Source organism: Agelaius tricolor, unplaced genomic scaffold, assembly GCF_023055355.1.
Source record: "Agelaius tricolor isolate 1412-34295 unplaced genomic scaffold, bAgeTri1.0.p SCAF_79, whole genome shotgun sequence".
Taxonomy (NCBI): domain Eukaryota; kingdom Metazoa; phylum Chordata; class Aves; order Passeriformes; family Icteridae; genus Agelaius; species Agelaius tricolor.
The window spans coordinates 440,167-584,345 of NW_027269339.1; the positions used below are offsets into that span (position 1 = coordinate 440,167).

The 144,179-nt window shown below is 41.3% G+C and overlaps 3 protein-coding genes across 5 annotated transcripts in view; 2 read left to right on the top strand and 1 right to left on the bottom strand.

Annotated features, from left to right (window-relative positions):
- Positions 1-15,525: 15,525 nt before the first annotated feature.
- Positions 15,526-84,515, top strand: SLC9A7 (solute carrier family 9 member A7). 2 transcript variants are annotated; one of them, XM_071418242.1, is made up of 17 exons: positions 15,526-15,933; positions 47,875-48,074; positions 49,373-49,450; positions 50,114-50,190; positions 50,820-50,932; positions 52,240-52,345; positions 52,633-52,779; positions 56,045-56,145; positions 56,497-56,585; positions 56,698-56,811; positions 59,208-59,319; positions 60,696-60,849; positions 66,483-66,542; positions 71,040-71,103; positions 73,781-73,863; positions 77,033-77,138; positions 82,761-84,515. In XM_071418242.1, the coding sequence occupies exons 1-17, from the start codon at positions 15,666-15,668 to the stop codon at positions 83,007-83,009; spliced, it is 2,121 nt and encodes a 706-aa protein (XP_071274343.1). In that variant the 5' UTR covers positions 15,526-15,665; the 3' UTR covers positions 83,010-84,515. The 2 variants fall into 2 exon arrangements, with proteins under 2 accessions (XP_071274343.1, XP_071274344.1); XM_071418243.1 differs by lacking the exon at positions 66,483-66,542 and having other exon boundaries at positions 15,533-15,933.
- A 13,285-nt stretch (positions 84,516-97,800) lies between these two features.
- Positions 97,801-105,056, bottom strand: CHST7 (carbohydrate sulfotransferase 7). Its single transcript, XM_071418244.1, has one exon. It carries the CDS (start codon positions 104,486-104,488, stop codon positions 103,085-103,087), a length of 1,404 nt encoding a protein of 467 aa, XP_071274345.1. The 5' UTR covers positions 104,489-105,056; the 3' UTR covers positions 97,801-103,084.
- Positions 105,057-133,504: 28,448 nt separating this feature from the next.
- The window catches only part of TUBGCP5 (tubulin gamma complex component 5), a 23,753-nt gene continuing 13,078 nt past the window's right edge, over positions 133,505-144,179 (top strand). The window contains exons 1-9 of one of the 2 annotated variants that reach the window (XM_071418237.1): positions 133,505-133,798; positions 136,290-136,343; positions 136,428-136,536; positions 138,535-138,631; positions 139,222-139,332; positions 139,881-139,960; positions 140,438-140,573; positions 142,133-142,250; positions 143,649-143,738. In XM_071418237.1, the coding sequence (XP_071274338.1) occupies positions 133,638-133,798; positions 136,290-136,343; positions 136,428-136,536; positions 138,535-138,631; positions 139,222-139,332; positions 139,881-139,960; positions 140,438-140,573; positions 142,133-142,250; positions 143,649-143,738 (956 nt within the window). In that variant the 5' untranslated portion in view covers positions 133,505-133,637. The remainder of the gene's footprint in view (positions 133,799-136,289; positions 136,344-136,427; positions 136,537-138,534; positions 138,632-139,221; positions 139,333-139,880; positions 139,961-140,437; positions 140,574-142,132; positions 142,251-143,648; positions 143,739-144,179) is intronic. The other variant, XM_071418239.1, reaches the window with a different exon arrangement.

Genomic DNA, 144,179 nt, shown 5'->3' on the forward strand with positions numbered 1-144,179 from the left:
CCTCTTCTAGCTCACTCTCTGAAAGTCTAACAGCCCTCCCAGACACCTGTATTTCATATAGATTAACAAAGTTCTGCAGCCTGTAGGCAACCAGGCTCCTCTTTCTTTGCATCCATTAAAAAAAAAATTAGAAGGAATAAAAAGCAACATTTGATACCTATTTGTTAAAAACTAAAGTACCATTTAATTAGGCTAAAACCAACAAAACCTAAAACTATGTTACCAGAACATAGTTATCTCACATCAATTATTAGATTACCTGTTGTAACAGAAAACTTTATAGTCTGTGTGTGTAGACAGACTTCTTTCCCTGCTGAGATGCACTATGCTCTCTAATGGAAATATCTCACCACTGCTGTAGTAACGTTTCTAAAAGGTATTCAAAAGCAAGAAAAATAAAGTTACTTTTACATCACTAAGGAGATGATGCAAGGCAAATGCAAGTTTCGGAGTTGAGATTTTCCCATGCTGCTATGATCAATATACTTGTCCTGCAAAATTATCAGTCCAATAAAAATACAGGATTTTTTTTATGGCAGCAGCTGATCAGGAAAGGCTGTAGGTTTTGTTTCTCTGGCATAGCACAACCTCTCAAGCTCTAGGGTGTTTCCTGACACCAAAGCTCCAGAGTACTTATTCCTGATCAAATTAATATGACTTGTGATTTATAAGCTTGTAACTTCTTAAGAAATCCCAAGTGCGTAGCTCAGTTCTTCATTCTCTATACATCTGCCAGCCAGACCCAACCCTCTTGGCTTCTGAGATCTGATACAATCATAGCCTGAAGTGTATACAAGATTGCAATAGTATCATAGTCACTACCAACCATGACTATGCTCACCTTAATTTCAATAAACTGCTGTAATTAGTGATTTTCCTTATGGGGGTGTTGTGAAATATATCTAATTAGAGTCTAATACAGAGTTTTGTGATCTCCAGAAGTGGTATCTAGGTAACTGAAAAGTGAAACATTTTCTTTGTAAAGGTTATATTCTAAGGTGTTTGGGGAAACAGACTTGCTGGATTGGTAACTTCTGGGCACACACAGCTCACAAAGAGCCTTTCAGATCTCTGCTGTCTTTCCCAGGTGGGCAGTGATGCCATTCTCAGGCAGATGGGCAAAGCACCTGCATGGGCTGTGTCTGTATGGACTGGCTCTCATCCCCACACTGCCTGGAAGTGCTTGCATGCCCACAGATAAGATTCTAACAACTCCCTTTCCTCCTTTCATTTGACAGTCTTCTGCATTGCCCCAAGAGCACAGAGAGGGAGTTCTCAGTAAACATCAGGACCTGGAAACCTGCCCAGGTCCTGAGCAGGTATCTTAGGGAAGCAAGAGCTCAGTGTGCACATCTTCACTTCTCCTATCATGGGTTAGAATCTGTTGGTCTTAGTGGTGTTGGAAGCCTGACAAAATGCACAAAGCCAACTCTCACTGCCTTCTCCTTCATGAGATTCATTGTATTCTCTGTGTGTCTCTTAAAGCTCTTGTAATCATACCTTTATGACAAAATTGAAATGTGTTTTGTTTAAAGCAGGTTTTTAATCATGTTGGTTATAGAGAACACCTTGAAAATATAATTTCTAAGACATGAAAATGAAGAAAACAAAAGAGCTTAAATACTTTCTAAAAGCTCCTTTTGTGTTTTCTATCAGGAAAGATTATAAATCCTGTGTTTGTGATCCTAGCAACGTATCTAAAATTGATATAAAGCTTTGGAAAGAATTCCTAGTTAAGATTAGATTAACCTATACTTATACAAAATTGTGAATTACAGATGAATCATTCCACAGTATTGAATTCATTACATAGTATTCAACAGAAAGGAAGGGAAGGATACTTTACTGCTGGGTTCACTCTCTGAGGCTATGTTTTCATATGCATTAGACAGAACTGTCACAGATAACATCCCTTGCCCAGCACAAATATTTGCACAGACTTGGTAAATTATGTTGGGAAACAGACGAATGTGTAAAACAACCATTTCAATCAGACATCTGTGCATTTCAGTCTCATATACTTTTTTCCTTTTTTTTTTCTTTCTTTTCTTTTTTTTTTTTTTCTTTTTCAGAAGCAGATGATGAATATACAGAATAGGATTTTCACATAGAGTCATTACATACCATATTACCCTTCTTTATTCTCTTTAGCAGATTCTCTACTGCTGGAGATTCTTGCCAGACTGAACACCAAGAGAAGCTACTCTGCAACTTGAGAACAAGTAGGGTAGAACAAATAAAATGACTAATTTTGTGACAAGATGTACTAGAATCATTCTTGCATTGCTAATGATGATTTTTGGACTAATGTCCTCCCCATTTTTGAGCAATATATGGCTTTTCAGCATCTCCTTGCATACAGAAATTAGCCCTGGTCACCAGTTACTGTATTAAATCACATTACTGCTGGTCAACAAGGAAATGCACTCTTTGTTTAGGGTAGCTGTCCCTAGCATAAAATCTGTGATACGCAGCTTTAATGCTGGGGTTCTTTAAGTGGGAACAATGGATAGGTGTGCCTGTGCCCCAGGTTACTGTGAACTTAACCTGATAGGACAAGGAAAAGCACAAACAGCCAAACTGAATAGTTAATGTTTGCTAAGCTGCTTGTTCAAAAATTACCTTCCACATACTTCCAACAAAAATTACCTTCCCTGTAAGAAATAACAGTTTGTCTACAGATGTTTTCCTGTTGCTGGTGTTCAGAACCAAAGTGAGCAGTGTTGTATGCAATACATGAGATGCAGACAGACAGCATAGTATTTGAAATCATTATTAAAAGGCACCACATAGAACTACAAGTAATTTTAGAAGTGTTTTTTACTGAAGATCTAAATAGTCAATAATTTTTAAAAGGCATAAATTAAATATCATTGTCCAAAGGAATGAAGGACTATATCCTAATATTAGCATAAAGGACAGCGTAATGCACAATACAAACCCCACACTAATTCTGAATTTTGCTTCAAGCCATCTCTGAGACAGAAATTCTGCAGTTGGAAAGGTCACAATTGGCTTAAGGGCTGCTAATGTAGTGGGTGCAGTTACCCAACAGAGCACAATTAAGTTTTCGGCTATAAAGCATATTCTTATGTAACACTTACAGGTTGATAGATCTCACACAAGAGTCTGTATCCGAGATCCAGTTTTGTGATATGAAGAGAGCTGCCTTAATGAGGGTATTGCCCAACATTCAGGTTGCCAGAAAACCTTGTGTTCCATCTGAGACTCTAGCTGAAGCAGACAGACTTTCAGTTCACTGTTAAATGAAAATGCAATGTAGTTGCATCAAAGTTTATGAATTATAAGTCTTTAATTCATGCTTAATAGGGCAACAATTCAGAAAACAAGCTGCAGTGCTGATTCAGCAAGGCGTGTGTGCACGTGCTAAAGCCTACAGATTTCAGTGGGATTTGAGGGAGTGTGAAGAGTTGGGCTCATAGTTAAAATAAAGATGTGTTTTAACAGCTTGCTGCATCATAGCCCAGCAGCCCTTAAATTTTTCTTTTTGTTATAAAAGTGAGAGGTGCTCTGCTTCCCCATATATCTGAGTTAAAATTGACAAAATTATCTGGCAGCATCTGTCTCCAGCTACTTTGTCCAGGTCTCTAGCATCTGACATTGGGGTGCTCAGTGGAGCATTGTTGCAAAGGTAGGCTCATAGAAAGTTTCCCTCTGTCATAGTCCTAATGCAGAAAGGTCCATAAAACACTTGGGTGAAAGTGGCTTGCTCTTATCACTTGGCATTTTAGAGCCTTTTTGACTGTACATTCTGTTTCTTTGGAGGGCGTTTCTTGCTTAGTGTCTGACATAATACCAATCCTCTTTCGCTGTTGGTTTCAGCTGCTGCTGTGGAAAAAGGATTGCTGAGACCTGGGGTAGAGGCTGTCCTCCTAGTTCTGGTGCAGCAGACCATGAAAAATGGGTAATTGGAAGTGGCAATGTGTTAATTTCCTATTGCACAATTCATCATAATTTGTCTATCTGAAGTTTCATTTTACATTGTTGCAGTTTATTGATGCTCTTCCAGTCTGAAGCTCTTAACATTAGTTTTGTGGGATGTCTTTATCTATGGCACCAACCTGCCATGTGTATTGTTCTTGTGGGTGTGAGCAGTGGCTGCCTGATGCTCCCAGTGAGACTGGAAAAAATGGGATCCTCCACAAAAATGTAGACAAAAATCACTGATCTGAACCTTGCAATCCTGCCAAAATATACTGAAGGGCTGCAGTAAGGCAGTAGTCTGCCTACATTAACTTTAGGGAATTACACAGGAATCTATAAGCCTGAGCAGCTCACACACAGGTTGAGACTTTATAAAATTTCATCAGCATAGTAATGAGCCAGTGAATCAGATCTAAACTGCACATTTAAATATTCAGTGTTAACTGTGAAAAAATCCTCCTGTTAAAGTAAGCAAACACAGGATTCTATTTGTTTTCTATTCTATTTGCCTTTTCTTCCCTTTCTGTCTTTCAGCAGAATGTGCAATTAACATTCTAGATGCTGTTTTTGGAAATAGTGCTATGTCACTGTAAGACTCTGAGGAATAAATTAGTTAAACTGTTGATAATAGAAAATAGCAAGGGATACTGCAGAGACAGCAGATAGAAAGAAAATACTGAAGTAATTATTATTGGGAAGAGATTAAACTCTAGAGCTTGCTTGGCTATTAGGAAGACACACTAGGACTGGTTTTCAAATAATGTGTTTTGCACTGAAGGAGTGAAAATGTTCAGTATAGAAATCAGTAAATAAAATGTACAGACACAGAGGAACAGGAGTGGAATGAAAGATAAGTTCTCTTGCAAAATTCACTAGAGAGAAGTATAAATTCTAATATTGTAAAGTGAAATCCCGAAGGAGTCCTGTGATCATAAACAGGGTTAAGTACACTACACATGACCTGCATGTAGTTAGGCAAATTGGTCCAGAGTTAAAAGTCAAAAGAGGGGAAACACAGCCAAGTCATGAGAAACGGATGCAGAGCTGCCCACTGAAGAATGTGAAAATAGTGAATATCTTTGATTTAAGGAAAATTAAGTAATTTCTCATTCAACCTTCTGCTGTTTTGATGATTCTCAATCCTTCTCTTTCTAGGAGCTCCAGGGTTATTAAAACTGCAGTAACCTCTCTAAAAACTTTCATCCAGAGAGGCATCAAGACAAAGCCAAATTAAAAAAAAAAAAAAAAAAGAACCAAAATCCAATAATGACAGCTGAGTTTGGGACTCACATTTTACTCTGTTTCAGACCTATTGAGCAGGACCTATGTACCCAGAAAAACAATCTAATATTTGTCTCTGGTTTTAATTGTATAAGGAAAAATCTGTCTCTCCTGTACTTCTGTTAGTGGCTGAACATCTTCAGCACAGGCAAGTGATCAAAAAGTGCTTTTTTTTTTATTTTTCAGTTCACAGCTCACTGGAATCCATTGCTGCCAAACAAACTAGAGTCCTGGGTAGACTTCCTCAGCCATAGTTTGGTAGGTCTACTAGTTAGATATAGGGCTCTGAGTTTGTCACCCAAAGCAATCTTTTTGTAGGTTGTGGAAAAGAATGTGGGGGAGGCAATTATCTCTGATAAACACTTTTGGATGGTAGCTTACCAGACCTATCTCAACTTCCAATTTTTTTTTCTTAGTAAAGCAAACAAAGAGTGATGAACATAGACATAGACACCAAAACTTTAGGCAAGGCAGTTTTATGTTAATCACACTTCTTATGTTCAATTGTTTGTCATTGATTATTTCCAGTAGTTCTCTCTAAGTTAGAGGTGCTATACATAAATGAAACCACAGTCCATGCCAGAAATGGCTTACATCTGGAAAGCAGCTAAGTCAAATCAGCTCACACACACAATAAAAGGTCAAATCAATTCACACATTAAAGAGGTGCCTGCTATAACAACTCAGCTTCAAACAACTGGTTAGATTCTACTCACTTGTTATTTATAAAGGTGACATATCTATTGAGATAAATATAGTAAGTAATAACACTGGATCATACCCTGAAAAAAAATCCATTTAAGATCTTATTCAGGCATACAAAAAGATGTTAGAGTTCAAATAACTTATGGTAAACTCAATATTAATTTTCTGGATTAAACTTGCTTGAGGTCAATATTGCATTGCCTATTTATAATTATTTCTTTTTAAAATAATTTACTTTGAAGTCCCTCTCTCTATTTAAACACCAAAGGACTAAAGAGTAAATAATAGAAAGCAACAGGAATATAATTAGAAAACTGTCGGCGATGGGGAGAGACAGGGAGACTGACTTGGTGATCAGAATCTGATTTTATTGTGGGATACAAATGCTTATATACTATTTCAGGGAGACTAGTGATGTGTACTACAATGATTGGGTTAAAATCACATACACAAACCTATGCATATAACAACATCTCCTGCTTGCAGAGTTTAATGGGATTTTCTTTTTCTGGTAAACCTGTTTGATTTAATCTTCTTGTAATCTAGGTCTAATTTTCAACGTTCTGTTTGCTTTGCCAAGGCATCCTGTTATCAAATCTCTTATGTTAACCAGGTCCAAAGTCCATCATCAATCTTGTGTCCTCCAACATTCCAACAGAAAACATCAAAATAGCCTGGTGCCATGAATGTAAAAGAAGCACACTAGAGAAAACCCCAAACACCAGAATGGGAGTGAAACCAAATTTAAGAGCAAATGAAACAAAATATGCCTTCCATAATGAGCACTTTATCAAAATGTGAGTGCATCTCTCTCAGTTGTAGCAGAGCACTGAAATAATTTTGTTGGGGACTGACTCACTGCACGCTCTGCATGTCTCAGGGGCCACAGAATATGATGTTTGAAAAGGGAAACCACAGGAACAGGCTCTATAGCTTTAAAGAACCTAACTTGCCTGTCCCAAGGTGTCCAGTAACCTCCTGTTTTTTGCACCCAGAGGCTGCATCAGCAACTCATGAGAGAAGTCTTCTCCAACCAGTCCTGTGGGAAAGCCTGGCTTCCAAATCACACAGCTGATGAGGTGTTCAGTGTTCAGTGTCTTCTGTTGCCACACTTGTTGCCATTTCCTCCTCATCTTCATGTCAATAGCTTCTTTCTGGCAGACCTGGTCCTGCCTTTCCCTGCTGCCAAAGTTCCCAGGCAGCAGCAGCAGCAGCAGATCATTTTTACCTTCTTTTTCAAGATGTGGGGATTCCAGACCCTCGGAGAGGATGTCAGCAATGACAGCTGCACCTCTTCAACGAAATAGAACCCACAGGTACCAGAACATTATTTTTCTGCTGATGTTAACAGGAATCCTTACTCCTCTTTGACTTTCTGAGTCACTGCACAGAAAGCATGGCCAATTTTACCTTCTGGTTCTCATTGTCATTCCTTCTTGCACTGGTGCTTCCATGTTCCTTATTTCTCTACATGAAGATAATAGCAGGTGGGCTGGTTTTGGCCAGGAAAGAGTTAATTTTCTTTATGGTAGCTCGTGTGGGGCTGTGTTTTGCATTTGTGCTGGAAACAGTGTTGATAGCACAGGGATATTTTCCTTATTGCTCTGCAGTGCTTGCACAGTCAGGGCCTTTTCTGCTCCTCGCCCCACCAGGGAGGAGGCTGGGGGTGCACAGGGAGCTGGGAGGGGTCACAGCTGGGACAGCTGACCCCAGCTGGCCACAGGGATGTGCCACACCATAAGGTTCCATGCTCATGCTGTAAACCTGGGCAGAACTAAAAAAAGGGGGTGGGGGAACACTCAGAGTGGTGGCATTTGTTCTCCCAAGTCACTGTTATGTGTGATGAAGCCCAACTTCCCTGGAAATGACTGAACATCTGTCTCTCGATGGGAAGCAGTGATTTAACTCCTTGTTCTGTTTTGCATAGCTTTTGCTTTCCCTATTAAACTATCTTTGTTTCAACCCAATAGTTTTTTCACTTTTACCCTTTTGATTCTCTCCTCCATTCCTCTGTGGAAGGAGTGAGCAAGTGGCTGGGTCAGGCTGAGCTGCTGGCTGGGGTTAAACCATGACACCAGGAAAGATTAATGACAATGTGTTATTAGTTGACAGTGAAAACATTGCTGCAAAACATTCACTCTGCTGAGTGTTTGGAATTTTTGCTGAATTAAAAACTTTTCTCATTCTTACCCTGGCAATGTGCCAAAACTGGGGCTGGCATAAGCCTGGCAGTAAGGTGGGGTACAGCAGCACAGAACTGTCAGGTATGTGATAGTTCCTCTGTGACCTTGGCTTTTCCCCAGCAGCATGAAACTGCTACGTGTGACTTTGACAGTGCCTTGGGCTTAATGCCACTAGAGGTCATGCGATGTACTTATGATCTAAGCTGCTTTTGGAAAATGCTCTAATACCCACATCTCGTAGATGTATTTGTACTCACGGTATCTGCAGACACTGCTGTGGCCTCTAGATGTCCCAGCTTTGTATGCATGTAGTAACTGCACCACAATAGATCACCCCACCTACTCTAATGCCCAAACCTGGAATTTATCTCGACTGGCACACAACAGGGGAAGCATGAGGAACTGGGAATATGTAAATAATATTAACATGAAAAACCTTCTTTATAGAATGAACTACTCTATTTATTAAAATAAGGAATGAACAGGTAAAGACAGTGCAGTATAACATCAAATCCTTCCTTACAGCACTGTAGGTGGCATCTGTTCCTACAACAGCAATTATGTCTGACCTGACTACTGTGATGCTGATTCCACCAACACATCTGTCTTGGGCATTTCCTATCTTGGGGTTACAGCCTGCAATTGTATTGATTGCACCTCAGAGCAGCTGACAACTACTCTCTGTCTTTTGATTTCAGTCTTTTGTATCTTTCTCCTCTTTGACTTTGGCCAGGAGCCTAGCAATCAAGCAAACAAAAAACACCCCTATCTGCATCATCCATATGAAAGGTCCATGTCCATGGGAGCTGTTAGATGTCTCATTCTGTCACAACTTGGCCCAGAGCCATTATCATAATTTTTCCAATAAGTACAGATCTGTGGTGGATGGTTTCTACTGTTGGAGCCTGCATGTTTCCCCTTAGCAGCTTCCCATTGCTATTAGTCAAAGTCCACCAGAAACTAAAACTTACCCAACAGCACTGCCTGACCAGTCCAAATTTGGTAATTCTTGGAAAGAAACAACCAGCTCTCAGTACTGGCATCATCTGGCCTTGTTTTGGACTTATGTCTAATCCTCGTCTTCCAGCTAGGCAGCCACTTCTGCTTCCCTGACTCAGGTTCTACCCAATTGTGTGGAACTCAAAATGAGCCAGTATCAGTCAATCATAAATAAAGTTTTTAGTTTCCACAGCAATACAAATATACAATTTAAGTTTGGTTTTGAAACACCATTCTCAGACTTTTGCCAGTATGGAAAGCTCTGGAGATGAATATTGTTGCTAAAATAGATATTACATTTACAATCTCATAATTGATAATCTAATCTCATTTTATCATCTATTGATAATTTCATCAATGTCTATAAATATCTGAAGGGAAATTGTAAAGAAGCTGGAGCCAGGCTGTGCTCAGTAGCAGGACCAGAGGAAATGGACAAAAAACTGAAACACAGAAGGTTCCCTGTGACCATCAGAACAGTTTTTACTCTGAAGGTGACTGACCACTGGGACACATTGCCCAGAGAGGTTGTGGAATCTCCATCCTTGGAATTGTTTAGAGGCTGTTTGGACATGGTCCTGGCCAACCAGCTCTAAGTGTCTCTACTTAAGCAGGGGGGGTGGGCAAAATGGACTACAGGGATCTCTTCCAACCTCAGCCATCCTATGCTTTCTGGCCAGTCATCTGACATTCTTTCTCTCCCTTAGTAATTTTTAATCTGTGCAGAAAATTGCTTGGATTATATGAATTGACTGTATTATTACACTGTTAATAATTCAGCTCTTTCAGCAGAATTAGAGCCTATGCCAGCCATTTATATCTCCTTAACTCTAGTTATTCCTCATACCTCTAGGCTTCTTTCTAAACTGCAGAGCAGCTGTTGTCCACCATTATGGGAGTCATTTATCCATGGGTGTTTTAGGATCTCATATTTCTAAGAAAACTTGTTTTCCTGTAGGAGAGACTACAAGTTTCCTGTTTGATCACTTCTTTCCAGAACAAGAGCAAAAATAAGCACCTTCAGACATAACTTCTTGGGACAGACTGAACCTTTTTCTGTCCAATGTCTCACCATGCCTCTGGGCTGCCTAATTCAGCTGAAGCCAGGATACTTAGCATAACTTTACTGACTAAGATTCACTTTCTAGTCTGTGCAATGCCTACAGGCATACATATTGAACATAGTCAAGATTTAATGAAGCATAATTTTGACTTTCTATTTCTCTATCAAGAAGAGAACAGGGGGCTTTGGGGGGGGGGGGAGTTCGTGTTTTGTTGTGGTTTTGTTTTGGTTTGGTTTTTGTGTTGGTTTTTTTTTTGTCTTAAGGTTTTGTATAATTGTGTAAATATGGAATAGAAATATTTTACAACAAATTTGAATGCCCACACTGTACCCACATTTTTTCCCAGTCTCTCCTGCTGTATGTTTCTGAACTGCATTCAGGAAAACCTTTTGCAGACACTGTTTCTGGTAGTGGTCAACTGACAGCTGTCACTAATAGAGCATCTATGTGCATGTTTGCAGTTTCAAATGATGTTTACATAGACCCTTCTTTTGTGCACAAGGTCATATCATAAATCACAAGCCTCAACTGAGGCTCACTTACTCTTTTCCAGAATGTTTTTTCAGACTCTTCTGGCACAGGTTGTGTTGTGGCACTTTTTGAGCTGTGATATTCACTTGTTTTAATATTTATGGGGAGCATGGTGGGAAGTGATGAGTGATGAGAAGAATGATTGTTTAGCTTAGTCTTTGAGTGATTACAACTTTGAAAGTCATAACCCTGATGTGCACCTGCAAAGGGTAATGAACTGCCTTCTTCTGAGAAAAAAGAGACAACTTGCTTTGCTCCTTGTAGAATGACACTTGCTGATATCACATACAGCTAGAAGGGGAAATAAATCTGTTTGGGTACAAGGGAGATGACAGAGCACTCTTACATAGATAAATTTTCTAGTCATATCCCTCTCAGACACCTTGAAAATTTACCATGACTCAAAAGCTGTGAGTTGTGGCTGCATGATGAGTGACTACTGTGTCTTGCAAATAGCACAAAACAGTTTTTACTCTAGCTAGACTTTGTCTACTGGAAAGGCTAATTATGATTTCTGCACTTGCATTGATGGAAAATGGCAGTTCTGACATTTTCTCAGCTATATGACACCTCTACAGAACTGGTACAAGCAGAAAGATGTGTCACAATTCTTAGCTCTTCCAACAAGCTGGAGATTTGAAAAGAAATGGTTTTCAGTAAAAGCATGACAGAATTCAATTGCAGAACACTTAGTTGTCTTTAACCTCACATCTCAATAAGGCATGTTTTATGAGATCCTAGGGTATGTGGATATCTTACACAGACGAGTTGCCCACAAGATGATCCCACTGGTGTCAGAAGTCAGCTATAGGTTCAAAATGGGTTGGCATTTTAAAGCACACTGATGGGAGGGTTTGGCTAAAAAGGGAAGAAAGGAGAAAAAAGGGGGAGAAAGGAGTGTGGCTGACATGGCAGCTGCTCTACAAGGCTGACCTGACAGCTAATCAACTTGCTACTGCATTCTGGATTAATGTGCTAGAAAATGTGAGTGTGCAAAGGCAGTTGCATAAACATGCCGGGAATTAAGATAAGGATTTGTTTCATTTTCCATTTTTCATAAGCCCAAGCAACAGCAAGACCTTTCTCTACCAGGATCAGTCCTACAAGAGCATGTTAGATCAGTGAAAATCTCAAAACTCCTGCTTCCAGCAGCACAAAGGGCCAGTCTCAACAGACTTGCATAATACAGAAAAGGTCTCAATAGAGCACCAGTTCTGCAGTGTGATTGACAAGGAGTGGATGATGTTGCCACCAACAGCTGGAAAGAGAGCGATTGAAAATAGGACCTTGCACTTGCCTTACGTGACATTATTCAGCTCTGGGAATAAGAATAAACCCAAAGTGTGTATCAGTTCATGTGATAACAATGACTTTCTTGACAAACAAAGCTATAAAAATGCTCAATGGACTCTTTGATGGGGCTTCTGGCAGAATGAACATTTTAATTAGACAAAACTGGTGGGCGAAGGGTAGGCTGAACCATATTGGTCTCTGTGGTGTTCTGGCCAGACTCCTGTGACTCAATCCTGCCAATTACCAAGTATGTACAAATGTAAATATTTATTAGCATTTAATCCAAAAATCCTCCTGTATCCATCCAAGTATGGCTGAACTCTGTTGAATGGCTATATTTTGTCCTCTGACCCATTTCATTGCCATCTTATAGTTTAGTTTGAATCTTTTTATACCTCTGTTGTTATCCACTTGGCCTTCCATCTCCTAAAGCATACCTCATTGTTTCTGCCTCAAGATGGGCCTCTCAAACAGCAAGCAGATCAAAGATCTCTGCCTGACTCCAGATCAAAATTAACAAATGGATAGAAAGCAGGAATAGAATCAAATGACAGTTTTGCTAAGCAGGCAGGCTGACTTCTGCAACATATGTGATGGCTGTCAGGCAGAGGTCCCACCTGTAGAGTACATGAAGTTTTAGTGCAAAACAGACTGGCAAGGCGGGTGGAGACCAGCCAAAAACAGTCTGGAATAAAAGGTGTAACTGCAGGGCTATTACAGTGGTGGAGCTACCCCTTGAGGTGAGATTACTGATGTTCTTAATGGACTGAAAAGAGCATGGAGACCTGGGAGTTACAGCACTGTGAGGAGCTGAGCTGTGTCAACACAACCCTCTGACAAGGATGCAGCCTGGTTTACAGAGGTGGATAAAGAAGCTCAACCTGATACCTTTTTTCCTTAGTTGATAGCATACACTCTAGATGATGCTGTTTGAATCAGTTTAAGTATTTATGCACCATGATACCAATCCATGGGTGTAAAGAGACAGCAAGTTCTGGCCTGTACAAATCAAATATGCTCTGCATATCAAGTTCCCTGGCAACAACTTATTAGATGGAACACTGAGTTGAAGAGAAGTCAATTACATCCCTACTAAACTTTGATGCTCTGCACAGACAGAAACAATCATGCTCCCATCACCATTTTGCATACAGGATTTAGTTACACCCACAGAGTCCAGAGAAAGAATAAGCTGTGCTCACTTTTGCGCACAACAGTAGTGAACATTATTTTTTTCATTTGATAAAAATAATTGAAGAAAGATTCCTAGGACAAAGTGATACCTGTACAAGGCTACAGGGGCAGGATAGCAGTGAAAAAAGCCTGGTAAATGTGAATATGGGAGTTCAAGGCTTGAGCTGATGGTAGCACTGACACATCAAACTGATGAATACTTTCCTCCATAAACAACAGAGTTCAGCTAAAAAAAAAAAAAAGAAAAGGAAAATTTGTCTACTATCCTTAAGTATTTAAAAAATGCCTGGATATTTCTCATTATTGCATGGAGAGCAAGAGGCATAGTATATAGTGAACTGTAGAAGGATAAAACACAGGTTATTGGTGGAAGACTTGTCAGGAAGTAACTTAAGACCCTGACTGCAGCTTAGCTGAGAGGTGGATAAAATTACAATATACATGGAAATTGTCTCCTTAAAAAAAGCCATCATGTAGTGACAGACTCTGCCCAGCACTATGCAGCACATAAAAACCAAACCCACAGAGGAGAGCCTGTTATTGCTATCCAGTTTTTTTATTTTACAACTTTATTAGCATTACACATACTTAGCACTGTAGTGCATAACTCTAGTCTGCTAGGAGGCCTGTAGGTTGTTATCCTAAAGATATATCTTACATTGTATGTAGATTGTATATCCTAAAGATACACAGTAAAGATTCAGTGGTATAATACTCTCATTATATCAGAAATGTTAATTTGGAATATGAGATTTAACACAAGTCAGCCTTGAGGCAGTAATTTTTAATGGTTCACATAGGTTTAAGAGCTAGGTCTTCAAGGCAAATTACTTCTTTTCATCTCTAAGAGGTTTACAAATGATGGCACTATCAAAGTAAGCTTTCAGCCCTGCACAATCAAATACTTAAATATAATTGCAACTAATTACACTGGATTTTTAAAGTTGTTAAGGGGAGTTTGCATAAATACTGTCTTTAAAAGGACTACATATAAATAGAAGTGTAGATTTACATAGCTGTCATCTTGAAATATTTATAAAAGGGAATTTCTGAAAAATAGCATATATCACAAAGACAATGCCAGATGCATTAGGAGGAGATAAACGTTTCTTGTGACCAGAGCATCCCAATAAATACCCTCAGAAACACGGCAACAATGTTAAGAAAGAGCACAACACTAAAGGAGATAAGCTCTGGCATGTAACTAATTTAAAATATGGCCAAAGTTATTGTGCTTCCTTTTTATGCAAAACAATGACTAAAAATACATGTTAGATGTTGTGATTGAAAATAGCTCTGGGAGAAAGGCCCCAGGAGCAGAAATGTCATCACTGCTTACACCACTACTGGAAGCTGAGGGTATTCCTCTGGTAGAAAAAGGCAGAGCACTCTCCTGCCAAGGCTGGTAAAACAAAAAACCAAAACCAACCAACCAAAAAAACCCCAAAAGAAAACGCAAACATAGCTTTACAGCTGCTTGTATTTCTTTAAACCCTAACAATTTCACTGCTCAATGTTTCATCTTTTAAAGGGATTATGAATCATTTAAGAAAAAGGGGAAAAAAGCTAAAGGAGAAAGTGCTGATTTTGGGTTGCTTGCAAGAAGTGACTTTTCTTTCCTTCATCTCCCCAACTCGAGATGATTTTCAAACAGTGAACATATTGCTCTTTTTCTTTTCAGAAAAAAAAAAATCAAATTAAAATTGCTGACTAGCTCTCTATTCATTTCCTACAATTGTCTTGTTTCCTAAAAGCAAATGTCCAGTAGGATGTACCTGGATGAAAACCTCCAAGTCAGCAATTTACGTTTTGTAAGTTTTCCTACGTCGTATTGGAGAGAAAGGAGAGAAAGGAGAGAAAGGAGAGAAAGGAGAGAAAGGAGAGAAAGGAGAGAAAGGAGAGAAAGGAGAGAAAGGAAAAGACGAGAGCGCTTATTGCCTGCCAGATCTCACGGGGCCGTGCGCTCCTGGCCCAGTCCGAGCCGGGCCATGGGCAGGGCGGGCTCTGGGGTGATGATTTCCAGCACGGCCCCGGTGTGAGAGCCGCTCACAGGTTTGCCCTGCACCGCGGGGAGGGAGAGCGGCACCGGCACCGCCGCTCTGCCCACGGCACCGGGGCGGCTCCTGGAGCTCCCGGAGCAGAGCCAGCCCCGCGGGGGCGGGGGGAAACCTCGCCCACCCCGACACCTCCGCCGGGCGGGGCTGGCCGGGCCGGGCACGGGGAGAGCAGCGGCACCGCGTCTTCACGGCGGAGCAGCGTTCGCCGCCCGGCGGGGCTGCGCCTTTAAGGGGCCGGGGGAGGCGGTGGCGGCGGGCGGGCTCCTGCGCGCCGGGGCCGCTCCCTCCCGCCCTCCTTCTTTCCCTTCCCCGCTCCCTCCCCCGCCGGCCGGCAGGGCGGGCGGTGGGCAGTGCCCGAGGGCCGCCGCCGCGGGAGGGGGACGGGGCGCCGCGGCATCCCGGCTCCCGCAGCCATGGCCGGGCCCCTGCGCCGCCGGCTCCCGCTGCTCCCGCTGCTCCTGCTGGCGGCCGGGGGGCTGCGAGCGGCGGAGCGGAGCGGCGGCAGCAGCAGCGCCATGGAGGAGCTCGCCACCGAGAAGGAGGCGGAGGAGAGCCACCGGCAGGACAGCGTGAGCCTGCTCACCTTCATCCTGCTCCTCACCCTCACCATCCTCACCATCTGGCTCTTCAAGCACCGGCGCGTCCGCTTTCTTCACGAGACCGGCCTGGCCATGATCTACGGTGAGTCCCGCCGGGGCCGCGGCACCGCCCGCGCCTCAGCGCCGGGGTCAGCCCCGGCAGGTGCCGGGAGAGGCGGGGGGCGGCGGAGGGCCCGGCACCGGCCGCGCCCCTCCGTGCCGCCGGAGCAGCACCGAGCCGCGGCGGCGGGCGGGCGGCAGCGCCCGGTAGGCCAAGCCCCGGGCAGGGGGAGCCCCTCGCCGCAGAGCCCGACCGTCTCCGCCAGTGCTCCTGGATCCTCTCCCCTCACCGGTGCCTTTCCTGGGGTTGGGGACAGAAGGACACTGAGGGGGAGGCGCGGACCGCAGCCTCCCGTGCAGCAGCGGAGCGGTGTCCGGCGGGAAGGTGCGCCCCGCCGCCGTGGCCGTGCTGCCGGGGACGGCGCTCCGGTGGCCCTCCCGCCGCAGAAAGGCAGCTCGCCGGCCGTACTTCCAGCAGCATGGAGTGCCGAGCCGTGCAGGTCGTGGCAGAGATGATTTTGGAAAGCGCCATCGCGCTGCCCTCGCCGCGCTGTGGCCGCACCACGCGGAAAGGAGCGTGTGTAGCCTCCGGGTTTGCTCCCTGGCTGTCGGCGCGCTGCTGTCACCGGCGGTCCGCGTTTGCGGATCCCGACTGACCGCAGTGACACTGAGCAGACACCCTGACACTGGCTGCGGCTCATCCCGAGCCCCCTGGTGGAACGGGGGCTCTACCGAGTTGAGTTCGCCCACTCCGGGCCCCTCTTCTCGGTGGACGTGAGTAAAGGGACGGTAAATCCCTCAGGAGAAGAAGCTGTGTGTCTCCCCTGCGTTTGTGGGGCTGATGGCCCGGAGGAGCTGGGCTTTGCAGGATGGTGTTCATGGTGCCGGTCTGCTCCCCCTGGTGCTGTCAGTGCCTGGCACAGAGCAGAGGTGAGCCTGAGCTGGGGACGCAGAGCCCTTGCTCCGCGGGGAACTCCGCGGCTGTGCTCGGTGCGCAGTTCACCACGCAGAGCACAGTGGGCTGCGGTGAAGAGCAGCCATCCATTTGAAAAATTATTTGTCTGCTGGTGATTGGCTGCTGCCATAAGCTCCGGGGGCACTTCTTCTCCTTCACCAGAGGAATCTGTTCCTGCTGAGCTGTGTGAAGCACCTGCCCGATGTTGGTCGGGATAAGCATATTGAGGGTAACCACACATGAGAAATTCAGCACTCGAGGGGAGGGGGAAAGTGAAGCATTTCCTCCCCGATGAGTACTACTGCTCTTGAGAGCTATGTGATTGCTTGCAAAGCAGTGGAATTTTCCTCTGCTGATGCTTCCCTTAAACCATCCCAATTTGCTCTTAGTCACTGATCTCTTTGCTGCACTGCTGTGTACTTCACGTATGCTCATTGCTGAAAACTGACAAATTAACAGCTGGACACATAAGTAAGTTATGCACTGGCATGATAATGCTTAGCAGCTGAAAAGTGCCCAGGAGACAGTAGATTAACTGTGTGTATTGATCGGAAAAGAGACAGGGTAAGGTGGTATTGAAGATGTTTAGGTATTACCCTAGTGTTGTCACCTTTGGAAAGTTCATTTATTATGTTTTTATGATCACTTTAGTGGCTTAGTTTATGCTGAAAATCTTGTGTATGTGGGTGTGCTAATGCACGCAGTACAAGTGTCAGGGCATCAAGGGCATTTGGGTATGTGTTTTGATGAGCTGCGTGGGAAATGAGAAATTGTTCAGCTGGAGAGATTCTGCCTCTCATTAAACTCAAATTAGTTTGCTCTAACATGCAGTTCATGATCTGTGAAAGGGTTGTCAGGTTCCCATTTGATGTGCAAATGATGAAATTTCGTCTTAGGAAAAGCACTATCTTTTTCAGCCCCACTGGCAGCATCCATAAAAGAATAATTGGCTCAAACTGTTACATTTTCTAGGTGTGCCCTCACTTAAATAATTTTACTTTCATAGATTGTTCCCTAGTATACTTGCCTTCTAAATGAGTCCCCTTATTATATCAAAATACATGCTGTTCTCCCTCCCAAACAAACTGACTCTTGCCTTTTCATGGCAAACATCCTAGGAAGCATGTTTAGTATGTTCAGTTCCTACCTAATGTGGTTAACCTCCATGCTGGTAAAGTTCTGCTGAGACCTGGCTTCACTTTAACGTTTCACAGACTCTCTATGTGTGCTCTAGCACATGGAACATTGCAGCAAGTGCTGAAGTAACTTTGTTATACTTTTGCTAACTGGGCTTAAATCTCCTCTTCCTTCCTTGTTGTTTAAAAGACAGCAGTTAAACTGATAGATGGGTTTCAATTTTGCTGATAACTTGCTATCTGAGAAATGCACTTTTAAAAAAGTTGTATATCTGTTTAAAGTGCATACATTTGATCACTCTGCCTTAAACACAAAATCATAAGGCAACATGTCAAAGAAAGAGTTTGTAGTCCTTAAAGCACACATATCTATTAGTGCTAAATAGAATTGAATTCTAGCATTAAAACTGTAACAAGGGTGCTGCTCTGTGGAAGTTAAATAATAGCGAGTGTCAGCTGCCCCAGCAACAGTATTGCTAACATAGCTAATGCAAGTTATTACAGAACAATTTAAAAAAATCTGACACAACCCAAGCAAACAGCAATCCACAACAGAGAAATAAGGGAATTGAAACTTTGCTGACACATGTGTTTCAGCTAGAGATAGTGATCATGGTGCTTGCTGTTCTTAGTGTTGGTCTGAGCTGGAGGATAAAGTATTCCAACATGTTTTTCCTGAAGAGGTTTGGTAGTGACTTTGTTTTGCAGGCTTCTTGGTTCTCTACCAAGAAACATCACCAAGTAGTAGGAGCAACAGGACATGGACCATGCACCTGGACAGCTCAGGTGGACTTAAGGGTGGGAGGTGATGGTGGGCTCTTGTTATCCTGCTCCTTAGGAAGCAGCCACCTGGATAAGTAGATGTCTCCTGCAGAAGCAGTGGCATCACTGCCACTAGGCAATTACTTTGTCCCTTTTCAGAAGTGGAAATTCAGGCAACAGGCCACCCATGAATCAGCATAGGTGTCAGTCCTATAAGGTACCTTCTTGTCTGTGGGCCACACATGCTAGTGCTGCAGATGAAAGTAAAAGCAAACTGGACTAGGGTACAGTGAAAGAAAAACAGTATATGAAGAGGAACATGGTACTGCTGTTACCTTTTGTGGAAAACAAATGAGACAGAAGCTGTAAATCTTCAGGATAAAAACATTATATCTATTCTGCAATACTCTGTATCAGACTAAGTTTCTGTATCCACAGAGTAGATACAGAAAAGGTCTATTTTTATCTCATCTGGCTGCAGTGCTCTCTGTTAGAATTCTAGTATCTATCTACACATGCTAGAGATGACCTAACTCATCTCCACTGCCAGCAAAATAATGTCAGTCTTGGTTTTTAATAAGCCACTTTGACATAAGCCTCCTAATACTAGATTGAGGATCATAACTGAGCATCCAGTTTTGAGAACATTATCCTTTCTCTGGCAACCTGCTTGTTCTTCCTGAATATTATTTTAAATCACTTTGTTACAGGCTTTTAAAGTGAGTCTTGCTCAGCTTTTTGACTGCTCAGTATGTTTTAATTGTAATTCAAATCTTTTCTCTAAGTTTGCTTTATGGCATGTGGCTGGGTAGAAAAATTATAAATTCTTCTTTTGAGAGAAATTTAGGAGAAACATTATATAGCTTTTATCAACCTGCATGTATTTCAGATCTGGTCTTTAGGCAGGGTGGTTGGATAACTTATAATTGCTGGTGTTTCTGAAATATCTTTGGAGTACAATCTACAGTCCCCAGGGCAGTGATTTTGGGTTTCTTTATTTGTTTCTGTGGGTTGGGGTGTTGTTGTTTCTGTGGGTTTGGGGGTTTTGTTAATTTGTTTCTATAAGGATAGTATATTTAATTAAGATAAATTAGTTCATTTTTGTTTGTTAACTTCATCTTCATAGGAAGTTCTGTCAAATCACCAGCAGAATGCCCTCTGATCATGACATAAGCCAAAGAAGAGAGAAATGGCAACTTGGATTTCTTTTGCTTGAGGAAGCCTTTGGTGACACACCTGGCTGTTAAAGTTGGTACTGCTCTGCAGCACTGTGTGATTGTAGGAACCACACAAAGGCTGAAGGGGGAAGGTTGTCCTCTGCACATCCTGTAATTCTCATCTAACTTAGAAAGTCATCCCAAACAGATGCCAGGTCTGTAGTACTGCAGAGCTTACACACCTGCCTGCCTTCTGCTCCTGTGTGAGTGCTCTGGTTGTGTTGGCTGCAGTGTGCTGAGCTGAGGGGAGGTAACCTGATGTCTGCTGCGCCAGCTTGTTGTCAGAGTGAGGTGGTTCCATGGTTGGTTCATGTTGCACATGTCTGGGCCCTGTAGGAGCTGGAGGTTTTCCTTTGTCCACTTCAGAAAATTTCTTTTGGAACCACTTCCAGCTTTTCTTTGCTGCTTTGCAGTAGAAATATGTCTCTGAACAGGTCTGCCAATGATTCTTCCTGAAAGAACACAAGGACTGAACTGGTCTGTAGATGCAGAGCATCTGCAGCTACTCTAGTAACTTCTGCTCTTGGTGCAGATGAGAAAACAGAAAAGGAGATGGTGAGGGATTCTATAAAAGCTATCAAGTCCAACAGGATGCCCAGAGTTACTTCTCAGGTGTTGATGGTGTCCCCATCTCAGTGTTTCTTTACTTAGTCTTTAGGGGTCTAGGTTTTTGGCAAGAGGTTGATGAGTAAGAGACCTGGGTTCTCAGCTGTCTCCTTTATGTTTGGTAAAGTAGGCCTTTGCTTTAAGGATGGTGAGAGAAAGCTGAAAGGGAAAGTTTCTTTGGCTGTGTTAACAAAAATATGCGTGGCAACTACTGTGTAATCTTATCTGTGGATTTCACAATACTACATTGTAAATTTTATGTAAAGAACTGTAACTGGTCATTCAAACAGAATGAACAATTCAGATATTGTTTTTTTAGAAATTTAATTTTAAAATACTGTGCTGAATAGAAGTGGTTGTAGATGTGTATGTGTGTGTGATTCCTTTGCAGTGCATCTTTAATAACCCTTCTCAATTCCTGTGCTATAGAAAGATTGGAACACCTGAACACTGAAATTGCCTTCACCCAAAGTAATTATCCATACATCAGGAAGTGCTTCTGTGTCACCTGTGCAGGCAGTCCTGGGCACCACTTAGGAGTATATGTGCAACCTGTGAAACACCTTTATGAAGTACTGAGTGTCCTAGGCTCACTAACAGAGTGACGAGAGAGAGCTCTAGACCTCTGCTCTGTGTGCTCCCAGCACACAAGTGGAAGCAGATGTAAGCCTTGCCTCTGATTTACCCAAACTGTCCCTTGTCAAGGCTTTGGCCTGGACTCCAAGCCAGGATGGTTTCCTGCAGTGCATGGAGATAGCTCTGCAAGCAGTGATGGGAAGGCTCAATTCCCTGTGACAGAAAATTGTCATGGTTCAGCTAGCCATGATCCTCTTATATCCTCAGTCTCTTTGTGGGTGCATAGCAGCCCTTTCCCCCACTCCTTCCTTCTGAAAGTTGGGCTCCCCTTACCTATTGGCTCTGCAGAGTAGTTGAAAACATCTTAGAGAGTAGGGTGAAACCTTTTCCTGTTTCTGCTAGGGAGCTATTCCCACCCAACCATGATGTCCATTAGGCAGAGGTGGCAGCTTCACCCTCAACTGATTTAGAAACAAGATATCTGAAGCAGGAACCTCAATTCCACCATTATTAAAAGAAAAAAATGTTAGAGGACACAGTTTGCATTCTAGAACTATGTCTCTTGGCCTGTTAGGGGCCAGAAGTAAAAATATTTTGCAGCTTCTCTCTAGGTCTTTAACAGGTGTTGTGTACCATGGATGTTCTCTCCTTGCCTATGTGCTGATGCTCTGAGTCCAGCACTGGGCTGTGAACTGTTCCTGTGTGTTTGAGACAGCCTCAGTATTTAACTCAAGTCTGTTGTTTCCATGCTGACAGCCAGAAATACCAGCTTGTAGACTTTTTTTTTCCCCCAACACAGAGTACTTATTTGTGACTCAGGATTAAAGCTTTATCCCCGTTAAATACTGAATATAGCCTTTCTTGCCCTGCTTTACACTGAGTGGTGTCTACATTGAAAGAATGTGATACATGCAATTTTTTTAGAGGAGTGTTTTATGTTGAAGGGTTTTTTACTATTGTTGTAAAGAATACACAGTCATTCTCAGCAGTTCAGATCTTTTTGCCTACCAGACATAAGTAATTTAGCTAAAATGCACTGATTTTTTCTCCCCTATTAAAAAGCACTTCAGCCTGCAATTAACCAAGTGTGAAGGGAGAAAAGCAAAATTGTGGGAAACTGTTGGTTTGGGGTTTTTTTCCATGTCCTGAAATCAGACAAATCACTTTTCTTCAGAAGTACTTAAAGAGTTTATGGTGGAAGAAACTGTTGGGGTTTTTTTCTTTTACTGGGGGGAAAGAGTTGAAGGCTCTCTCTGAATTGAAGTTGAGATGAGCTCTGCTTTCAGCCAGAGGAGGTGTGTGGTTTCTTGTGCTTTCTTTAGGCTTTGGTATTCCATGTTGTTTTTCAAAGGAATACCAAAGGAAGCTGACATGGCTGGAAGCTCTTCATTTCTCCAGATGCAGATGTATGTGTGAGTGGTACATGGAGAAAGCTCACACCCTCTCCTGGCAGAGCTCTGGTGGGTCAGCACTGCTGCCAGGGGTGTCTGTGGGCTTGGCTACACTGCTGTGCCTGATGGCTCAGCAATGGGGTGGAGCTGCTGCCACGGAGGGTCCTGGCCCTAATTCCACCCTGGTGGGACTTGTGGGTTCGCTGTAGCCTGGGCGACTTCTCCACAGCAGCCACTTTCTCTGTTTGTAGCTTTTTTCAAAGTGCCCCTTCCTTGTCAAAATAGATATGTAGGAGGTGGTTTTAAAGGCAGCTAAAGCCACCAGAGTACCTGTTGCATATTTTAAGTGTATTTGAATGTGTTACTGATTCGTCTTCTGTTACCCTGTAAGCTCATTGGAGAGGGGAGTTTGAGCAGCAGACCTGTGGGTCTTGGTGTGCTGGATTTGTGGAAATGTTTAAATAAAGTGGTCTGCTTATTCAGAATGCCATGCCTTTCCATAGCTGTCTTCACTTCTTACTTAGACTTAAAAAAATTAAGCTAGGATTGAGGAGATTTTTTTTTTTAACTAAGTTTGACATGTTCACCTGCTATTTTATTATAAAACTGGGGGACTCTTCCTAGCAATAAAAGGGATGGAAACAAAGGAACATGCTATAAAAGGATTCTAAAATGCAATTAACTTGTCTGTGCATAAGATGTCAGTTTTTAATGTGCTGGCTGTTTATGGAAGTGTGGTGTGTGCACCTGCATTTCTTGCCATCAGTACCCAGGTGAAGAGAAAGCTGCTCATGAGGCTTGGTGTCACCTATGTGTGAGAGTCTTCCCTGTGTCAGCAGGGCATGCCATGACCATGAGCAGTGCCAACACACTGGGAATGGAGTTATTGCTTCTGAGACTCAGAGGCTGTTCCATTAATTCCAGAGCTGGATTCAATATGAAAACTGCTGTTAACCTTTGCCATTGCTTTGAATATGAGATACTAACAGAAAGATGTTGTAACTGATGATAGTTTAAAAATAGCGAGTGACCCACATGGACATGACTGGCTTATGGTTTTTACTCAGAATCCATTCAAATGAATGCTATTGCTTCCACACTAATTCTAAGAAATTACTTCCCCCACACATGCACTTCTTAGCACCTGACATCAAGTCCCTCAGTAGTGAAAGGGAACCTGCATTTTAAGTGTCATGTACCTCTCTGCCGTTGTTTTATTGCTGCACAATTCTTCCTATTTCTCATTCCTTTGTGGCAGTCTTCATTGTACTTACTGATTGTGTAATGACCTTTCTCCTGAAAAGATTTTCCTCATCCATGAGAAAACTTGACTGTTCTTCTTAAAATGACTGTTCTTCTTAAAGTGCCTTCTTAGTGAGTGAATTCCAACTTATTTTAATTGGCTTTTGGCCTTGCTGTGTAATTGATGCTTTAGAAGTTAGGCTCCCTAGAAGAGTTCAAAGTGGCAAACACAGAGGGCTCCCTGGCTAGCTGGAGGAAAGGGTATTCACAGGAGAATTGAAGCAGTGACTGGAGTTGGCATCACTGGCTACACTGCAGTTTTGCACTCTGGAAAATACAGGAAAAAATATGGAAAAAGAAAACTGATGTAAAGGTTTATTTCTGTTGGGGAAGTGCCACCCCATTCTTTCTCCTGGGTTATCTTTGATATTTTAGTTGCTTATTATGTAATGTTATATATTAAGAGAAGAGGAGGCTGGCTGTAAGTGACCTTCCACAGACATGCCTGGCAGGTTTGGCTGTAGCATCCTCTCCTGGCTCACAAAATTCAAGCGGGCACTTCTGCTTGTTTGGTTTGTCTTGAAGATTTTTACTTTGAGAGGCATCTTTATACTCTGCACAGCATAAAGGGTGTGGCTTTGTCATACCTATCTGCAGTACTAGTGTCTTACAGGGAATATATTCCCATTAGACATGGGTTACAGTGAATTATTCTTGGAAGAAGATGGGTATTTTGAAGATGTGTTGGTGTGTGTGAAATAACCTTAATGCTGGAATAGAATTTTACACAGACAACTGAGTGTCAGGACACTGTTTCAGGCTAACCTTTATTGCTTTTGATCTCTCACAGCAGTATGTCTGACTTGGCAAAAATTTGCTTATGAAGTTGATTTTTATATCTAGAGACTCTTAACCTTCTTTCAAGCATGTTCACTCATGGTAAAGCAATGTGTGTATACACACACACACAAGCACACACACACAATCTCTTTCTGATTATCTTTTACAGAGATACATAGATATAAAATGCATCTTTTCCTCAGCTCTATGTGACTTGAGAGTTAGTGAGTGATTTCCTAATGATAGTCTGCTTGTTAAGCTGCAGTAATAAAATACAGCGTACTCTCTGATTATATATGTGCCTGCACGAAACAGAGAAATGTCAACATAGATATCTTGGTGATACTTAGTACTTGATTATGTCCCCCATTTCCTCAGGGAGCCATGAAAAGGGGTTATTGCTTTTGCTGGCAAATGCTTGAGTCTACTTGTTTCAACATTTTCATTTTTTGATCCTAATGGTTTTGGGATCTCTTCCAAAGTATAAAAGATGGGACAGTTACTTTTTTTTTTTTGTTCTCTGTACTTCAAACACAAATATCTAACCTCATTGCATCAGGTGCTTATGATGCTAGCTAGTGTTTTGTCAATCCTAATCGCATATAGGGGAACTTTTGCATTATCTTTTCTTCATACATATGATATAGCCCCTCTTTTAAAGGCTGGGGCAGGAGGTGTAGGCATGATCTACTCTGCATTTATGATCACTTTATCCTTAGCCTGTGAAAGCTAAAGCCCCCCATCAGGGTCTCAATCTTCTAGATACGGCTTAAACTTATAGTTATGTTCTTAAAACAAATACCAGACAACCCTAGAGATTGTCTTTACCTCTCTGGTACCAGGCCACAAGTTGTTTTTCTGCATTAGGTGCTCCCACCACAGCCCTAAGAGAAGGTTGAGACTCCCACAGTTTTTGGAGCATAATGTCTATAGAATTTTTTTAGCCTCCTTTTGCTCTTCTTCCTTCATTTGCATGATGATGACACATAAGCCTTGCTCTCCAATGGTTCCTGTGGGTATTACAATTGTCATGTGTTTTAGCTCTCTGAGAAATTTTATGCTGACTGCCTGTTTTTTGTGGGAATCTCCTAACACTCTTCCCTTGTTACTTCATTTCTCTCCATGATGCAATAAAATAGTTTATTTTAAAGCTGACAGCCTCAATTCCTCTCCATACATCAGACCTATTTTTTTTTCCCCTTTCTAAACTAAAAACCTTTGCTCACTTCTCTGCCTCATGGGAATGTGAGGATTGGCTCAATATTAGAATGGCTGAAATACCTTGTCATTTTTGTCTTCCTCCTGCTACCACAGTCTTCCTCACTGAGACTGGTTCCCCTGACCACTAATGAAACTATCTGTGCCTTGTCTTCACCTGTAAGCTGCTTAAGCTGTGGAAGATATTTCAAGGTAACATGTGAGTAAGACATGAATTCCTATGTCTCTCTACATATCTACAGTCCAGGCTTTCACTTCAACATCGGCTCCTTTGATGTTCTGGTTTTCAAGGCACAGGAGAATTTTGTTCAGATTAAACTTTTGCTGTCTGTGTTATAAGAAATTTTTTTCCCTGACCCTCTCTTGCTTTGTTTCTGTGTTCTCAGTTGTCCGCAGTAAAGTGAAAGATCAAGATGCCAGTATCTCTAGGACCATTTAATCATAACAAGAATCAAACTAACGTTTTTTAACTTGCTAATAGACTGTGTCAAGACCAAAACCTAGTTTTTAGCCCTTATACTTTAAAAAAAGGCTTAAAGTTTGCCTCATGAGCAATGTATGGATTTGACAGCTGTGAGAAGAAAGCTTGGACCATTGAGACTATTTACCACCAGGATTATGTTATAGAATTCTTCTTGAACAGTAAGCAAGGAAATTTGAGTTAATTTGTAACATTTATAATAAGTAACATGTTTATAACAAGTTTGTAAAAAAAGCAGTCTTTCAGTAAGTTAAACCTTCCAAGACCCTCAGAAGACTTAAATGCAGGAAAGGGCAATGCATAAGAACAATAATTGGAGCTTTTGTCAATGTGCCAGAATCCCAGTGATGCAACACGTGCATGGCATTTTTGATCCTTGAACAGATCACATTTGACCCATGTGTGTGCACCCACACACAACATGCACACCTCAGAGCTGAATTGCTCACTTTCCAGAATAGCCTGTTCTTGTGTAATACCCTGTCTGAGCACAGAGACAGACTTCTGATGCTGCACTTGATTGGAAACAGTATTTCTTTGTATTTGATTTAGTATAGGAAATATACCATTTTACATGTAGATATGGTGGGGTTTTTTTAATAACACCAGAAAAACATTTCTACTGAAACTTAGATTCATCATTCTGTTGTCCTGATACATAAACTGAGTGTATGTTGTGTGGAGAATATAAAAAGTCTGTGAATCATATACTGAGATAAATATATGCCTGTGGAAAGCTGATACACCTGAAGTTAATAGTTAGGTGCACTCCTAAATTTAACTGCTCTTACTGTAGGTGGTTTTCCTGTTACATTGTATTTGCCTTACTGGTTGAGAGGATTGGGAGAACAGCTTGTTGACAAATGCAGATTTATGGGAAGTTCCTGTTCAAACAGGGGCCTTCTGAGGTTTGGAGGCAGTGAACTGGTGCAAGCAGGAAGGTCTTCTGGAGCTGTTAAAAAGGTTTGGGAAGATATTACTGATTTCTGTTAGCAGCAGTTTGCCAGAGGTCCTTTCCATACTGCTGGGCTTCAAAGCTAAGGAAAATAAATTTGAAAACAGTATTGTATGTTTAAAATGTCTGTAATGTCTGGAACAAAGCTGGTTTTCCTACTGTAACTTGAACTGACCAAGTTTCTTGGACCAGGAGTTACTACTACTGGGATGTCACATTTGCAGGACATGTTCTGTTAGGCAAGTGGTTGTATTGGCCAGGAAAGTTTATCTATGATTTAGGATTTGATGGGCTTGAGAATCAAGCAGCCTTGTTGTAAGCTTCAGTGAGCAGGAGGTCAGCCAGAACTGAAGAAGTCACCTAACCTGGCCAGAAGGAGTTGCAGAACAGATTCCTGCAGCAAAAGGTACCCCAAGGAGAAATACTTGTCTGAATTGTGTCTGCAGAGAGATGAAGGCAGAGGATTCAGACTTATTGAAATGGCCTGAGATGCTGACTATGGAAAGACAGAAATATTGGGGGTGATATGAATTTCTTTTAAGGGTAGCAAATCAATGGTTGAAAAACTAGCCTTCTGCGAAGAAGAAAAATATTCTGATTTACTAGTCTAGTTTTCCTTGCTATATTCCTGTGCTATTTGTTTGACCTTTCTATTTAGTCTGTGGGTCACAGTCCAGTAACCTCAAATCTTTGAGATAATAAATAGGAAGTCCTGAAAAAGAACACTTTCTCTTAGGAACTTAATGAAGGAGGAGAGTCCTGGCTGTGAGTGGGGTTAGGCTGTTGAGGTAAATAGTGACAAAGGTTTTCAGAAGTCAATGTCAGTTGCACCATCTCTGAACCACCACAAGTAAATTGCTCAGCCCTTAAAAAATATTTTTAGTCACCTGTTTATGTTGCTGCTTTTTTTTCTTTGTATTCCTCATTGCTTGGTACACCTACAGGAACAGTATGATAGCAGGGAGTAGGGGAATAGTTGGGCTAATGCTGCTTATCAGCCTGAAGCTGGAACCCAGGTTTTATCACTGCCTGTTTATATGGGATGGAGAAAAAAAAGTATGCATATTTACAGCTCCATGAGAAGTATCCAAGCATTGTAAAACATTTTCATTTTAATTTTTGCCTCTTAAAGATGGAAAATAATACTAGGTCTGAAGTGCAACAGGAAAGGTTTGCTCAAGGTACCTTGGGAAACTGACTGCTGAATCAGACCATGAGCTGTGATTCTGTCCTTGCTCAGAGATTTCCGTCAGTGCTGCCTTCACAGTTCCAGGAAAAGCGGAACCTCTGCTCTGAAGCAGTTGATGCTGTGCATGCTCTTTGCTTTTGCAATGATCACCCAGAGCCCCAGCTAAACATGGTCTGACTCTGTATATCTAACTGTGCCTGCCACACATCCCTGTTCCTCCTGTGTTACAGCAATGCAAAGCGGGCAGGCTGCCACCTCTCTTACAGGAGATGGGTGAATTAGAGACTGGGGGGTGCTGGAGTGCCCATGGATCTTAACCCAGCTCAGAGGAGTGGAGGGACTTCTTGTGGCCTTTTCTTTCTAGTCAACTATTATAAAAAGAGTATTTTTTTTTTTTCCCGAGGGTGTCTGAGTATTGGTAAAACAACGAATGGGGGGTTTCCTGCCTTGTGGGGTTTTGGTGTTTTCCACAAACATATTGGCCATTGTGTGCATTACTCATGTTGCAAGATCCTCTCAGTCCTTTATTTCCATTTGATTTGGTGCAATTTTTAGTTACTGTTGTGGCAGAAGGATTGTGGCACACCTTGTTAACTTTGAGTTGAATTTAATGGCAAGTTTTCCACTTAGACTGCTGGACAATATGATCTTTTACTCAAAGAGTAATTGAAACTAAATCCAGTCCTCAAAGCAAATACTTTAGTAGTGACCAGTCATTATGCAGGATAATGAATATGTGAATTTTATATCTGTAGTGACATTGTCTGCCAATTTTTTTTTTAATTGTTATGTTTGTGGCCTACAATTTGGCGGCCTGACACTGAGTTTTCCCAATGATCTGGCAGTTCAGTCTGTCCAGCATTTAGCACGAGCAATTGGGCACACCTTTTGTCAGTGCTTTGCTATTGTAACAAATATGACAGTTTCTCCTGCACCCATCTGGGTCTCATAGCCTGAAACGTTTTGGTAACAATGATAATGCTGTGCTTATCCCCAAAGTTCTGTTGTTCCTTTTGAAATATTACAGCTATTTATTTCAGAAGAATATGGCAGGCTGAAGAGTCTTACTTGCTTTCTCAGGATAATTAGCTCAAATTAATCCCAAAACTGGTTCTCTATGCCTGAGTCTAACAGCCAGGTAAAACTTCACTGTAAGGAGCAGTTATTCAATTTGATTTCCCATTTATTGTTACTTAACCTGCTCATATTTCATAATAATTCCTCTTTCTTAAACTGATACAGCCTGTTAAAAGAAAAAAAAAATCTTTTTACTGGGTTACATTTTCAATTGTGTAATTTATTTTTAGAAATTGGGAGAGATTTTTTCTTTTTAATTTCTGTTGGGCTCTAGCAAAAGCACTGTGAAGCTGGTTTGCCTGCTGTTGAGGAAAGGGTCACTGAAGCAGTAATTCTCTTGAGGTCCTTGGAATGAATAGGCATTGCAGCAATAATTTTTCTTCTCTCAATAACTATTTTAACTGCTGCAGCTTCAGAACACATCAGGACCTGACATGGACATACTTTTGTACAGAAGCAGCAGAAAGCTTTACAATACCTTTTACAATTGCAACAATGTTTCAGCCTATTTGTAACATCTTTTTATTTTTGTCATTCCTTCTTTCCGTGAGTTACTGATCCCTAAATAAAAAGGAATGGGGAAAGGTAGCCCTTCTGCATATTTGAGAGGGAAGGTACTGTGAAAAACTTATTCATACAGAAGCACATGTGATTTCTGAAATAGAACATTTAAATGATGCAGTGCTTCATAAACCATTTTTACTCAATTCCCACCATTTTCCTGCTTTGTTTGTAGTGTGTATGTTTTCTAGCTGACCATTGTACAGATCAACAAATCTTCAGTGCATGCTCTGAAAGCTTGGATTTTCTTTGGATTGATTTTCATTATGGCCCTATTGCCATTCTTTACAATCTGAAGAAAGCCTGCATTCATAAGGATTACTGCATCTGCAAAGGATGAAGAATAAGTAGGAATGATGAACTCCAGCAGCCATGAATGGGCAGATTGTCCTGGGCATTTATTCAGTTGTCAGTATATTGTGGAGTATTTGGGCTGAAAAAAATGTTAGCATTGGGTAACATACTCTTTTTATTAAAAGCACAGTAGAGTACTCAGAGATGGTGTATAGTCCAAGACACACTAGCACAGCACATGCTGTCTTTCTTCCTAAGTGTGATTGATTTGTTTATTTCTCACTGAAAGCTTGTAATTTTGGATTTTAATTCTACTTTCCATTGCTAGCTGTGCTTATCTTATCAGACAAGTCTTATCAAAAGGTGCTTACAATTCTGAGTGGGATGCTGCACTGTGTTATGCCAGGAGCACTGAACAAGGAACACTCTGCTGTGCTGGCTGAAGATCAGAGTTGATTCTGGAGGCTGAAATGTTCCCTGTGTTTCTCAAATATAAATAGTACTGTGACCAAGAGTGGGTGCCTTCATATTCCAATATGCCCTTGATGGGGTAGGTGTTGGTAAATGCAGATTTTTTTCCATGATGTTTGGATAAAGCACTTTAGCAGTTCTATCCTCAGTGATAACCATCAAGAGATGTTAATCAGGAGTAAATGGCCACTGGGCAGTTGCTGTACCTTCAGGCGGCATACAGCACTTCCCAGTGCTCCATTAGTGGAGCAGCTTAGGAATATCTCATGCTAACAACCTGGTTCAACTACAACCAACACTTCAAACAGATAAAACATGGGAAGCTAGTACAATGTAATTTAAAACAGAGAATTACATTGAAATTGTTTTGTAAGTGTTTTGGAGGGTATGTGTGAGTAGGGTGTCTGGTACAGGCATGTCTTGACTGCCTGAGGCTTCTGATTCCATTGGCAGTAGCTGGTTTAGCAACAGCACAAACCAAATATATGAAATAAAAATACAGCATTTCATTGAGTGTCATTTATGGCAAACAATATTAATATTCTGGTCTGAAGAAGGTTTTCTTGCCTTTGAATCTCTTCTGGTTGAGTCAACAAGCAAATATAGCCAGACTTTGATACAGCTACTGAAGTGGTGAATGCTAGTGCTGCTTTTTGAAGACAATTTTCTCTGAACAGTGTTTTGCTACTGGTAGTTTGTTACTGACAACTCTTGCATGAAGGCCTTTGAACAGCAAACTAAGGGCTTGAAAATAGCAGCTATTTCAGAGAGATGGAGAGGACAGGAAGCAAGCAACGGGAAAAGTTGTTCCCTTGATGAAGACACAGTGCTATAGAAGCCACTTAGGTGCATATTTTGAACACTGTTTTCTTTAGCTTTTCAGTGAAATTATTTTGTCTGTACTTGCCATCTTTAGGATCTTTGCTAGTGTTAGACTTGAGCATGCAGTGGTGTGCTTTTTTGCAGTTCTCTGCTGATGTACGTGTGTTCCCTGATTTGACAGGTAATGGTGTGACTGCATTTCCTGACATCAGGACACCTGTGATTATTGCTCAGAGATGTTGTTAATTGAATATTTGCACTTCTGTAGACATCAGTTGCCCAGCTGTTATCTGTCAGGCTGGATTTATATTACTATAGCCATGTCACTGATAAAATTTTTTTCATGTTCCTACTTGATGATTTTGACAGGTCACACTGAAGGAACTGGACTGTATAGTATGTTTGTGTGAACCAGCTTCCATGTTACTTCTGGCACAGAAAATTGAATAACAATGTCCAATATTACTATATCCCAGATTCATCTGGACTCCTAGGATATTTCACCAGGTCTCTGGATACTGCAAAAAGAATGACTGTCATATTCATACTCTGAAAGTGTACCAGATCAACCTGTCCACTGCTTCTGCCCATTCTAAGGAAATGAACCACTGTGTTCCACTGTGCCTCGCCTGTGCTGTAGCTGCACTAGTCCAACTTGCTCTTTTCTTAGACTGAAGGATATTGTGTTTCCAGCAGCAGTGAGGAACAGCTCCTAGATACTGTTGGAGATAGTGTATCCAAAACAGCAAATCACCTCCAACAGTTGACTTGAAAGGCCTACTTTACTCATGGTGTCTCTGTTTCTTCTAGCAGAGAGCTTGAATGTGGTATATCAAGCTATTATCATGGAACATGTTTCTGTAAAGTTTTCTTCCTTCTATTCTTTGGGAATGTGATGGCTACTCCCAAGGTTCACATGATCACCAAACCCTGAGATGCATTTGCAGAGCAGTGCTATGGCTTCATCTTGCAGGGGAGGAGCTGTGGCAAGGAACAAAACCTAAAGCATTCACTGCAGCTTGCAGCTGCTCCTTTCTGATGCCTGCAATTGGGAATTTCTTTTCTTATGCTCCCACATATGGTCTCATGTATCAGTGAAACATGATATGGTCTCATGTATCAGTGAAACGTGGAAAGCCCCACTACTCTTCTCAACCAAAGCCCTAAATACTTATTTGTTCAAGAATGCCAGGTCATGCCCCTGGTGAAAAGGGACTTGTGGTTGTTGGCATCACTTGGTAACTCTTATAGGCTCAAGACTGGAATCTAACTCAGCAGACAGCATGGCTTTGCTTCAAGGCTTTGTCACTCTTGGAAGAGACCCACCTTGCTGATATCCTGAACAAATTTCAACAAACTGGACGTGATCCTAGGGCTCAGCAGCCTCCTGTGAGGTGTAGCAAGGCTAATCTTAGAGTAAATCCAAGGCATGTGTTGGAATGAGGCTGGGTTTTGTGTTTTAGCTGTCTAACCCAGCACAGTGTTCTCATGTTCTGCCTGCTGATTTCTGGGAGTGGAGAGCAATTTTCTAAAGCAAACTGAAATTAAGTTTATTGTGCTGCTTGTGCAGAGTGGAATGCTTCAGTTTGCTTTAGAAAATTGTGTTCTGCAGAGAAACATAGTGTTGGAGTTAAGATGAAGCAATGATACCAGTGATGGAGGGAAAAGAAAAGCCAGGGGATGCAGCTCCTTGCAGTTTTGGTTACATCTTCTTTGCACTTTGCTTCTTGGGAAGTGTTTTTGTCTTTGCATTGTTAGTCAGTTTGTCATCACCCAGCTCTTTTCCTTGCTCTCTGAGCTATGTCACAGTGGCCTCCCTGCCCCAGCATCTGTGGGTCTTCTGCTGTCCTGGGAATCAGGGCTGTAGTTTTGATCAAGGTAGATGTGGAAGCCTAGCGAAATGTACAGCTAAATATAACTGTTTCTAATCTTTCATAATTTATGGCAGAATTGTTATGGAAGCCTCTTTGGAAATATTCATAACTTTATTTGGATTTTTTTATTCCTAGTGTAGTAAGTGATTCTTTTAACAGCTGAAATAACTGTTCTTACTATTGCTATTTTTTTTTTTGGTTTGTTTTTATTTAAGAAGTCTTGACTTTTTTTTTTGTTTTAATCCCCCTTAAAAATCTTTTATGGAGGTCTCAAGTTAATCTTTTACAGTAAATTTATTTTAAAGCACAGGCATCAGTGAGGATACGGCTTAAATGTAGCAAGATAGAATTATACAAATTTTATTTGATAGAACTTGCCTTGCTTTTATGAGATATTTCCTCAGAAACTGGAACTGTGAAATGTTGATCTAACAGAAATATTTTCTACTCCTTGTCTGGAAAAAACATCAAATTACTTTTTATGTAATTATGTCTTTTGCAAAATCTCCAGCAATATTAGATGAGGATACCACAGTGACTGCTCAGCCTGCCAGTATTGGATTGCAAAGTCTTGACTCTTGTTGACATCTCTGCAATTTGTCTGGCCTTAATATTTAATAAGCCTCATACTCTGCAACCTCAGAGTGAGAGCAGTTCTTTTAAAAACCACCTTTTACTTTTGTCAGAGTTCTTACCAGACTCTTTCAAGTTAGGGGTGTGCTTCCATGTGTGATGGGTAGAGCACCCATCAGTTTTATGCCTCCATGCTCCTGTTGTATGAAATTAAGGAGTTTGCAGAAAGAATACTTTGTATAGCACATCAGGGCCTTGGGTTTGCTCAGTGGGGACTGTGGCAAGGCTCAAGTTGCCTTTTTAGGAGGATGAGTATTAGGAGTGCCCAGGTGGTGCTGCAGCCTGCATGTTCTGGTTGTCCACTTGTTACTGAATGGTTCACTGGGACCCAGATTTTCCACAGGGAACAGAGGAGATGAATGAGAGGGGCAACCCATATCTGTCAGTGAAATGGTAACAGTGAAAGCAGCAGATGTTCCAGAAAGTCTGCTGATGTGCTAGGGAAAAGCAGCTGAGCCTGCTCCATAAAGACAAGTTTTTGTGTGTGTCTCTAGAAAAAGCCATGGAGAATCTTAGAGAAATATAGTCTGAATAAACTTTCATTCCAAACTTCTGATTTGAACTCTGTTTTCATCTTTGTACACACAGGAGTCAGTTTTTAGGATTGCTAATGCTAAAATCCTGCCAGTTGGGCTTGTCATAGTGGAAAGTGTTCATCCCTTGCATTGTGCACTCCAAATTTGCTAGCTTGAGTTGGAGGCTGTCTTTGAAACTACTGCCTCTCCCAGTTTTTGGACAGTCTAAGTGAAGAATCTGACTTCCTTCATTCTGCAAACCCTTAGCCAGTAGAAAGTAATGCACAAATCTAAAAGTATTTGTCAATAAATGGGTGTGTTTCACCAAGGCAATCCATGCTATAGGTGACCACATTTTGAATTACTTTTGTGTAAGAAGCTGTGTAGCTGAAATTGAAAAGATCTATTATGTGATTTGGGAGTTTTCTAAAACTCTTCCAAAACATCTCAGTCTTTAAACCTAGGAAGTGGCTTTTTCTAGGACTCAAAAGTGGTTTTAGCAAGTAACATTCAGCTGACATCTAAGGGGAAAAAAGCAATTTATCTTTTTTTTTTTTTTTTCTTTTCTTTTTTTCCTGGAGGCTTGAGCAAATTTTTGGCCATTTCTTTTTCTCTGTAGTTATGACAGTTTCAAGTTGCAAATGTTTTGTCCTAGTAGGTTTTTAAACTGTGAAGCGGAGCTTGAACTTTTAGATTTGTTTGTCAGACTTAAGTCAGTCCTAACTCTTCAACACTTTAATTTGTTTTGTTTGCAGCTGTGTACTTTTCTTTTTTCCCCACCCATCGTGATGAACAGCATGGAAGATAAATGTGTGGGAGCTGCTGCAAACTGCTAATGGCTTTTAAAAGGCAAATCATTAAATCAGAACTCTCTTCAAGTGCACCAGGGACTTTGTGTCTGAAAAAAATGAACTTCATTTAAAGCACATCTGTAGCTTTTTTAACATGAATTGCACAAAAGACATTCAGTTTCTGCCTATGAGGTGTATATGAACTCAACTCCAATACTTTGAGACATGAAAACGTTTCTTCTGAGGTGTAAAAGGTATCATGTTGTGCTGAAAATGCTGTGTTGGACTCGAAGCCTCAAGCAGTGGGTTGAAAGGAAAAGTTATTTATCTTCTGACTTGGTGCTTTGAGCAGCAATGGGAGATAGGGAAAATCCTGGGCTGGTTTCTCTTTGTTTTAATGCTTGGAAGAGGAAGAGATGAGAGCTGTGTTTCCTGCTGGCTCTGGCCAAGTGCCATTCACCACTTCTGGTGGCTTCCCTAAATGTCAAGGTATACAGAGGGCTGGTACCAAACCAGAGCTTGGTGGAGGCAAAATAGGAGTAGCAATGAGCTGCCCTAGATCCTTTACCTCCACTGGAGTAAATCTGAGGTCTTTATGTGTTAGCTACTGGTCAAGCTTTTGTGCTGTGAGGATATTAATGAGTGCCATACCCTGCCATTTAACCTGCAAATTCACATGGTAGAAAATCTTGGAATAAGTACTTTTAAAAGAGGTTTCAAGAGGAGTTTCTCCAAGTCTCTAATTAGTCATCTGTCTCTTAACCATGCTGTCCAAAAGCAGCAGTACTAGCACATAACTTTTAAAAACAAAAGTCCAGTTGCATGCTTGCCGAGGTAGCTCTTTCCTTGAGCAGTGTTGATGGATATAGATTGTCTCAGCACTTAGGGCAGGGTGGAGCAACCTTTAATCTATAGATACCATTGTTCTTTGGGGTTTTTTGTTGGTTTTTTTTTTCTGTTAGTTTCAACTACTTATCTGATACCAGGGCCCTAGCAGGCACATTGCTATTAAATGAGGTGCTTTTTCTGTGGTTTGGGATGGCTGTTGCAAGCTGGACAAAACGCATTATAAAATATTACATGTTGCTGTCACTGGCACTTGTATTAGTTTGTCATGCAGTTTTCTTAGTCTTTGGATAAGTGAAATTGAATAGAAGCCAGAATTAGCTGATACTGCCCTTGATTTGAAAAATCTAAATGGAAAATGGAAAAAAAAGCCTGTGAAGGTTTCATCTGAACAGTGATGTGGCAGGCTCCTTAAACTCACGTATGCAAAAAGGGTCAAGGATGTGCATGGTGAGCAGCAGTGCTTGGTTTCATGGCCTGCTGCTGTCTGTCCTTCATTGTGAGCATGGCTGTGTGTCCACCCTGTCCTCTAGTTTTATGTCAAGGGGGAGTTGTTCATACTTCTGGTGGCAAATGTATAAATTCCTCAGTTTTTATTAAATAAATGGGTTTTTATAAGTATCATGTGCAGTTAATTATCTAAAGAGCAAGTTGACTCAAGCAATTTTTCAACTGAACTGCTTAGATACAGTTTTATCGATGAAAATGGATATTTTTGAATTCATATAAATCATGTCATGAGAAAAAAAATTAGGGAATTTTGGAGGAGATTCTGGCGATGCTTATCTGAAACAGCCCTGAAAGTGCCGTGGTGTGAAAAAAGTGAAATGAAGATCCTTCTTCTGGCTTGGTATCTTCCTGAGAGGGTACTCCTCTACCTTGGGATGCAAGAATTGCTTTATAGTGACTGTTTTGCAAATGTCCAAACCCACAATTTTAGTGTAGGGCTGGAAGCTGTTGTGTTGAAACTGTGGGAAAACCTGCTGTCTTAACAGAATTTCTGAGTGTTTTTTATGTTTGCTCTTGAGCTTGTTCAAGAAAATATACGGGGAGAAAAATGAATGGCCAAAAGACAGCATAAATAAAAAATAGGGTTTACACACTTAAAATGGGTTGTTTAAGAGGAAGCTCATGGGGTGCATGATGGTTCTGCTCATGTAGGTGGGATCAGCATATGGAAGGGAGTTTTATTCCTTACCTTTTTCTGTCCTGCCACGGGGTCTTGCACCAAAACCCTGTGGTGTCAGTAGCTGCCCTGGAGGTCAGTGGGTCAGATTATTACATGTAGCAGCAATTGGCTGCTCTTCATCTCCGGTAAATCTGATTTAATTAGCCCTCATCTGGCACCTTTTGCCTAGGACGAAACATGAAATGAGAGGTTCCCATCCACTTCTGTGCCACCAATGAGAAATGCTGGTGTTAGAGTTGAGGCATGCAGAGAGGAGATGAAATGGGTGATTGCTCAGGCACCTTGTTGGTACCACTGGGGCTAAAAAAGATGTAAGGGATGGGGATGGCAGAAATGCCAGGCTGCAGCAGCACCTGAGGTCTGCTGGGAGCAGGCAAGGAGGCATCAGTGTGTAGTGGGAGCAGAGCAAGCAGTTAGTGGCTAGGAACTGTAGGGTGAGCTCAGCTGGAAAAAGGTAAAGCTTGTGCCAATTTAGGAGGAAAGAAGGGTGGTAATGAGCTGTGTAGGAGGCTGGGAATTGCAGCTGTGGGACCTCTGGACAATGTGCTTTTTGTAAGCAGGCTGAGCTTTTGGATGGCTTTTTTTTGGTTACAGCTCAAAGTGCATTCTTTCTTCTTCTCCAGTTCATGGGAATCAGTCAGGAAGGCAGAAGTGCTGTGAAACTGTTCATGCACTGCAGGCTGTGGCAGAAGTCATTTGCTGACTTCTGCAGCTGGTACTAAAAAAACTGCTTCAATTTTGAACTACATATGAAAACAAGTAATAGTAGATTCCTTTGCTCATCTGGACACTGTCCATAAGGTCCTAGAAGACGATTTGCCAGCTTTTTTTGGTTAAAGCAGATATAGTGGGATGGATGTTAGAACAGCTGTCCAGTGGGATTGACAGTTGTGGTGTAGTTGTGAGAAGGCCATGGTCAATGAAGTGCCTGTGCTCAGAGCAGTCACCCAGAAAGGAGAAACAGGAAACATGTGGCTTCTTGGTCTGCTTTGGGACATATCTGTAAGGAGCAGGTTGCTTTTATGAGATGGGGTAGATGTTCTGTTGGACTGTGTGTGTTTGGATGCTGTAATAACAAGGCTTCTATGGTCAGACATAATGATCACAGAAAGCCAGAGTTGTCATCTTGCTGCTATTTCTGTCTTCTGGGTCAGTACATTTCTCTGCAAGCCACAAACCATTTTATCTACAAGTGCTGGTTGCTTTTCTGCCCACAGCTACAGAACATGGGGCTTGCCTCAGCAAAAAATTGTTTTCCTGAAAATTCAGCCAACTTGAAACGTTTGTCCCCTCTCCATGTAGAAGGTTGTGTTGTTAGTAATTGGAATGGGCTTGCTGCAAAAAGATCTTTGGGAAGAGAAGTACTGGAATGTTTTCAGTTGTCTCAAGGAGAACTTTTCTGGTACAGGTTTTATTTCATTCACCTTGCTCAAATTTCTTTTTGTCCTTTTCCTCCTAAGACTTTGTTTTGGCCCCTATCCTTATCAGAAGTTCCCAGAAATGGTTTTTAGGATGAAAGCTTCCACACATATCTGTTACTTTCTACAAATGAGTAAAGGCCTGAGGAGGCAATGTCAAAATGTTCCTAGTAAAAAACCAGACCTATCTACACTCCTTGTAGCTATTGTGGGATCTCTGAACCCAAAACTGTAGCAAGAGGGATGCAGTTCCTGCCCCTTCCCTTCCTCCTTGCCCTAAGTCAAACCTTCAAAATTAAATGACAGTGTCAGGAAAGAGATTGTTGCTGCTTAATGAGTTTCAATTGGGTTACAGATTGAAGCCTGACTCCTTGCAATGACAGATTAATAACTCCTTCTGCTGAAGCTTTAGGAGGGGTGATAATTATTTTCTGGGCTTTTTTTTTTTTTTTTTTTTAGAGTGGAAGGCTCATTTCTTGCTAGTGCCTGAGCCAGGTGCTATTACTGTAAATCTTTTCGTAACAAAAGACTTGACATTATTATTTTTCAGATTCTGATGAACTTGCAGCCTCCTGTTTGAGATATGTTGAGTGTTCTAACATGCAAATGGAAGAAAAAGCAGTAACAGAACACAAGGATTAAATAGAAAGCTTTCTGTTATAAACCATAAAACCAGCTGCTGGTCCTGCTGCTCTTCTTGGTGCCTGCCAGCATGGTCACTGATGTGCCTGGGGGGAAGAATCTTGGTGTTTGGGCTTTTACTCATCTGGCTTAGAAGTCTGCATTGAAAGAAATGCTTCAGCTCTGCTGCAGCTGCAGGGGACTGGGACCAGTTGCAGTTGGCACTCTGTTAGGGGGTCACTCCTGCGTGAAGGAAGGAAAGGGGGAGACAGTGAGGCAGAGGTTGGTGTTTTTGTGATGGCTCATTGCTGCTCACACCTCTAGGAATATATGTGGTATTGGTACATGTATGGCTTTCACTATTTGGATTTTATAAATAAGGAGGGAAACTTAAATTTTGAAAAGTATAAAGGAGCTTTTAAGATGTTATTTATGAAGTATTTAACAGAAAATGCTTTAAATGCTTTAATCTGTGTTGCATGACACAATGATCATGCAGTAACTAAACTTGAAAACACCCGAGTTGAAATCTGTTGCAGACTGTAATCTCTGCCTGTGCCCTTTATAACTGTGGTATTTTATTTCTAAGTTGAGATTCTCTTTAAATTGTCTTCTGTAGCTTGTCCAAGGCCCTTCACTGAGTCATTACTAAGGCTGGGGTTGGCTCAGGAGCCTTGACTCATAGTCCCATTCTTGGACCAGAGGCCACATGTGATTACCACAGGACAGCAGCTCCTTCCAGGGCTGCCTGTCAGTTCAGGCTGTTTGACCGATGCTGTTGGGTCAGGGTTTATGTGTTTTATGGGTTTAGGGGTTTTTTAATGCTTCTAAACATTTTTTTGGTCTTTTCTGAATTTTAGATTCTAAGGGAGAATAAAACTTGCATTTTTTTCTTACTGGCTGTCATTTTGCCACATATTTATTGTTATCTTTCTGTGGCTGCCCTCTTGCTAATAGGGTATACTCATCCCTCCAAATTATTTGGAACAAAGTAATTTTTTTGGGGCTATAGTTCTCCTGTGCAAATGTAAAGCTGTATGTGAAACTAAATAGTTGTTCAGAAACTAACTTTTGAAATACTGAAGCAATCTTCTGTTTAAATCTCTTGATAGTTGTGTTTTAAATCAATCTTCTACTTTGAACCTGTTCTTTAACCCCACTGTCAGTAAGAATGTGCATTACAGAATAAAACATACCTGCCTGCCCTTGTAGTTCATAAATTTTTTTAACCATTTTGCTATACATATAAGTATGTAAATCATACAACATAACACAAAATGAAAAAGAACTAGATCCCTACACTCCTGTGAGTTTTTTGGAACCAAAGTCTTGTGAGAAGGCACAAGTGCACAGTGCACATGTGTCTGGCAGCACAAAGCCGGCAAGTTAATTTGATATTTGGCTCTGCACAGTGTGCCAATAACTTTTTTGTGTAATCTGTTTATTTTAATTCAAAACTATGCTTAGTTTGGCTTATTTTAAAAGTGAATCAAATGCTTATTACAAAGATGCCCTTGATAGCATAGTGCTATGTCTGCCTACAAGGAGGAAGAACTACCCGCTTGTTTATTGTCTTTTAACTCCCTTATCTAAAATAGCCCCAAGGCAATGACAAAGCATGACCTTGAACTTGTTATGCAGAATTTTAGAGTTTGGATATCCTCAAAATTTTTTCCAGACTTCAAGAATTGGCATCCTCTGCCTTCCTTCCCTGTTGAAAAAGGCTGGGTTTAAATTTTTTTAAACTGAAATGTAGTGAGGATTTATTATGTGCTCACACTGCTGAACATAAACTGCTTCCCATTTTTCAAAGCTTGCATCTTCTGCAGCGGTGTGACAAGCTGGTGAATGCCACACAGGCAACATTGCACCACTGAGAAAGTAGTTGATGATTAGCCATGCTGAGTGCAAGACAGAATCACAGAATCATAATTAGGTTGGGAAAGACCTCTGAGATCAAATCCAATTCGGGACCTAACACAACCATGTCAATGGACCATGGCACTGGGTGGCACATGCAGCTGTTTCTTAAACATCTCCAGGGATGGTGACTCCACCAGCTCCCTGGGCAGTCTGTTCCAATGTCTAATCAGCCTTTCTGTGAAGAAATTCCTCCTAATGTCCAGCTTCAACCTTTCCTGGCACAGCTTTAGGCCATTTCCTCTTGTCCTGTTGCTGGTTACCTGGGAGAAGAGGCTGACCCCACCTGGCTGCAGCCTCCTTTCAGGGGGTTCTAGGGAGTAATAAGGTCACCCTGAGCCTCCTTTCTCCCAGGTTAGCAATCCCAGCTCCCTCAGCTGCTCCTCACAGGATTTGTGCTCCAGACCCTTCACCAGCTCCACTGCCTTTCTCTGGCCTTGCTCCAGCCCCTCAATGTTCTTGAAGTGAGGTGCCCACAACTTGACACAGCACTCAAAGTGTGGCCTCACCAGTGCTGAGTATATGGAAAATACAGATGTTTTCAGAGGCCTGGGGTTCTGCAGACACTGGCTTAACCCTTCTTGAAGGGGTTGTATAGTGGTGTTCCTCTGCCCTCCCATGCAGGGTAGTAAAATCAATGGCAAGAAAATATAGGTATAGAGAGTGAGTTGCTAGTGCTTCTGGAGATGGTATGTAATATCTGATCTGATTTTTTTTTTTAAATATGCAGTGTTACTGGCTCAGTTCTGGATCAAGAAAATGCTTGAATTATTTTGTTCAAGTGTTGAAACTTTGGCAAAAATCACTGTGAAATTTGAAGGTGTGGATTGTGATGTTCAAAGGATGACTGTAATAGGAAAAATACTTTATTTGTTTAGGCTATTAAAAGTAAAACTTTCCAAGTGTAATGTCTTGATGCACGTAAACATGCAGAAGAAAAGTGATCTATGTGTTAAACACTGTGTATTATTATTAGTGTTTCACCTTGAAAATACATACAGGACTTTCTTTCATCCTTCTTGCCAAGTGTTTTTCAGCTTTGCTTCTTTGCCCTCAAGCTGGTAGAAAGTTCAGTTTGGATGTAGGGAAGAAAAATCTAAACTTCTAAACATAAGAAATCCTTTTTTCCTCCCCACATTCATTGCGTGTATTTTCAAAAGCTAACAGTATTTTATTCTCTATCACTGAAGAAATTGGTGTTCAGGTACGTAAAATGTGCTATTGGCCTCTGTGTGGGCTGCACTCAGGGATGACAAACTCTGCCAAGCCAAGACTGGCTCTCACCATTGACAGTGTTGCCCAGCTTCACAAACCTGTCAGTGGTTTGCTGTAGTGTCACTTCCAAAAGATACTACTATTGTATTAAAAAAAAATCAAAACCAAAAAAACACAAGAGAAGTACTAGTAACAAGTGCTTTATGTGATGTATCACAGTACTTGCTTTCCTGTATTTATGTGGAATTAGCTGAATATCTCCTGGTCACCCCTTTTGGCTGCTTTTGATAGGCTCAGTTGAGGCCCAAGACAGGTGGCAGGTGAGGGTGGACTGGGGCAGTAAAGGCAGCCCCCTCCTGGCCTGCTGGATCTCTTTGGCTTTTATGGTGACACTCATTGCTATTTCTTTTGCTCTGACTTACTGAGTTAGGAGATCAGCCTGTCATTTAAGCAAAATAAAAACCCAGCTCCAAAGCAACAGATAGCCCCAAGACCTGATCCAGAAAGCAATTAAGGTGATTTAAAAGAAATGTTTGCAGTATGAGGTGTCTGTCTGAGGGGTCCAAATGTTCATGGAAAAGACCTTAGGAGGTAGTCTTGTCCAGCCCTTTGCTCACAGCAGGCCCCCTCAGCTTGGGTTGCTCATGGCCATACTCAAGTGAGATTTGGCTATATGCAAGGAAGGAGATGATGCAGCCTTTGTGACAGCCTGTTCTGGTGCTTAGCCACTTCATTGTTTCAAAAAACAAGCCTTGCCTAATTTTTTTCACCTGCATTGCAACAAGATTGTAGCCTTTATTCTTAATCACTGTGTGCTTTCCAGAAGATTCTGTCCCTCTCTTCTCTGTCTCCCCAGAGAGTAGCTGCAAACAGCAGAAAAATCTCTACCAAGTCTCCCTCAGTTTGAAGGTTGGAGGGCAAGGACCCTCAGCTTTCAGCACCTAGCTCTTTACCAGAAGTGTGTGAAAGAAACTGTATCTAGACAGGTTTGAGCTCATGGATTGATCCACTCCACTGATCCTCAGATCAAGTTGAATTCACTGATCAAACTGTGTGATGTGAAGTGTGAATGCCTCTGGTTCCTGCAGTCAGCTGCCAGCTGGCTCTCCCTGAAACCTCAGGGCAGCTTCAGCAGAGAACTGGGCTGGAAATCACACAGACCACAGCTCTTAGCAGATAAAGGCACTCGTGGTTATGTGTGTCTTTCTGAATCCATGTTCTCGCTTCAGTGACTTCTGTACTCAAACAAAACCAAAAGTAAAGATGACATTTTAAATGGTCTATTGTTAGATTGGTGTTGACCAATCCATTTGCATCAAAGGAGGTTTAGATTGGATATTAGGATTATTTTTTCACTGAAAGGGCAGTCAAGGATTGGAATTACCCGGGAAGGTGGATGAGTAACCATCCTGGAGGTGTTTAAAAGTTGTGTAGGTGTGACACTTAGGAACATGGTTTAGTGGTGGACTTGGCACTGCCAGGTTAACAGTTGGACTCTGTGATCTTAGGTGTTTTCCAACCTAAATGATTCTATGACTATGTCTGAAATCTAGTATTTTTCATTATCAATAGTGATTTGTTTCAGAAGGGACAAAATATTCCCAGGATTTAATGCTTCACTTTTAGTAAGATGTTCTTTGTGTACAACCTGCATGATCAGCATTGTATAGGCAAGCTGCTGGCACAAATGCTCTCTATTAAAAGTGAGAATCCAAGTCATGCATACAGGTTATTAGGTATTAGTTTTTGAGATAATACTTCATAAGAGTCTTTGAGCAATGTTGTAAACTTGCCCTTGCAATAGCTACCACAACCCAAAACTTTGAAAGTAAGGCCCTTCTCAAATTTTGAAGTATTTGTACCCATTTATGGCTTTTTCTCTCTTGTTGCAGTCTTTCAATAAAAGGCAGTGCTGGATTTATTTGGCCTAGAGGTTCTCTTTTAGAAGAGGTAGAGTGTTCTTAAGCAGTCAGAAAAATATTTGCTTTTGTTCCAGGTTCTCCATAAGCTCTTCAGCAGTAACCCCTTGGGTAGGAGTGACATAGAGTTTATGTACTGATTCTTCTGTATCTGTTCCTAGGTTCCAGCAGCCATTCCTTGCTTCCAAATAAGCAACAGAGCCATACTGAATTTATGCTTATGTTAACAGTAAGATTTAGTCTAGGCTTGTCCATTGAAAAATTCTGGGTATCTCTCTTTCTGTTCTACTTTTGTCCTTCAGCTGCAACTCTGATGTTTCAGGAATGGTTGAAATCAAGCATCCAGAGAAAATTATGGAGGATACTCTGGTCTCTGTATAACACCTAATGGCAGACAGCTTAGGAGGGCATCCTTCCTGAGGCTATAAATCAGGCTGTTTCTTCCACCTGAAAAGCATTTGGGGTTTTAGTTTTTTGTGATCTTGGAGAGCTGATTGAACTCTCTGAACTTTGTTAATGTTGTATTATCAAGTGAGATGTGATGTAGAAATCACATAACAAGTCCAGTAACTTTTTAGTGTGTAAAAGATGCAATGCTCATTGGAAAACAGAAAATTCTTCCAAATAGTTTTCTGCGAAGACTTCAAATAGTTTTAAGAAAAGAACTAACAACTTTTGTCAAATGTGTGCTTTAATGTTTCACTTCAATATTCAAAACCTGTTGGTTTGGGACCACATTATGTATCTAGTAGTATGCCTGTAACTTTGTAAAGTCAGGGAGCTTTCCATTCTTCTAATTCATCTTTTGAGCTAACAAATATCTAGTATTTTGCTAATAAAACTGGCTGTGGAATTTGTGTGTCTTCCTAGGGCCCCTTTTGTTTTCATATGTTTCCTTTAATGACTGAGCTGTGGGTGGCTTTACCCACTTGACTGCTTCTGACAGCCTTTTGCCTCAGCAAAGGTCCAGGTGCATCCTGCTGCAAGACAGCACCCTGACAGCAGAGACCACGTGCTCCTAAACTGCATGGTGCTCAGTAGAAAAAACTCACCCATTTTGCTGTTTTATCAATAGGAGGTGAATGAAAAGTCCCTGTAGCTGTGCTGCTGGGCCATGGGAGAGTGAGGATATGGGATAGAATGTTTCACTTCAAATGAGAAGTACTAGTTATGAATATAATTGTCATATAACTGGTATATCTCATTATGGAGGAGAATGTACAAGTGGGTTATAGCCAAGTGGGTTATAGTTACATAGTGCAATCGCCTCCTGCTCTCAGGTTTCTCTTCCTAATGCAATAGTAATGGGGTTTCTCATCTGCTTTTGCAATGCATTCAGTAAGGACAGTCTCTGACCCTAAGAAGCTACTCTAAGAAGTGTCCCCCTCTCTATTCTCAGTTGAGTAGCAATATTGAATTGGCTTTATGCCACAGCTATGTATAAGCTCATCTGTACAGTTTTCTTTTTGCATTCTGATTTACTACAGGATTTCTGGCTGATGCTGGTTAGATTGATTTTTACCACAGTCAGTCTTCCTGATGTCTTCTGTGAGTGTAGCCCTTCCTAGCTGTGAGTAGGGTGAGAGCAGCAGAAAGCTTAGGCTGCTTGCTTGGCTGGGTTGATGAAGGGGTCTGTAGCCATAACTGGTAGTGCAAGTGGCTTGGAGGTGACTGGCTGTAAACTCACTTTGTGGAGAGCTGTGTTTCTGCCTCATCCATCATACATAGCTGCAAAATGCTCTGGTGGTGTTAGGAGATGCTCCTGTAAATCTGTGTATTTAAATTATTAGCATTGAAATTTCAGTAAGTAGATTTATCTTGTTTAGGAGATCTCTTCCTGTGTTCTCTCTGAGTATGTACTTCCCTTTTCTAAATAAAATGTCTCTTAATATTCTGGTTACTTTGGAATGATCATGTTGCTGCTCTGTTCTTAGAGAAGGAAGGCTGGAGATATGCTTCCCACTAGTGTCACAGCTGCTACCTGCTGTATCTTCTTGCATTAAAACAGTTTTGTTACTATGGACTTCAGGAGAATGAGATGTGTTTCTTTGGTTGGCTTTTTGGGGGTGCAGCTTGGTTACTCTTTGCACTATGTCATGACAATACGTCTATTTGGGGTTTTTGTTATGTATGGTAGATTTTTTGTTTGTTTTACCTCATTTATTTTTTGGTTACTACCTGTCAGCTTCATTCACTCTCTGGGGAAGCTATGGATGCAGAGGGAGGGTCACAGGGAGCAAACCCAACACTAACTACTGACTCGTCAACAAAAGCACCAAATACCCATCTTCATCTTGCAGTTGCCTGGATTAAATTGCAGATCATCCTAAGGCAACAGGGAGCCTTCAGTAAGTGGGTATCAATTTGTTTACTTACCAGAACAAAACCACTTTGACTACTCTTATATGTTCTCTCTGCAGATGTTCTTTTCTTAGCACATTGTAGCAGGAATAGTGCTCAGTTAGAACTTTGTTCTTCTCCAGACCCTTGGCATTAAGTTAGGAATTATTTTTGTCACTGAGTCTGAAGTATTTGTTATTGGTAGGATTTCCTGGTTGGATTTTCTCTGCTGCCTAAGTGATTTGCCCTATATTCCTGAATCCCAGATCTCTTATGATTGCTCATTTACACCTTATTTTATTTTTGTTTATATGAAATGTGAAAAATGCTTGCAAATGACATATAGTGACTTCTTTGTGCATGTCATCTGTCTTAGTTTTAAAGTTTGTGGAGTACACAGAAGATTGTGCAGCAGGCATTGTTTACTTGCGTAGAATTATAAGACTAAAAACTGTGTTCTTGCTGCAGCATCAGATAATATGGCAAACATCACCATTCCAGATCAGTTATGGTCATGTGTTTCCAGCAGTCGTTGCTTTCTGGCAATAGTGTTTGCTTGGTTCTGTCCTAAGGCAGGAGAAATGTATTTGATGTGTCCTAATGTTCAGCCTCTCATGTGACTGGGGGTTTACACTTTCAAGGCGTGAATGAGGGTGAGGAAGACAAAAACTGAAATGGAGCTCTTTGTTTGTCACTTCAGTCAGGTACCAGATACTTCAGATTCACTGGTAGTTTTGATGTGCTCAGGGCCTCTCTTCCCCTGCAGGAAACTGATAGTACGAATTGACTTCAACGTGTTTATGATGCCCATATGCTTGTAAAGTTCATGCACGATCCCTTGGATGATGTTTGAAACTTGTATAGTGCGGGAGTATCAAATCAGCCTCATGGATTTTTACCTCTCTTCCAGGACTCATAGTTGGGGTGATCCTGAGATATGGGACCCCCTCCACCAGTGGCCATGACAAACCATTCAGCTGCTCCCAGGAGGACAGGCCCTTCACCACCCTGCTGGTCAATGTCAGCGGCAAGTTCTTCGAGTACACGCTCAAAGGGGAAATTAGCCCTGGCAAGATCCACAACGTGGAGCAAAATGACATGTTGAGAAAGGTGAGGCTGTACCATTTCACATGCTTGGCTAAGCTCCTCCTTCATCTATGCTTCCCTCCCTCCTCCACCCTGTTTGCACCTCAGGCAGTGTCAAGTGTCAGTATTCCTGATAGTAACAGCACTTTAATGCTTAATTCAAAAGCACCTTCTGTATTATATCACTGCTGGAGAAAGTGTACTCTGTTACATGTATGTGGTGCTTTCCTAAAGGCCTTGGTTTGAAGACTTAATGTTTCTAACATATGCAGAATTTACAGAGACCAGCTGAACTGAAAATAAAAGCCTTGTGCTGCCTTGTATAAATGGAAAATAAGGAAAATTTTAATTTCTTAATGAGAAGTGATTGTTCCTTTGTTGTTTTGGTCTTTTTTCCCTAGGGTTTTAAAATCTGTTTATTGTCAGGAAATAGTTACTGCTTCCACCCTATAAACCACCAAATGAGGTGGTCTGGTGTTAGAAGTAAAATTCACCTATTAGCAGTTATTCAGATGTGTTATTTGCCTTTTTATTCAGTGTCAGGAATTAATCAGCTTTTGTTTGTATCAAAGCTAGACTTTGAAGCATAGGACTGGGATCTAAAAGTACTTCTTTCTGCAGATTATGAAGAGAGTTTAGCTGTCTCTGTGTATCTGTCTGCTGTGGGCATCTCAAGTTAGCTGAAGTGAGTCCTACCGTGGGAGGGCACAGTTGTAGTGTTTGTCTTCTAACCTGTGCTTAGGCAGCAGGTGAAGAGAGCCTAGTTAGTCCCATAATTGTGAAGGTCTTCTGATTGCATTTTAACTGTTGATTTTTGTTTTTAGTGTAGTGTAGTCCTTCATGGATATCTGGCACTCCTACTGAAATACATGGAAGAGGTGTATGATCCAAATTTCTGAAAACCAGTCTTGTATCTGACTTGATTGGCTTACAATAACTATTTAGTGGCTAAATATGCACAAAACAAGTAAGCTAAAATAGCATTTCATCTGCAGCTATACCAATATCAAGTATCACAACAGGAGAAATCTTCTCCAGCATCATTTCTACTAGAAATTTTTAATCTAAATAGGGGACTGTGTTTGGGACTGCTGCCAGATCACAAGTAACCAATGTAATGCCTATTTTTTCTGGATGCTATTTACGAACAGGAGTTGTAGCTTTTTGCTGCCATGTACAAATAGAGCTGGCCAATGTTTTAGAAGCTCTGCTTATCTATTTCATCAACCAAAAATAGTGGTTGTCAGCAAATTAATGAGGAAAAAGCCCTAACAATTTGTATATGTCTGTTTCTAATTGAAATTTTATATTTTATTTTTTAGGTAACATTTGACCCAGAAGTTTTCTTCAACATTCTATTGCCTCCTATTATTTTTCATGCTGGTTATAGCCTGAAGAAAGTAAGTGCAATAACTTCTGAGGAGAAGAGATCCTTTTTTTTAATGAGAGATTGCTGATTTGTTCAGGATTGTAGTCTCCTTTCAGGCATTTACTTACAGTAAGAAAAATCTAATTTCCTCTAGAGATGGTTAGGTCATATTGTTTTAAGAGAAAATACATATATTTTTGAGTATAAATGTATTAAACCTTACTTAATTTTGCTGATTTGTTTTCCTTTGAACTTAGCCAGACATTCATGTCAGTTTCATTTAAAGTAAATGATGTTCTGTTATGAATTGGTTTGGTCCTTCTCAAATGTCCAAAATGCAGTAAATTATGCTGAGAGGCTGACCTAACCCTGAATCCCAGAGGAGATGTGCCAGACCCTTAATGGTAGAAGGGTTCAGATTCTGATCTTGCTTGAAGACACCATGAATTGGTGCTGGTTTCTGTCAATAAGCCTTCTGTCAGTAAGCTTCATGTAGGGTCTAATGCATGGCACAGATCTGGTTTATTCAATTTATTGAAGTTAGATTGAATTTACTTAGCAGTAATTGAAATGTTTCTCTGAAATAGACATGTGCTTCTGTGTATTGATACAAGTGAAGTAGTGTGCTACATGGTTCTGAATGGGCAATATAACTTTGCTAAAGTAAGTATATAAACCTCTTTTTCTTGTGCAGAGACACTTTTTCAGGAATTTGGGGTCCATTTTGGCTTATGCCTTTTTAGGAACAGCAGTGTCTTGTTTTATTATTGGGTAAGTGAACTCTGATATCAGTTTCTCTCTACACTACAGCTTAAGCTGATAAAGCACACTCTCTGTCTTTGCCTGCATATATATATTTGATGTATGTATATACAGACACATTTAATTTAAGATAGGTGGTCACGTTGGTTTGCTTGCCTACAATCTCTTATCCTGCTCATATTACTCTGTCTTGTATATGGATATTCTGAATAACAGAAATCCTGAACTGTATTTGTGATCTTGACTTGTGTCTCTACGAATTTCACTAGAGAGGTAGTCTATTATTATAGATTGTTCTTACCTCAGAGCTTTTGGCTTATGTATTGTGTTGGGAGAAATAATACTGAAGGGAATTTTGAGCAGAGAAAACTTGGTGGGAAATGAAAGAAACATGTAGACTCTGTGCTAATTGTGTGAAGATTTCAGACTTTACTCATTGGTTTTATATGATGTCTTCTGGATCATATATTGCTTGATTTACTTCATAGGGATAAAAGGAAAGTTCACTTTGAGAGCTTTCTGCTACACTGAGCTGCAGCATAAACAAGCCTGTCTGAAATACTGTTGCTTGTGCTTTCCCTTGGTCTGCCTGAAATGCACCAGATTGACTTGGAATGTTTCATCTTCTTTCTCTTCAGGAATCTCATGTATGGGGTTGTGAAGCTAATGAAGTTGGTGGGTCAGCTGTCTGATAAATTCTATTATACAGACTGCCTCCTCTTTGGAGCGATAATATCTGCCACTGATCCAGGTACCTTGATGAACATTTTTAATAACCTTCCAAAATAAACTTATTGTTAGGATTTTCAGCTGCATATTAACAGGACTCTATTTTCAGTTATCTCATATTAGTATCTCTGAACCTCTTCTCTGAAATACATGCAAATTCTGAGCATTGTGAAAGCTGTTCTCTGCTGATTTGTGACTGAACTGGCGTGACATCATGGTATATTTGGAGAAAAGCCTAGCCCTCCTGTTCAAATACTTAAATGTTTTTTGTTAAATGGCTTCTTGTTAAGTGTGCATCAAGTTTAGGATGGCAAATAGATGAAATTATTGTTTTTTCTGGATAGCAGGACTTCCTTCTTCAGCTACATTGCTTGGGACTGGGCAGTTTAAGAGCAGTACTTGAAGCTTTTAGCTTCTTTAGGTGGGGGATTTCCTGTTCCTCTTTCAAATAGACTTCATGTTTTAGAAGTTAAGGCAGAAGAATGCTTCTCTAGCCACGTAATTTCAGCTTTTGCCCAAATAATGTAGACATCCTTCAGAGTCAAGCAGGCTCACATGGAAGTCTCCACTTGTCAGATCAGTTTGTAGGGCTGGCAAAGATCAGGGGCCAGGGTGGGGAGTGCTGAATATGCAGCTTGACATTTAAAGCAGTTTATTTGAGGTGATTAGTGTGAAAATGGGAAGTAGCTCCTGTGATTGAGCTGAGCTCTGAACAGCTGGTGGCTGCATACAATTTATGCAAAAAATCACCATGTGATTTTTGAAGTGCGTATATGGGAACATCTTCAAGATCATGGTCTTTCATCTCAGAATTTTCTTGAAAGAATGATTATAAATATTTAGTACTCTTGTCCTTTTTAAATTATGTGGAAATTCACACCTGTGGCATAATGGATACTTAGGGGAACACTTAGGATTATTTGTGCTGTTTTACAGTGGCTGAGATGATAAACTTGTGTCAACAATCCATACAGCTTTTAAAAGCAGGAAGAGCTGTGCAACATTTTGCTTACTGTTTTATATGGAATATGTTCTAAAATAATATCAGGGCTTGTGTAGAAGGACTTTGTCTGCCCCATGCCCCTTGCTCATGGGGGCCTTGCTATGAACACTGTGCAGATAGGGGGACAAAAGAGCCACCCCTTAATGGAGCTGCCCCAAAACTGATGGAGGAATCGCTTACTTGTAGGAAAACATGACTATGGTTTCCCATTTTAGTTTTGATGCTGTTACTTCAGTTCCTGGGTTTTCTTGCTTAGCCAAACTGGAAAGTCTGTTCCACAGCTCATGCAGTGGTTGCAGTGTTGTTTTCCACTTTTCTGTCTGTAGTTACCGTGCTGGCAATATTTAATGAGCTGCATGCTGATGTGGATCTCTATGCCCTTCTGTTTGGAGAGAGCGTGTTGAATGATGCTGTTGCCATTGTATTATCCTCGTAAGTAACTATGGGATTTTCTACTCTGAAATCACTAAATTGCTTTTGGCATTTGTCTAAAATAAATGCTTTTTCTGAGAAACATTATTTTAAGCTTAAATGGATTGCCTTTAACTGGATTGATAACCATTGCAAACATTTTCCAAGGCCCCTAATGCATGCACAGGCCAGAATGACACATATGCCTTCAGCATGGGATTGTCTCCCTGTAGCTCAGGTAGTGCTGCTACAGAAAAAAATCTTTCCTGATGCCACTTCTAACTTGCCATTATGTTCTCTCTTTCTAGATCTATAGTTGCCTACCAGCCAACAGGTGAAAATACCCATGCTTTTGATGCTGCAGCATTTTTCAAGTCTGTTGGTGTTTTCCTGGGAATATTCAGTGGTTCTTTCATGATGGGAGCGGTGACAGGGGTTGTGACAGCTCTGATATCCTTTTTCATATTTGGTATTCCAGCTGAGATGGCACATGTGGATATTATGAGGGCTTTCCTGTTTCCCATTATAGCAGAATTGACTATAGCTTGTTTAATTCAAAGTGTGAAGACATGATGAGTATACATTTGACTTCTTTTCTATAGAAAGACATTATAGGTACTCACAGAAATCAACCCTTTCCAATAAAACTGAGGCCATAGTAGAAGTTTTAGTGATTTTGCTGCAGCAAACCAAGGCATGTCCTAATAATGTCCAGTTTCTTTTTATGGAGTTATAAAACCTAGTGTTTATTATTAGCCTTGAAAAACATCTCCTATGATAATTGGTATTTGATTCTGTCTTCAGCAAAATCTCTCAGCTATTTCTGACCCCCACAGCATTCTTTGAGTCCTGTATTTGAACTTTTTGCCAGAAATCTGATGTCATACATCTTGGATAAGATTTTATCTCTGTGAGAGTTTTACTCAATAACATGATGTGCCTTGCATAATCTATTCCATTCTCTTGATGCTTGTTGCTGTTGTTTGTTTAGATCTCTGAGGTGCTTAGCAAGCAATTTGTGTGGGTCTTGTTTTAGGCTCAGGCAGTAGACCTTCAGCCTGACCTAGTCCAGGAGTCATGATGCTTCTTCAGGAGCAAAATGAAGTCTCTGCTTTCTGACAGGCTAGTATAGCCATATCTGTACATATCCCAGGCTGCTCTGACGTGCCCAGGCTTCTGAACACTGACTTGAAAGGGGTAAAATGTGATGTTCTGCACCATGATCATGAACCTGTGACTCTGAAGCTGTACTGTCTGAACTGTATCTTACATACACACTGTACAGATTTTCCTGACATGCCTGCATGATGGAAACCCTTTAAGTATAATGGGGAAGAAGTGCTATTGATGCTCTAATGCTCGGTCTCAGTTCCACTGATCTGCAATCTATGTGACCAAGAACCACCATTCCTCCTCTGGCTTTTAGGCTACCAGCCATGCATAGCTCTCACTGCTCAAATGCAGTTGTTGTGGGTTTTGGCTGAAATGCCTTCAGATCCACTTTGTAAAATTATGCTTCTGACGCAGCAGCCAGTCCTTGCTTTTTCTAATGATTGTGCTCAGGAGGGTGATGTGAGGCTGTATAGAACAAAGCCTCTGTGGTGGCATTTTGTATATGTGGTGGGGATATTTTTATTTTTGTTCTGTTTCAGTTTTGTGTTCTTTTTCTTAGGTTGTTTAATTATACAACTATTTTCTTTTGGAAACATCCTTAATGTCATGTAATGATGTATAAGCAAAAAAAAATTACATTTTACTATTCATAGCTGATTAAAACCCATAAATTAAGTATTAATTTAATATTTCTATAGCGTGAAGTACCTATACCCATACCTCTCTGAGTAAGGGAGTCATGCACTGTCCTTTGAGAATAGATAGAATGCTCAGTTTCCAAATTATGCAGATAATATACAAGGACTTATTCTGGCTCTCAGCAAGCTGTCTCTGGTTTTTTTTTAATAGTTAAGTTATAGTACCACATTCTATATTTTTACTAAATTGCAGCATCTGACTGCTTGAAGAGATGTGGAATACAAGGCCATGTCTACCAAGTAAAGAAAATAATTAAGAAAAATAAAGAATAATTTAGTTTCAGCTAACATTTCAGTTTGATCAATTATATGAAATAATAAAATATTTTTCTTTTCTTGCCTTTCTCTCGCCTTGAACTTCCTCCAAAACGATGAGCACAGGTTTTCATTTCAGATTTAATGAAATATTTTGGTGTGGTTACTGACAATAACAGCAAGTTAAACAGTTTGAGTCATAAAACTGCCAGAAAAGACTGGAAATAAGGAACTGGTTCTGACAAGGCCCTTTGCCTAACTTTGGGGGAGCAAGGTTTAACCTTTTCCTCTCCCATGGAGTGACTGCTGTTATCCAGTTTCCTTAGGCATCTATGAATGTCCCTTGAGCCAGGCACTGGGATTATCTGAGTACTCTGTGGGGAAATGGGTTCCAGTTTTGGTTATGGTGGATGTTGCTGCTTCAGAAGCATGATCTAAGAAAATAGATTTGTTTGGGGGAAGTGGTGGGGAGGAATTCAGCTGAGCTCAGAAGTTTTAGATGTGGTTTCTGTGCAGAATTAACAGCTGTTTAAGAAGTATGCTGTGCTTTATACTTGGTGTAATGCCAACATGGAGGTTAATTTGTGTTTTTTAATGGTGCTCTGGCTTTGTTTTGAGAGCAAACTTCTGACAAAGCAAGGTTATGGCTGAAGGTGTATCTGGAGTAAATGTTTGCCCTAGTCCAAGTTAGCAGAGAATGTCAGCAGGAAGTAGGTGTGAGTGGAGAGTTGGCACTGATTGCCTTCATATGAGCTGTGCATAGCTGTTTGCACCTCAGATACAGCGTGCTGTTCAGTGTGTACCTGCTGCCAGAGTAGTGCTCAGGAAAAAAACCAACACAGAAAGGATTCTATAAATAGGTGAACAACCTATGTGTGAAGAGCTAAATTTAACACTACTAAAGTCTGTTCCGCTTCTTCAGTAACTATATGAATTGCTAATTCAGGGTGTGCTTTGTTGTTCCTCAGGTTTTGCTCCCCTCTGCAAGATGAACTTGTTTTTCCTTTCCTTTGAAAGACTGAGCTGCTCTGAGTTGGCCTTTTCTCTAAAACACATCAGCACAAGGAGAGGAAATACATTTTGTAGGCAACAATTGTTTTGCCCTAAAAGTACTGAAGTAGCCAGGCTTGCTGGAAAAGACTTACTAACAAATCCGAGAAGAAAAATTCTTGTTGATCTTAGGGTTGCTGCAGTCAAGAACAGCTCTGTAAATTAAATGCTTTTGAATGCATTTTATGCTTTATTTGGAGATGGGAGTGGGACTCATAATTGAGGTTGGCAGGGTGAACTAAACATCATTCCCCCACCAATCCCCTGAAAAGCCAAGGCACACACAGTCTAAAAGGAACAGCAGGTCTATGTCCCTTCCTTTCTAGCACTTCAAAGGGAACCATGGAATAAGATAATATTACTTCTAAGACGTGGAGCCACACTTTATGCTATGGATGTGCAACAAAAATAACCAAAACTGATTGTTGCAAGTTGAGTCTGATGTTTGCCTTGATGTGTTGGAATTTGCATTTTTCAGCATCAAAAGTGTTTTGTTTTCCAACAAGCATGGGCTGTTAGTACATAAAAGTGTTTTTCAGAAGTACTGGGAACAGAGAAGCCAAAGGATTTCCTTTTGATCCCTTAACAAGTGACTTAACGTGACAAAGTTTACCAAGTTGCACTGCTTCCCCCTGCTGGAAACGGCTCTCTTCTTCTTGATGTCCTGGAGCACTTTCTTGCTTGCAGAAGCATGTGGATTTACTGGTGAGTTGCTTGGATTTAAGCACAGAAGTCCATCTCAGCAGCTATTTTTCCACTTTCTCACTAAAGCTTTTCAATGAGAAATATGTTTGTGCCTAAATTTGTGTTGTTGGGTTTTTTTTGCCTTCTGTTCAATGTTGAAGCTGCAGCTCACTGTGTAAAAAAGGCAATGATTTGGTTCAGACACATCTCCCTAACCTGGTATCTCACTCACTTGAATCATAAGAGTCAAGAGAAGAAGAGTCATAAATCTCAAGGTTAAGAATGATGTATGGATTAAATGGAGCTGGTGAAGGGAAAGTGTGGTGAGCTGGCAGTAAACAGGCTGATTTTTACATGTGGTTCTGTTCACAGGTGTGGTGGCTGTCCTGTTCTGTGGAATTACCCAGGCACATTATACATACAATAACTTGTCAGTTGAATCAAGAAGCCGCACTAAGCAGGCAAGGATGTCTTTTACCTTTTTTACAGTGCATTGCTGTAGTAGTTCAAGTATTTTTGTTTTTACAGCATCTTTTTTACTTGCCCTTTAACATGTGATGGTTTTCTCTCTAGCTCTTTGAGGTGTTGCACTTCCTGGCGGAGAACTTCATATTTTCTTATATGGGCTTGGCACTATTTACTTTCCAGAAGCACATATTCAGCCCAGTTTTCATTATTGGAGCTTTTGTATCCTTTTTCACATTGTGTGAGGTTTCTCTATTTTCTTATGGGCCCAAAAACTTGTGATATCTGTTGGTTTTATCAAACAGAGAATGGTGGCTGCCCTAAGTTTTCCTAATGTCTTGCAGGTGCAATAATTTGGAGAAAAATGTTTGGTTACCCCTTACATCAAAGCCCTAAGCCTCTGTGCCACATAGTTGTTGGCTCTGTACCTGAATGTTAGAAGCCATATAATTTCACTAGATAAAGAAATGAATATGCTTTACTGCATGCTTTGGCTATTCACAGCCAACATTGCTAATGTTGTTCTTGTATTTGAACTTTGGAGACCTAGAAAGGGATCAATTCTTCTCTCTACTTCCAGTGGCCCCTTGAGAAGGTAAGGGGCAAACTTCAAATACATAAAAAGGAATGTGGGTGAATAGATCATCTTTGAGCAACTCCCCAGAGGTCAGCATCTCGGGTGATGGGAGGAGAAAGGAACTCAGCTGGGGTGCAGACCATTAAATGAAGGGTACACAATTAAAGGTTCTGCCATTGTCTCTGGTTCACTTGGTACCTGACTCTCAAACTCCCCAGAACTGAACACTTTGTAGTAGTCACACTCATGTAAGCTCTGCATCCTGCCCCTGTTGAATGGATTGTGTAACTCTCTCCTCACTATATTCCTGGCTGCTTGAAAATTCAGCTGAATTCTAAGTGTGCATGAAGAAATGGGAACCAGTCTTCCAGTCTTCATTTCCCTCTGCCTGCTGTAGGAGTAGGGCTGTTGGCAATGGAGGTAAAACCCTGTAAAAGGACATATAAGGATGGCCATGTATGAGATGTACTTATTTTCTCTTCTTTCTAGTGTTTTCTGTACTACTTCTCAGGATTTACCACATCTGTTTTTATTTTCCTTTGGCCATTTACATTTTTCTGGAACAGTGATAAATTTTCTCCTGTGTCGCTTCACGTGCACATTTCTAAGAAATGCTCCAGAGCCTGGCAGACATTGGATAAAGATTAGAACAAAATAGTCACACCTGGTATACTAAACAATGCAATTTTTCATGCTTAGTGTAGACAATGCTTAGTGTAGACTTCCATCTTCTCTCAAGTTGTGCTGTCTGCCCTGGGTTTGTTTTCAGTAGATGTTTCTCTACCTACTTGCCTTTTAATGCATTTTCCACATCTTTTTCTACCACTACACTTAACGTCTGTTACCTCTTGAGTGCTTTTCTACCTTTGTGAGGAGGGCAACTAGTACTAGCACCCGTGTTTTACTCAACACCTGTGGTCCCCATTGAGTTAACAACTTGCAGGGGTGAAATGTAGAGACATCACAGAGTTCTTGAAAGGCTGGACTGTAAAGACAGAGCTAGAGCCTCAGCATCCTTGGCAAAATCTTAGCTATTATTCCTACATTAATTGTCTTGATAGCTTCTGACGTCTGATTTCTGCAGTCCTCAAAAGGACTGGTATAAAAGTTGCTTGGAATAGTTATGTGAGAGTTATTGTACAAAGTAATAATCAAAATCTGATTTTCCTAGATATATTCCCTGCTGACAGTATTGCTTACTTTAGTTATGGCAACAACCCAGTGGTGTCTAGAGCTCTTATATTCTCTTTATTTCTTTTCCATGGGAGATGTATTATTCTTCTAATGTTCCCATCCCAGCAGCAAATGATCAGCGTTTCTTTGGCTTCTGGCCGTGTTGGCACTTTACAGGATTTCAGCCCATTACTCTAGTTTTTCCCAAAATGTTCCTTATACAGTGGAGAGTGTTTTCAGCTTTCTGCTTCTTCCCTGGATGTTTTGCACCACAGTGGGGATGCTTACCACCTACTGTCATGAATTTCTGCAATACTCTTTCATTATTCTTTTTCAGCTTCATTCTAGTGCTGACAAATGGCTTTTGGATTTATATTCTTAGTAACTCTGTACCAGTGTTTGCTAGCCATTAGGATATTTTGCCTCTGCAGGAGTCATAATGGGGTGGCCACTTGCTGGTCTTGAGTTGGTTTCCCCTCTGTATACAGGGCTGCATTTCTGTTGTTCCAAAACTCAAAATTGCATGGTGCTGGTGATCATTGTTTAAAGTGTGAATTTTCAAAGTAAAGTCTTCATTTGTACAATTGGTCATTTTAATACTTTTAATATATTTTAATAGGTATAATTTCACTGCTCATCTAAAATCTTAGTTATATTAGTAAAAATGTGCGTTTTGTGCAATCACTTGTGAATGCACAAGTTGAGTAAAATTGGGGAAAGACTGCTTTAGATACACAGCTATAGGAAGAACATTTGATATCATGATCTCACTAAATCTCTCACTAAAACAAAAGCTTCATGTTAAAGCCAGGTACCAAAAACTGCATACCTCAGGAAAAAGAAATCCTTAACCCTCAGCTGCAAACAGGTTGCAATCTTTTTGGGCAGAGCTGCACATATCTACCCTCTCTCCTTCTTGTTGAATTTGGGCAGAAGGCATAAGATCAGCTGGAGCTTTCAGCACATGATGATGTTTTCAGGTAAGAGCAAAAATTCTGGGCAATGCGAAAAGCCTTAATTTTAACTCATAAGCAATTGACTCTGCTACCTTCTCTTTTTGTGATCCACATTCATGCATCCTGAAGGGAAGGCTTACTGATTGATTGTTGCAGCATGCCATCCTGTGTCTTTCAGCCTTTACAGAAAGTGTGCCATGCCTGGGGTGGGTGAAATGCTACCTGCTCACAGCAGGCAGGCAGCACCTGCTGTTGGGAAATAGAGCATTTTCATTTGAAGTGCTTGTGAAGGACATGGGAGAATTGGGATGTATCTCTTCCAAAAGGTTATTTCTAGCTGAGAGGATGTTCACATTGTGCAGAAACAGATACCTGCTGAGAAAATTGAGGTGTATTTATGGGTACCCTTTCTCATTTAATTGGACAAAGGTATTTGACTTAAATTGCCTTATAATTTCTGTCACACAGATAACTGTTCAAGTTTGTAATTTAAGGCAAATTATGCATTGTGTGTCTAAACATGTGCATCCTCAAGAAGTTCCAGGGAATCCTCTGTACAAAAGAGGATATAAAGAGGATGGAGCCAGGCTATTTCCAGTGATGCCCTGTGCCAGGCCCAGAGGTAATAATGGGCACAAACAGGAACATATGAGGTTTTCTTTTTGAACATCAGGAAAACTTTTTTACTATGTCCAAGCATTGTACAAATTGTCCAGAGAGGTTGTGGCATCTCCATCCCTGGAGATATTCAAAAGCCACGTGGACGTGGTCCTGTGCAACTTACTGCAGGTAGAGCAGGGGTTGTTCAAACAGGGGAATTGGACCAGATGAACTCCAGGGGTTCCTTAAAACCTTAACCATCCTGTAATTCCTCTGCATAAGAAGTCTGCAGGTGGTCCAATGCCATGGCTTGTTCTTGCTAGTGAAGTTTCATAACTGGGAGCAGAGGAGGAAAGATATAGTTTGCCTGTGACCATGTAATTAATTAGACTATTTTTATAGCTGATAAAAATGTCAGGTCAAGAACTCACATTTCAATTATGGATTCAACTGGAAAAGTCTGAACTTTTATCTGATTCAGGGAGCTGCTTAACTTATGTAATGGTTTGTTGTTCACAACTTGTTTGTTTCTGTCTTTCTTTCCTGTTAGTTTCTGGAAGCATTTACACCTTTTCACAGCACTTGTGGATTCTATAAGTTACAGGAAACCAGGAGAATTACAACATTCTCTTGTAAATTATCCCAGGGCATAATTTATCAGGGAATCTAAGGAAGTTAAAAGTTGCTGTAGCCCAGTGCTTTCTGCTTGACACTTTGTGGGAGGGAGTAAGGAAAGGTGCTGTGCTATCCACAGTCATGCTTGCACTTCTAAAGCTGCACTGTTTCATTCTTTCTGATAGGTCTCAGGGGAGCCATGGCATTTGCCCTGGCTATACGAGATACTGCCACCTACTCCCACCAAATGATGTTCTCAACAACTCTGCTCATCGTGTTTTTCACTGTGTGGATTGTTGGTGGAGGCACAACCCCCATGTTGTCCTGGCTGAACATCAGGTTGGTATGCAGCTCTGTGCTGGGGAAACTTCACTTTTCAACAGGCAGCTGTGCTAATTTGGCATAGCTCTACAGAACTTGTTTGATGCTTGCTAGAAGAATTTAGAACGTGGTATTTATACAGATATATATAAATATATATATATATATGTATGTATGTAGGTATTTAGGACATGATGCTTTATAGAGGACGGTGCTAGTGCAGTCTGGTGAAGAAAATGTTCTGATGCTGCTGGGATTCAGCCTGAAGGTGCTCTGGTGCTCTGCAAGAAGGTATCTAGGTCTATGTCAGTCCAGCAGGATATGGAATAGTGTTGCCTGATAAAGCAGCTCTACATTGAAAAGAAAGAATTAATCTAATCCCATATAAACTTCCTATTATACTAGGACTGCTCCCTTTCTTTTGGCTCTTCATAATGGGCCTGTTAAGGTTTTTAAGTTTAGTAGATTCTTTATTGGGTGGTGCTAAGGTGAATGTACTTTAAACAAAACCTGATGTTATCTAAGCAACTGGGATAAATGGGATTCTGCTAATAGTTGGGATATGTTTCCTCCTGTTTCGAGGAGATCTGTGAAAATGGTAAGTTGCATGATTATAGATGTCTGACTATAAATCCTGGCTAATACTTAGTACTTTTGACTGCATGTCCTTTCATATTTGAGACTATTTATCAAGAGATGTGCTAGAGAATCACAAATCAATCATTGTTAAAGACATATATAACATAATTTTGGAAGTTTTGGCAGTTTGGGACACAAAGATAAATAGAGAGGAATTACAACAATACAAGCTGTACAAGCCCTGAGTGCAACCAACCATTACCTCTGCCACAGGGCTCCTTCAGTCATCAGCAGTAGGACAGGACTGAAATCCTGCATGTGGCCCAGCCCTTGGCCAGCTGCAAAAATGTTCTGAGGTAGCAGCTTTTTTTCCTCCCACCCTCCTCCATCAAAACCAGGAAGCATCCTAGATTATGCACTTCTTCTTTTGGCTAATCTAGCTCAGTAGTGAGACTCTGTAAGCCTGCCTGATGGGCTGGTCCTGCAGGCAGAGAGGACTAACCCCATATCCATTCCAGGCTTATCCCCCAAGGTGGCTAGACTTGCAAAAGTCATTAGTGTGACCAACAAGGCACAACAGCTGTAAAGGCTATGGTACCATTCCTAGCTGTAAAGGCTATGGTACCATTCTTCCTAGAGAAGTAACTACCAAAAGGTAGCTGACTGAAGCATAGTTTTGAGTGTTTAGCTGTAGGTTTAGGGGGAAGTTTACCCATCCTTGAGAGTAAGCAGCAGTCATTTTAGCTGTCACTTTTTTGGCATGGCTGACAGAAAATAAAGGCTTTAACTTTCCGGTCAAAGGAAGGATTTTCTTTAATAAGGAAGCTCTACATAGGAAGCATTTTACAGCTGGCTCGGTAGGCACTGGCCTGCCAGAGGAGCAGTCTGCATCTTCTGAGACCACAAGAAATCGTATTTGTGCCAGGAGGTGGCGGCCGTGTGCAGCTGATCGAGAGTTAGAAACTCGGTGCTCAGTGGTCTGAACACTTTCTGCTGGAGAAATAAAAAAAGAAGTAGTTCTGACTTCACAGATTTTTTTTAAAAAGAGGGATTATTATTTTCCAGCTGAATTTTTCAATTATGCCAGTTATCTCTTTTCTATCCCCTTCTACTCAGTGGAAGGGGTAAACAGGAGGAGATGAAGCTGTCCCAGCACTGCCCCAGTGCTTCACTCAGCAGCAGGGCATAGTGCTGATGCAGTCCCGAGGCTGGGCAGTGGGAAACTTGTCCCTAGGATGCTTGCTGAGCCTTGGAACTTGCACAATAAATTCGATTGCCAGAGGCTGGAAATCAGTAGTGGGCACATGCAGGATTATTTAGCAGAAAAGAGGTTATAAGATGAAAGGTGGTTTGCTTCCTAGATGAAGTGAAGGGATGTAGAAATTAATGCCATGTGTATATTGGACTTAAATGTCAGGATTTGTGGGGACTCCTAAGAGTCCAGTTCTGATGTGAAGGTCATACCCATTGTATCAGGAAGGAAGGGAGGCAGGCTAGTCAGCCATTACCAAGCCCTCATGAAGTAGTTGGCCTTTCTTCAGTGTGGAGGTCAATAGAAGGCCCATGTCTGGGCAAGTCAGGGGAGCCAAGACAGACATGAAAACCAAAGGGGATTATTTCAGGTGGTGGCTTCATGATTTAAGTAGAACTGTACCAGGGCACTGATTCCAGCCAGGAGTGTCAGCCTGGCCTGATACTCTGAGCTCATGGGGAAGCAGCTGTGGGCATGCAAGGGGAAATGCAAGGCCTGCACAGGGATCCAGAATTGCCTTGCTGTGGCTTAGAGGAAGAGGCACTGGCCTTCTGGCCACACTGTTAGCTGTGTAGTGTTTGGGATGGGTGCTTGGTTCTTTACTTACTGTTGGTCCCTTCCCTCCCATGATACTAAATATTAAAAGTAGGTAAAGGATAGAGAAGTGAACATGAAAATTAAGCTTTGGTATAGTAAAAAGCAGTATAAGGAGGAAAATAGGCAAAAAATACCCTCTGCCTCCTCTTGCTGTTCTGAAAATTTCAGGTATTTGATGAGCAGCATTCTTAGTAGTAGATTTTTTTTCAGATGGGGTAGGTTACCAGGGACCACTGACCAAGCTTTCATATACAGCTAAGCAAAGGACCTTTGGTTTGTAGCAGAGGCTTAACTTCAGTTTACTGCTTAGCTGGTTGGAAATGTGAGGTCACAACTTCAAAATCTGAGTAGAGAAATAACAGGATCTTGAGATGCTTTTGATTTTGCCACTTGATGCTGAGGAAATTTAAAACCAACACCAGAAACTGGAGTTAAAGCCATGATATCATGAGTTAGAGTTCTTTGGCTGACTATCAGTGAGACACATCCAACATCTGAGTGGTAAACAGTTACATTTTCTTAGTAGTAGATTTTTTTTTCCTTAGAAACTAAAGCATGACCTGGATATTAAAAATATAGTCTCATTCTTTAAGACCCAAACAAAGAAACAATTTCCTGGCTGAAGCTTTAACAGTTTCAGCAAACTTGAAAGCTGTGTAAATCAAAACCACTGGCAAAATTCCTCTTTTCAAAAAAATAGCTGACTTCTTGTTTCATTTATCTGTCACAGGAAAAAAGGGAACTCCTAGCATTTGTATTGCAAAACAATGTGTTTTCCACTTTTGATCAGAGGTTAGTGACCTGGTTCTTTTCATGTTCAATGAAGCAACACATAGATTAGTGCCTTCCTTTTCTTCATAACCTGCTGCAAATGCAGAAGTTATTGCTTATTTTAATGAAGTAATTTCAATTATACTTAGAAACCTTTTTATAAACCTCAAAGCATCGTACCTCGCACTTTAATTTAGATTTCTTTTTACCATAAAAGCTAAAGCCTGCACAGACAATGCCAACTTAGATATTTAGTGTCTTATGTCTGACTTTGCTTATACAATCTTTAATGAACTTCTATTTAGTGATTTTTTTTTTTTGGTGAAAGAGGAAACTTAAAAAGAAATATGGAAACATTAACTCTCATCCAGCTGCTATGTGAACTACCTAACTAACTGGGATGGTGGTAAAAGTGTTGGCTTGGTGTTTATTCTCCACTCCCTTACCAGGTGGTGCAGTGATAAAATGTGTATCACACACCACACCCTGGTGTGCTGGGGTGGCAGGAGGAGGGTGCTGCTGCTGCTGGGATCCAGCCTCATGCTGTGCTCCAGGCTGGGCTGGGGGATGTCTGAGAGGAGGTTCCATCCTCCTGTTTTGCAGCCTGTTTCCATTACTGTATTACTTGGATCCTTCACTGCCCTCAGCTACTCTCTGCTGCCCTTGAAGGCAGATGCAGTCACAGGGGCTGTCCTCTGCCCTCTGTTGTGAGCTTTTTCCTTGCCCATCTCTTTCTGTACTGTTTCTTCCAGTTGTCTTTCCCTAGTTTTTCTGTTCTTCCTCCTTTCCCAATCTCTAGTTTTTCATCATCAGTCTTGAATCCCCCTAATAGTGGGGCAGTGCAGCTTCCAAGCCTCCAGCTTCATCCCTCTGGGCTTTTCCCTTAGTAGGAAAGAGATCACCTATTCCTCTGGAAGTTTGGAAGTGAGCATGGGAGATGTTTCCTTTTCTCTCTTCTCATTCTCTGAAACACAGCAATTCACACTGCAGAGAAAAAGTGTAGGGAAGACACTGTGGGAGTTGGGTGAGACACATCTAGAGCACATAGCTGACATCAGTTGAACTGCCAAGCTCTGGCAAGCCTTGGCCAGACAATGACTGCAGTCATTGTCTTGGTTAGGTGAAGTATACAAATACCCTAAGGCATCCTAAAACAACTCAACACAACTTTTCCTAATTCCAGAGGTTTTTAGGAATTAGGTTTTAATTTTTTTTAAAAAACATGGTGGTGGGAGTTCTCTTCTTCCTCAGCCATCTTCTGAGAAACTGTTGAACTCTTCAAAAATAGCTAAAATTTTCCAAAAATGCTGTACTCATTACAGACATCTGGGAAAACTTTAGTATACTGGCTTGGCAAACATACAGGAAAGAGAAAGAAGTCATAGAAGGGAAGTTATTGGGCAGTTTTTAATTTTAGTTTTTGCTGTACATGCAGAACCATCTCTGTGACGGCCTTGGGGAGCAGAGTACTCTGACCTGGAGTGTGTGTTGGTCTGGGAAAAGAGCTATTGAACCTGGAATCCAAATCAAAGCTATCTCAAGTCTGGTATTTGCCTCAGTATTCAAGGATTAGAATAGTACATGCTTTTTGTATCACAAGCTATGGCCTTAAAAATTTGGTTAGTCAAGATGTCAGGCTGCAACCAGGGTGTGTACACCTGCTTTTTCTAAAGTGAGGTCTCTGTGGATTTCTGATCATCTGGGCTTTTATTTCACAGAAGCAATATATAGTTCATGACACATGCCCTCGTGGAAAAATATGGGGAAGAAAAAACCCCACAGGCTGCTAAGGAATGTATGTGAAAAATACTGGAAACCAAACTTGCTTTCATTTGCGCCTAAAATAACCCCCAGAAACAGAACTGAAAATGGCAAAGCAATGAGTAAAACCAGACTCTGCTATGACTGGAGATTAAATCAAAAACTGATAGTCAATTTTTAGTTAAAGCAGTGGAGTGATTTAGGGCTTGTTACCAGTTGATTTGGAGTGCTCTGGAACCAGGCAGTATTGCTGACCCCTCTCACACATGTACAGCTTCCCATGATTACTTCCTGTGATGTCTCTTTCTCTTTCAGACCATGTGCAGGTCTGAAGTGGTAGGAATTGTCTTACATTGGCTCTGTCTGTGTGCAGCACCAAAGAGAGCTACTGAATCTGTTTTTCTGGGGAATGTAGTCTGTCATTAATACAGATTAATACAGTTGCCAGCTGGGATCTGAATGTATGAAGAATATTACTGGATATACATCAATCATAAATTGATGCTGTTGCTAATTTTGGTTTTTGGTCATTTTGTCATTGCTCTGCCATTGTTTTTCATGTATGTTTTGTCTTTTTTTGATTTGGTATGGATTATTTTTTGTTGGTTTGCTTTGTTTTGCTGAAGAGCTCTGTAGAGCCCCCATCTCATGAGCATTTTGTTACTCACATTGCATTCTTGTACTGTACCAGAGTTGGTGACCATGTTCCATCGGTGGAAGAGATGAGTGAAAGCCACTGGCTGTATTTCAGGTGACACTGTGCTTTCCTTGATACCACATTAACCTGGTGCTTGGCTTTTTTCATCTTTGTAACACTGAGTGTGTGCTCTTTTTCTATACTGTGGCATGCTGCTGCTGCTTCTTTTCTGAGAGTACTAAAGATGTTCCTCAACTTTGAGTTCTATTCTCCTATTCTGAGCTGTGAGAGTGTGGGTCACACATCATGTCAAAAATGAAACTATAAAACACATACTTGCACTCTGTGTATAGATATTTAATAAAGCAAAACTTGAATCTCTGACCTTAGAAGACCTGGGAGCTGAAAAAGATTATAAGATCAAATAATGGATTTGATCTTATAATCTTTAATCACAAAGGTATTCTTAAGCATTGCTTGAGGTTATTTTGTATAACTCTTCAGGTTGGAAGGTACTTCATGGGTGATTTAGCCCAGCCTTTTAGGGGATATATTTTTCAAAACAGAGAGATATGAACCAGAGAAGACTAGGATTTTGGTATGGTGTTTTTAGAACAGATAAATAGTTAGAGAGAGAATTTAAAATAAGATAAATCTCTAACTGACATCTATAGGCAATGTATGTGTGTGTGGGTGCACATAAAAACATACAAAATATTTATGTAAAGAAAGTCCTTTGGGATGGAGCAATGAAGGGTTTTCATGTACCTTGTCTCACTTGAAGGTTTCCAGCAAACCCCTAGGTTTGCCAGAGATGCAGTGTGTTAGTTTGTACAGACAATCTGAGAACTATAATCTATTACAGTCATTCTTGGCTGTAGTGACTACACATGCTAAATCTAATAATGCCTGCTATTTCAGTAGCTTGTCATCCATGTGTTGTAGGGCCCTGGAAAAGTTTCTGAAGTATCAGAAGAAATCATTCCCCCCATTTAAAAATGATGCAGCAGAGAAGTTGATGTAGTTCTACATGCCTTTTTACCATTCATTTCCATCCACTTAGCTCAGCTTTGTGAGTGAACCACTTTCTCCCACACTGTTTAAATTACTGAATTATACATAAGCTTAATGTTTTGAGAGATCAAATCTGAGTAGCTCCTCTCCTACACAAGGTGCTGGAGTTGTAGCTGTAGGATAAAGACCAAGAAGTCCAGGAGTCAGTTAAGGGCAGAAATGCTGTGTTTTGATGTTGGACATTAGGAGCTCAAGATTAGTCCCTTTGCTGTTACAGAGATCTTAAAGCACAAAAAGACTCTTTTGCCTTAAAAAGAAGTTTTCATTAGGGAGGAGTGAAGAAATACACTTAAATTGGAATAATTTTACTATAGCATACTCTTGTCTACAGATTCTAATGGCCTTCCCAAGCCTGAAATAAAGGTGTCTGAATTTTACTTACTAGTAATTATCTGTACTGAAGGAATAAGGTGTCTACCACATACCAAAGTTATTCCAGTCAGGGAAATAAATGGAGTTTTCACTGATTTTGAAACATATATACATTGTTACAGCTGAAAGACTGTTCATATTCTTCACCTGAAATCTTCTTTTTAAGAGTTACTTATCTTGGATACAGCCTTGGGAATCCCCACACGCCTTGAGCAAGGCTGCCCTCCCTGTGTCTCCGACCTCTGGGAAGGGATCTGTGTAAATCCATCCAGGAAAAGTTTAATTTATCAAGCAGGTTAAGTAAATGAGAGCTGATATTGACCTTTGCAGCACTTGTAATTGACAGGAAGCTTTTAAAATATATTAAGCATATGAAATTGATTTTTTTTCTTCAGCATAAGAAGAAAATCAATGTTGAAGACATACATGTATCAGCCTAACTTGTACTTTTAATTATTGAAGTAGTTAAGCAAAGATGAAGTAACTAAGTGTTTTCTGTGCTTCTTTTCACTGTAAAGGAGGTTAGGACAGACTTGACTGGTTTTTGGTATTGTTTTGTTTCAGGTGATAAAAGTGGCACTTCCTTAGAATTCTAGTGGCTGGGCCTGCAAAAAAAAGTGATGCTTGTCATGAGATAAGAGTATTTAGCCTTGAAACTTAAAAAGGCAGGCTTGCTACCAAAAAGTTAAGCTTCCTATACAGTTGATGCTAGAATAGAGGATAAAAGCATCTTGTTTGAAAGATACAAAAAGTAATTGTGAGAATTCAAAATGCAAATGTATTTGGTGTTAATCTCTGAACTGAGGAGCAGACTTTGAGAGTGATTTTTTTTAATGTGATTTATGGAAAATATTTATTTCTAAATATTCAAAATATAAATTCATTTGCAGAATAACTTAGAAAAAAAGTTAAATGGACATGCCTGTGTGGATTTCAGTATTGAAAGGAACACTTGTGGTATGATTTTTTCCCCTAAAATTTGAACCATTTTAATATAGAAAAGGTTTCTTTGCCTCTTCAGCACAAGAGTGAACCCAAATTTTTGGTCTGTGATATACTATGGCTTTTCACTGAACGGTGTTTTTTTCCTGTTTTGGTCTTCCATTAAGCCCCATTCCCCTGCCTAAGGGCAGTTAAAATTCTCAAAACAAATGCACAACCTTGTAAGTCAAGTAAAAGCTGAGACACTGAATTGTTTGGTTTTCTTATGTACTGTGAAGTGAATAGGTAGCCCAGGGAGTAAAAACTATTTGGGGAATGCGAGCTATGTTCATCTTTTGGAGCAAAATTCTTGAACTCCCCATTCACAGTGTCAGCTTTGCAGCCAACCTGAGCCTGGCTGCTTTGCACAGCACATTGAACCTTCCCCCATGTGCAGTTTGGAAAGCCACAAGTATTTTTCTTTTATTTTCATGTGTACTTATGAAGGAATGCATACTCTTGTGTATATACATACATTACTGTACTGAGTGGGTTTCCTGATGTTGTTTGTCAGCTTTCTGCACTAGAACCCAGTTTCCCTGCCAAAGCCTGTTCTTAAGCAGTGATAGCCAAGGCAGTAACACCTCAGCCCTTGTGAGCTCTCTGAGCTCTTGTGTGTGGTGTTTTATTTTAGCATGTGTTACAATCCAGTACTCAATCTGTGTGTCTATCCAGTGTTCTCCTAAACTGATGAAGTTTTCAGTTCTGGTTTTCAGAGGCTGGTCAGTGCCAAGGAATTTGCAGGCTAAATGTGCCTAAAGTTTGAGGTGACTCTATATATGGAAAAAGGAAGTAATGAGGAAAGAACAAGATGCTTAGAAAAAAAGAAAGAAATCCAAGCAAAGGACTGTGTCAGCGCTAGTTTTATATGAGGCTGCTGCAGAGCAGCCTTCTGGATTTTCTCTGAACTACATTAATTCATGTGACACCTTGAGATGGCTGTGAGTCCTCAAGGATGACTTAAAACTTTTCTTCTTCTATAGCTCTATCAAAGATGCTGCCCTGGAATCTGTTTGAAAGTGTTCTCTTTTTATTTGATCTAAGCATGATGTCCCTGGGACCAACCAATGGTATGGTCTGACCAGCAAGGTTCCCTTGGCTTCTGGTGATTCTTAGGGCTGCTGCATAAACACCATGGCTATAAAATGATTAGCTGACAAAAAGTCTCAGAAACAAGGACATTGCACCAAACCAGCTCAGCCCCTTATAAGAGAGTAGAAGTGACAATGTTAACAAAATCTTATTGTCTGAAATGGCTGTCACATGTGTTTCCCCACACTTACTATGTGACATGGTGGCACTGAAACACAACACATTTGAGACTGAGAATCTTATCTGACTTTTGAGGTTGGAGGTTTGTGTTCTACAAGAAATGACAGAGATCAGGGCATGAATAGGATATAAAATAGACAAGTACAGTCTACCCCCAAACCAGACCAGAAAAACCTGAGCATAATTACAATGATTAAATGCCAATCTTGGATAGGAGCCCTATTTGCAAGGATGGTTGAGTAATAAGATGCTTTCTAATTATTCAAAAGTGAGTAGACAGTTTCTTCTCAACATATTATTCTGTCAACCCCCTCATTACACAAATCCTTCCTCACTCAGATGGACTATGGGCCATGTGTTAGTCCACTGTGGCTGTGTTGTGTTAGGTGAATGAAACTTGCAGCAAATTGTGACCCTTTTAAATTTTTTTTTTTTGCTTCCCATATTGCTTTAAAACATGGAGTGTGTGTGTCTTTTAAAAATTGTATATTTCAGCCATTCACAGATTTATCTGGCAGTTATTTGCTGGGGAAATATTTAGGCTGGGTTTTATCCTTAGTTTCTGTTTCCTTCCTGCTGAATATAAGGGATACTCTCCACTGAAGAGGATGCCATCCACTTTTTAAGGCAAAAATAGTATTTTCCATTGTTCTAAAAAAATTGGCAACAAAGGTAAGCAGTAGAAGTTGATGGTGACATAGAGTTACAGTAGTTTCTTGAGTGAAAACGTATCTTGTTTATAGCTGTGTAACTGCAGGGGAGTAATGAACAGCTCTTCCTCAGTCTATTCTTATAACCTCTGATTCAGCTTTGCTGGGTGCCTAAAGTGCTTTTAAAATGCATTCTGCCAAACTTACAGCATTGCCAACCCTCAGTAACACCACTTGCTTTGTTTTCCTAATGTTTCTGTAGGGTTGGGGTTGACCCAGATCAGGATCCTCCACCTACTAATGACAGCTTTCAAGTCTTACAAGGAGTAAGTAATTACATAACTTCTCTATTAGGCTGATCTTATTTTATGACTAAGATAATAGAAAACTGCAGAAGTTGTATGCATGGATAAAACCTTTCTGTCCTAGCTGGCAAGTCAGTAGGGGATTTTGCTTTGTAATTCAAGTAATGCCCACTGAAAAACATTCAGTGATTTTGGGTGTAACACTGTCATGGTCACATTTTTGTGTGTATGTGAGGCATCACAAACCTTCCCAAATCTACTAATACACTGTATAACAATTCACTTTCCTCTTCCCCCAACATGCTTGCTCTTAGCATGCTACTGCACAAATAGTTCTTCTCAGTTCAGAGGTAATACTCTTGGCTCCTCTTCCTTAACTGATACCAAATTTTAGCCCTTGGGCCTGGTTAGAATCCAAGATGAGGTTTGCTAACCTCATCTCAACTCCTGTATACCAAACCACGTGCCAGCTGGATCCTGCCTGGACTACCTATCACCTGGGTGAAGCAGAAGGAGCACAGGCAAATTGCCATTTGTATTCAGCAAACTGTGGCTGTGAATCTTTAGGGAAGCTTTCCATGCATAAGTAACAACCCAAGAGTTGACTTTTTTTTCCCTCTGAAATATGCTATTGGCATAGATCATTGGAAGAATGTTGTTCATAGCAGAATTTTCAGTTTTGCTCATCTATAAACTAGACTTGATTCACAGGAGGAACGAAAGGTCTGGAAAAAACAAAATAACTCAAAAATTCCTCAGGCTTAACTGGGAACTTCCTCTGTCCAGATCTTAGTTTCCACTCTTCCAGAGTTCTGCTTGACACTGATAGATCAGCAGCACAGCTGGTTGCTTATGTAGGAACCTACTTCAGCAAGGCAACTTTGGATCTAGAGGATGCTTAGGGAACAAGTGTTGTATGATGATGCTGGTGTTCAGGCTTGTCAGAGATAGATGAATGTATTTGGGATTAGCTTTTTTCATAGTGGTTTCTCCTGCCTTGGGTTTTGTTTGGGGTTTTTGGGGGGGGGGGGTTTCTGTTTGTTTGGTTGGTTTTTTGGTGAGTTTTGTTGTTGTTGTTGGGATTTGGTTTTTTTTTTTCAGGTTTTTTTGGTGTTTTTTTGTTTGTTTTGGTTTTTTTCTTGTTGGTTGGTTGTGGGGTTTTTGGTGGTTGTTTGTTTTTTTTTTTTTCCCCAATCCTTTCATTTCTTTTCCTGGTACATGTTGTACAGGGAAGGCATACTTGCTCAGGAAGCACCTCTTTCATTTCAGACACTGCACTTGGCATCTCTATGTTCTTTGTAAAAGCCTGTGTCCAGCACACAAAATAGATGCTGAAATAGTGGAGCTGGCTACGAGTAAGGGTGAACTTTGTTTTGTAACTATCTGGAATAACCAGAAGTCCAGGCCTCAAAAGAGCTTTTACAGTGAAGGCCACAATTATCACATATAGCCAAGGTTAGGAAGTGGTATCATGGAAAGATGGCTTTGGCCAGTTCAGACTGAGCTTGTCCTCAGTAACTGAGGAATTGCTGTAATGGGAACAGAGCATGGGTATTCTGTTCTCATTCAGTGTCTGCTGTGGAAAAATCATGTTTGCTTTTTCCCATGCAAACATAAAGAACTTACCCATTTGTTTCCATCTTTAGCTGTGCATTGCATTGCTAATGTAGTTCATTAGTCAGTTCCCTTTGGATTCATCTTTCTCTCACCAAGCCAAGATTAGCAGTATGTCACAGTTAAAGAAAATGTACCATTTGGGAAGGGGAGGGAGTGAAAATGTATTAGGTTTAACTCTTGGTGGATCATGGCTTCTTGCAGGTCAGAAGTACACAGTGTAATCCTGTCTTGTTCTTTTCCAGTAGTTTGGAAGATGACTCATACAAGACATTCATTTGTTTTCCTGTGTTTAACTCTGGCCTCTGGCCATAAACACCCCCCCCCCCCCCCCCCCCCCCCCATCCAAACAACAAAACAAAAACACAAAGCAAAACACTCAAACCCTAAACAATAACAAAAGTAAAAACAAATGCAGCTGCAGAGCAGCTGGTGTGATGATTTGCAGCACTGCTAGTTAAGAGATTAGATTTAACACTGTTAGCCCTTTCAAGGTTGATCCAGCATTTCTGAGATTTGCATGACCTCCCTCAATTGTAATCTTTATAAGGATTCTCTGTTAAGCACATTTCTTTTAAATGTGATACATTTCATCAGGTTTCTGAGAATTTATCAGATACTGTAATTTCCCTTGTTTTTCCAAAGAAGCAGCATGCTTAAGAAAAAGCCATCAAACCTAGAGTTAGATCTAGACCTAGAATTAAGGAAGCCAAGCAAGCAATGAATAGGAATCAGTCTTGGACTATCACAAGGCTTATTTGTCAGTTTGGAAGTTAATTCTATATCTGTTACTAGACTAACAGTGAGATAAGGTTTTGGGCTCCAGGGAATTTGGTGGTAGAGGAGTTTTTAAAGTAACATGAGTGCATTGAAGACAGCCTGGTTCTCTGCAGTCATTTCTGGTCTTTCTAGGGAAACTAAACTCAGTACAAGCAAGTCTCAAAACAGCTTTCTTCTGCATTTCAAGTACAATTGAATTTGGCCTCTTTTTTTTTGACAGAACATTACATTATGAATTATTGGAGTGTATAGTTCCACGTTTTTCTGCCTGAAGTAATTGAAAATGTTTTTATCTTACTTTTAGGATGGCCAAGATTCTGCACGAAGGAACAGGACGAAGCAGGAAAGCGCTTGGCTCTTCAGGCTGTGGTACAGCTTTGATCATAAGTATCCTTTTGAAACACAGCTTAGTTTCAAGGCATGAAATGTTCACTTGTTTCCTTTCCATGTACCCATATGTAGCCCTAAGCACTTGATCTTTCTCCTGTTTGACTCTCAAGTATTTGACAGGCTCAAGACACAGAACTGAAGCTTGAATTCACTGGCTCAGCAGTCAGACCTTTCATTTCCCTAATGCAGCGTGTGTGACACTTGCTGGAGGACAGAAACCAGTCAGAGATGAAGTACCTACCTAAACAATAAGACAGACAATTAACTATTTCAGGTCTTCTGATTTGTTCTACTAGTCTGTGCTTCTTTTCAATGATGCTAATAGCACAAACTAGGTTTCCAGTTCATTGTACATAGCTAAGCCTCAACTCATTGCTCTGCAGACCCATCTGCTTTTGTGATGAAGTCCCAAAATCTGTGGTTGATTCCTAAAGAGGAAGTTCTGGAACTAAAAATCTACATGAGATCCAGCTGATCTCCTTAAGTATATCCAGAAGGTACTATGGGTATTAAAGCAGAGTGTCTCTGAGTGTATATAGTACTGTACAACATTTCTGAAGCTATTACTATACTATTTTGATCACCTTGTTTAAGATTCTGAGCAACTTTTGTGCAGCTGTCCTGTATTTCATGCTTGTGGTTTTGGGGTTTTTTTTAATCTACTTAACTTAATCAGTATTATTAATTATGACACATTAAGTGTGTCACAGCTGCTCCTCCTCAACAGCTTAGAGTCACTTAGCAGAAAATGCAAAGATAATCTTGTGGCCATGGCAAGTCACACCTAGAAACCCAGAGAAATTTCAATACTGAATTCCTAGTAATTTCTGGGGCAGCTAAATATACACACTGACCAGAGATAGGGCCTTAATGTTCTTGTAGCTTCCATGTGAGCCTTTGATTGATGAGAGATTGCTGGGCTGGTTGGAGCATGGTCATTTCCTTCCAAGCCTTGTGCAGAAGGCTTTCACACCCAGGCAAACCTAGCTAACAGGTTGAAAATGTTTGGATCTAATAGCACTTGCATCTTTGGGATAAAATCTGTTTGTAACCAATGCTTTCAGATGCAGTAGTACTGACCCAAAGCACAGAAGGGAGTGTATGTGCTATTTTAAATATTCATAAATGTTTGTAATTCCAAGTTAACTCTTCAGATTCTGGTGACTGGCCTCAAAGTGCCTCAAGGTCAATTTTTATTATTAAAAAACCCAAAAACAACAGAGAGACTTTGGTGCTAAAATCATGAACGGATCTGGCTGTGGCTGACTGCTTCTTTTCTGCCTTTTTAAGAAGGAAGCAGAGCTGTCCTCATCCCCTGCCTTTACAAAAGGGATGTGCCTGATGAAAGGAGTAGTTGGCAATGCTGACTTCCCTCAGCTGATGCTTGCAGAGAGAACAGTCCCTCCCTAGCAGCTGCAGCAAAGGCGGGGGGAGTGCCTGGAGAAAATTATAGCCTAACTACCTGCTTCACAGAAACTTAAAGGATCCTGACAGTGCATTCCCTTTTTTTTTCCCCAATAGTGACTAGCAATATTTAGGAAAAGTGAAAAGTTTCTGTGAAGTTTGTGCCAAGGAAACTGACATTGAGAGGTAGAACTGTCTTACTGTATGTAGAAGTAAAAGTCTGCTCCTGCTGTTGGAAGGAGGCATTCAGACAAGCATTGGTACAGATGGGATGATCTTTAGAATTGCCACCTCTACATCCATGGCTAAATGTTTGGGGTTTTTTTTGCTGGTGTATTCACTTGGTTTCTGGGTAAAAAGGCATATTGTCTCAAAATTCACTCTTTGCAAGAGAGCTTAACTTGAAAAAGATGTAAGTGATGGAAAAGTGTGCTCCAGAGCTCACTATTGCCTGCAGAGCTCTGTACACATGGGTGAGTGGGAACTTCACTCCTGTGGAATGCAGAGTTCATTTAATGTTGTGGGCTGTTCCCTGGTTCACCCACAACTGTTAAACATGGAGAAAACTGCAACTTTGATGAAGTAGCAGATGTCTTCAAAGGGACTTGTTTTTTCACAGCTGAGTTGCTGCCTGTCTGGCACAGGGCAGGATGGAGCCTGGGTTAGTGCAAGGGCAAAGAGCTTGTTTCTTTCCAGGAATGGGTGTAACCACACTCTTAGGGAAGGAGGAAAGGAGGAAACATAACTCTGCTGGAGTAAACAGCTATGCCAGGCTCTGCTAAAGGGAAGGGCTAGCTCTCTCCTAAAACAGGCCCCTTTTAACTCTCTCTTTACCCTAAGCATCTTAATGGGAAAACGGTTATATTTCCAAATGGACTTGATTCTCTCCATGCTTAGAGGCCTAAGAAAGTAACTAGAATACCTGCAACTTATATATTTGAATTTAAAATAAGATTGATTGATGCATGTGCTAGTCAAGATCAACATGCTGCTTTTTAACAGAAACACATATTTTGACTCTTGGGTATTTTTTTTCAGGCATATCATCAGTGCGGAGTACTCATGTGAAAAATGTGGATTTACCAGGGCACAGACCATAAAATAGGGGTAAAGACACTTTCATTTCCCATGAATGATTGTCCATGTTCCCTCAGTGTCATCTAGGTAGCACTGCTTTCCTTTGATACTGTGGTACGTGGTTCATACAGTTTTCCCTTTGCCTTTCTGGCTCCATGTGGTAAATATATGTGCACTGCAGAAATGTCTGTGAGCATTGCCAGGGTAATACCTCTGGTTGCACCTCTGTGGCTCAGTAACCAGCAGATCAAGTGGCTATATTGCTTTGAGGATGTTGAATGAACAGAATTTCTGTATTTCCCTATACTGAGCCATGAAGGAATGTCAATTTGCTGCCTATAGCTTGCAACCTTGACACCATGCTCCCATCTTCAGAGCAGAAATACCCTTGGACCTTTCAACACTAAAGCACCTTTGGTTTCTCCTTTTTACTTGAGAGCACAGAACCTAGAAACATAACAACTCTTTGAAACTTGTAAGAAGAAAGTTTGCTAGTGGTCCTTTTAGAAGATTAGTGAGTAAAGAAACCACCCTTGAAACAATCAAGGGGAAAATGTTGGGAGGGTGTTTTACGTACAATTAGTGCATATCACAGTTCAAAGGCACAACCACATTTATGTACAATTGTCTCTTTATTTTCAATAGTGGTTTTTGAGCACTGGTGTGTTTTCCTTAACTACTGAAGTTATTTAAAGCCAATTCTCACTCACAGTGGCCCTCCACTGACCACAACGCTGCCCAGCTGGTGTGGCCTGATAGCCCGCTGTCTGACAAGTCCCCAGGTCTATGATGTAAGTAGAACAATTCAATGCCTCTTGGTTTTGTTTTTAATGTATTAAACTTCAGCAAATCAGTGTTTTTTCTTTTTAGGTAATGTCCTGGTTTCAGCTGGTCTGATAGACATACTGCAAGAAAGTCCTGGTTTTCCTAGGCAGAAAAGATTTAAGATTGTCTCTGAGGCAAAAGCTTCTGGTGTTTGAGATCAGGAATTATCTTATTGTTCAAATAGTACACTAGAAAAATAACATTTAAGGTTATGGGGAAGTTACATGCCTAGTCAATAACCCAGTTCAGTGAATCACTTCAAAATATTCAGTCCCTTCTCAAGGCTTTTGGACAAGATTCTTTGCCTGTTACTGCTAAACTTCAAGGTCTCCTTAGAGATGTCACTGACACATTTACCCAGCTGGAAAAAAAACTCATAGCACTTCCCTTCGTTGTTTCCACTGCAAAATTTGAGATCAGATTTCAGAAACTGTTAATCAGTTACTTATCTCAGTCTAGCAGGTCACCACACTGTCTTTACAGCTGTGTCTTGCAATAATTAGTGCTCTGTTCTCATATTACTCTTGTAGGATCCTGATACTTTTCCTTCTTATCTGCACAGTGCTTCTGAAATCTACAACCTTTCATGAGCTCTTGTAAATAAAGCCATATTACTGTGTGGGACATCTCAAATTTGCAGGTTCTCTGGGATATTAATATCTCTATGCTCAAGTAGTCTTGGACCAGTTGTCTAGTAATCATTTCCTAAAAATTACAAATTCTAATTGCACCTTTGAAATCTTCCCCACATCTCTTTCTGGGTATCATTAGCATCTTACTTGTACCTGATAGAAAAATTTCAAAGAACTTTGAGATACCTGTTGCCCATTTGGATCTGCAGTAATGCAAGAAATTGGCCCAGTTCCCATCTTTGCAATGGCACTGGAGGTCTTGAAGGCATTGGAAGGATTGGAATGCATCCATCAGACCAATTAGCCCTTGTGCACTACCCATATGTCTGCCTTTTTATGATTTTATGAGAGTAATTGTCCAGTAACTGAGGATCTAACCAGAATGAACATGCAAGCTTTGACTCTCATTTTCTCTTATAGTTGGCTCTTTTTCTTCTTTTTTTTTTCCTCATTACTCATCATTGTTGGCTACCACAGATGTGGAAACTTACTATTTAATGGATTGGCTCTGTGATACACACAGGACATTAACCTCATTAAAAATGCTTGTTAGGTTGTATACTTTGTTAAGGTGTATAATACAGAACTTTCCTATTGTTTCTTTTTCATTCCTATTTCAGTGCAGTGCTGCAATTGTCTTAGGAAAGAATATGATTTTGAAGTTTTATAGCTTCTATTCAAGATTTCTGAACGCTGCAGTTGGTTTGTCTTTTTGTTTCTTTACATGGCTGGCTTTGCCACAGCACTTGGCTATGACATTTCATTACTGGTTAATAAGCTGTGGAATCTTTTTTGCCTTTCTGTTAACTGCAGGTGAAGCAACAGAGACAGCCATGTCTTTGTGGGGACAGAAACTGCTTAGAATAGTGTTTTTGTGAGGTATTTCCAGGACAATTAAATGGCACACCTGTGAGAATTAAAGACTCAAGATTGTCAGTTAAACAAGAAAAATTAATCATCTGTAAATACTTAATAAAGTACAGCATAGCTGTAAAATATATTTCCCAAACAAGTGTAAATCCTGGATCTCATTACATGTGCATGTCTGAGTTATGATATCTGTATAGAAAAGAAAGCAATAGGTATGTGGCTATGCTGACTGTATATTTGCAGATTGGTTTTAGCTTTTGTTTTTTCAGTTTTTTTTTTCTTCTCTGACTTCATCACAACCTTACTTAGAATTCACTCTCACTTCCACAAGTGGGAGTAGGTCTTTTTAATTAAATGCCAAAGGGGGGTTCAAAAGTCTGAAAGTCAAATAATCCTCCAATGCAGCCCACCCACAACTTATTCCTCAGCATGAGATCGTGTCCTCTAAGCCTCAATTTGCATGGAGAATGTGTAGGGCTCTGAGTCAGCCCACAGGGGTGAGGTACAGTGGATTTTTTCCAGAGATGATGTTACTGTTCCTTGCTGACATTCTCCCACTGCTTTAAGGCTGTGCCACTAGGCTGCTTCCAACCCAGACAGACAAGTTGGAATTTAAAGCATGAAAAGGTGCTGCAGTTAGCAGCTTAAATTTTAAAAATTATAATTACTTTTTTTCTCTTCTGGTGTTATTTTCAGTGCATGACCAAACTGATGTAGGTCAGTTATTTTGCTTTTTCTTTTGAAATGTCCTTTGAAACTTTTAGTAATTTTCTGTTCTATCAGTCATTTATTCCAAGTGAAATAAGCCCTCCTGGGGATACTTTGTTGTTGTCGTTTGTTTGTTTCAGGGCTCTTGCACGCTTTAAAAAAAAGTATTTCTTGCACATACACAGTATGACAACTTGGTATGAAACTAGAAAGAATTGAAGTAATTTATAAATATGCAAGCCCAGTGAAGAAACTTGATTTGGAATCTTTGGAGGAGATAATTCTCAAAATGGATAGGAAAACTGTTCAGCCAGGCTTCCCCCTTCCCCCTCCTTAGTGGTTCTAGCTTCATAGCAAAAATTACTTAGTTTCCTTGTTGAATTTAAATTCAGCTGAGAAAGAGAAGTTAAACGGACCATCAGGTTTAAGTTTGAATATATTTTGCATGCATGCTTTCATTTTGGAGCCACAGGATAAGTAACTTCTAATGCAAGTTCTCTTATCTGTGGTGCCTGTGTTGTGTTCAGCACCAGCATTTGTGATGCCAGCATTTTGCACATGCATCGTACTTTGCTTGTGCTTTTTTTACATTGTCTTAGGAGGCAATAAAGACTGGCTTTGTGAGCAGTAACTCAATTTAAATAAGCTTTTATAACAAAAAACATCTCCAGCATGTATTCTTAGGAGCAGGGACAGCTTTTACCACAAAGAGGACAGTCTGCAGAGAGGTCCCTCAAGGTTATGATCAGCACATCAAAGCAGAATTCAGGCTTTTGCAGATTTGGATTCAGGTCTTTAGCCATTCTAGTGTGTCAGTTTCAGTAATGTCGTTCAGACCTGTGTTTTCTGAGTGAATTGAAGCTTTTCCTGCAGAACCTTAGGGGATTGCAGAGGCCTGTTCAGGGTTATTCTTGGGAGTATTTCAAGTCTCTGTGGATCTATTTGGTTACATTTCCTGTCTTTCTTGAACGAATTGTTCATGCTGCATGAAACACGATAAGTTTATTCACCCATCCTCTTTGTTTGCAAACATAGTAAAACTGTATAATACATGAGATTTTTTGTGCATGTTCTCAAGGGAAATATAGGAAATAAAATCCATGCTGCTTGCAGTACTATTCAGAATGGAAACAAATAAGTGGACCTTGGCTCATACAAGGTGATGTTTGTTCACTACCTTGAGAGAAAGCTCAGTGTTTTCTCTGGAACTGATGATGTTCAGGTACATGTAAGTGCAGCCTGGGACAAACCAAGAAAGACTGAGTCAGGACTTGCCATACAGTATAAAGCCTGTGACCCTCTCTTTCAGTATCACGTATCCAAGAGCACTCAGCCCTTTGGGGAAGCTCAGGTGTAGTGTGTTCTTACAGTTTCTTATCTGCTAGGTGGCTACAGGGGTTCACTGCTCAATAGCATTGTGGAGACAGGAGGTGCTTTGGGAGCTCGCTGCAGCCACTTCACACGTGGGCCTGGTACAGCAATACCTTCTGGTGCTCTGCTAGCTCTGCCTTCCCCTCCTTGGTGCCTCTCCAAGGGCAAAAACCATGAAGGGGAGCGTGTGATAGACCTTAGCAGCTTCTTTGACTTTTTAAAACATAATCAGTCAACAGTAACAGATTTCCTTCTTCTTACTCACTTTTCTGATTTTTCATCCTTATTTGAATGTCTCTTCTTCAAAACAATATATCTACAGATACCAGATTTTCTTAAACTGATTATTTTGTGACCCTTTTAATAATTTTGGTCTTGTTCCTCAGACTTTTTTTTTCTTTACAACTAAAAGATTGCAAAGGCTATTTATGCCAATTATAGCTGAACCCCTTCATTTCTCCCTTTTTTTTTTCTATTTAAGATGGTGCCAGTAGATCAGTGTTTTCTTTGTGATCAAAAAGCAAGTGTCCTAACCCATATTTGCTCTTTGAGAACAGTGTGCTCTCTATCAGACTAACCCTGTCACCAAAAATCAGCGATAAATTTGGATGCCGTAAAGGTTTTAAGAAATTAGCATTCCTTCGAAGTAGAGCTTGTCTTGCACCCAACACTGAACTGCACCATTTCTTTCGTTGATTTTGGCAAACTCCTGACACCTCTTCTAGTCCTTGTTAGTTATATATTCTGTATCATCTAGAGGCTTCTGCTGCTTCATTTTGTCTGATTATCTTTCTGACATAATGACAGGAAGCTTTCCTGGGAAGTTTTATTTAGCCAGGAGCTGCATTTTTCATCATGGACAGGTTAATCAGCATTTTCCATCTCCAGTGCCCTGAACTCCTGTTCTGCAGTAGAGGCAGAGCTTTCTGTTCACGTTGATCCCAGACATCCCATCTCACATGGCCTGTGCCCCCCTTCCTTTGCCACAGCGCAAGGAAATAATGCATTTTGAGAAGGCAGCCTGATCCGTGTCCAGCCTACTGAGGGAACAGCAGTACACATTGCAGCTCCTGCTAAGCAGCGCAGAGCCATTCATGTGGGGAAATAATTGCTTTCTGTTGCAAGAAAGCAAGCTTATAACACTGATTGGAATTTTCTTCAAATATGAAGAAAGCCCATTTTCTGACCAATTCAGCCTTTTGCCATGTTAAACAGGAGTGGAACATGGTACAATTATTGTGGTATTATGCTGTGATAGAGAAATGAAGTGTGTCATTGCACTTTGGCAATTTCTATTCTCTGACTAAATATTTCAATCCATCTCTGCCAAAATAAATTCACAGGGTTTTGTGAGCCACTTAAATGATTTTGAGAAGAAAACACATCAGAACTAGTTACAAAACTATGAAGCAAGCATTTTATTGTACCCATTCTTTATGGCTCAGGAGCATGCCGAAGAACTAGGTCAAGTAATTCTTTATTTAGGAATAGGTAAAAGTAAGGAGATAGTTTGAAAAAATATTGTTAGTTCTTGATGTGTAACAAAAAAGTGTTGAAGAATTCTTGAATACAGAGGTTTTGGGCTTTCTGAGTTCTTATTGACTTGCATGAAAAGTTTACTAATGAATTTGACTAATTAACAACAGATGCAACACTGTATCTGGAGTGGCTCAACTGTGCTTGATCTCCTGTACTGCCTTCTAAATTGTCATGCAATACCCAATATGTACCACTCTTGTACTTCCAGTGCTACTAAATCCTGGGTTACCCGTTCCATAACCTAGTTCTTGGCTTCAGCTCCCTCTCATCTCTCCCCAGTAGCAGTAGTTATACAGGGAACAGTAAGCTGATTTGCAAACACTGGGTTCAAGGTTATTTTTAACATTTCTTAAGGTGGAACCTTATCTCTTCTGTAGTGACATGTAGGTGAATTCTTCAGTTACGTTCTGGGCAAAGAAAGGTGCAGTGCACTGTATAAAGATTTTTCTTTTTTTTTCCTCTTTTCAGAATCAGGAACAGCTTAGAGAAGAGGATTCTGATTTTATTCTGAATGATGGTGACCTTACCGTGACATATGGTGATACAACAATAACTGCAAATGGTTCTTCTGGTCCCCATACAGCTACCACTAACCTTGACAGCAAGAGAACAAAAAGTAGTTCAGAGGAAGCACTGGAACGTGATTTGGGAGCAGCAGATCATGAAGTTACAAGCAGGGGTACCCGGCTAGTATTTCCTCTGGAATACAATGCATGATTACTGACTCAGTAAAAATAACTCTTGCTCTGTGAATGGATCAAGGAAGACTGCAGGCCACTGTGTCACTTGAGGTGGGGGTGTTTATTTGAACAAGTTAACACGCAGAAGTGGTTTTACTAGGGTCTGAAGATGTCACCTATTTTTTACTCAAGATGCTGACAGAGGGGTTTTCTAAATGTCTGAAAATAGACAAATGAGAAAACTGGTTATTCTCCTCTTTCCAACTGCTTATCAAATCCAAGTATAACTAGCATGCTGCAATTGTCTTGTTCAGCTGCAGCAGGTCTCTCTCTGAAGAGAGGTACATGAAAATGTTGTCATAGAACTGAGCTTGTCTTGGCTTAGCTTGAGAATGTGGAAGGACAACTATAAACTTGAAAATTATTAAGAGACAAAAAAGATTGTGTGTGTATCTGAATGTGAAGAGATCCATTTTTAACTTTTCTCTTGAGGTTGAGGAAACTCAAGTGGAATGGGACAGCAAACATTAGGGTTGCAGATGTGTGAATGAAAGACTGGGGAATCTGTTACTGCAAAATGTACTTAATCTATTTCAGGGAAAAAAAGGGAAAATAAGATTTCTTTGCTGGCCAGCTGTTAAAATAGGAAGGCCATGAAAGCTACTTGTCCCTTTAGCTTTGGGCAACTTGACTATTACTCTTAGCCTAACTTCTAGTGCCTCAAAAGAAAAACATCCAGCTTCCTGTGGTCTAAGATGTACCTGAAGCCAATGTGAGCCTGGAGCCAGGCTCTCTTGGGTAGCAGTCACAAAGTAAAACTTTCTTTCATATGAAGATAGTTGGAAACTTGGGCTGGGAAAAACAGCAGATAGGAGGAGGAGAGAAGTAAAGAGAGAGAGAGAAGGGGCAGTATTGAACTTGCATGGAAACAGGAGGTTTCATATTGCTCAGAAGAATTCATGGATTCTGCTTACAGTTCTTGTGTATGATAAACAGCAAACATCTAATTAAACAGACAAACAAATACTACTGTTTTTACCATTTGTGACTATCCTAAAAGAAAGCTGTTTACCCTTGTTCTCTCTCGCAGAGTAGATGTGAAACTTCAGTGGGGCATTGCACAACAGCATATAAGCTACAGAAGTGATGAACTGTAGTATCATCTTAAATGTGAAAAGGGAAGAATCTCTGACTAGTATTTAGCCCACTTACATGTAGGCTAGCTTTAACTTATTGCTAAATGCTTTTTAATTTCCAGATGAGGAGATAATCATTGTCTTTGCCAATAGCTGAAAATGTATGCTTTGAAGAGCCTTTCAGCTATTTAAAGCATGCTAAAATGTGATTTCATTCTCATGTCTCAAAAGATTTATTTTTTTAAAGAGTTTGTGGCCCACTAACGTGATGTAATATCAGTTTGTCCAAAAAGTGTGTTTTTCTTGCTGCCATTTCAGTTGTTCCTCTCATAAAACTGTGTGTGAGTAAATACCCACTCTGTTTTTCCTTAACTATTAAACTTATTGGGCTAACCTCAGTACGTGAATTTCCTGCTGCAGAGGAACTTTGCAGTTGTGTTGTCTAGTCTGCTTTCTTTTAAATGTGTTCTCTAATGAGTGATCTACCTCCTGTCTGTCCCTCCAAGGAAAATTTATAAAGGGTATTGATCTGTAAAGACTGTCTCACATTATTAAGAAAAGAGACGAGGAAACTAGGAGTCTTTTTGTGGAAAAATTGTAAGACCAATATAGAATCAGAGAATATTCCCAATTGTAAGGGATCCACAAGGACCATCAAGTCTAACTCCTGGCCCTGCATAGCACCATCCCCAAGGGTCACACCTTGTGCCTCAGAGTGTTGTCCAACACTTCTTTGGACTCTGTCAGGCTGCTGCTGTGACCACTGCCCTGGAGAGCTGTTCCAGTGCCCAAACACCCTCTGGGAGAAGAACCTTTTTCTAATATCCAACCTAAAGTTCCCCTGTCAAAACTTCAGGCCATTCCCTGGGCCCTGGCACTGGTCACCACAGAGAAAGATCAGTGCCTGCCCCTGCTCTTCCCCTCACGAGGAAGTTGTAGACTGAAGTGAGGGAGCTTTGCTCTTAAATGGTGCAGGGTTACAAACCCTGATGAAGATGGCTGAGCAGAACAACTTTTCAGGCCCATATGTGTTTTGCAAAAAAAAGCCAATTCCCTTCACTTCCCTGGGAGCACAGGCAGTTTATCAGTTAAAGCTGAGGAGCCATGAGCAGATCCTGTGACTGCCAAGAGCCCTGCTACACCCAGGGGTCCAGCACTGGAATTTGCAGGGTGCTTTCTGTGAGGGGTGTTCCAAGTGCTGCTGCCGCTGGCTCCAGGAGCAGCTCTGATCCTCGATCTCCAGTTACCAGAAAGGAGGAGCACTATGATAAGTGTGTTTACACTCCCTGCTACATATCTACTATGCAATGTAAACTGGCTTTTCTGATAAGCCTGAACGAGGCTGAAGTACCACATACTTGGTACTTGACCAAGTCTAGCCCTATTCCAAGGATGCATGTTTTCTGGCCTATGAAAAGACCAAAAAAAAAAATTATTTGCTTTGACAATGAAGGAATTGCCTTTGGGGAAAGGATTGCAGGAATTTTAACTGGAGGAGAGAAAAGAATTCTTCTTTTGGCTGACCTTCTGAAGAGCTGATCTGAAACAAGTAAATAGCAAAGGTTAAAATTATGTCCATTATTAATGAAATGATGGCTACTATGTTTTACTCCTGGGGGGAGGAAAAGCTCTCACAGTTGGAATTCTAGCAACCTTAACAGATATTATGAGCTGCTCATGCTACTTAAGAGGCCAGATTCTGTGATTTTTGTCTTTATAATAAGATTGGCATGGTCCTTCATGGATAATATCAATTTAACTCCAATTGCATCTCTCTTTAGATAGTGTTGGTCAGCAGAATGTCTTTTAGTCTTATTCTGGAAAATAAAACCCTAAGAACTAATATGCCTCACATGCCTTTCAAAGAAAGGTTCAGTGTTTCTTTTAACTCTGAAGCAGCTCCCTGGAATAACATGCTTGACCTCAGCCTTGGCAGACATGGTGTCTGCTTCTGCACAAGTGTGGGAATGGAATTTGGATACTCTCAAGCCTAAACTTCATATGCTTTTCTTTAACATTTGGGGGAGGACCTTTTTGGGGGAGAAACCAGAGAAGTTACAGATGCATCAGCAGGGAGTATTCCTCTCCAAAATTACTGAACTCATGACCCACTGAAACTTTAGAAGAAAGGGAAGACAACCCACAACTAGGAGACACGACCATCCAGGAGAAAAGCAGCCAGTAAATGCCCTGGACTGGCTATGAACAATCCTGGTCATAATCAGACTTGCAGAAAGTAGGACAAAGCTGCTGAATGGGTTAAACACATTAATCAGTCAAAATCATGTCGATTAACAAATTCAAATATCCCTGTATTGGAAAATACTCCTTGTAAGAAGCAGCCCATGCAAACCTTATTTTCAATGCAGAAGCAGGGTCCCAGGGTTTAGGGGAGAGCTTAATATGGCACAGTGAAAAACCACAGATACTTCTTGGTCTGGAATTTTTCGGAGTGCCATTCTGAAAAATAACTTCCAGTAGAAATACGCCTGCAAAGTGAAAGAGGAGGAAAGTGTGGAGGAAACAGTGAATTACAAAGCCAGGAAATGGTTTAAACAGGCAGCTCTACTGTGGGAACAGCACTGTAAACAATTGCTATTCTTAATCTTGCAGTCCTAAATGCTGAGAATTTATGTTGGCTTCTGCATACCTTATCTAAAACAAGGGCTGTGGGATAATGCAAAAGTAATAAAACCACCCCATTCTATCTGATCACAAAATTAAAGGCTTTTACAAGGTAGCACTGACTTGCTTCTACTCCAGAGTAAGGAAAGTAACTTTGAACAATTTTTTTAAAGTAACCTCACATCATTACTATGTTTTCCTGATTCTAAACTGACTATAGTAATGTTGAGAGCAGTTCTTAGGGTAATATTAGTGTGATAAATATGGAGGAGCCTTATGAAACATGCACACTTACAAACAGAATGCAAATGCTTATCTAATATTTGAATCTGTGTTGCAGACTCAAATGACATTTCATATCTTCATTTGATACTTGCAATTTACATAAGTTTTTGTTATGGAAATTAAACAGTTGCAACAAAGCAATTGAATTAGAATCAGTTCAGATTTTCAGGTAATAAAATGATCTATCTGGTTTGGCTCCTTTATTCACTCTTCCTCTGGTACTTTCTTGATAATAATCTATTTTGCACTGCCCCCCATGGACTTGCTGACATCCAAAATGCCAGTGGGTTTGAGGATTTATCTAGGGACTGAATGTTAAATGGGTGAGACAGCTCACTATAATTTATTCTGGAATAAAAGACTTTATTAGTTGCCTGCACTGTCTCTATCAGGGAACTTGCTCGTGGAGAAAGGTATGTGCAGGAGGGAGAGAAGCCCTGGCTTATTGAACACCTGCTAATCTGCCAAGGGTAAAGCCAGTGCTCCCCTCAGGTTCTTGTGCAATAGTACAGAGCCAGAAAGATTTCTATTGGTGCATGCAAGGGAGCAGCAATCTTTGTCCCAGGAAAATTAAAAATATTTGGGTTAGTTCTAGCTTTTATTAACATAATAATTTTTAGTTTAAGTTTCTGAAGCCCCATTTCCTGCAGTTTTTTAACCTTTTGGAGCTTGAAAATGTCGTATGTAAACACATTAGATAAAGATTTTTAAAAAGGAGAGAGTGAGGGAGAATAGTCAAACTTCACTTTAGTGCCTGAGTACAATTTCAAAGCTATGCTACACTGCTAACTTATGCAAATTTGATTAATTAAATGGCAATAATTTGAAATGCTGAAATTAAAGGTCTCTTTCTTGCTTCTAATTGAAAAAAAAAGTCTCCAGATTTGCATTCCCTCAGAGAAAGTGAATGCCCAACTTAAAAGGTTTTTGCTGCAATGTTAAAATACTTAACTTTAGGCTATGAGAAATGAATTGGATTTATTTTTTAACTAGTAAAATCTCTGAAGTTGTTATTACTGAGGCAGGGAGAAGTAGGTCATGCAGTTCTGTGTTGTAATATATTTATGACTTTTGTTTCCAGACTTTAGTTTAATCAGGGAGGTTATCCTCCACTGCCTGATTTTGAATTTCAGTCCTGAATTGCTTGGCTTGAATGTCTTGATGTTGACACAGATTAATACCAGAGAGCAGAACACCAGAAGGCATTCTTCTGGATCGCATCAGCCGATTAGTAATAGCTGTTGTGAAATAACAACTTCCAGCACACGGGGTCACTTGAGGTAAGTTTGTCTGATTTGAGTTTGGGATATCAGAAGTAAAGAAAGGGAGGTAAAATCACACAACCCACAGCTGGTTCTGGTGGAGCAAGGAGAATATAAGCCATCTAAGGATGTCCCAAATTTGCTTCCTTCCTTTAAGGGAGACAGGATGCCACGCCTTGCCTTTGCACTTACAGGCTGGCTGCTACAGGTTGCCTGTTAATTAGTTTTGGTCTGTTCATAATGCTCAAAATCAGAAGCAGCATTTAGCCTGAATTTTCAGTTTGCAATTCTTGTCACTTATGATATAAACATATCAGTAAGGTTTCAGGAGGTGTCCTAGGGTTACTTCAAACATAAAAATGCACCAGGTATCCAAAGCATATCGTGCTGTCCTGACTGTGGTAGATGGTCTGTCCAAAACCTTTGGTGCTTCTGTTCCCTTGAGGCACCTAAAGCCTGCATGGTATGGTAGGTTCAAGCTGGGAGTGGTCCAACTGCTGTTAGGGAGGGCTGTAATATATCTTTAGTCCTAGCCTTCCAAGAGATAAACACGGTTTCTTGTGTGCAAGAAACTGGGTGCTACTGCACCAAATATCTTTAACAATGCTGGAGTAATTGCTGTAAGCAGAGGTTAGAAGAACTGGAATATAGTCCTGTATCCCCTGACAGATCCTCTTAATTGTGTTGACAGCTTCACAATAGCTGTCCTTTCAGTATTTGCACGTGAAGCAGTGAGAATGTAAGGAGAACTGCAACTCTGCAGTACCAGGGCTTGGTTTCTTGGTCTTCAGCACACCAACGGTGGGCAGGTCTCCAAGTCCTAGTTTGGAAGCTCAGTATCCTAAAGAGGTTAAATGGCAAGGAATTATCATTTAAATACAACAGTGAGTGGGGAGGAGAGAGAAAGCAAAATGTTGTGGAAGCTCTCCATGTTGTGGGGATAGTAGCAGTGGAGGATGAGGAATAAACACCTGCTGGGCTTTCTGCCAGTGGCTGGCTTCTGTACAAGCTTGGCTAAACTTTCATTCATGTGGACAAGATACTGCAGTAAATTCAGCTTTGAGTCTCTTGATTGAGGCTTCATCCAAGCCTTCTGTTCTCAAGAGAGGAAATGTTAGTGCTGCTTGGAACTCCTGCTCTGCCAACAACCTTCAGGTCAGGTATGAAGATGGTGCTACTGCTGTAGATCAGCATCACCTTTCCATTTCTTATTACTTCCTTACTTTGAATAGACCTTGGACTCACTGGGAAGTAGCAAGTAGCTTTTGTGGAGTTCATTGTTTCACAGTGAGTCACACCATTGGCTGCACTAATCATAGCTGTCATTTGTAGTCATCAGAAATATGTCTTCTCTTCTTATTTGGCTGATAGTAATACAAAACTTACTGTGGCTTGACACATTTGTGATACACATGAACTTTGTATTTTATCTTGGAAGTGAAAAATGCTGGTACTGTCAGGTCTTTCCTCAAGGCAAAGCCAGCAACTCAGCTCTCTTCTCACAGCACAGAATTGATTTAGAGTTCCCTTCCTTAAAATCTAATTAATGGTTTCCACCTTGGAGCATCTCCAGCCTAGGAAGGGTTGCAAGGTACAACAAAAAGTAAACATTATGTAGAGAAATAAAATACAGATTTACATCAACCTGGATGGGATAGAGAGGTGTTATAACTTCTAAATCTGTTGTTAGAAAGAGTGAATGATCATGCAGACAAAGGAGGTCTTGATGATATACTTAATTTTATGAGATATTTGGAATGTCCTTTCTCAAAAAGCCTTGGCTCATGCTCTCTTAGTCACTGTAGGAAGATGAATGTATGAGGATTAATAACTGACCATTTATTCTCTATTCTGTTTCTTATCCTTTCACCAGTTTTCTCAATGGAGAGAAGCAACTAGCACTGTCATCTACAGATTTGTAGGGCTGGATCTGTAGAAGGGAATCACAGGAAAGTGAAACATGTGGGAGATATGCAGTTAATTCTGGAACCCAAGGTTGATTGTAAAATGGGGTGTTGCACTTAGTGAAAAGCATTTCCAGTGCGTGTGCCTAAAAGCACAACAGCCTATAAAATAGCTGCTTGTCTGTCAGAAAGAGCTTGGAATCACCCTGGTTAGTGTTCAGAAGACAGCAGGAGTGATTAAAAAGGCAATGCTGAGAGCTGAAGCCAACTCACAACCCATCTGTTGCACTGTAAATCCAGTGCAGGAGCTGCTGGCCCGTGCTGTCCAGAGCAGCCATGTGTGGGTGGCTCTGCCAGTCCTCTGAGGATGTGAGGTGGAGCTTGGGCAGACATACCAGGGTCTGCTTTGTCCTGCATTATCCCATCAAATACAGACAGGAATTTTTCAGTATGCTAACATCAGCTGAATATTTGAACTGGATCAAACAAAGGGGGAGTGGAAATAATGAAAAGAGATGGTGATCAGAATTTAACTCTGCTTGAAGAGTTACAGACATTCTGCACACTGACTTTCCTTCCCCAGCCATTCTGTATTTTCTTAAACATACTTAATAAAGGATATTTGTCAATCTAACATTGCTTCTGTTCCAAGACTAGGGCACCTCTGCCACAACTGAATTCAATAATCTCAAATAAACTGAATTTTGTTAATTCAGGTATCTATTATTTCTCCTAAACAAGAGTGAGCTCACAAAGTAAAAACTATTCCTGCTAAACTAATCCACAGTCCAAGACAAAGTGATTTCTGAGAAGCACTTAAAGTAAAATAAGCCAGGTGTGTTTTGCAGTTAGGAGCTGTTTTCTTTTCCTTTTAAGAAGAATTTTAAGAAGAATAAAAAGTGACAGCTTACATTTAATTTTTGTGTAGGGTAACACTTCAAAATGTGACTATTTCTATATACACTATGTGTCCTGAGACATTTGATCAATGAAACAAAATTATCAAATCCATCTCTATTAAAAATCTTAAACAAAACCACGACAGCTCTCTTGTTATGGGACAAGAAATCAAATTTAAATATTAAATGATTACATACAATCTGAAAAAGGGAATTATAACCTGAGGTACATGTACAGGTATCTTGAAAGTACCTTTTGTTCGAGAAAGGATGAGTAATTAAACACATGCCACAGTTACAGAGAGAAACTTGGTTTATGGCATGAAATTTTCTATAATAATTGCAGTAGAGAATGCACCAGTATTTTGCCAGCCTCGTCTGCTCAGCAGTGCTTTTAGGTTTTACACTGCAATGAAGAGAAAGTGCTTCTCCATGGTTTGCTATGCCCCACTTCTCTCTCTCCATTGGTCCTCCTGTGCAGAAAATTCTTTCTGTGCTATTACAGCAGTGAGTTTGTCTTGTGTGGTAGGTTTTGAAAGAGCAAACAAGTTGCACTCAGTAGAAAGCAGAGCTTTGCTGGTGCCCTCAATGGTGTGGGAGGTAGCCAGCTCCCAGACACTGGACCAGATGCTGTGGGGTTGGATGTGGCTGTGGAGCTCCAGCCACCTGCTCCCACCCAGCTCCCTGGTACTCAGACCTTGACAGACCAAGAGCCAGCTGGGTTAACTCAAGAGTGGGATTTGAACTGTGTGCATCCATGGCCAGTGATGTGGTTTAACCCCAGCCAGCAACTGAGGCCCCAAAGCCACCTGCTCACTCATCCCCAGTGGGATGGGGGAGGGAATCACAAGGACAAAAGGGAGAAAACCTGTGGATTGAGATAAAGACAGTTTAATAGGGAAAGCAAAAGCTGCGCACACAAGCAAAGCAGAACAAGGAATTCATTCACTATTTTCCATGGGCAGGCAGTGTTCAGCCATCTTCAGGACAGCAGGGGCCAGCTCACACAACAGTAACTTGGGAAGACAAACAGCATCACCCCAAACATCTCCTGTTTCCTTCCTCTGCCCCCAGCTTTACATGCCAAGCATGAGGCCACATCACCTGGGACAACTCTGTGGCCAGCTGGGGTCAGCTGTCCTGGCTGGGTCACCTCCCAACTCCTTGTTCACCCCCAGTCTCCTCACTGGTGGGTGAGAGCAGAAAAGGCCTTGACTCTGCAAGCACTGCACAGCAATAAGGAAAATATGCCTGTGTTATTGACACTGTCTGCAGCACAAATCCAAAACACAGCCCCACACTAGCTGCTCTGAAAAAACTTAACCTCCCCAGCCAAAACCAGCTCAGTTGGGCTTTTCAGCCAACAGCAGGAATTTGGGGTTAGACCCCAGAGAGGCAGTGGTGTTAAGCTTCAGGCAGTGAAAGAGAGGGGACCCAAGGTGCATAGTGCACTTTCATCTAATGGATCATGGGAGAAAGTCTCTTCAAGCACAAGAAACATCCATGCTGGTAGAATCCTACTGGAAAACTAAACAGGGCAAGATGTGATTTACCCTGGACACTGGTATTTAGAAAGGGAGGAGAAGGGAATGCCAACAAATTTCCACAGATTTTCCTTTACTAGGAAAGAATTAACTGTTACAACACTATGGTCAAATGTAAACAGAACCACCCTCAGGTTACTAGAAGCTAACCATAGCTGCATACTTCAGTACAGATGCTATATCTGCATGGGGCAGGGCAGCAGTAACTTAAACAAAAAAAAAATCCAAAAAGCTTCTAAAAAGGAAGGTGGTCCATACTGGGCCTTTAGCCAACAAAAATATGCAAAGACGGATGTGCAATTTGTCTTGTAGAATTTCACACTTTATTTGGAGAATAACACTATGCTTGTATGAAAGAACTTGGTTACAAAAATCAACCTGATTTTACCTTTTAGCAGTTATTGCAAAACTTGACTGTCAAGTAAGGATGTAAAGGATTTCAAAGGATGCAAACTTCACTCTGTATTAATTGTACTTATGATATTACAGGTATTCAAATTACTGCTTACAGTTAGATATGTCTAATACTCCAGTTGGTTTAGATTAAGGAGTAACTATCACCTTCCCTGGGTGCTTTTTACCTTCACTAGTTTAAAACTCCTCAATATTGGAATGAACTTTTGCTGGGTAGAGCAGTGATGAAGCCCTGCAGGCATTCAGAAATAAGTCCCAGGAATTATTCTGTAGGGCCCTAGACTATTTGTGCATTCCCCAGATCAAAGCATCGTTAGAAGATGAAAAATTTTACTAATTAAATGTCTAGCTCAAAATTATTCTAGCTATTCTGTAACAGATCACAAGAGACTTCTCTCCCACTTATCCCTGGACCTTTTCTTTCATGCACTAGTAAAGAATTTTAAAGTAATGTTTATTAAAGGCACAGCCTAACTCTTCTGAAGGACAGGAGTTTTGCTATGAGGACTGGGGCATCACTCACCTGCTCAGTAGCCACTAGAGGAGTTTTACTCTCTGTGTGCTGAGGAGTGCTCCAAGGTCAGCCCTCAGGAGCTCAGTGTCTCAGAACTGGAATTCCTCCTGGCAGGAATCTGTGAAGCTGTAAGCTCAGGCATGACCAGACACACTTTGACAGCTCCAAGCAACCTGAAACTCAGTTTAGAAATAAGCCAAGTTTATGCAGTCTTAAAATTGCTGACTAGCTGTTTCCTTCAGGGGTAGCATTACCAATTTACAAGCAACATGTTAACCTCTGGTAGAGAGCTAAAAGCAGCAGGAGGGCCACTTTCCAGGGCAGAACTATCAAGGCAGCTACACATAGCTTATACTGCTTGTCAAGATTTTAACTCCCTTCCTAGCAAGGAACAAAATTTTAGAAATATCAGCTAGTTATTTATTATTATTATTACCATCCAATCTAAATGCAACTGCTTTGATTATAAGTTATTGGAATAGTCAAATAGCAAATATTTTAATAAGAATTTACAGAGAAGAACATATGGTTTCCAATGTACAATTTAAGGATGCAAAATGAAATTCATGCTAAAGCAACTCCTCATTTGCTGCAGCAGCTTGAGGCTGGGTCCTGGTTTGTAGCAGTTTTCACACTTCAGACATTAAAAATATTGTGAAAAGACAAAACTGATTTTCAGGTAAGCAACAGCACCTCTTTCCATGCAAGAAATTGATTTTATACAAATGATTTAAATATTTATCTGGTTATCTGATTTGGGGGCATGAAGGCAAAACTGGGACTTGAGTATGGAAGCTGATCAATATGCAAGGACGAACAAACCTTGCAAAAGTGCTTTATTGAAACAAAAACTGTTAAATGGAGACCTGAATTGGAAATGAATAAACTTGAAAGCTGAGTATTTGGGGAAGGGGGAGGGTTGTTGTTATTGTGTAAAAAAAATAACTCTATAGTTATGTGCTTGTGACAAGAAAAAGCACAGAGCAATGGTAGCAGGCTGTTTTCTGCATCCAGTAAGAGAAGTACCAGGCTTAAACCGAATCAAGAGCAATTCAAACAGATTATTGAGAGCAGTTTTTAACAGCAGACGTACAGACATTATGGAGTAAATTAATACTAGATGAAATCTTTGTCCTTAATTATTTTAAAACCAGCTTGAAACAGGTGACAAATGTTCTACCATCTCATATCTAAGTCCATTTGAGAAAGAGTTAAGTATCACTCAATGTTCTTAAACCAGTTTTATAAAAAAAGGGGAAAAAAAATAAGAGCGGAGGTGAACACTCACACCAATTCAGTCAAGTTACCCCTGCTCAAGCAGGGTGAAATGACTGTGAAAAGCTGAGGAAAGGTTTTCAAATCTTCCATCAGAGAGGCCTCTTCTGTACTTGGATTGATCTCCCACAGCTCTTTCCCATTATTTTAACAAGTGCTGCACTTCAGATCCTAGCCAGAGCCCACCTGAAACTAGTTTCATGCCTGTGCATAAATAAACAAGGGACTAATCATTTTACAGCTGCATGGCAAAGCATTAAAGGCTGCTCAGTCACAGAGAGGGCAGTGCTAGGGCTGGGTGGTCCCACATCCTGCACTTGCTGGCACAGCTGGGATTTCTACCCATGGCAAATGAACACCCGTGCAGCCTTTGCTTACACAAACACACTCCACCTTTCCCTTCAGCTCCTCTCATCTCAAGGAAAAAAAGGGGCAAAAGCTACTGGGTTAATGGTGTGGGCTTTGTGCTCCTCTTGATTTATTGCACAACTCCAATATATTTTATTCAAATACTGGCAGAGGCACAATTGCCAGATTTCCTCATAGGAAATGTTATGAGACACTAACTTATTGCAGAGTACTCCAGAACAAACTGAAGTCTGGAGTTAACAACATTTCTATGAAAGTCAGCATTCCCTCCTTTTCACAGAGCACAAACAAAATGTACAAAGCATCTTTAAACTATGGCTCTGGTCTTTTTGTACATTAAAGCTGATTTTTCAGAAGACTTCAGCACTCTGTACAGTATTTCCTATGGGTCACAGGGCTTCTGGACCATCAGCTAGTCATAACATAGTAATCTACCGAATCGGTTCCTATTTCTAAATTACAGGAATTGTCTTTTAAAATGAGTTGTCTCTTTCATCCCTTCCTGCTGTGCTGTTCCTATGGTTAAAAAAAACCCACCTTCTTCCAACTTCCAGGCTGAAATGATTCAGTGCTGATGTGTAAAAATCTGTTCTTATGCCAGTATTGTTCAGAGCTTGATTACCTCTCTTCCACACTGCTGTTCGTGTTGCTGTGCACTGCTGTCCTCTTTCAACCTTGACTTTGAGACTAAATAAATCACACAGCTTGGTCCTCTTCAAGAAGTTATTTCACCTGACATTTCTCTGTACCTATTAAAAATATAACTTCACACCCTTGGGGCTCGGGTGCCTATGACAAAGAACATGTTAATGCCACCATACATTCGCCCTTTTCACGACTAGCTCACTCTGGGGTTCAGAGTCATCCCCTGAGCCACCAGTGCCCCCTGGCCAGGCACACCTGAACCCTGACTGCTGCTACAGCACTTCTGCAAAGCCAGATCCAGCATATCAAATGTGGCACTCAGCTTCTGCTTGATTTGGACTTGGCCTCTTCAGAAAATCTAACTTGTCTAACATCTCACAGACACTGTGGCACCAGGGACTGAGTCCAGCTCCTCTGAGGGCTTTTACATACCTCAGCCTTGAGATACTGCCTCCATCCTTTTTACCTCCTTCAGTCTCCCAGCAGATTCCTGCACACTTTCTAACCTCTGGCACAGACCAGGTGCCAGGTGCTCATGGTGCCAGTCGTGCTGCACAATCCATTCCTGCCCCAGGTGTGCCCAACCTTGAGTGCTGATCAAGTGCTGCACTGGAGGAAAAACAACCACTTGTGATCCATAGCTGAGAAGGAGCACGAAAGGAGAGGCAGCAGACACTGAGTCTGACTCCTTCAGTGCTTGACTGTGCAGCACAGACATTGAACGCCTCTGTAACACGGTGCATAGACAAGAGGTTTCCTGGAATTTTTTTAAAAGCTTACACTGAAAACAATAGATGTCAGTGATATGCATATGAGTCACTGCCAGAACTGGGACTTTTAAATCCAGTGTACAAACATCTGTCACTTGAACCAAGGACACGGACAAGGACCTCCCTCAGACTCCTCTGTTCTGGTGGCTGGTGGTTATGCCCATTGCAGAAGGGACTGCAAAGACACTCCCAAATGGAGCTCAGACAAAGGCAGCTGAGCCCAACAGACTGAGCCCAACAGTAGCAGAAGGTGGGCAAAGACTTTATTTTTACAAATTTGAGCTTTAAAACTTTGGTTTTTCAGGAGAGCACTTCTTCCCATGCATCCCACCCCAATGCTGCTAGGAGAGCGGGGGGGCAGTTAATAAATTCCTTATACAGAGAGAAAGAGGGGAGTCTGGTTTGCAGGAGAAATGTGCTTATGTGGGCTGGGAAAGGTACAGGGGAGGGCAAGTCACCACTGCCCTGTGGACCAGCTCTCCACCCAGGGGCTGTTCCACTGCCAGCTGTCTGCAGAACCATTTCAGCTGAAACAAGGCAAGAGCTGCTGTTGAAGAGTAACCAGTTCCCCCTGCAATTTGGACTCAGACTCACTCTGCTCTCCATCTTCCCCCTCTTCCTGCCCTGAGCTGTCTTCCTCTATCTCCTCCAAACAATACAATTGGGGCAATTCCCAGTTCTTGGTCCCTACTTCTGCTAGCTTGCTCCCTCCATGCTCCTTCCTTTCCTCACACACTCCTTGCCAACTTTTCCAATTAAAGCAGTCACAACTTCCTGCCTCTCCTCATCAAATCCCAGTCCTTCATTCATCTCACACCCAAGTCCTTTGCCCAACAAATTCCACTATCCTCAACCAAAAGTGAATTCCTTTCCCCATTCCCTCATGTTAACCCCATCTGTCATCAATGTCTCTTCCCTCTCACCTTAATAACTTCCCATTATTAAGCACTGGAAAGCTGAACACTGGATTTGGGGGTCTTTGGGTGTTTTTGGGGGGGGTCTTCCTTAGGAACAACTACAACTGGGAAAGTGGAGATAGGGAAGAAGGCATCAGTGGGAACCAGGAATAGCAGAATCCTCCCTGCTAAGCCCAATGATGCAGCCCCTGCCATGATTACATGGTTTTGATTCCCTCTGTACCACACTGAGTTTTCTATGGGAAAGAAAGAGCTTTGCACATGCTCACTGGAGAGAAGATCAATGCAGATTTTATTTGGTATAAAATAAAGATACACACACATACCAAAACCACTTTTACTGAGCACGTGCTATCCGTTTTATACAAACATTAATATATTTGGCCAAATCAGAATAGAAAGCAGAGGTAAAAATAAAAATGCAGGGGACATCCTCTACAAAAAGGTAATTTCCCCTACCCAAACTGGAGTTCCTGTCCCAAAACACTGAAGTGACAAATGATTTCAAAGAAATATCTTTGAGAATATTTGGACACAGGCAAAAGACCACCACATCCTAAGTTAAAAAGAATATGCAACTGCTTTGACTGAAATTCCAAAAGACTTAAACCTTATGCCCATGACAAAAAGCTTCAGTCTATATACAGTTGAAGTTTGGCAAAGTTGGACCTTCAGAAACAGGGCAACAAGTTTTGAAGCTCCAGGGAAGGACTGGATTCCCACTTAACAGCAACAAGAAATGGCACTGCAGGTGCCCCAGGTTAGCAGCAGAGCTGAACATCTCAGTGCTGGAAGCAAGAATTTCACAGTACTCAATACCCAGACTTCGAGTGCTACAACACTCATCAGCTTGCAGCCTGTTGTTCAGAGCTGAGACTGCCAGATCTATGTCTCACCAACAAACAACAGGCCCCTCAATCACTGAAACCCACTGCCTCAATGTGTTTGCATCCAGCTTTCATCTCTTTGAAACACAGCCAAGGGGACAGTCTGGACCTGGCCCCTCATTCACACACGCACACACACACACACACACACACTGCCAGAGGGGTATTGAAAACTGCTAATGCAAGGCTTGACAAATCCTATTTCTCCCATGTCATCCTCCATGGTGGTAGGAGTCACATTAGGTTAAATAGGAAAGACAAAGCATCTCAGGTAGTCCCAGTGCTGCAGGGGTTGCATGGTGACTCTGAAAAACGACAGGCACCATCAGAGAGTCTCAGTGACAGCTCTCTGTGCTGAAGAAAGGAACAGAACATGCTGTCGGGCTTGTTGGCTCTCGGGGTTTAATTCAGTGGTTTAATTGCGTTACCATAACAAACCCAAAACTCTGCAGCGTTTTTATCATTGAGCTTTACTGGAAGTGGTGATACTGAGAACTTAATGCAGAAACTCAGGACTTTTCTTGATGCCCAGACTGATGGGGGAGGATGGGGCTAAAATGACTCATGCAATACTGAAGTTGTTAAATAAGTAACTCCACAACCATTCCAACACTTTTGTTAGATACTGCAACTGATACTGAACTATTTCTATTGTACCTGCAGTATGCAAGTACGTACTGTGGATATCTACAAGGACTCCATATCCTAAGGAGTAGAAATAAGGCAGGGCCCAAGTATTTCTTGGCCCTGGACTTTCATAATTTCCCACAAGCAATCATGGCATGGAAGTATCCCAGCCTTTTATGAATAATTACAGTACTCAAGTTTCTACCTCCCTTAACTTGGACGTGTGACAATCAGAAGTTAAGTAAAAACAGACAACAGAGTTGTCTTGTGAGCATTTGTCAGTTCTGCACCCATTTCCCACTACGACTTTTTAATAAATTAGTTGTTAATTCATTGTATGTAATGTAGCACAAGTAGGTCATTTTCACCAATCTCAGTCTGAAATACTAAAACTTTATAGCTGAGTCCTGCACTGTGATTCTAAGCCTTCCAAGTTCAGGTTGGATATAAAAATGTGTTTACTGTTCTCTTGCTTATCATGCTATGCTCTGCTCTAAATGAGCAGTTCAATTTTCTACATCATCCAGTAGAACTCTGACTTCACCTCAAACTGCCCAAGCCATAAATGTCCAGCTGCTCTAAAAATGCAGTCTAACTATGTGTGTCCTGCTTTCAGCAAGTTCTGGTTGGTTCCAAAGATCTCTGCCACTGAAACTCCATGCTGGTTGTCCTAATCAGGCCTGTTTCTGCTTTTTCAAATAAATACCAACATTGACATTTGAGAGTACTTTGCTTTTTCTTCAAGGCCTGAGTTTCAAGACCAAGTACATGTTGTAAACACCCTGAATGATGCTGTCCAATGCCATCAAAACACCATGAAGAGAAAAATGGGATGCATTTGTTGGTGAGCCTTAGTTGTCCTCCTTGGGCAGAGGAATTTTAGAAAACCTTCCAGTGACTGAAGCACACGTGTCACACCACCAGGCACCAAGCAACTGTCATCCACACACTGTTCTAAGATGTCTCTCTGGCCTGCTTGCTCCTTTCTCAGCTTTAGATACTCCCTATGGACTTTTTAGATGAGCTTTCTGATGAATTCAGGTCCACTGAATACAAACCAAAAATTGCACTTGCTGTATTTTGTACACTTTGCCCAATGGAGCCTTTTTCACATTATACAAAAATTTAAAAATTAAAATAATAACTCATAAAGAGCAACCAGGCTAATGAACAACTTGTGCTGACAGATATAATTATTGATACAGAAAATGCATCTATCACAGAATATCCTGAGTTGGAAGACACCCACAAGGATCAGCAAAGTCCCATTCCAGGCCCTGCAAAGGACAGCCCCAACAGTCACATAATGTGCCTGGAGCATTGTCCAAAAATTTACCGAGCTCTGTCAGGTTTGGTGCTGTAACTACTGCCCTGGGGAGCCTGTTCCAGTGCCCAACCACCCCCTGAGTGAGGATCATTTTCCTAATACCCAACTAAACCTCCCCGGATACACTTTCATGCCATTCCCTGGGTTCTGTCTCTGGTCACCAGAGAGAAGAGATCAGTGCCTGCCCCTCCACTCCCCCTCATGAGGAAGCTGTGACTGCAATGAGGTCTCCCCTCAGTCTCCTCCAGGCTGAACAGACCAAGTCGCCTCAGATATTCCTCATACGGCTTCTCCTCAAGGCTCTTCACCACCTCTGCAGCTTAAACAGGGAAACAGTTTCAGAAAATACCAAATAATTTCCTCCCAGCTATAAGAATCAAGTTAAGCTAGATGATAACACTTCTTTGCTCATCATGATGAACCATTTTAAGGGAAATTAAGTGTGAATTTTGAAAGACTTAGGAAAGATATCTACAACCTGAAAGAGCATGATGAGATTCTCTGTCAAAGTGAGGAGAATGCTTAACTGTTGCATCACACAATTCTGTGACTGCAGCTTGGTAAGAACAAATAAAGAGGATATACTGGATTTTAATCTCCCATCCAATTTAAGAAAATAAGTACCATATCATCTTTTGGTATGCACAAAAATCTTAATTTCTTTCCAAACCTGTCACTACAAGCCAGGCTGGGTATAGTCCCAGAAAAGCCGTCCAAAATAGGTTACCTGACACGGGTTATCAAGGCATTGTACAGGTACTAGCTATACAAATACCATTATTAAATGCCACTGGAACACTCAGAGAAATTTTGGTGTCACAGGCACAGTGAGAGTGCAGAAACATTCCTTAGATAATACACAAGTTTTTCCAGCACAAAACTAAGACCCTGTAATTCTTATTTCAAGCAGAAGCCCAAGGTTGCAAAACTGAATGAAGTATGCTACAGAGAAATGGATAAATTTGTTCAAAAATATTATCATGACTACATTTTCCTGTCAGATAATGAAAGAAACCTGCTTCTTATGCCAACATACTCTCAGATGGGAAGATCAAGGGGAAAAAGAGCCAAAATAAATGAAGGTTCATCCTAACTTAGTGACATGCTGTACAGCATAACACTCAGAGCACAAAAATGTACAGTGCAATTCAAACACCTCCTCTATGATAACATAACATCTTTGAACTGCCTTTATTTTCAGCACTTTATCTAAATACTGCTTTCTTCCTGATCCTGGATTATCCTCAATTTGAAACTCATATTCTGGGTTTGTAGTTGAGGACTGCATGTAAACATCCCTGCAATCCTGTACACTCTCATGGAGCCATTTAAAGACTACCAGACTGTAACAGATTCAAAAGCAGTCTCTATGAAGTTATGAAACTACATCCCTAAATTACAACTGAACCTTCTATCCCCACATCAAGAAATTAATAAACAAAGGTACTTGCAGATACACGCCCACTTCTCACACAAGTTGCAGGATATCTGCAGGAACATGTCATTTTAAAATCCAAAATAAAATTTCAGGGTTTTTTTTTTTTTGTTATTTGTTTGTTTGCTTTTTTAATGTAAGATACTATTAGGGAACTTCATGATTAATTGGTCTTAGCCTCTTAGGAAACATTTGTTTTTGTCCAGGAGTTGCCAGCTGAGAGGATGTTATTGTTTGGAAGGGATGTGATCAGGAGGACCCTGTGCACGGCACAATGTGTCAGCCCGGAAGCAAGGGAAGAAAAGTGATTCTCTCATCTGAGAGAGAAAACAAAACAGAAATGTCAAGCATTTGCCTTCCAGTTTCATTCACCCCTACACGTGTTCCAAAGAAACATGTCAGTCACCTGTATTTCACACAAGTATCACCAAACTATATCAATGTATGTATATTTTAAAAAATCCTACTTTCAAAACAATTACAGATTTCTTTAGAAAAGCAAAGATTCCTGCCACAGACATCTTCAAAACACATAAGCAGGTGAATGCTTACCCTCCCTGCACTGCTTACCCTGCTGCTCAGAACGAGGGACAGAGCTGACCACGGTTCCCCTTCCCTCAGGCCCCTGCCTACAGCACCAGCAATGAGCAGGGGCAGAGCCCATCCCTGCAGAGCAGGTTTGGGGCAGGAGAGCTGAGTCCTACCCTGCAGCAGGCACCTTCCTCCCGGCTGTCCAGGCCCCTGCTAACCCCTGCAGCGACTTCACAGAAGCCTTTTCTGTTTCCGTAGCATTAGGACAGAGGTCAGTGTGATCCAGAAGGGCAATGCTCCCACAGGAGCACCTTCCAGGCCCTCTAGTTCCTTGCTGAGAGTCTTCACCTGGGGGATTTTTAAATTTTCATGCAGTTTGTTTGTAGTATACCTGTTCTTTGTACACGATCACAATTTCAAGTTAAAGGCTCCAAGAGTGATGCCGTACTCGGAGGACACCCCTTACCAAAGCCTTTTCATAAATATAACATCCCCCCGCCCTCTCCAGAAGGGAAACAGCCACAGTGAAGCCACAGCGGCACGGGGGGCCTGCACCCTGCAGCGCTGCCCGTACCCGAGGCGAGGCAGGTGTCCCTCAGCCGGGGCTGCCCTCAAGGAGCTCCCCGCCCGCCGAGCGGGCGCCTACCATGCCAGCGGTGACCCCCGCGCTCAGCTTTGCCCGACGGCGCCCGTCCGTCCGTCCGTCCGTCCGCCCTTGGGCCCGTCCGGGACGTGGGGCTCGGGCGCTACCGGGCGTCGCCGGCGCTGAGGGGGTAGGCGAGGATGCTCATGGCCTCTCCGCACGCCGCCTCCACCTGCCGCACCTGCTGGCGGCTGAGGCGCTCCCGCCAGGCGTGCACGGCCTCCCGCGCGTCGCGGGCGGAGATGAGGAAGGGCCGGTCGGAGGAGTAGGCGGCGCCGCGGGTCATGTTGACCACGAAGTCCTCCAGGGCCGGCGGCACGGTCAGCCCGGCAAAGCGCAGCAGGCGGCGCAGCTCGGCGCGTGGCTCCCGCACCAGGTCCTCGTAGCGGAGCTGCGTGTAGCGGCGGCGGAGCCAGTCCGGGGCGCGCCGGGCCAGCAGGAGATCGCGGAGCCAGGACTGGCAGATCACCTCCAGCGCGCCGCCGAGGAAGAACTCGGCGCGGTGCTGCGGCTGCGGCGGCCGCCCTCCGCCCAGCAGCCCGGGCGGCAGCAGGAGATGCTGCTGCTGGTGGCGGGCCGGGCCCCGCGGCTCGGCGCGGTGGCGGCTGCGCAGCACCTGGACGCTCTCCCGCAGCAGCGCCTGCCGCGCCTTCAGGCGGGAGTTGTGGACGGCGCGGGGGTCGCGGAAGAGCTGCACCACCCGCAGGTTGAGGCCGGGCTCCCGCAGCAGCGGCAGCAGCGCGCCCAGCTCCAGCAGCCGCACGTCCTTGATGACCACCACGGGGTACTTGCGGCACTCGGCCTCCAGCTCCCGCAGCGCCCGCGGCGGACACGTCTCCTCGCAGGTGGCGCCGTCGACGAGGCCGATCTCCCCGCGGGGCCGCGGGGCGGCGGGGCAGAGCGGCGGCGAGCAGATCACCTTGTTGGTCCGCCAGCCGAAGATGCTGGCCGTAGTGAGGTTGTCGGCGGCGGGCGGGGCGGGGGCCAGCGGGTCGCGGGGGCCGGACGGGGCGGTGTAGAGGCGCAGGACGGAGAAGTCGCATCGGAAGAGGGCGCGCAGCATGTCGCGGAGGGCTCCCTGCAGGCTCAGCGCGTCCCCCGGGTAGAGCGCCTGCCAAAGGTGCCACATGGGCTCGTACAGGTAGAAGACGTCGGGGTGCTGGTTGAAGAGCTCCCCGAGGAAAGAGGAGCCCGTTCGCCAGGTAGCGTGCAGGTAGATGTGCCGCTTCCCCGCCGTCCCCGCGCTGCCGTTACCCGCCGCCCCGGCCGTGCCCGCCTCATCCTCCTCCTCTTCCTCGTCCAGCGGCGGCCGCTGCTCCCAGCCCCACTCACTCAGCGCCTCCTCCAGGCTCGGGCAGCGCCGCAGCAGCGGCTCCTCGTCCGTTCGCCCGCGCCTGGCCCCGTAGTCCAGCGCGTAGGGCACCAACAGGAGCAGCAGCAGCGTGTACAGCACCAGCACCGCGGCGAAACGGCGATGTTCGCCTCGCCACCATCGCCGGCCCTTCATCGCTGGGGCCGGCTCGGACCCCTGCTCCGCCGACCCTCTGTTTGCCGGAGGGCGGCTCTTTGCGGAGAAGCAAAGTTAGCGGCGGCGGCGGGGATGTGGGCGGCGGGCGGTGCTCCCCGCCGGGGAGCACGCCCACGGGCACGCCGGCCCGGCTCCGGGCCGCTGGCCGCGCTCTCCGCCGCCTCCTCCCTCTCGTCCTGCTCCTCCTCGCAGCGCGACGCGGAAGCTCCCGCACCTGCCCCCGCTGCCGCCTGAGGAGCCACTGCCACCGGCGGGGCGCGGGCTGCTGTCGCTGCTGCTCCCGGTGCCGCTGCGCCGGGCTCCGGGCCGCCCCTCGGCCGGCCTCCCTCCCTCCCCCGGGCAGGGCCGGAGGGGCGGGCTCGGCACGGCGGGACTCACCCCCGCCCGGGAAGGGGCGCACCGAAAAGGAGGTGTGCCAGCCAGGACAGGTACCGAGCAGCCGAGGGTGTCCCGAGGAGGAGTGGCTGCTCCTGGTATCCACCAGAGCTCCGGAGAAAGAACGCGCAAGACGCTACAGTAAGGAGAAGAGGTGCAAATGTATTTTTAGGGTAGACGACAGCTATTAAAATCTGCAGTGAGTTTCAGAAATGCTGCAGTTCTGCGCTGTAGGGAGCTGCGGGGTTTCTCAGCCATACTTTTGTCTACGTGTGTGTGCTGATGGGATGCGGACATCTCGTTCATGACTCATTGCTCCAGTTTTTACACCTATAAGTTCCATAGCTGTCTGAGCAGGTCACCCTTTTCGGCTGGAAGGACGAAATGAGACCCCACAGAGGGACAGTCAACCTATTGTGGATGTCTTCCTGATAGCCCTCTTTATTAACTACAGTAGGAGCATAAAGTTACCAGTTCCAACCTAGACTTCTAGTTTTTTAGACATCTAAGATTATTTGAAATCTCCTGGGAAATGGAAAGTCAACAAGATGGTGACTTCAGGTGTTTAAATTAAAAGATATAGTCTCAGAATCTCCAGCCCAGCCCCTGCCTGACCTTGGAAGATGTGGACATAAGGAGATGGACCATGATCCCATGTTCCTGGTCCAAGCATCCAGCTGTCAGGAAAGTTAGGTCCCTGTCCTGCTGATGGTGTAGTGGGAGCTCCTGACAGTCCTGACCACTAGGCAATAGGTGGCATCCTCCGTAAAACACTACTAATACTTAAGTATGGTTTGCAGGGCGAAATTCAGAGAGGATAACACGGTTCTTGCCCTTTGACTCCCAGAAGAGTCTTTGTGGTATATAAGCACCTGTGATTAGACACATGACACCACATGCAACAGAGAACAGAAACTACCATTAGTTTCATGGGTTCTAAAAATGCTCTATCCATACAGATATACAAATACACAGCCTGAAGATGCTGGGCACAGTATGAATGTCCAGTTATTAAATAATAATCTAATTTCGAATTTGTCAGGCAAAGCACAAGGACAAGAAATCAAGGTGAGAGAGAAAAAGCATGCTTCTCTTCTGTCCAGGTGGTAAGCCAGTTGTCTGCTAATGCTTTACTTACCCCATGTTAATAAGTGTTAAAGACTGGGCTTCCTGCCCTTTATAGCGTGCTGAGTGAGTAGATGGTGCCAAACAAGATTTGTGAGCTCCTTAGCAGAAGAATGTCGAAATTATAGCATTGGAAAGGAAATTCTGCCTCACCATACATTTCACTGCTTATGTCTTTAAACACCAAGATACACCAGTATCCCACTATTAGCAGTGTGAGTTTCACCTCTGACTCAATAATACCAGGATTTCATCCAGACTCTCAAACAACTAAAGGAGGACGACAGAATAAAAACACACTTGCCAAAATCAGGTTACAGTCTTGTCAAAAAAATCTCTTCCCCATCCAAAACCCATTTATATTTAGTATTTTGAGAATCTTCAGTGTAGCTGACTTGTGGCATCATGCAAAATAGTAATTTAGATAGATTTACCAAGATGGGATCCTGAGAAGTGCCAATGAGAATGGATGACTTACAAATAGGATTTCCCCTTTGTAAGACAAAATACTGGGTTGACAGTAGCATCAGCACCAGTGATGGTCAATAAGCCATGCCGCAGGACATGTTACTTTAAACTAATGTTGTATGGGTTTCTGTGACACATACTTAGGCCTAAGAACTAAAATCAAGGTCTTAAACCTGCCTAACAGAAGTGAAGCTGTCTTGTAAAGAATCAAACATCTCACAGAGTAAGACAACCCATCACAAAAATGTGAAACCATAGAAATAAAACTATGTACGTCTTACAATGACTTTTTTTCAGAGAGTGGAGCTACAAACTTCTGTGGCAATTGTTCTAGAAAAAATGAAAGATGCAAATAGCTTTATCACAAGTTACATACTTCAGTAAAGATAAAACCACAGTTGTTAAAAGATTATCAGATCAAAAAAGAATGACAGTAGATGTTTTGTTCTGCACCTTCACAACGGTTCCTCTACTGCAAGAGGATTAGGCTGTAAGTGTTTACGTCAGTTGTTTTGGGTTACAGCTGTTTTTGGCACAGGGAGATTCCAGCAAAGCCAGTATTTATTTTGTCACCCAGTAGGTGTCTGAGCTGGACTTATAATCGTTGAGCTCCCGCCTTCCTGAAGAAAGTGCCTACTTCTCAAGAAGTACCTAATTTGAGCATTGGGGAGTGGACTGCTGCTTTGCATAGAGTGGGAAGAGATCAGCTTTCTCTTTTCTCAATTTTCAGTTCCAGACTGCATTGTCTCTTCAGCACAATAAGAGAGATGATTTTTCACTATTTAGGCTTTTTCTATAAACCATGAAGATACCATTTAAATATACAAATGATCTGCATCTCCTTCTAAGATCAGGAGAGTTCTGCACCCAAGGAAGACAGCCAGGTTCTTCTTCTGATCTGTGAAGTAGTCTGCCCATTTGACATCTAGCTCCTGCCATTTTTTGGTGATAATTATATGCTTAATATTATTTTGTAAAGAGTGGGGGAAAGAATATAGGCATAACATGTTCTGCATACTTTAGTATTGCAGTATTTCCTTTCTAGTTTCCAAGCTTGTCACTGTAAGTACTGGCTGTTTTTAATATAACATAACATTGGCTTCCTGTGTATTATCTCTCTAACTTAATTTTTGCTCTTCTGTCTCCCACGGTGCTTCTACTGTCAAGAGAGACAGTAAATGCTGGAATGCAGCATTTCAGCCTCAATAATTTTTATCTTCTCAGCAGAGGCTTCAAAATAGAAATAGTTGTCTCTATATCTTGCAATCTTTCAGCTCTCCCATGCTCTTGTCATTTTCACAGAGTACTTTGTGAGTAAAAATAGCTTGATTTGCTGATAAAATTAAACATGCTTTGCACACGGAGCACCGCCCTCAAACATCCTGACTGTTAATGAGCTCTCTGCTTGCACATGTTGTCACTCACAGGCTTCAGCCAAGAGGAAGTCCGTGGTTAGTAGCAGCTTAAAAACCTTCCTAGCCAACTAGCTAGGACAAATGTCCTTATTTTGGAAGTTCCTTTGTCATCAGATGTTCCAACATGTGCAATACCACATGTTTCGCATATGGCACCAGACCTAGTAGTTCACATTTTAGAAAGGGCATGTTGAGAATAATGGGAAGGACAAGCTGGTCCAGGCGAGATGGCTGGTGCAGAAGGGACTTTTTGCAATATAGTTTTCCCCAAAAGTGGAACAGAGATTGAGGACCTGAAAAAGGTCAAAAATGACACGGAAATTCTGAGAGACTCAATGGAAATTTAGAGGATCTGAAGAAAGTGGAAAGTAAGAGAAAAGCAGAGTAGACTTCTAATCTGGGGCTGGTAAGTTGGGTGGAAGTGGTTTCAGACACAAAGCCACATTCAGAAGGTAGCAATTAAGCTTTCTGCATGTACACCTGATGTCACTCTTGAGCATCTGCAAGGAAGACAAGGAAATGATGCAGGAAAGTGAAGCATTCTTAACTACCTTGGTCTTGTGTACCAATCATTACACTGGCACAAGTCCAGATCTCTGAGTTTCTCTGTGGGCTGATTTGAGAGGAGCCAGGTGTACAGTTACTGGTCACAGCCAGCACAGCTTCGTGAGAGGAAAGTCCTGCTTATCAAACCTGGTTTCCTTTTATGACAAGGTAACCCACCCAGGTGATCAAGGGTTTGGATTTCAGTAAAGCTTTCAATACTGTCTCTCACAGTATCCTTCTGGACAAAATGTCCAGCACACAGTTGGATAAACACATGGGTGAGCAACAGGCTCACAGGTCAGGCATAAAGGATTACAGTGAACAGACATCAGACTGGTGACCTGTCACTTGTGGGGCTGTGCAGGGCTCTACCATAGGTCTTGTGCTCTTACACATCTTCATAAAGGGCTTGGATGCAGGACTGGAAGGGACACTAAGCAGATTTGCAGACAACACAAAACTGGAAGGAGCTATTACCTCCCTCAAAAGCTGGGAGGCCCTGCAGAGAGACTTGACAAATCAGAGGGCTGGGCAATCACCAACAGTATGAAGTTCAACAAGACAAAGTCCTAGATCTGCACCTGGGATGGGGCAGAATGTATGGACAGATTGGGGAATGGGTAAAGCAGAACCATGGAAAGGGACGTGGGGGTCCTGATCAAGTTGAACATGAGTCACCAGTGTGCCCTGGCAGCCAGGAGGGCCAACCATGCCCTGGGGTGCATCAGGCACAGCATCACAGCTGGGCAGGGGAGGGGATTGTCCTAACTCTGCTCTGCACTGGGGCAGCCTCACCTTGAATATTGCGTGCAGTTTTGGGTGCTGCAATATAAGGAAAATATAAAACTAGGAGTGTCCAAAGGAGGGCAATGAAGATGGTGAAGGACCTTGAGGGGACACTGTATGAGAAGTGGCTGAGGGCATTTGGTCTGTTCATCCTAGAGAAGAGGAGACTGAGAAGAGACCTCATGACAGTCTACAACTTCCTCATGAGGCGAAGGGGGGGGCAGGCACTGATCTCCACTCTGTGGTGAACAGTGACAGGACCCAAGGGAACAGCCCAAAGTGCCAGGGGAGGTTTAGTTTAGATACTAGAAAAAGGTTCTTCACCCAGAGGATGTTTGGGCACTGGAACGGGCTCCCCAGGGCAGTGGTCACAGCACCAAACCTGACAGAGTTCAAGAAGCATTTGGACAACACTCAGGCACATGATGGGACTCTTGGGGATGGTTCTGTGCAGGGCCAGGAGCTGGACTTTGATGATCCTTGAAGGTCCCTTCCAGCTCAGCCTATTCTGTGATTCTGTACAGCTTCAGGCTTTGGTTAATACAATCACACAGCCACCATGCATCCCCTACCACCCAATGGCTCTGCAAAAGAGCAGGGGCAGCAGAAAGGCATGAGACTCCTGTACCCCTCAGACTGAGGGAAGAGGACAGTGGAATTGGGGGACCAACAGCAAGTTGGAATGAGAAGGGAGGGGATGCATTGCTCCCTCCTCTCCCAGATTTCTCCAGTTATTTCTAAGAACTGGTGAAGTTGTAAAGTTAAGCCCACTGCTGCTCTCTGCTTCCTGACATAAGGGCTGGGTACAGGGAGTGAGCTGAGAAAAGATTCAGATTAAGCCAAATTCAGCACTGCAGCCTGTGTTTGGGCTAAGGGATGCTTGGTAGCCCAGTGCAGCATCGCTGAACCAGCTGCAGCAGCCTGATGTGCACCTAGCTAGGGGAGCCCTTCTATGCCCAAGAGAAGCAGAGACATTTTATTTCTGCAGTTGATTTATTTAAAAATTAAAATATAACAAATATACTACGCTGTAATTGTCAGAGTAGAGATTGTTGGTGGCTTTCCAAGAATGTGAAATCTGAGTATTGAAATGGCCAAAAACAAACAAACAAACAAAAAAAAAAAAAAACCAAAAAAAAGAAGGAAGCAGGAAGGTTTGGGGTTTTTAAATTTAAAACATGGTTATGTCATCAGTGATCTTGTGAGCTCCTCTAACTTCCTCTAAGAAAGACGCTAATGCCATCATTGAAGATGATAGAAAATGCTACTAGGAAATGTAATAAGAAAATGCAGGAGGTGGAAGGCAGAGCAAAGTAAGCTTATGTATTTGTTGAGGTTCAAGAGGAAGCTCAGAAGGAAGTCTGTTAGTATTTATAACAGTGTAAATTCAGATAAATCAGCAACAATGAAAGAAAACATCTATTCTATAATCCAACTCAATGCTAATGTAACTTGAGTTCTCCTAAATTCTGCCAAGGATGACTCTAATGTGAAGACTTTAAACCTCTCCCCTGCAGAGTGGGCTCTGTTGTCCCATTAGCAGAAAGGCAGTTCTCTCACAGCCCAGAAACACTTACACCACTCCAATAGCCAGCACCTCCCTCCCACTGCCTGGCCATTAACAGTAGCTGCCACAGTAAAATTATTCCTGTGGTAATGCGTGTCTGGGGTCTCACAGCTTTGAGTACTAGAACGACCTCTATACTTAAATGTGTGGGAAATAATAGTTTTTAATGGCAGAAACTGTGAATCTTTTTCTGCTTTCTCTCATTGTCACAGGCTTACTATTACTGAATTGGAGATGCTGATTAACAGCAAGCTTTTGACACTCAACAAGTTAAGCCATTGTGTTGGCATAATTAGGGAACTAATTCTTTCACAGTTCACTCAAGAGAAGAAAAGAACTAGAAAATTTAAGAGCTATTTTTAAAGGGGGGTTTTCCCCCCCAAAGTAACCCCTCTGACAGCTATTGTAACAAAATACTTGCAATTCTCCTGCACTTCCTAAGGCAACACTTTCATGCACAGAATACAGTTTTTGGACTGAGCATCTATCTGCCTTTTTATTCACTTCAGTCATATGTGCAAATCTGTACTGACATATGCAAATGAAAAAGCTGAGTGCTCAATCACTGCACCTAATTTATAAATATGTCCCATCAAGTTTTCTAAAGATAATTTTGCAAATTCAGAATTTCTGAATAATTTCTGCAAATTATTCCTAAGAGATATTACTGTGACTATATGGAAGAAAGACAAATGCCAGAATGTATAATTCACTCGAAAATTAATCTTGTATATGCTTGTGCCAGATTATTTAACTTTCATGAGGAAAATGTTAGTAGGCAAAAAGATATTGATTCTGAGAAATTCCTGGGTTCCTGGAACCTCTGGGAACCAATTTAACTCCCTGCCTGTCATTACTGGTTATTAATGAGGAAGGCTTCTCTGGGCTTGTTATGCTGTTAATTGGGTGTGTCCAAGTGGAATGGTAGTCAGCAGTCCACAATTTATTTTTTCAGCTGTCTAATGAGTGCAGCAGATTTGAAAATTGGTGTTGGTCTCTTGCTTTGGGCCTTCACTACAAGCTTTACAAAATTTGTCCAAAGCAATCATAGCACTACTAGGCACCTGCAGCACATCATTTATTTAGTGAGACATCCCTATGTCTATATGCTGTAAACAGTGGATGAAAACCATTTTGGTTTTCCTGTAAACTTCTGTAAACAAAGAATTTGTACACTGCTTTCTATAAAGAGATGTTTTCTCTGGGCAGTTTTTGGTATGCAAATGTTGATTGTCAGGCTTTGTTACTTTAGCTACATAGACAATTTAATGCAGTTTCAGGTTTTATATGACTGTGAAAATTGTCTCACGAAATTTACTAAAGCTTTAGCAGAGAAATAATCTGCTTTTCAGTAGTTTCACTCTAATTACACCTAGTAGAAAAAGGAAGAATAAACACACAAGCCTAGCTCATTAAACAAGTGGGTGAACAGGAAAAAAACACCAGAGTAAAAGGTCATTACAGGATATAGAGGTTGATTTTCTCAGGAGAGATAACTGTTGTTGGAGCTGAACAACAACAAAAAAAAGTTACACGCAATTGCTGAGCTGCTGCAAAAATTTATTTCAACCATGCAGCTCAAAGAGAAAATATTCAAATACATCCTGAAAACTTCAAGCTGATCTCAGCACAATTTGTGCAATACTCCTCAGGTTCTTAGAAGAATTGGGCTGACTATGGAAATGTTCTGGGAAAACCCGATCCTCTGTCCAGGCAGATTTCACACATTATTTATTAGCTGCTGGACTTTGCTGTATGCAGAAGAGCTTGTAGGCATTGCAGGTGGTCAAACCAGGCTGCTCCAGCTTCCTGGCCATGAGGAATGGCCAAGGCTGGAGCATTTATTTGAACTCCCTATACCTCTGCTCTGCTTAAAGGAAAATTTATTCTAGGTTCTTTTGCTGTATTTCTTGGTGGTGGTGGCTGATTTTTCCTTTGTCCTTCCTTCACTGTCTTCAGTCCTCTTACCTATAGGTTTTTTTATGTTTATCCTATTGCTAGATGGTCCTGTCACTCAGCCTCCAAGGAAAAGTATTAATCCATTTGAAGCTGAAGCAGCTGCCCAGGCAGGAGCTACAGAGGACTGTTCATGTTTTTTTGGTACTGTGGTGAAATGCCCCTTCTTTACATCTTGTTTTGAGAAATAGTCATACTTTGTGGTTTTACTGGGTGGAGATTTTTATTAGTGATTTCTCCTCCAACCTACCATTGGGAAATACCCCTTGAAAACACTGCAAGACTACTAGCAAAGCAGGAAGAAAGTTTTACTAAATTTTCTAATATTTTAAGTATTTGAAAATTGCTGTCACAGCTGCCTCCATCTGAGTTCTGAGGAAGGTAAGTTACCTCAAGCAAGGTAACTCTAATGGGGACCTTACCTGACTGATGGGTCCAGGCTGGGCTGAAATGGGATCCTTGACTAAGGGAGGGTGGGGGAACCCCATAGGATATGGCAGGGACAGGGGGTGCCCTCAGGGGCTCAGCATTTTGTAACTGACACTTTTCTGCACCTTTGGCTTTCATTTCTGCTGAGAGTCACTTTGCTGACACCCACCTTCATCTGAGCTGAGCTGCTGCTGAAAGGGATCAGGCTTTCCCACTTGTATTCAGTCAGAGTTGCTAAAACACATACTAGTGAGTTATTGTCTGTATATCCCCTTGCAAACATAACACAAACATGGCAGGGTCTGTCTTCTGTGAGCCTCCTTGATGCACACACAGCTGTTTTGCAAAGGGAGTGGGATGTCCTCTTGAGTATGGGGACTGAGGAAAAAAAACTTCACCATGAAGAGTCATGCCTGCTTCCAGACTTAGCCAAAGTAGGGAGCTAAACAGTTGCTTTACATTTTAGTTATTTTGGGGTTTTATCTACTTGGTCTTGGTGATAAGCTTCCAAACAGGTTTCACCCAAGGTCATGGTCTATGGAATGACCAGAAATAAAGGCATTTCTTAGCAGTGGCATGACCTCATCTCTTGAGTGACTCAGCCACTGCAGACTTTCATCTGCAGAGCACTGAGGACCTTCCTTGAGGCTCTGGTTTAAGTCATCTCCTGAGGCACACCTCCTAAAAGCACAGACTTGGTCAGGAATACCTGGCCCTCATCCAGCTCTCCTGGACCCTGGCATCAGTGACTTACTGATAGTTACTAAGGATATCAGTCAATTTAGCCATGCCTGGTCCTTAGAGAAACTCTTCAATGTCAGTTCCTTCATTCTTGATCCATTTTGTTTCTTGCTCTGATAAAACTGGGTGGCTTTTTTTTTCTTTTCAGTATGAACTGCCTTTATTCAAGAGTATCTTGGGCTTTGATGTACTACATCTTCACTGTACCATCAAAAGGTTTTTGTAGTGAAGTCTAAATCATCACTTTTCACAGTCGTTTGGCTTTACTGACTTGAAGGGTTCAGATGAAGCCTAGGGATTTCTCAGTGCCATCCCTCTTCCTCTGGGGAATACTGACAGTTATTCTGCAAGCAAGCCAAATAGATCTGTTTGCTTAAATGTTTTGTCTGGGATTTAAGATGCTCTGTGTCTATTTACTTTGTTAACTTACCTTTATCCCGTGGGAGTCCTAAAAAATTGAGTTTCTCTTTAAAGGGCTCCTGCAAAAACAATTAAAGTAATTAAAATTATCTCTGTTTGTGTTAAGAGACCTGTTTTCCTTCCCTCCATGGTCCAAATAAGAGCTTCCTGTGATCTGAGTTCCAGCCAGGCATGTTGTAAGATGGAATTTTACTCTCTCAACCACAATTCCTTCTGTCCAACAACATGGTCTAGTAAAAAGCATTTAATGTCTTTTCTGACTTAATTAGTGATGCCTCCAAATGTCTCCTGATGAAAGTAAAACTGGTGTCAACACCGAAGTTGTGGTTTTGCTGAATGCTGTCTCAATTTCTGCTGCCATTGAATGGGAAGACTGTCAATAAATTGTAAACAACTTGATGTGCTTAGTAATTATAGTGACAAATCTCAAATTTTCAAAGGACGGATATTTGTCAGCCATCAGTACCCTCAGCAGTCAGTAGGCAAGTAAGCATCTTCTCAGCTGCAAAAATACATAGGTTTTGACTATAATCCAAAACACCTTGAACAGCATTTAGAGGAAATGAAAAGCAGAAAAGAATTCTAAAATTAAAAATATGTTTATCTTTTTCAGTTTGGAAAATAAAAAACCAATCAAAATGAAAGTGCACATGGCTAATATTTCAATCCCAAGTAATTTCCAAACAGACTGAACTGGTGTCTTTCTGTTACAATTTTAAGATGCATAATTTTGAACTCCAGGAATCAAAAAGAACTCATTTTCTCCGTGTCTCTTTGAACAATATAAGTTTTATAACAAACTAAACCAAATTACTTAAAACCAGAAAAGGTATTTCCTGTCTACACCTCACAGTTCTCCTGCTTTTATTAACTCTGTCTGCTCTTTTCCCTTTCTGCATCAGTCCAGAAGGAACATCTTTGGAAGGATGTGCTTCTGGATCCAAAGTCAGGATGTGGCTACAAGAATCATAATCTTAATAACAGGAAATGGCTAAAGTTTCATTTTGATAGAGTGGTGTACTCATCTGTGTTACCTACTGACAGAAATGTAATTTATTATGTGTCTCTGATATAAAAAGATGTATTTTGTAGTTGAAACACAATAAACTTCAATCAGTTACAGATCTCCCTTTAGCTTTTACACAGATGGGATTATTCCTGTTGGTCTCACATTACTATCACAGAGTCTTTATAATATGAACATGAGAAAAATAGTTTCAGTAGGTCTTGTAACAAACATTAATTAAACAAGAGCACGCAACACTCTCAAATCTCCAGGCTATTTTAGATGCAAAGAACTGTTTGCAGATTCTCTCGATGAAAATATTTAGGATCTTGTTAAATCTGGGGAAAATTTTCTCACCTACACTCTCCTGCCTTACTGACAGCTTTTTTTTTTTTTTCCTCCCCCAGTCATACTGCAAACTCTAGAAATCACTGTGCAGCTGGGGACCTCCCTGCAGCTCTGGTTGGAGTGCTGCTGATACACTCTGAGCTTCTGCAGTCTTTGAACTTCTGTTGGCCAACCCTGTTGCCTTTCCAGCCATCCTGGACAAACTTAACATGGTTAGTTGGACATTCTCAGACCAGTTGCAGGAGCCCTGCTGATCAGCATATTCACAGCAAATTTGGCGTGTTTGAAAGATGCTGAGACTTTGGGACTGATCTTTTTGGCTATGTCTTTTTGGCTGCTGATGTTGGCTGGGCTGTGTATATGGGCCTCTTACACCTGGCAAGTGCAAAGCGGTCAGTGCTCTTGTTGCAACAAAAAAAGAGAAAGAACATGGCTATGGATGTCCCTTTGGCAATGATAATAATGACTGAAAATAAAAGGTGAGAGAAGCTGGGCTCACTGACTCTTTCCCCAGCACCTGGGATTCTGGAAGGGCAAAGTCTGGCACTGCAGACAATGAGCTCATCACATAAAATGATGTTTTCTTGCTGCTTCAAGGTGAACTGGAGAGCATCTGGGAGGCTTAGCTGTTGACATTGGCATGTTTTCCTGTGATTTTCTGTTTTGAGGAGTCTGGAAAGTCAGTCTCTCCTCAAATATTAGATGCCTCAGACACACTTGATTATTTTTTAGGGGTTTTGCACAATCAAAGCTGCAAGATTTACAGATCATTCCGGTAACAGGATTGTGGCCACTTGACTTTGAAGCAGAGCACTAAAAATGCAGTCATTTTTATGCAAGCAACTGGAAAAGTGCTCACAATTTTCAATATTACAGACTGCTGTTATGATTTATTTCTTCAGAAAAGTATTATGACATATACAAGCAAGTTCTGAATTTCTCAGCACAGCCTTATCACACTGAATAGTCTGAAAACCACATTGGCTTGTTTTAGTAGAAGTCACTACAGAAATTGCTGTTATGAAAAAACCTCTAACATAACAAAGCTTGATGCTCAAACATCAATTAAGTGAAAACTTATAACAAAGAACTAATGATTTATTCAACCAACTCTTCTTTTCTTTAGATGTACTTAAAATCAGAAGACTACACATGCTCACAGTAGCATAGCAAATTGGGGTAACCTTCCTGTTCAAAACTGGGTCATTTATCACCTGACTAATTTCTGAAATCTTGGTAGAGGAAAATGACACGAAACCTTACCAAAAGGAAACAATATCACAGATATACCTATTCCTAGGACATCTTCTTTCTTCTGACATGAGCCTGTGCCTCAGCAGCTGCAGGTGACATACCACCACTCTGCAATGGTATTTATGAGCTCACTGCTTTTACAGCTGGTGAAGGCTGATTGTCATTGGGATTTTGTACCTGGGGCAAGTCTGACTTGGCCATGTAACTTGTGAGTCCACAGAGGGGTTTAAGGGTGTTATGTTTAAGAGAATCACTAAATTAAAATCCCACTGCTCAATTTGAAAAATCCCCTGTGCCAGCAGGATTCTAATTTGTTCAGGCACTTTGGCAGAAAACATCTGCTGGAAGTTGGCATGATTGAAGGAGGGTATCAGAGCAGACTGCAAAATGTCACCTGCTACAGCAGGGTGGTCTTTTTCATATTTAAAAATACATGAATATGCCAGTGCCTCTCACTGCTATTCTGATATGTCCCTATATTTGAGTTTCAGCTATGAAATGCAAATGATGACAACGATTTTCTGGTTATTTAAGTGCCAAAGGCTTTGCAGTGATATTGTAGGTACCTGAGTCTGGAATATCACTGATATTTCTAATTGAGACCTGAGAATGGTCCCAATGTTTGCCTGATTCTCTTTGTCCTCAGTGCTATGTAATATTGCAAATGGTTTTATCTTACACAAGGCTGAGCCCTCTCACCTCTCCATTTCTGCTGAAAGTGAAACATGGTCCTGCCATGCCAGAAGAATTTAAACTATATTCTGTTGTATTGAGCCTTATATTAATCTACTTTAGTTTTATTTTAAGTGCAGTTGTGTAGTCATGCAGCTATGCAGTCTTATAAAAAATAAAAGTAGGCTCCATTTACGAGAATAAAAGCTTGGAATGCTGGCTTTGTTAATGAATTAGTTCATTGTGAGGAATACTTAGGATTTAAATGTCCTAATAGAAAGTGCAAATTTAAAGGATGATAAGTGACAGCCCCATAGGAGATAGTGTGTTGTTACAGATAAGGCATGAAGGTAGGATTTGGGCTATGTGGATGCCATTGCCTTTTCTTTTACACTGAATTACTGCATGGCTTGGGACCAATTTGAGCCTCTCAGCATTTGTTTGTGTTGCTCTTGACTGGGAATACTACTGTAATGAGTGTAATACAGACAAATGCATAGCTCTTTGCAAGAATTGAAAACACTATTATCATTAAAAGAACACAACACAAATATCCAGGTTTCAGGGTAAATTGGAAATTCAGTGTTCCTGTAGCCACACCATCTGCTTAGGCCTAGAGGCAGATCAGGCTGGTGTAGTATCTAGAGATAAAACAATTTGTAGCACAGGGGAATAAAAGCATTCTGCAGTGGACATATTAAGCTGCTTTTTTTCACATTCTAATCTGTTAATCATGCACAGGGCTTAAGTATAGCTCAAGGCAGACCAGACCTTGAATGATTTAATTTTGTGCTATTTATTGAACTGGATTTAATTTGAAGATATGTTGTTACCCACTACTCAGCAGTTCTTAAAAAAATGCATGTCCATAATGAGATTTCTGCCATGAATCAGGGATTGTGTGTTTAAAATGGGTCACAGGGCTGGTCTTTCCAGGCTCCTGCGACAGCAGCTGCACTTACTACAGTCATGCAGGTTAACCTTTGCAGCATTCACTTGAGGGGCAGATTTGGGGGCACTCCTTTTAAAGCAGTACCTTCCACCCTTGTTTTTTTTTTTTCATTTTTCATTTGCTTAAAGCAGCTGCAACCAGCAGAGAAAGCAGAGAATAAACATTAAAAGAGAGAGTCATGTTTGGAGGTGAGGGCATGAACAGTAAATCTGAACTAGGCCACTGAAGATACAAGCTCTGCCAGCCAGGAGAGAGTCCACAGGAATTCCTGATGAGAAGGGGAAAGTCCCCAGTTTCAGAAACTGCAAAGGGTTGGGATGCTGAGAATCCATAAATGTGGTCTAGCATGTGTTATGCTTTTTTGGCCTAGTGTTTGTAACTGCTTATGACATCACAGCAAATCTGAGAGGGAAAGAAACAATCAAACATGTAAATATGCCTTGAGATGAAAACACCAAAATAATGGAGACTATTAAAATGTGCTGAAAAGCAGTATCTATTAATTTTAAAAATTTTGCTTTTCTAGTTTCTGGAAGGCTGTGGGCTCCTCCTGTGATGTTTTTACCAGAAAAGCATTACTTGATTATTTTTCCCCCTGTCTATTTATGTGAGTGACTTTAGAGTTGAGTGCATCAAATACCAGAAAATTCACTGGCCAGGCCTGGAGATGCTGCACTTGTTCAGGGTAGAGTCAGATAGACTGGAGGCATTGCAAGATCTGGGACCAAGTGATTTCAAACTGATTGGTGTCCACACCACGTCCTTGCTGATGTAGTGCACAGGAGTCCATGTTTTTTAAGATTTATTCCTAGTTGGCATCAATCATGCTGTGACATCTGCTGCTGTTCCTTACCTCATCTCATACATGGGACTTGGAGGTGCTGAGCAGCAGCAAAGCCTGTCTGCTCCTTCAGGACAGCAATTGTTGGCAGTTGTGAGCATGGCACATTCCTTTGGCTAGGAACATGGGGAAGTACTTCTGTAAGGAACTAAAAAACTAAGCAGCACTATATTAAAATATTAAATACTCCTGGTAGATCATCTACTTCCTTGCCACATAAGCCAGTTTGCTTCATTTAGCACAGTAAAAGATACAGGTATTACCTTTTGTGATTACCTAATTTCAAATTGGATAGCAAAGTGAGGAATCAGATCCCTTATGAACTAACTGTATCAGCAAAGTAATAAAGAGGTTGAATATAAAATTGCCAATGCCAACCTAATGCATTCCTTTTTCTCTCTCTATCTGACTGTGTTTTGGAGGCAGAAAAGGAATAGTTTCAACAGTCACCAAAAATTCTGACATTTTGTTTTTCTTTCTTCTCCTTCTCTCCTTAATATTCTCTTTATCATGATCCTGGCTTGCTTAACAAAATTTATTTGTCTAGTAAATGTACATTTTTGATATTGTCACTGTACACCAAAGTACTTTCCTTGGATTTACCCATAAAATCCTCAAGACTGAAAGTGCTGAAAAGAGAAAGGGTACATAAAGTAATATAAACCTTTTCTTCTGAGCAGGCATTAGTCCAGTACAGCTGCCATGGAAGTCCACCTGTCCAAGCTACCTGCTAATATTCAGTAGTGTTTTGGGCAAGTGAAAAAGGCTACTTCTCTTAGTTGTTTTGGTTTTCAGGTTTTTTGTTGTTGTTTTTGGGTGGGTTGGTTTTTTTTCTTTAGTTTATTTTTGGGGTTTTTTGGGGGGGTTATTTCTTTCCTAAATTCATTAAAAGTATGGAGGAATTTTTAAGGGTTTTTTTGGGGTGGGAATTATGGCCATCACAGGTCATGATGCTCCTGGAGGGCCGAGACAATTGCATTAAAACACAAATCTAAAGAATACTGAAAACCAAATTCTGTGATGATTACAAAATGTATTACATTTCCTCTGTAATGCAATCAGCCTATGGGCACTTGGATGCTGTATCTGACAGCAGTTACAGAGGAGCATTTTCTTTTCCTCACACCTCCATAATTCTTCACACCCCACCAGCCCACTTTAATCTCAGGCTCATAAATGGCTTGGAGATGATTATACTTACTCCTCTGAGTTGATCTATTTCCAGAAAGTAGTGGCAGAATGAGGCTTTCAGGCAAATAACGTGATCTTTTCCTAGTTAGTTTCTTCTTTGGCCATCATAGTCTCCTCAGAAACATACCATTTTTGTTGTTTCCTTTTCCTATGGCAGCTGCACTTCTCTTCCCTCCAGCCTGAGGCACTTTATATTCCTCAGTGGCTTGGACATCAGTTCAGCACCTCTTTCTCTGTCCACAAGGGATAAAAACCATTATTTAGTAGCTGGTTAAGTCTCAGAGTATGCAAAAAATTGTATGTTCTGTTCTCAGGAGTCACAGTTTCAGCTGATCTCTTCTTAAAAATGGCAAATGGTACACAGATTAATATCTTAACAAAATTAAGATAACAATTCAAGACAGTTCCATAACAAGACAGACACTTCAGTATGTCTTCTTTTGCTTTTCTGACAATCACTTAATGAGCCTCTGCACATACTCTCTTGTCAAAGTTTGCATTTTTTCAGATGAGTAAATTATGGGATAGTATCACTGACCCCTCATGCCCCCCCTGTTTTCATTTAAAATGTTGTGAAAGACTGGACTTATAGCTAGTTTGGGTGACCTGAGGGGCAGCTCTAATTTTGGCTGATCCAGTTTTAATTGTTGGCAGTTGGCCTGAACTTTACAGAATTTTTGAGGCTGGAATGGACCTCTGTAAGTCTTCTGGTCCAACACTCAATCTTCTAACTTGTTTTTGTGCATCTATGTAGGAAACATTTGAGGCTGAGCTGATGACCCTGTCTACCCTCCTCAGTCACTGGAGAGAGTGGCAATCTCAAGGTGCACTTTGTTTGCACAAGTACCAGGTTTGAATGGGATGAGTCATGCCCAGAAACATCTGTTGCTCTCAGTTGACTGCAGAGAGAGACCAATGCCAAAGCAGATGTCTGCACTGGGAATGTAGAATTGGAGCAGATTTATCCTCTCTCATCTTTGTATTTACCTTTTAAAGTCTCCTGACACGGCTTTATGAACCCTTTGTGTTCAGCTTACTGCTGAGCTAGAAAATTTCACCCATGAAGACAAGATTGAATCTGCATTGCCCTGTCTGAACTAGTTCACATTTTATAAATGTTTTGAAATTCCAGCTAAGTGATGAGGGCAGACTTTGGTCATGCATCTTCAGATCTGGTGCTTTTTTACTAGGAGTCCTTAGAGAAATCAAAAAGCCTTCTGGGCACTGTCCATATACATCAGAAAGGACAAATTCAGTCCAAGAAATCTTTTGGTGGGCAAAGTGGAAATGGGGTACTATCACACTTTAGGTATGTCCACTCCTACTTACACTCAGACATACCTTCAGTAATTTACTTGCCTCTTTCAGCCAAGTAATTTTTTTCTGACTCATGAAAGACAGAGTCCAGTGCTTCTTCCTTTTTCATTACCCTTTAAATAAGAGCAATCTGTTTCTATTTGTATTACCTTGAAATAACTTAATTTGCTAAATACACTGAGCAATATCCCCATCCCAGATGTAGCTTGTGCACTTAACCCGAGTAATTGCTTTCTGGCAGCCTTCTGAGAATCTGGTCTCTCTTTGCCAAAGAGAGAGCGTATTTCCTGCTCATGGGAGGAAGTTTCCAGTATTTGAAACTAAAAGTGTCTTATAGGGTTCATACCCTTAGACTGAAGGAAACAAGATCCTCTTCCTGCCCCCAGACTCTCTCTGACTCCCGCCTACACGCTGATCAGATTCAAAATATGAGAGATGCATGTCCCAGCCTGTGCAGTGTGAGCTGGACTAGTGCTGCTTTATGCTGGAAACCCACTTCCAGCAAAGCAAAGTGCTCCTCAGCCTCTCTGAGCTTTTTCCACCTTCTTCTGCTGTTGTAGTATCAACTCCATAGTGTTTTGTATGCAAGAATTCAATTTCTGCATTTGTTTAAATGACCAGCTTGAGCTTGCTTGATAAGAACTTCTTTCAAGTACCTGAATATCTGCCTGCCCTCAGGTATCAGATCATCATATTTCACAGTGCTGAGCTTCCTTACCTTAGTTCTAGGATTCTTAGAAGCTGAGAAGCCCCAGTTTATTGCCATCTGCTTCTTGGTCGACAACTTCATTGCATTGTTGACTGATTTTCTTGCTCTCTTTGTTATAGTTTTTTTCTATTTCCATTTAGTTCCCTCCTTTTTTTTTTTTTTTTTTTTTTTAATTGACATATCATGTTTTATCTAGCCAGGATTAAGCTGGCTTCTTGCCTAGTTTGACTTGCTTGGAGGACATCACTTCTTTCATAGCTTCGCCTTGCACAACTTCCTTCCAGAAGGTAGCAGGAGAATCTAATTTAAGCATGTGTGGCTTAATGCCTAGGTGCAATCTAGTGGATATTTGTTATACTGCTCTCCTTTGAAGTCAAGCCACCTGAACTATTGCCAGCTTCTGCTGAAAGTATTTACCAAGCTAGGTGACAGCTGCCAGATGACCGGATGAAAAGCAAAATAAAGAAACTAGAAAGTAGATACAGAAAACAAACAAACAGAGCAACCACAAACTTTACTGGCTATCTGTGTTTAAGGAGATTCCCAAGGTCCTCTCCTAGTTTTGTTCAGCCAGGAGCTGCCAGGACACGTCTGCAGCTGGCTGGAGTCAGGAGCTGATTCCCTTGACAAGCTGTGTGCTCTGGCATTATCCCCTGAGCTACAACCTGCTGTTTACAGCAAAGCTTTTCCAATGAATTTCTTTGGCACATTGGTGATTCAGCTGAATATAAACACTCTTCTGGAGACATCCTGTATCCCACGGTCATGACACTTCAGTTCTAAACACAGCCCTAATTTATGACTGCCCAATTTGTGAAACACTGTCTCAGATAGCATTAGCCTGTGATCTGCCACTGTGCTTTGCAGAGTCCAGGCTGGCCACCTGGCCTGCCCTCTGTTGGTATCAACTTACCAATAGATGGGTCAATTACCTTGTGCAAATGTCTCCCTTTTGACAAAGAGGCTAAACAGGATCTGAATTTACGAGAATCGAAGCACATAAATTTTCTATATTGCAGGCCTCAACAGCTACTTATTTTATGGCTGTTTCAATGAGAACAAGAAACATAGCTTGTAACTAGCTTTAGACAGTGAGTAATTACCATAAATTGGGGATTATTACCACTACAGCTTGCAGGGTCCCTTTTTTGCTAACAGGAAGATGACAAGTTCTAAGGGGCTTGCGAATTTGAAAGTGATAAAATGAGGTGCTCTTCCTTTAAAGGATTAGAGTTCCATCTTAGTGTTATAAAGAAGAACTAAGTCCAATTAAATTACTCAGGTGTGCCAGCCTCAGAAAGGAATTCATGCATATACAACCAGGCAGGGCAGGAATGGCTTGTCTTCAGACAAGTTAAGTCCTTGTGAGACCTACAGGAGTAACAGTTGCTAAAGTATACCTGATCATAAGAACAACCTACAATATACTCAAGAACCTGCAACCCTTTTACAGTTTTTCTCTGTTTGTGGCAGTGAAAAATGTGTTTCAAAATTGTTAGGACACATCACAGCAAATTATGGCAATTCCAGACAGATTAAAATCTTTCTCTGAACCTTGCAGAACTAAGCATTTGCCCCCCAAAAGCCCTTAAGTCTCAGAACTGCTCCACCCATAAGCATGCTAAGAGTATGAGGGTTTTTATTATATAAAAATAATCACAGCTAGGAACTTGCACAAAAAATAGCAGAAAAAAAAATAGAAAACAACTTGACAGAAGCTCATCCATATCCAACTCCCTTTCTGTGTTTTCCAGATGGCATCCATATTATCACTTGTTATGGAAGTCATATTGATGATGTCCTAAATCTGTCTTTCAATTGTCTTGCTGTGCTTGATGCTGATGTGGGCTTATCCTAGTTAGAATTCTTAATATTGTAAGAAGAATCTTCTCTGAGGATTTGCTAGGATCATTGACTTTGGAATAAATGAGTCTTTCTTAATAGATACCCTAGTGGTTTTCTGTCCCCTCACTAAAAAGGTATGAAGGCTGCACTGAAAGCATATATTTCTGAGAGAGACATTCTTAATTTATGAAAGTGATTTGTTGCTTAGACATTCATTGCTCATTGCCTGTATAAATAAGCGAAACTATTTTTTTCCTTGCTGTTCCTGTAATACTATGCAATCAGGTGTTTTGGAATGCATCTAGCAATATATCTTGATTTCTTTTCTTGAAGTACAATTTTTTTTTTTTTGCATTGAGTAATATTTTCAACAGATCAGGGCATTCATAATAATTAAGATAATCTAAAGGAATCCATCTGCTCACTACAGTCACCCTCTTCATGGCTAGCAGGGCAGAAACAATACTGCAGTTAGGGTGAGATGCTTCACACTTCTGATTCTGGAAGAGTTAGCACTGGCAGGTGCCATGCTCTGTGAGTATGGCCTGTGCCCAAGCTAGTAAGGCTTACCAGCACCTCAACTGCCACACAGAGCTCACTACTTTAGTCCATATGGAGGCAGACCATAAGTGGAAGGGATCATGGAATCATGCATGCCATGTCTCTGAAGAAGCACTTCAGTGTTGTATTTCTGGGCTCCTTACAGCACTGTGCTCCCCAGTGCAGCTGGAGGGTGGTCTAGAAACATCTGGGTGAGTCATGTGTAGGAACCCATTTGAACCTGATGGGTTCCTGTCATTCACTTGGGTTCAGAGTCATGGGAAAGTGTCTGTGTTGTCCCTGGACTTTGATTCCCAGAGCAGTGTAGCTACATTCCTGTCTGGTACCAACCTGTACATCCCCTGTACCAACCCCTGTACATCCCCCCACCTGCAGAACTCTTCTGTGTCAGACCAGGAGAAAGTGGCAAGAAGACCATGGACCTTGCAGCCACTCCCAGTGGCCTGCTTAGCTGCTCTGTATAGAGCTCAGGACAATTTTTAGAAACTGCTTATCTTCACTTGTTTTGCTTTCATGAAGCTTGCTTCAGTCTTCTTTCTTCTGCTGCTTCCTGTTAAGCTGCTTCGCTCTTGCTGTTATTTTCTCAGTTTTATCAGTAGTTCTCTCATGTTTTTACATATTTTCATTTTCACAGCTGCTGGTATGAAACTGAAGCAGCTCTTCAGATGCTGAAACACTGAATGTTTCTGTCTTTTATACTGATACATTGAGTGTTTCTTTTACTGGTGGGCTACTGAAGAGGTGTCTATTGGCCCTCTATTTCAGTGAGTTTCCACTGACATGCCAGTGTTATGAGTGTTTGGCAACCAGTGGGGCATGTACATTTGCCAGTAATAGTTGGATTTTCTTCAAGTGTCTTTGCAGCACACTCTGGAGAAATTAAAGGCATTTTATGTATCTGGAAGTAGAGCTCCATGAACCAACAGTGTATTCACACAGCAACACCTCACTTAATCCATCCTCATTTGGACTAGAGTCAGAACCAGTCCAAACGTGCCCAAGATTTTAACATCGTTATTTTGTATTAGAATTGCTACCTAGGCACTATATGTCATCCCTAAAGACCTCAAGGAACACACGCTGTAGCAAGCTATAACAAGAACCTTCACCTTTACTATTTTTAGAATGGGTTTTCATTACTCTATGTTTGCTTTTTGTTTTTCTGGTGTAGAAACTCTAGTAGTTCTTACACTGAGTGATTTTCTCTGCGTCAATTCTTCTGTTTCCAACAGCACTGAGGCAGCTCTGCCAGGTTTCTGTCACAAAAATTTTGGAAGTTGATGACAGTGATTTTTGATGTATAATTTGCTCAAACTGGGCCACCTGCTAACAGTAATTTTAAGGATATTAAAATTTCTCTATTTTACCTGAAATTTTGCCAGTTTCTCTCATTAATTTCACATTATTCAATTCAATTTTCATTACTGGTGTGATCTACAAGACATTTTAGGGCCTTGTTTTCTTCTGTATTTTGCAAGAGGTCATTGCATTCTCCACATTAAGCTGACCTCTTGCAGAGGCCAGCTTGGCTCCCAGTAGTTTTTCCTCAGTAAGACTTGTTTTATGCAATGGGACATCCTCTGAACATAGAGGTGGTTGGGTACAGATGAAAATATAATCCCCTCTAGCCACAAAGCTACCTGGAGTTTATCTCTTGGGAATGATGTGCTAAAAACCATTATTTTCATTTCCCAAATCCTCCCTCGTTGATTGTGTCTTTTTTGGGAATGCTGTGGGAGGTCATGGTGGGCAAATTCTGGTCTCATAACTCTAGCCTCCTAACTCTCATGGGAAAATGTTTAAGTAACTGGATAAACATTCCTCCCCTGCTGCTCCCCAAACTATATACTTTATATACTTTACACTCAGTCATAGACCAGCTGGCTTGTGCTGGGTTTAGCTGGGACAGAGTTAATTTGCTTCAGAGCAGCCAGTTTAGGGCTGTATTTTGGAATTGTACAGGAAACAGTGCTGATTACACAGGGATGTTTTCCTTATCTCTGAGCAGCACTTACCCAGAGCCAAGGCCTTTTCTGCCTCCCATCCCACCCCATCAGCGAGGAGAATGAGGGTGCAAAATGAGGCCCAGCTTTCCTGGAGATGGCAGGACACCTGCCTGATGATGGAAGGCAGTGAATTTATTCTTTCTATTACTTTGCTTGTGTGTGTGGCTTTTGCTTTCCCTAATAAGCTCTGTTCATTCCAACCTACGCGTTTTCTCACTTTTACACTTCCAATTCTCTCCTCCATCCCACCAGGGGAAAGTGAGCAAGCAGCTAAGCAGGGTTTAGCTGCTGGGTAGAGTTAAACCATGACATAGATGAAGATTCCTAGTTCCCTGATAATCTAGAAAAATAGGCTAATAAAACCTTCATAATTTATAGAGTTTATCCTAATTTAGCATCTCCAGAGGGATGCATTTGCTAAATTCAGTAAAAGGCATAAGCCAGCTGTACTGTAAGGCATAAAGCAAATGCTAATTAGTCTGTAAAACTGCAGTAATGATCTAATGCAAATACTGATTTTTCTGTAGTGATGTGCTACCTGCACAAGTTGTGCGACTAAACTGCATGCAGGCATCAATTTCATCCCCACTCTGGCAAAAGGTTTGGGTGATATATCAGTGTGGGATTTGATGCAGATCATTTGATTTTAAAAGGAAAACTCAAGAAGGATCATAGTCTTCAGCACTGTTCTTTGTATCAAAAAGAAAACTCAGAATTCTGCTTTTTTGAACATACAGAGAATCAGAAAAATTGTCAATTTTTGTCACCAAGCTCCTTCTCACCAAGCACCCCTATCTCTTCTCAGGGTTGTATGGTTAACTCTGTTTAGACTGTTCTGAGGTCTGTCTACCTCTTTCATCACCTGGACTATCTCTCATCCTTCCAAATGTCACTAGATTAAAACAGTTCTTAGGTGCCTGTGGTAATTCCTGAGGAACTTCCAAGCATCTATTATTTTTCTTCCTTTTAGGCAGAGATATTTACCAGGGGTAGAAAGCTGCCCTAATCTCTGCTGCCAGCACAGATAAGGGAACTTGCAATTTTCTTGCAACTATCTCAAATGAAAAATGAAGGATTCTTCCAATTATTTCAACTTGTTTTCACAGAATCACAGAATATACTGAGCTGAAAGGAACCCACAAGGACCATCAAGTTGAACTCCTGGCCCTGCAAAGAACCATCCCCAACAGTCCCACCATGTGCCTGAGAGTGTTGTTCAAATGATTCTTTGGACTCTGTCAGGCTGGTGCTGTGACCACTGCGCAGGGGACTTGTTCCAGTGCCCAGCCACCCTCCAGGTGAAGAACCTTTTTCTAATATCTAGCCTAAAGCTCCCCTGACACAATTTCAGGCCACTCCCTTGGGTCCTGTCACTGAGCACTTCTATTAAACTCATACTAAATTACCAGGTTTCCAACAAGTTAGCCTATTATATAGCAATTACATCACTTGCTCTATGTTCATTAGAAATTTGCAGCTCAAGGACAAGCTAAATTAATTTCTTATACTTCATTTTTTCTTGAATGTCATCCATTCACTGTTTTATCTATGTCTGTACATCAGTGCAACTGACAAAACCAAGCAACCATACCACAACACAAGTCATAACATTTCTGCAAATAGGAACAGAATAACAACACACTTCCAGAATGATCTGTCACGGGTGGAAACTTAAGGCAGTGCACTTATAAGGAAAGGAAAAAATCAAGACAGTTCTAGAAGAGCAATATATTTTTAGTTAGAAAGGGTACAATGAAAGAAGAAGGCATCTCTCTTCTTCTGTTTTTTTAAAAGAATAAAGCAGTGTATGGTAAAACTGTCTAGAGGAGTTAAATGGGTAGGGAAAATTAAGAAATTATAATCAGTATATAAATGGCTGTGACAAGTTCCACAAACTGAAACACTTGCTACCATTTGTGGAGGTCAAGCTTGCTTCTCACAAGGGATTGAAAGAATGGTTCCACAGCCTAATTTACAAAAAAATAGGTCCCAGGCAAGAAAACCTGGGACCAGGGCAACTCCACTCACAACAATATTAGTGAAGGAAAATGTATTATATCCAATTAAAAAGTCAGAGTAAAGCATCATCATTTCAGCAAGAGGTGAAGATCCAGCTTCACTAAGCTACAGCCTGACAGTTGAAGTGTAACTATTCAGTAACAGAATATCTTGAGTTGGAAGGCACCCATAAGAATCATCAAAATCCAACAGTTGGCCCTGCACAGGACAGCCCCAGGAAGCACATCACATATCTGAGGGCATTGCCCAAATGCTTCTTGAACTCTGGCAGATATTTCAATACTCTAACAATTTGATGTTCAACGGGAGACAGTGATAGTTGGGATGTAACAGGATTTCTGTGTCCTGTGACTGGGTCTTCTATGAAATCAAACACAAGGTATTACAGCTACACCTACTGCCCTGATGGGATGGATCACACAAACCTAAGCCGAACCTTATACCATATCCTTATCAGTCTTGCACAAAAATGTTTTGGATTTACAATTAATGATACTCTAAACGAAGGCCCTGAAATGTCTATTTAAATATTCATCCAAATAACAGAAAGTGCAAACCATTATAAAATGCAGACTTAACATCAGCCTCAGCATTTTTTTAAATCTGTCCTACATTCAGTTGCGAAACTCCATCAGATGAAGAACTGAGTTTAAGAAGCTAGAGTGCACTTCAAAGATACTGTAGTAGAAAGTTATCAGATGGCCTCCTTCCTGTTAGGGATAAAGATCAGTTGCTTTTCAGAGGCAATTTTGCTCAATTTTTCTAGTGTAAACTATGAGCTATAGCTTCCTCTAATATTCAGTCACCTGGACTGATTTTTGCATGACCATAAAAAGGCAGCTCAGCACATCAATCTCATATATCCTAAAGATGGGGTTAAAGTGAAGTAAAGCCAAAACAGTGTTCTGTAACCCTCCCCACAGCCAGCTAATTATTAAATGACTGTTTCTATAGATTCACTACACCCCCATCCTTAAAATCTTAAATACTTCTTCAAACACAGTGTTTTAAATATGCTGTCCATCTGTTCTGTGGAATTCACCCAAAGCTTTGTTGGTAACAGAGGTGTGAACAGTGATGCATGAAGCATGAACTCCTGTGGCTGGCTTGTTGAATAATCCCCTGCAGCCTTTGTTTCACCTCATGCACTCCTTTACCTGCCTTAGAATGCTGCTTAGCAAATTGGCTCATCAGTTGGGATTGAAAAGCAGAGGAGAGGTTGCCTGCTCAGAGCAGTTTCTCTAAAGGATAAACAGTTCACCAGGTTTGCATTGTAATTCCCCCTCCAACATGTGACTAGACACAGGTGACATTGTAAAATTCTATTACAAAAAAGGGACACATCTCCCAAATATAATCTAATCCTATGAGAAAGGAAGATTTTACTTGAAATACTTCTAATTCATAGCAGTGTGATGTGGAAGGACAGTTGGGTGGGAAGAGACAGTTACCACATGAAAATAAAGGACTAAAAAAGGAAACTAATATTAAGCTTCCTAGTATTAAACTTCACTTAAAAATCCAGTTTAAATTTGCTTCTAGAGCAGGTCTTCATGCCTTCTCCCTGCCCAGTGCTCCCTCTCTGAGCTGAAATCCAATACCAAGCCTGGTAAAACAAACATAGAAACAAAAATAGAAATGAGGCTTGTGACGAGGGTAAAAAGGAAAAGATTTGTAGCGTTAAAGCCTTTTATGACTGAGGCAGCACAGATGTTATACATTTGCCCCAGCCCTGGTATCCTGTTTTGAAAACCAGCAACAGATTTCTGATTCACCAGTCACAAAGGGTGTACTTTTGTTGCCTGGAGGCCTTCCACTGCCTGGGAGTGTGGTTCTTCCCTCACTTCTTGACACCTCCAAAGGAATAGATCAGTGAACTGATCTGAGTTAAAACCCCTAGCAAAGCAGAAACGAGACTATTTCTAACTTATTCCCTGTTTTGTTTCACCATGCTGCTCCACAGACAGCACAGCTGAGGGTGTGGTCTGAGGGGAAATGGACTTGTATAAGACATTTGGGAAGCAGAAAACCTTTCAGATACCGCTGTCATTAAAGTCCATGTTTGATGATACTCAGCTTGTGACAAGGCAGCTGCTAAGACCTAGAATCCTTCTCACTGCAAAAATATCACTATTTCTTTTGTGATGGCATGCTGAAATAGGTGGCTGCCACACTCCTCTCCCCACAAAGGGCACAAGTGACACACACATACTCTTCTGCTGCAAAGCCTGGAACTTCCCCTCTGAACAGTGATTGCAGGGGTAGCACAGCTATGCTTAAATATATAGGAGATAAGTGATAGCCACAATAATATTGTATAAGGAACATTTGAAGTCTTAGTACATAAAAATTTTGTTTAAAAGCTAATCACAGTATTCCAATTATTAATTACTACTGGACCAACCATTGGCGTGTCTACTGGCTGTGCAGACCCTTAGTTAAAATATAGAAAAAATATAGAATAAAATATATATAAATTATGGCTGATGTTTGGCTACATCAACTAAAAAGAAAAGACTGCTGCTAATCTAATGTGGACAACACAGGCAACGTCAAGAGGAGATTGAGGAACACCAGTAAAGTTTTAGAGACTTTTCCTTTGAATGTTCATTAAGTTAAGACTCTATTAGGAAGGCCCTGGAGCAGAGACCGTCTGAGCTCATGTTCAGGATGAATACTCTGCCACTTCCTTGCAGTTCTGCATCTCAACCCTAAGGTAGGTTGTAGCCTACCCAGACAAAAATGTACTAGTGTTTCTTAATATGCCCTAACTGAAAAGAATTTCAAAGTTATTTTATCTTAATCACTACATTTTTACATAATTCTTCACATTATGTTAGTACATTAAATATATTTTAACTTCATTAGGGCATTTCTGAGGCCTTCTTCCTACCACTTCTCCTGACCCACTACTGGCTACTCCTTTCATTGTGCCAGTATATTTCTTAATGGAGAAGAGGAATAAAAAATTTTGGTGAGGTGGATTATAACCCAATAATTGTTGATTAGATCAAGAGGGACAAAGTCCGACAGTGAAGGATAGAACAACTGCAGCAATGCAGGGATTGCTACAGGAATTGAACAATAATACAATTTCCCACCAATTTGGCTAGTTTATTATTTCCAGAAAGAATTTCACAGCCAGGCTGTTGACCTTGCAGTCCTCTAAAACCACACGAACAGACAAAAGTATTTTAAGCTGCTCAGCAAAGGTTTGACATAGAACTGAGACAAACCAGTTTCCCACTGCAGTCCTGACATCCCTGCTCAGGATCTGTGTTCACAACATCCACCAGCAGTGGTTTCTCCAGCTGTGCAAAAGTAGGGATTCATCCAGGGAGGAACACAGGGGTTCTAATTTGGATGAGTAATTGTGGGGGTACCAGCTATCGGTATCTCTGGGTCTGGACTGAAGGCACTTGAGATGATAGTTCATGTTTGGACTCAGATGTTTATTATTTCTTATCAGTGATCCAGTCTCACTACTGTGAGTTCGGCAGCTTTTCATTAGAGGGCACAAAATGGCTCACAATCTCTTGCTACAAGGTCTTTTAAGACTAAACTATCCAATTAAGAACTGACACCTAGATTATTTTGCCTTTTAACCCAATAACTGATCCCAAAGAACCCCCAGTGGGGACTTTTCTGCCCAATTACAAAATGCCACCCAAACCCATGAAGAAGAAGGAAGAAGCATGAAAAAGAAACCCAGGTTGACACCTGGTGCCCTCCATCTTGCTTCCATCCACAACATACTAAAAATCCCAAAACTTAAATTTCTCACCAAGTGATACACCAACACTACTCTCTATATAATCTACTTCACACTTTTGTAGATTCTCGTCTATCCTGAATTCTAGAAAACTTTGTCCATGAATGAGGGTCAAAGCCAGTGCTCCCCTGGGGGTTAGGGTATCCCAGAGCAGACAGAGAAATAGTCCCAGTGCCCTGGGTTTCCACAAGTAATCACCCTATCAACAGGATAGTTTTAATCTGCACCAGGGGAAGTTCAGGTTGGACATTAGGAGGAATTTCTTCACAGAAAGGGCGATTATTGAAATGGGCAGCCTAGGGAGGTGGTGCAGTCACCGTCCTGGAGGCTTTTAAGGCAAGGCTGGACACGGCACTTAGTGCCATGGTCTAGGGACATGGTGGCGTTTGCTCATAGCTTGGGCTCGGTGACCTCCGAAGGCTCTTCCAACCGAACTGATTCTGTGATCAATCAGTAATTACTGATCCCGGGTGATTATGGGGATGTTTCGGAAGACAGAAGTCATTTCCGTGACAGGGGGATGCTGAAGCAGTCGGGCTGGACCAGCGGTGCCGAAGTGTCCCCGGGACCCGCTCCCCGTTCCCGCCGGGCCGCTCACACCCCCGGGGTCGCTCGCACGCTGGGAGGCACCGAGCTCCCGCCCCTCGGCCACGCGCACGCGCGGCGCAGGGAAGCCTCGCGAGAGGAGGGCGGGAGGCGGCGGCGGTTCGGTGTGCGCCGCGGGGCCGCCCCGGTGTCCCTGCCCCGGTGTCCCTGCCCCGCCGCCCCTGCCCCGCCGCCCCGGTGTCCCTGCCTCGCTGCCGGGCCATGGCGGCGCCGCCCGCCTCGCCCGGCCCCCGCAGCCGATTCGAGCAGGAGCAGGACCGCGCCGTCCGTGCCCTGGTGCGCTGCGTGACCAGCCTGCCCGAGGAGGAGCTGGGCGGAGAGCGCTTCCAGGCGGCGCTCAATTTCGCCTGGTCCAACTTCAGGTCAGCGGGAGCATGGAGGGTCCCGGTGCCTGCCGCGGGGTGTGGGACGGGGCCGCGGGCCCGCCCTGAGCCCTGTCTGGGGAAGCGCCAGTGTGCGAGTCTCTGCCGCAGGATCAATGACTGCTGCTCCGTCACTCTGGGATCTTGATCTTTTAGGGGTTTTCTCCTGCTCTGTTAGAAGGTGCCTTTCAGCGTGTTCATTTAGCCGCCCGAACTTTGTTGGAGGGAGATACGTTATGGTTGTGTATAAAGAGCAAGTGAGGAGGACTCTGCCAAACGGAGATAAACCTTCTGGCTGAGAATGCTGTGCTGCTTGTGTGGAAGGTTATCAGTCTACAGGAAAAGAACGTGTTTGGTGTTATTTGGGCTTGCTAGAAACATGGTCTTTATTAATTTGTAATACGTAGTAGCCCTTTAGACTGCCACCCAAAATGCCCTTACTCAAGTTTCACTCACAGTTTTCAGTTATCACAATTATTGCTCCAGTCTGTTCTGTCCGCTTGAGTCGGACTCGATGATCCTTGTGGGTCCTTTCCAGCTCAGTGTTCTGTGAAAGCTGTGAAACTCTTACACGATGAATTTCCAATTACACTTACAAACGGCTCCCTCTGTGAAATTGTATGCAGCTAGTGGCTAATCCATGTAAAATCAATGCTACTTTACGTTTTTGATGCTGATTAAGTGCTTTTTTTGGGGAAGCAGTAGCATTGCATCTGCTAACGCTAACTACTAGTAGGCTCAAATAAAATTATTTTAATATGCAAATCTGACCTTCAGTTTTTGTCAGCTACATGCTTGTGAAGCTGTGTGCTCTTTTAGATTGGGGAATTGTTGAGCTTTTATTTGGATTTTTTATGTGTCAAGAAAACAGAGGGGGTGATGCAAAGTGAACAAGAAACTTTTGACAGGAAGGGTTGGGAAGAGGAAGGCTGTTTTCATGCCAGAATTGTTGTCCAAGGAATGTGCATGGAACATCAGCCTGAAATTGTCTAGTATTACGTTTGCAAACAGTGAGACCTTAGATTGTAGCAGAAATTCTCCTTAGTTTCAAGTTTGTGAAAACTGTGATTTGTATTGTTAGATTTCTTGATGTTTCTCTGCTGTACTTCTTGGATCCACCTATTTATTTCCATGAGCACTCAAGTCGTCTTCTATTCACGTTCCCAACTTGCCTAAAAAAAAGATCCTTTTTTTATCCTTTTTTTTTTTTGCATGTATGTTAGTCATTAATTAAAGCTTTGGGTAACAGACTAAATAATTTTCACTAAAAATTTCCCTGCAGCTTAATTTTTTTTTTCAGGACAGATTCTTGGTTTGATTTTTTATTGTCTTTTCAGTGTGATATTCTAAATCTTCCAGTTCTTACACTTACCACCATTTTGAATTGATGATTTCCTATGTAAGCTAATGTGCTGTAATAAATTAGATATTTTCTTAAACCTAAATGCCATCTACTTAAGCTATATTTTATTGTGCTGTTATGCCAAATCCCTATACACAGTTGAAATCAGACTAACATATCTGTAGTTAACGAAGTCTTTTTTCTTTTCTATAGCATGTGCCTATCTTCATCCTGCAGTGCTTCTTACTAAAAATCCTTGTTAACTGCCTTACAGTTTCACATTCTAGTTAATTACTTTGGCATTGAGGTGATTTCATACTGTCTTTTGAATTTCAGTCTATTTAGCTTAACTGTTGCTCATGATTGGGATTCAGCAGTTTTCATTTCTGTCTGTGATCCTGAGAATTTTATCACTTTCTATCACCTGTTGCTGGAAACATTGGTTTGGTTTTGAGGGCATATAGAGTGTCTTGACCTTGTGCTCAGTGTTGTCACATCTTATTCCCTGTTTTTTAGTTCTCTGTATCTAAACAACCTATTCATAGACTAATTTAGTCTCCAAAATCCATTTTACTTTTCATAAGTTCTTGTTTTGTCCCTATATGTATATATACCTTTGTTGGTATATCTGTCTTTATTTTTGATCATGCCAGAGCTTATTTTTGATCAAGCTCTCTTTTCACTTAGACACTCTCCCTTATCCTTTGTAAAAAGGAGCTTCTTTTGGGTTTAGAGGCCTTCCCATGTGTGTGTTTGTTTTGCCTATGCCTGCAATGCAGGTCCCAAATAATTTTGTCCATTTGACATCAATGCCTTTGACAACACAGTTCTTGATCTCCTTGCTCTACTTGACTTAGCAGACAGCATACTTTAATTGCTTAGTTTGCTGGTACAGTAGTAATTTTCCATTCAGCTTAGAGTGCTGGTTAGATGTAACCTGCATTCAATTTTTTCTTCTTTTCAGGCCAATTATATTTAATCTTTCTTGAGCTAAGAGATGTCAAAATTGAATTTTTTTGATGCTGAATGCTGTTGCTGAACTAAGTGTGCATTCTTAAACTAGTAATGTTGTCTTCATATGTGTAAATCAGCTTTATTTTCTTCTTTAGCTTCCTTTTAAACATATTCTAATACAGATTTCTTACACAGATTTCACCGTTTTCTTGACGTGAACAGTCATAAAGTAGAGAGAACAATAGAAGGGTAAGTTTTATGTCTATATATTAATAATGCATTGGTTATATATATGTTTTTAAAAAACCTTTTTGATACTATTTGTGTTATTAGAATACATGAAAAATTGGTAATTCATTCTGACCTTGGAAAAGCTGCAAGCTGGAAAAGACTAACAGAAAAATTTCTGAACTTGCCCCTCCCAAGTACTGAAGAAACAAAGGTATGTACGTTGCAATTTCCTTGTTCTTTTTTTCCATCCCTCTTGCATTTGCACCGACAATGGGAGCTTCAGTTGTAACGTGTTGGAAATTTCAGGTGACTTAGTGTGGAATCCTCAGGATAATATAGGTAGCAGCAACCACCATCTAAACCCCCACGTTGCTACAACTTTGTAGTGGGCTTTGGAGTTGCTGTTCAGGTCATGGATTTCTAGAAATTAAAAAATTTGTCTTCAGCACATAGAGTTTCATGATTTAAAGTGCATGATCTCATTGCAGAGCAGGTGTTTTAGGGTCAGCATTGTACAAATGCTGCAGCTGGAGTCTAGGTGAATCTGGATTCCTGTCTGTACTAAAACAACAATGAACTGAGCATTTCTTATTCTTTGCCAATTTTTTTTACCTTAAGTAATCCATCTGGGTGTTTTGGTTTTAGGGTTTTCAGTTGGAGTGCTCCTGTTCTGTAGCTTCCATATTGAGACTGGGTGTGTTTCACCATTGATGCACTTTGTATCAAATCAGTTTAGGATATGGAGTGGATGAATATGGCAAAAGTTGTCTCAGTTTTCTCTCCAGTGTGGCAGTGTAATAATGAACTGGATGTTAGAAAGTTTCTCCTGTTGGGAGATTTAAGCTTCTGATTTAAGAGGCGGTGCTCCATATAATGTTGTTCTTTAATAGAATCATGTGTTCTGAGCTGCAGTCTGATTATACTTCTCTTTGAACTGACATTTATCTTTCTTTGGATGTTCAAGGTTCCTTTTAATTTATGGGGAAAACCCAGGAGCCCTTAATAGCTTACACATATTCAGTTACTATACTGTAGTCTCTAGATTTTGGAAAATGTACCTTTAGTATTGCTTGTTTTGAGACTTGAATGAAATTAAAACCAACCAAACCAAACACCCAACTTCATACTTGAATGTTCCAAGTATCCTAAGATTTTTTCATTTCCTTCTTAAAAATGCAACTGGGGTGTGGCTGGACATAGATTAATCTCGTTTTTGGGAAGTTAAATGGCATTTAGTTTTTAGCAGTGACACATAACTGGGAAGATTAACTATTTATTGGTTTCTATGACTGGTAAGTGGAACACCAGCTCACACATGTGGTTCTGTCAATGGTTTTCTTTGACAAAATCCGTAATGTTTGGTAGGAACAATGTTATAATCCTTGTATAGTAGGTGGCTATCATGCTGCTTTATCAGGAATTTGAATAATTTTTTCTAAAATGCAACTGGAACTCATTCCAAATCCCCTTTGTGTGTTTATGAATGTGTGAAAGTGTATAAAGATTTAGACAGCAGAATGTCTAGATGTGAAATGGCTGAAGATCTTTCTAAATTTACAATGAGGCCAAAGAAAAATCTTTCTATAGTAAGAAATGGTTGTACATTGGTAAATAGATTTTAGGGAATGGACAAAAATACAAATCTCTGGACCATACCAGTGTTGGCACAGTATTCTAACCTGATAGAAGACCTCTGTTTCACAACTACAATATTGGAGTTAAAGATTCATCCTTAATGATTTGTGTAGATTTTCAGATCTGAGAAGATAATGTGAAAATGATATTAAAATGTAGTGATTTTAGCTTCTGTTTGAAATAATTGGCCATGTGAAAAAGGAAGCTAAGACTTGGTTTCCTACAGGCCCATTACTTGTGTCCTTCCAGTTCATCCATGTTTATGTGGCTGTCCATTATCCCTTGTCCTGAGGTGACTTCTTTCACCTTTTCCATATTCTCTGATTATTGGCTCAGTAAGAGGCAGTGTATGCTGTGGCTGCTTTTGAAGGATCTGTATACTGATTGGCTAATTAATAGGCAGAAGAAAATGGGTAACGTTCAATGACATGTTGCAGATGTTATTTTTGTAATTCAGGACTGGGGAATGGGAACTAATGGGGAGCATTCCTGCATAGGAATAGGCTGACTTTGTTACTAAGCAAAATCTTTTAGACCTCTTACAGACTTGCTTTTTTTCTAATGTGTTTTAAAGACGGATACACACTATTCCATACTGTCTCTTCTGTTGTGTTTGTCTGATTCACCATCCAACACCACCTATGTGGAAAAACCAAGAGTCAAAGAAGTGGGTAAGTTTGCAAGATGTTTATATGGCTAATGAAAGATACAATCTGCAATGCAATCTGATAAAAAGAACATTTTTCCTTTCCATTTTATAATCTCCTTCACTTCACATTGCTTTATTGGTTGTCTTTATAATTTATACATTTTAAATAGCTTGCAAGTCTTTCCTACCCCTGTTTATGCTGCATCACTTAAGTTTTTCCAGCCACTGAAGTACCTTGGGAACTCTCTTTGACTTGTACAACTATGACAAACAAACATTCTCCACCTGTTCAGCAGTGCTTACATGCTCAAAGACAGACAGTGGATTTCTATCCTGAGTCTTTGTCTTGCACCTCAATATTATATCTCTTGAAAAAGTTTTGGTGATGTAAATTCCTACGTTTCCTACATAATCAAGGAAAGGGAGATACATTTGAAGGTTTCCAGAGGGAGATCCCAGCTGCCTGCTTTCTAAAATAGGACTTTTTCACTCAGTGCCTGAGAATGAGGCTTGTGCTTGAGTGGATACCATCCCCCATTTGTTTACAGTGTTGTATGATAGACTGAAAGAAGAATATTTCAGACTAACCTAAAGAAAATCTTGCATCTTAAGATTCCTTTTTGAATGATCTCTGCACATTCCCTCGGCGGTGTTTTGAATGCACTTTCAGCCCATTCCAGGAATGTGAATATGAAGAAGTTATCTCAAACAACACTAATTACAGTTGAGTAAGCTTCATGTTTAAGATATCATATGTTGTAAGTGTGATTGTTACTTTGAAAGTATCACACATCACATCATGGATATGTGGTGTCTTTTTGGAGAGTAAGACAGTTCTTGGTTTATGTTGTTTACAGTCTGGGATCCTTGTGCATATTTAAATTATACATTTAGAATGTTTCCATTGAGCTAAATGGGACTTCCTAGTCACAATAAGTGGTATTCTGCATTCTTGCATGTTTTTCCAGGATTGAAGTGTAGGGTAGGGTAACATAATATAGTTAAATGTGCTGATGGCACACTGTTGCATATTTTGAGTGTATAAGCAATAAAGCAGAGAATTAGTAAGTGATATACATGGTTGATACATCACAATTTGTGTCATGTTCCATAACCTTGTTAATGGAACAGTGGTGTAACCTTAAGTGTAACAGGGAATGTCTTTTGTTTTAGCTATAGACTATCAAGATAATTTTAACTTCAGAAGTGTTTCTAGAGGAAAAGAAAGAGTTATGTGGTACTTACTATTTTTATATTTATATTTCTCTTAGAAAAGGAAGAAGAATTTGATTGGGCAAAGTATTTGATGGAAGGAGAAGAAATTTACTTTGGCCCTGGTGTAGATACACCAGTAAGTAATTTCTTAAGGTAAAACCCCAACTGTATAAACTGGTTTGAAGTGTGTTAGAGACCTGATTGAGTTGTCCTACTTTGTATGCTCTGGATGTTGATTCTTGCAGGATTCCCCATGAAATAAGACAGACCCCAGCAGAATAACAGTAATAAAATACTTGTGTTTTTCACAATGTTTTGACTTAGTCCTGCAATTAAACTGTCTGCTTCTGCTGACCCTTGCTTCTACCTAATCAGAGCTTGCTGCAGTTCTGTGATATTTTCCAGATCTCTCATTATTAATGAGAGATCTCTGATTATTAATGTTGTGTATAACTTAAATCATTCTCTGTTAGACAGTTATGTTAATCCTAGTGTCCTAAATTTACTTTATAGTGTAAAAAAGAATAGTTAATGTTTGGTGGGAACAGGACCTGAATATAGATGTGTCTGCTGTGTTGTACTGAAGTGTCCTGGTGTTTGTTGTACTTCATAGGATTTGTCTGGAGAAAGTGAAGAGGAAGAGGACACTCAGCCCTTGAGTAGGGAGGACTCTGGTATTCAAGTAGACAGGACACCTTTAGAAGACCAAGATCCAAATAAGAAGGCAGTACCTAATGCTTCCTGGAAAGGTTAGAATAAGCTGTAATTCTTCTGATATAGATACTAAAATATAGCAAGGCAATACAGTTTTTTTAATTATTCTTTAGCGAGGTATTGTGTTACAGATCTATAATTGTAATATACGATGCATGTTACTGTTCATTACTAATTTTTTTACAGTAAAGAAACAATATGGAAAGTTTGATCTGGTTTCTGTTGGTGACAATGGAGAAGAATTCTGTTCATTCCTGTGGAAATTTACATGAATATTCCAATATAGAAATGAAAACTTAGAGTTAGTGTAGCATGTAGTTGTATGGATATAATGTAAATTTTTAAGTATCAGAAAGCTGAAACAAAATTTATTTTCCTACAGAAATACTTGGCTCATTTGCAGGTATTAAATGTTTCTTAAAAAAAAGGTTTATTTAGTTAAAACACCAGTGGCTTTCTCTTGAATACCTTCAGGGAGTATTAAATGTAGCTGTATTCTTTTTCATAAAATATTGTGGGGTACAGTTTACTTGGTACATGACAACTACATAGTATATATTATATGAGCAGTAGCTATCTAACTGGGATTAGGCAAAGTCCTGTTGGCAATTTTAGAAAATTGTCCTGTTCACATTTTAGAAAAAAATGTTTCAGGTAATGTACTAAATGTTTATAAAAAGGAATGTAGTGATAAAGTTGATGACATTTGGCAGTTTATTTTTTAAGTCAGCCTATTTTTGTATATGGCATTTGAGAATTGCCTGAGACAGAAGCATTTTTTGAGAAAAAATTGGAAACCATATAAATCTTCAAGCTTAAAGAATCATATATCCTAAGCTGGAAGGGACCCTCAAGGACCATCAAAGTCCAGCTCCTAGTCCTGCACAGGATCACCCCCAAGAGTCACACCATGTGCCTAAGAGTGTTGTCCAAACATTTCTTGAACTCTGTCAGGCTGGTGCTGTCACCGCTTCCCTGGGGAGCTGTTCCGGTGTGCAACTGCCCTCTAGGCGAAGAACCTTTCCCTAATATCCAACCCAAACATCCCCTGACACAGCTTCAGGCCATCACCTCAGGGCCTATCCTGGTCACCAGAGAGAAGAGATCAGTGTCTATTCCTGCACTTTCCCTCTTGAGGAAACTGTGGTCCATGGTGAGGTCTCCCCTCAGTGTCCTCTTCTCCAGGCTGAACAGACCAACTGACCGCAGCTGCTCCTCATATGGCTTCCCCTCTAGGGCTTTCACTGTCTTTGTAGGCCTCCTTTGGACACTCTCTTATAGCTCTCTCTTATATTGTGGCACCCAAAACAGCTCACAGTACCCAGGTGAGGCCTTACCAGCACTGAGCAGAGCTTATTTTTTAGGACTTTTACAACATTTGTAAAATGTGGAATTTCTGTGTCAATTAGTTTGTGCACAGTGGTATTAAATTCCCAGTGCAATAAAGTGTAAATGATTGTAAATGGTAATTCATTTGAAAAGATTTGTGATTCTGCAGCTGAATGAATAGGCTTATTAATAACTTTTTCCTGTGTTTTGTAAGAATTTCCTGCACAAATAAAACCACCTTGCTGCCTGTCCTGTGTTTTCACAGTCGCTGAGCCTGATGCCCGCAGCTGGCTGGAGCAGCACGTGGTTCCTCAGTACTGGACAGGAAGGGCTCCTCGCTTTTCACATAGTTTGCACTTGCATTCCAACCTGGCTGCAGTCTGGTAAGAACACAATATCACTTACGTGTTCCTTCCTGGCATACAATGCTAAATATTGACTTTTTTAAGCCTCTTTAAGATACTATGGCTATGACAATTCACTTAAGAACAGAATTAAAGGGGTGCAAATTAATAAAAACTAAATAAAAGGATAAGAATCTATTAATAGAAAAAGCAGCTAATTTGTTCTTCTTTTAAAGTTTCTCATGTCAGAGAGGGGGGATTTCATTTTTTAAAGGCATGAATCTTACTGTTGAATTTTGTTTGGCTTGACCCTTATGAAAGTCTCTGAGGACCTAATATAGGTGGTTTGTAAGTAGTCCTGGAAGTGAGGAGTCCCCTAATGTTTAAATTTTTAAAACGTTTTTCGTGCCTCCCTTACAAAGTTAAACAAAAATTTTGTGTGGGGAAGGAACTTAAAATAGTATTTTGCCATAATCTGCCATGGTCTTGGAAAGAAAATGAGAATTAAAAATAAAGGGGAGTCTAATTCTTTCCTGTCCCAAATTTTGATGTGTCAGTAATGAAGGTCATTAGCTTTGCCCTTGGTTTTCTTAATTTAATGAATTTTTAATGAAGGAGTTATTTTAGTATAAGGTGGTTGTCTAGCCAGCTATGAACCACAACTTGCAATGAATATTAGAAAATGAGTAACATCAATAAAGCAACACTGCTTCTGCTGCAGTGTTGTTAGGAGATGTATGTTTTACATATATGTATGGTATATAACTAGTATTACTTAATTTGAACTTGGTGATTTTGAGTGTGATTGCGTAACTTTTTCCACTGATGATACCGATGAGTAAAAATACTGAAAATGTAAATAATCATTCTAAATTATAATATACTTCACTAAAATATGAAAAGGTGCTGAGGAAGGTTTACAAAGAATTGCATAAGACAGGACCATAAGAGAAAATTCTTAGGTGGCTATGAAAGTTTCCACTTCTTAAGTAAACTTGTGGGTTCAAGGGAGAATTTTCTTTTATGGGTCAGAGAAATTGGTATTTTTCTTTTTAGCTTAGTATTTTTTCTAGAAAGTAATGATAAGATTTCACAGCGCTGAATGAGAAATAACTGAATAGAAATAACTGAATAATTAAAAAAAAAAAATCCCCAAACCTACAACCTCCCTCCCTCTCCTGCCTCTAAAATAGTGGAAATGCAATACTTCAGGCATTTGCTACTTAATTTCTTATCTATGTAAGATGAGATAATATTTGGTTATTTCCCACAGTATCTTGCTTTTTTGATATACTTAAAATGTCCCTATGCACATTGAATCTGCTCAGATGTGAGCAGAAGAAAACTAAACCTAAAGATTATTGCTTCATTCTTACTTTCAGGTGATTCAGCTGTTATTTCAGCCATTAAGTTGTTTTTACTTCCTTTTTTTCTAAGGGACCACCATTTGTACACCAGTGATCCTTTGTACGTGCCAGAAGAGAGGACACTGGTCACAGAAACTCAGGTTATACGAGAAACTCTTTGGTAAGTGCAGCATCACAAAGCTTGCATTTTAACTTTTAGTGTTTCTCTCAAGGAGATGAGAGGGCTGTCTTTGAAGATGTCTGAAGAGGGAATTATTACTGAGCTTTTAATTTACACTGTTTCTGACAGTAAAGATGCTGCATATGTTGTTAACCATTTGAGGCACTGGAATAGGTTGTCCAGAGAAGTTGTGGATGCCCCATCCCTGGCAGGTTGGGTGCAGCTCTGAGCAACCTGGTCTGGTGAAAGGGGGTCACTTCATGGCCTAAAGGCTGGAACTAGATGATCTTTAAGGTCCTTTCCATTCTGTGATTCATGAAGAAGAAGGTAGCTTGCTACTTTTTTTTGGCATTGATTATTAAAAGTCTAGTTGTTAAAAAGAACCTATTTGTTCTTATCTTGTCCCTATAGATTTATAAAACAGTGTCCAGTTTTAGAAAG

What these genes read in the sequence shown, in the direction of transcription:
- CHST7 (XM_071418244.1), bottom strand. Translation starts at nt 104,488, where the DNA reads ATGAAGGGCCGGCGATGGTGGCGAGGCGAACATCGCCGTTTCGCCGCG.
- SLC9A7 (XM_071418242.1), top strand. Translation starts at nt 15,666, where the DNA reads ATGGCCGGGCCCCTGCGCCGCCGGCTCCCGCTGCTCCCGCTGCTCCTG. An exon ending in GTTGTGACAGCTCTGATATC is followed by an intron (nt 52,780 to 56,044) that starts CTTTTTCATATT and finishes ACTTAACGTGAC; the next exon opens with AAAGTTTACCAAGTTGCACT. An exon ending in TGGTACAGCTTTGATCATAA is followed by an intron (nt 73,864 to 77,032) that starts GTATCCTTTTGA and finishes TAACTACTGAAG; the next exon opens with TTATTTAAAGCCAATTCTCA.